We start from the raw sequence: 144,179 nt of genomic DNA on the forward strand, positions 1-144,179 counted from the left end.
CCTAATATAGACTGGCATAGTAATAGTGTAAACGGCAAAGAGGGGGAAGAATTTCTGAAGTATGTTCAAGAGAACTTTCTTGATCAGTATGTTTCTAGCCCAATGAGGAAGGAGGCATTGCTGGATCTGGTTCTGGCGAATGAGGTGGGTCAAGTGGAGCAAGTGTCAGTGGGGGAACATTTAGTGAACAGTGATCATAGAATCATAAAGCTTAGATTAGCTATTGAAAAGGACAAGGAGCAATCTAGAGTAAAAATACTTAATTGAAGGAGGGCCAATTTCAATGGGTTGAGAACAGATTTGGCCCGGGTAAATTGGAATCAAAGATTGGCAGGAACAACTGTAATTGAACAATGGGCAGCCTTTAAAGAGGAGATGGTTCGGGTACAGTCTAGACACATTCCCATGAGGCGGAGAGGTAGAACAACCAAAGCCAGACCTCCCTGGATGACAAAAGAGATAGAGGGTAAGATGAAGCAGAAAAAGGGGGTGTATGACAGATGTCAGGTTGTTAATACAAGTGAGAACCAGGCTGAGTATAAAAAGTTCAGAGGGGAAATAAAAATGAAATAAGAGGTGCAAAAAGAAATTATGAGAATAGACTGGCGGCTAACATAAAAGGGAATCCAAAAGTCTTGTATAGGCATATAAATAATCAACGGGTAGTAAGAGGAGGGGTGGGACTGATTAGGGACCAAAAAGGAGATCTACGCATGGAGGCAGAGGGCATGGCAAAGGTACGAAATGAATACTTTGCATCTGTCTTTACCAAGGAAGAAGATACGGACAAAACAGTAAAAGAAGAGATAGTTGAGATACTGTATGGGATAAAAATTGATAAAGAGGAGGTACTAGAAAGGCTGGCTGTACTTAGTCAGTTTAACCTTGGTGGTGGGGAAGCTTTTAGAAACAATAATCTGGGACAAAATTAATAGTCACCTGGACAAGTGTGAATTAATAAGGGAAAGCCAGCAAGGATTTGTTAAAGGCAAATCATGTTTGACTAACTTGATTGAGTTTCTTGATGAGGTAACGGAGAGAGTTGATGAGGGCAATGCAGTTGTTGTTGTGTATATGGTCTTCCAAAAGGCGTTTGATAAAGTGCCACATAATAGGCTTGTCAATAAAATTGAAGTCCACGGAATAACAAGGGCAGTGGCAACATGGGTATGAAATTGGCTAAGTAATAGGAAACAGAGGGTAGTGGTAAATGGCTGTTTTTCAGAATGGAGGAAGGTATACAGTGGTGTTCCCCAGGGGTTGGTGCTGGGACCACTGCTTTCATTGATATATATTAATGGGTGTACAGGGCACAATTTCAAAATTTGCAGATGACACAAAACTTGGAAGTGTAGTAAGCAGTGAGGAGGATAGTGATAGACTTCAAGAGGACATAGACAGGCTGGTGGAATGGGTGGACACATGGCAGATGAAATTTAACGCTGAGAAGTGTGACATGATACATTTGGTAGGAAGAACGAGGAAAGGCAGTATAAACTAAAGGGTGCAAGTCTAAAGAGGGTGCAGGAATAGAGAGACCTGGGCGGTATATGTACACAGGTTGTTGAAGATGGCAGGACAGGTTGAGAAATCAGTTAAGAAAGCATACGGGATCCTGGGCTTTATAAATAGAGGCATAGAGTACAAAAGCGATGATATTATGTTGAACCTTTATAAAACACTGGTTTGGCCACAATTGGAGTATTGTGTCCAATTCTGGGCACTGCACTTTAGGAAGGATGTGAAGGCCTCAGACAGTGTGCAGAAAATATTTACTGGAATGGTTCTTGGGATGAGGGACCTCAGTTACATGGATAGACTGAAAAAGCTGAGATTGTTCTCCTTACAGCAGAGAAGGTTGAAAGGAGATTTGATAGAGGTGTTCAAAATCATGAAGGGTCTAGACAAAGTAAATAAAGAAAAATTGTCCCCACTGGCGGAAAGGTCATGAACCAACGGACACAGATTTAAGATGATTGGCAAAAGAACCAAAGGCGACTTGAGGAAAAACTCTTTTATGTAGCAAGTGGTTAGAATCTGGAATGCATTGCCTGAAAGGGTAGTGGAAGCAGGGTCAATTGTTGCTTTCAAAAAGGAATTAGATAGATACCTGAAGGAGATAAACTGGCAGGGCTGTGGGGAAAGAGCGGGACTAGCTGGATTGCTCTTCCAGAGAGCCAGCGCAGGCTCGATGGGCCGAATGGCCTCCTTCTGTCCTGTAACCATTCTATGATGTTATTCATCTATCATCAAGCAGAGAACCATGAGAAAGTACTTTCCCCAAAGCAACAATGGCGGAAGGCAGGGAATTATAATCCAAAAAGCACTCGGACATTTTAAGACTCACTCGGCAAGAGTGCTCCTGAATGAACATATGCTTTTATTCTGAGTCTATCCCGAGATTATGGTTGTCACATATTATATTGTTATATGATTTTAGTATTCACTAGACTGAGAGAGTTGACCGATGCAGTGATATTGCTCAGTGACTTAAATGGTGCCAGAAGGGATTTGATAAAGTAATGTTATTTTTTTTGCACAATATGGGGTATATGTAGCTAATGTCACCTCAAGCTGTTTGACATAATGTTCACACATTGGATTCTTTGTTTAATTTATTTGTTGGTTAACCCATCTGTTGTATTCAGAACAAATCACTATAAAGGGAACAGTACATGTACGCCTTTTAATCAAACAGAAGTTTTGACAAAAACTCAGAAAGCCTCAACTTCAGATTGCGATTTGCCACTTTAGTTTCCATCCATTTAATATGGACATTTTGAGTTATTCTTGTTGTTCATTGCAGGTGGGTAGTTAACAGTGTGAACAGGAGGCCTCAATTGACAGATGCAGATGGGAGTTTTGCCCAAGGGACTTCTTGATAAAAGTCGAAACTAAGATAGAGTCCATACTCTCAACCTGTACTCAGGACACAGCAGACCAGCTACGAGATACCGCCAGACAGACGAGGCAACGGAACTACGCTGCCTACATGAAAACCAAGAGCAGGAAGCTTGAGAAACTCGGCATCACCACCAGCATCAACCAAGCTTCCCCTGGTACCACGGTTGCAACCACAGGGAAGTCTATCGTCAATTTGTCCGACCACACCCTTCAACCAGACGAAATCGAAGTTCTCAGCCGAGGGCTCAATTTCTGCCCCACTACCAAAATGGACCCCACTAGTCTCGCGGCGGACACAGAGGAATTCATCAGGAGAATGAGGCTCCGGGAATTCTACCACAAACCACAAAATTTCAGCAGCGAACCCAATGAGACAATCAACGATCCAGAACAGCAGACAGAGGGATCTGCGATACAGCAACCGAAGAGGAAAGAGTCTCACTGGACTCCTCCAGAGGGTCGCTGCCCTCAGCTTGACATGTATGCTCAAGCTGTCAGGAAATGCGTCTATGCCAGATTCATCAGCCGCACTCGGAAGACAGTCCAGAATGTCACCCGAGCACAACGCAACGCCATCAAAGCTCTCAAGACCAACTGCAACATCGTCATCAAACCAGCGGACAAAGGAGGAGCCATCGTCATACAGAACAGAACGGACTATTGCAAAGAAGCATACCGACAACTGGACAACCAGGAACACTACAGACGGTTACCCGCAGACCCGACCAAAGAACACAACCATCAGCTCAACAAACTGATCAAGACCTTCGATCCAGACCTTCAAAACATCCTACGCACTCTCATCCCACGTACTCCCCGCGTGGGAGACTTCTACTGCCTCCCAAAGATACACAAAGCCAACACACCCGGACGTCCTATCGTATCAGGCAATGGAACCCTGTGTGAGAACCTCTCTGGATACATCGAGGGCATCCTGAAACCCATCGTGCAGGGAACCCCCAGCTTCTGTCGCGACACTACAGACTTTCTACAAAAACTCAGTACCCACGGACCTGTTGAACCAGGAACACTTCTCACCACGATGGACGTCTCGGCACTATACACCAGTATCCCCCGTGATGACGGCATCGCTGCGACAGCATCAATACTCAACACCAACAACAGCCAATCTCCAGACGCCATCCTACAACTCATCCGCTTCATCTTGGATCACAATGTCTTCACCTTCAATAACCAGTTCTTTACCCAAACACACGGAACAGCCATGGGGACCAAATTCGCACCCCAATACGCCAACATTTTCATGCACAAGTTCGAGCAGGACTTCTTCACTGCACAGGACCTCCAACCAACACTATACACCAGATACATCGACGACATTTTCTTTCTATGGACCCACGGTGAGGAATCACTAAAGAAACTACACGATAACATCAACAAGTTTCATCCCACCATCAAGCTCACCATGGACTACTCCTCAGAATCAGTTTCTTTCTTGGACACACGAATCTCCATCAAAGACGGGCACCTCAGCACCTCACTCTACAGAAAGCCCACGGACAATCTCACAATGCTCCACTTTTCCAGCTTCCACCCGAACCACGTCAAAGAGGCCATCCCCTATGGACAGGCCCTGCGAATACACAGGGTCTGCTCAGACGAGGAGGAACGCGATGGACACCTACAGACGCTGAAAGACGCCCTAGTAAGAACGGGATATGATGCTCGACTCATCGATCGACAGTTCCGACGGGCCACAGCGAAAAATCGCGTAGACCTCCTCAGAAGACTAACACGGGACGCAACCAACAGAGTACCCTTCGTCGTCCAGTACTTCCCTGGAGCGGAGAAACTACGCCATGTTCTCCGCAGCCTTCAACATGTCATCAATGATGACGAACACCTCGCTATGGCCATCCCCACACCTCCACTACTCGCCTTTAAACAGCCACCCAACCTCAAACAAACCATCGTTCGCAGCAAATTACCCAGCCTTCAGGAGAACAGCGTCCACGACACCACACAACCCTGCCACGGTAACCTCTGCAAGACATGCCAGATCATCGACACAGATACCACCATCACACGAGAGGACACCACCCACCAGGTGCACGGTTCATATTCCTGTGACTCGGCCAACGTTGTCTACCTCATACGTTGCAGGAAAGGATGCCCCAGAGCATGGTACATTGGCGAGACCATGCAGACGCTGCGACAACGGATGAACGGACACCGCGCAACAATCGCCAAACAGGAGGGTTCTCTCCCTGTCGGGGAACACTTCAGCAGTCATGGACATTCAGCCACCGACCTTCGGGTAAGCGTACTCCAAGGCAGCCTTCGAGACACACGACAACGCAAAATCGTCGAGCAGAAATTAATAGCCAAGTTCCGCACCCATGAGGACGGCCTCAACCGGGATCTTGGGTTCATGTCACACTACACGTTATCCCACCAGCGAACAAATGTTATCTGTTTTTAATATAACGGGTCATTGACTGTCTTCCTTATCTCTCTCTCTCTCTTTTTTTTTGGGGGGTTGTATATTCAGTGGCCTTTTAGATGACACCTTTCTGTCTGCTCACTGTGATTGCCTTGGCAACGGGCAGTAATCACCAGGCATTGTTCTGTGATCTTAAAATGCAAAGGATTCGAAATTGTCTTTTCCACACTGCCTGAGGAAGGGGAAAGCCCCCGAAAGCTTGTGGGATTAAAAATAAAATCGTTGGACTATAACTTGCTGTTGTAAAATTGTTTACAATTGTTAACCCCAGTCCATCACCGGCATCTCCACATCATTGATAAAAGTAATACAACCTCTGACTATTTAAATAGCAGTGTTAAGGTTGGTGATCTTGTTGCCTGAGTTTAGAGCTTTAAAATCCCTCCCTCTGTGATTATCCACACTAAAAAGATGAACACTTTTTTTATTGTTATTATTTATTCTTAGAGTAAGCTTTGACCTTGAGCATTGTTTGCACAGGGCTTTATGTACCAGGAGCACGTATTGGGATTTGAATGTGCCTCCCACATGATTTCTGCTCATTTAATTTTGATGAGAGGAAATCTGCACCAGGAGTGCTGAAGATGAAAATTTACACATTGGTCAAAAGGGTAAATTTAACAAACTGCATCCCCCTCCCCAACAAGGACCCCGCACCACCCCGCACCACCCACCATGGGCCTGTAGGTCAGGGAATCAGGCCTCCAACCTCATTTGCTCAGTTCACAGAACAGATAATTTTCCAGGGATAAATTTGGGTACAGAAAACGAGGCCATGTCACCAACATGTTGCTCATTTAAATATTTTAATTTGATTTTAAAGTGGAGGGTTGTGAGTCCCATGAGTTTGGGCTAAGCTTTGCCCACAACACAAGACTCGATAATAAGAAATGGTCACACCAGAGTCCTGGGAGCTTGCCCATGGAAGGAAGCAGGCCAAAGTAAAAAGGTAAGTTTGCTCTTCAACTTTTATTTTGTTTCTCTTTGTAGTTTCCTGTAACATCTGCTGCATTTCACTCCATACATTAGCCGGTTTCGCTGGGTTGGCCTCAATTTTCACATTTTGGATTCTCCTGCCCAATACTTTTCTCCATAAATCTTGGCTACTTTTGACTACACTCAGCATTATCTGGGATCTGCACCTGAACATGCAAAAGGAGACCAGTGTTTGGCACTTTTGCTTTACAAAGCAGGTCATTATAGAGTTGTGCCATGTGCTCTACAGTAACCTGCATAAAACCTTAGGATTGGGGCAGTGTATCCTGTAAAGGTGAAGGTTACTACATCTGTTATGGGGAAAATGCTGGAGTCTATAATTAAGGATAGGGTGACTGAACACCTCCAGAATTTTCAGTTAATCAGAGAGAGCCAGCATGGATTTGTGAAAGGTAGGTCATGCCTGACAAACCTGATTGAATTTTTTGAAGAGGTGAGTAAAGTAGTGGACAGGGGAATGTCAATGGATGTTATTTATATGGACTTCCAGAAGGCATTTGATAAAGTCTCACATAAGAGACTGTTAGCTAAGATACAAACCCATGAAATCAAGGGAAAAGTACTGACTTGGTTCGGAAGTTGGCTGAGCGAAAGGCGACAGAGAGTAGGGATAATGGGTAGGTACTCACATTGGCAGGATGTGACTAGTGGAGTCCCGCAGGGATCTGTCTTGGGGCCTCAATTATTCACAATATTTATTAACGACTTAGATGAAGGCATAGAAAGTCTCATATCTAAGTTTGCCGATGACACAAAGATTGGTGGCATTGTAAGCAGTGTAGATGAAAACATAAAATTACAATGGGATATTGATAGATTAGGATAATGGGCAAAACTGTGGCAAATGGAATTCAATGTAGACAAATGTGAGGTCATCCACTTTGGATCAAAAAAGGATAGAACAGGGTACTTTCTAAATGGTAAAAAGTTAACAACAGTGGATGTCCAAAGGGACTTAGGGGTTCAGGTACATAGATCATTGAAGTGTCATGAACAGGTGCAGAAAATAATCAATAAGGCTAATGGAATGCTGGCCTTTATATCTAGAGGACCAGAGTACAAGGGGGCAGAAGTTATACTGCAGCTATACAAAACCCTGGTTAGACCGCACCTGGAGTACTGTGAGCAGTTATGGGCACCGTACCTTCGGAAGGACATATTGGCCTTGGAGGGAGTGCAGCGTAGGTTTACTAGAATGATACCCGGACTTCAAGGGTTAAGTTACAAGGAGAGATGACACAAATTGGGGTTGTATTCTCTGGAGTTTCGAAGGTTAAGGGGTGATCTGATCGAAGTTTATAAGATATTAAGGGGAACAGGTAGAGTGGATCGAGGGAAACTATTTCCACTGGTTGGGGATTCTAGGAGTAGGGGGCACAGTCTAAAAATTAGAGCCAGATCTTTCAGGAGTGAGATTAGAAAACATTTCTACACACAAAGGGTGGTAGAAGTTTGGAACTCTCTTCCGCAAACGGCAATTGATACTAGCTCAATTGCTAAATTTAAAAGTGAGATAGATAGCTTTTTGGCAACCAAAGGTATTAAGGGATATGGGCCAAAGGCAGGTATATGGAGTTAGATCACAGATCAGCCATGATCTTATCAAATGGCGAAGCAGGCACGAGGGGCTGAATGGCCTACTCCTGTTCCTATATTCCTATGTTCCTATGTATGTAGCTTTCAAACCTATCGAAATTTCCAAGCTAACTCAAGAAGACATCTGCCACATCAGGTGGTTTCCAGTGCACACTTGTATCAAGCAAGTATCAAACTCTATGTCTGAAATGGTTATCACCTTCATCTCTTTTACAGTGCAAAGGAGGTATTAGCTGAACATGATGGATAGCATTCACTGGATGATGAAGTTCCCTCAAGGGCAAATGTTGCACTTTGTACCCATGAGGATATCAGAATTCTTTATATCAACCCCATGGCCTTCATCAACAGAAGGGGTTTGCAATCAATTAATGTTCAGGTGGTATATGACCAAGAAACATAATCATGAACATCAGTGGCTGTTATCCAGGAAACAGTAGGCAATGGTAGCTGCATTGTTCGAAGCAGAAACACTGTGGTTGCCTCACAGAATGGGGTTATCCTCTGCATCCGATGCTGCTGACCCCCTTCCCCCATCAGCAAAGGAGCACCTTGGCCTGCTAGACAGACGCACCAGAAACGCCTGCAAAAGTAAACAACATACTCACCTTCACCTTGCTCTTGATGCCAGCACATTGCTTCCTCATTTGCAACTGGGTACAAGGGACCTGGGTGACTGCATTGGTTCTGTCAGTGACCTCCCTCCATTCAGCCCCACCATTGTTTTAATGGAAAATGCCTTTTAGTCCCAAGGAGTGTCCTCCTTTGGTGCAGCTCCTGCAGTGAGGACCACCAGCTCTCAAAGGGAGCGACGTTGCTCACATAACTCCACTGTGCCATTGTCAATAATTAGTCAACTTATCTGCCACCGCCACAGCTTTCCCCTTTACGCCTAGCTGCAGTCCTTTAGGAATTGTGCCACCAGCAGATTTTGCATTTCCCAGCCAAGTGTGCTCCTCTGACAAGCTTTACTTGTGCCTGCAATCTAGTTAAATGAAGGGAGGGGCCAATATCATAAAATTCATGTAGCTTATCCCCCACGCTATGCGCATGGGAGCATCCCAGCGCCTGTGTGCACATACTTAGAATTCAGCAGAAGGATCTTTTCTAAAAGAAAGAAAGACCTGCATTGATATAGCGCCTTTCAAGTGCTGGAAAGTGGGATTAGGCTGGGGAGCTCTTTTTTGACCGGCACAGACACGATGGGCCAAATGGCCTCCTTCTGTGCCTTAAATTTTTCTATGTTTCTATGACCTCAGGACGTCCCAAATCGCATTACAGCCAATGAAGTACTTTTGAAGTATAGTCACTGTTATAATGTAAGAAACACAGCAGCAAATTTGCGCACAGCAAGATCCCACAAACAGCAATGTGATAATGACCAGATAATCTGTTTTTTTTAGTGATGTTGGATGAGGAATAAATATTGGCCAGGACACCAGGGAGAACTCCCCTGCTGTTCTTCAAAATAGCGAGAGGGCAGACTGGGATTCGGTTTAATGTCTTATCCGAAAGACGGCACCTCCCTCAGAACTGTACTGAAATGTCCGACTAGATTATGTGCTGACATCTCTTCAGTGGGACTTGAGCCCACAACCTCCTGACTCAGAGTGCTACCCACTGAACCAAGGCTAACAGTTATGAGACATAACTTGTTGTGGTGCACTCGGGATGTTATCATTTCACACAACTGGGGTAAAAACTACAATTCCCACGATTGGGAATTACATCAACGTAGTGGCTTAGAGTGTGCACTCGTGTTATGCCGACTCCCAGGAGCCGTTCGAGATTGGAATGCGTCAGGAGACTCTTTGGGAGCTGCTCCCAGACAGGCTCCTAGAGTGGAGTTTAGGGAATCCAGCAAAATTATTTTAATGACCCTGACCCCAAAAAACACTGGCATCTGTATTAATGATGCAAATTTAAAGTATCTTATTATTAATAAAAAGCTATTGCAATTTGATATGTTGATCAATGCATTATGCAGTGAAATGATGCTTTGATTGTAGTTATTCAGTAGTGTTGTTTGCATTCTAAAAAGTCTCTTTGTATTGCGGCTTGACATGAGTCTGTTCCCTGCTTGGTGTATCCCTGTTGGATTTTCTTTATTTTGACAGTAGACCTTGGCTATTTATGCAAGTGAATGAAAATATTTCAAGGCAAATTAAGTTTTGTATTCATTAGTGGCAGTTTGGTTGCTGTTATTAGTGTGACTAAAAAACATGACAGGGAACAATACTCTAATTGAGGTACCAGGTTCAGATAAAGAGAGGACTAGATAACAGAGATGACAGATAGATGATTCCTCTTGTTAGACTAACTGTGGTGCATTGATGCTTTCCAAACCTTGGAGATTTCTTCAATAATTCTGTGAGCAAACCCAGGCCATCATGCTCTTTGTTCCATGGGAATGGAGGGCTGCAAGTTTAGTGCTTGCTAAAGAAAAAGAAATGGGATTTAAAAAAATAAATATTAAGGCCTGTATTTTTACTCCGAGTCGTGGGGAGAGTGGGGTCAGGGGTTGGGGGAGGGGGGTGGATTTCTGGGCTGGAAATCCGAAAGTATGGGTTTCCCGGGCAATTTTGACATCAGGACGTCTTTTAAATTTTTTCAGCAGTTTTCCCACGCAACAGGCAGTCAGAGTGACAGGTTGGCCACCTGTTGGACAGGAAAACAGCCGGGGAGTGGATGTCAAGTAAGAAGGACATCGGGAGGGGGGGTGGGGGGGGGTAGGGGCCAGATGTCGGGAAACGAGGTCGGTCATCGGGGAGGGGGGATCAGACATCGTGGGGGGTCGGAGACATCGGGGTGTGGGATTCGGAGACATTGGGTGGGGGTTCGGTGTCGCAGGTGGTCAGAGAGATCGTGGGGGGTCAGATGCATCGGGGAAGTCGGAGAGATTGGGCGGGGTCCTGAGAGATCAGGGAGGTCAGAGTCATCCGGGGGGGGGGTGGTCAGAGACATCGGGGGTGGGAGACATCGGGGAGGGGCCGTGGATAGATCAAGGGAATGGGGGGGTTGGTCACTGTGTGGGGGAGGGGGGGATAGATCCGGGAGGTTGTAGACATGCGTGGGTTGGACATGGAGGGGGGGGGGGGGGCGTCGACCGATCGCGGGAGTCGGATTGCGGCAGGTAGGCTTGTTGGGCCTGGTGGAAACACTCCTGCTCCTCCTGGGCCACAAGCAGTGCAATAAAGGCACTCACCTGATCCGAGCCTTCTCGCCTCCTCTTACGTGGCGAGAATCCCAAGCCTCTCTGCAAATCCTGGCCCCTAGGAGTTAAAATTCAAAATGCTGTTAAAATGGAGGCACGTAGCCCCCTTAAAAGATTTTAGTGACTGACCCGCCTCCTGTGAGCGGACTGGACGCCCGCCCCTCGAGCCGCCTCCATTAAAACCGGAAGTGGGTGGAGTGGAGGCGAGTTTGATATTTTTACAATTTCTACTTTCCCACCCGCCCCCAACTCACCTGTCCTTGGCGGTTAAAATTACCACCTAAGGAGTGGGAATTCGGGAACAAATACAAACATTAGTCGCAGGAATAAAAAAAGGTAATGTGTCGTGGCGTGGCAGATCTGACAGGACCACAGGTGGATGTGAGGCCTTGCGTGTTGTGATGGATCCATTGAGGGAGGCGTCAGTTCATAGCAGGGTGAATGTGATCAGACTGCAGGTATCATCTTCGCTGCCCCTTCAGGATAGGCCCTCAACCGTTTTGAACCACACCTTCACGTGATGGGGTGGAAATTGGTTATAGTCCATTTTCAGGTCCTTAATAAGCTGCCAGAGCCTGTCGTGTCTCCATAGGCAGCTCGTGCATTTTACATTTTTCAATATCGAACTGCTTGCATCCCGGGCAGCCGCTCTAAGTTCAGTCACGGGACGGGGTTTGGAGTGGTAGTGGGGTGGGGGGAGGTGGGGAGGGGGGGCTGCTGATCACAAGGATTGTGGAGACCGTGCGAGCACTCCTGCCCCTCCCGTTCTACAGGAAGGCTTCTTGTCAGGAAGTGGGGCATGGCCTGGAAATTGGAGCCAGGACTTTCAGGAGTGAGGTTAGGAGACACTTCTACACGCAAAGGGTGGTAGAAGTTTGGTACTTTCTTCCGCAAATGGCAGTTGATGCTAGCTCAATTGTTAATTTTAAATCTGAGCTTGATAGATTTTTGTTAACCAAAGGTATTAAGGGATATGGGACTAAGGCAGGTATATGGAGTTAGGTCACAGATCAGCATTATCTTACTGACTGGCGGAACAGGCTTGAGGGCGAAATGGCCTAGTCCCGTTCCTATCTTCCTATGTTCTTTTAATTTTTAAAAAATTTAAACTTACATTTTGTTGCTTTGACCGCAGCGGCTGCTGAAAACCGCTGAGCGGAGCAGGCCCAGCAGCTGCTCTGCTCAATCCAAACCAATTTCTGCAAAAACAGGTGTAATGCCTCTCATTTACATCTGTAAGGGGCGTAACGCCTGTTTTTGGCAGCCGCCCGAATGCCTGCAAAGCCACATTTGGCAATATGGCGGCAACCGTAACGCAGTCGCAGTTAGGAAAGGGTATCAAGGGATGTAGAACAGAGGCAGGTAAATGGAGTTGAGGTACAGATCAGCCATGATCTAACTGAAACAGGCTCGAGGGGCTGAATGGCATTATCTTGGTCCTATGTTTCCAGCACTCCTATTACATCCCCTTTGTAGTACTCTCTCAGTCCTATATCATGTGCAGTACCTCATTTCCCTCTCCATTGCTCCATATCTTTCCACTAACAAAAATTATCACCCTAGCCTGATCTCCATCCTCCCCTGTCTCTGTGACACCACACTACGTCACCCTCCTCATTGCCCTTCTCTCACTGGCCTTTATCATCCTAGGTAAATGACCCTGCTGGACCCATATCACCCCATCTTTCTTCTGCCTCTCAATGCTTTACACTTTCTATTCCCCCTTTCTTACTGACCCCCTATCTCCTGTTCATTGGCAGCCTCCCATTCGACTCACTGCTGTCTTTCCAATGGGTGCAATCGTTTGCACCATTTCCTTCTATAGATGTTCCTTTAGCTCTATATCTGTGGCTGTGCCCTGTCTCCCTCTATAGTATTTCCCTATCCCCCCTTTTCCTTCATTCTCTATCGACCCTAGGATATTTTTGGAAATGAAAATTGGGACAGATGTATAATGGGCGGTTGATTAGATATCGCCTGTTTTTACAGTATCACCCAAAATCAAAATCACCCCCATGGTCTCAATATTAGTTACAAAAAAGGTCCACAGGCTGCTCGTGCTTGTTCTTGGAGGTGAGTTGGGGGGAGGGGGAGGGCAAGGAAGAGGGCCTGAAGGAGATGGTTGGTAATGGAGAAAAGAAGCTGGAGGTTTATCTTTGTTCTCCAGGATGATCCTGGAATAGTGGTTGTTTTTGGAAGCGGGGAGTAAAGTCCGATAGTGTTGATGTGGTTCTGCCAGATCTGGTGATAGATGGCTAAAGCAGTTCTACACCAGAGATGGTCATGGGACCTCGATTTCCATATTAAAAAGGGCATATCACCTGAATCAGGTGGGCACTTTGGAAACCCGGTGGTAGTCCCCTTTAAACATGGAGCAAGCCGCATTGCTGGTGTTAACGGGTCAGTAAGGCTAACAATCCAATACTGAAGACTGTTAATGCCACTAAAAATTGACCCCAAGTTGTTAATATATTATCGATATAGTTAAACTTTAAGATAAGAATCACAGATGAAACTGGGTGAATTCATCTTCAACATGCTTAACAACCAAATACAAACGTACAGATGATATTGCCCTATATGATATTAGTAACTAACATGTTCACGCATTTGTATGAAATTCCTTTGTCTGCTATTTTAATAAAGGTGTTAATCAGTTTAAACTAAACTGACATCACACTGCAATTTCAACCCAATCCAACCTAAATTGATCGTATCGATTGAGAATTGTGTATTTTAATTGATCCTTTGTTCTGCATTTGAGAAAAGAAACTCGACATATTTAAGGATGCATTAATGATGCACACTGTCAATATGCATGTCCTGCACTGTACTACAGAGCAAGAAGTTACTAGGGAAGGCCATTGCAGCCGACAGTATAAATGAGTTGAAGAGGCAATTAGATGTGTTCAGGACAGAAAAGGTTGAGGGAGCTATGGTGAGAAATCAGCCGGGTGAGGTTGATATATCAAAAAGAGCCAAACTTGTTTGGGCTAATGGCCTTTTTCTGTTTTTAAATTTTCTTATGTCATTATTGATATGTTCACATGTAACTTGCATCACTTTTAAATACAAACACAGTTTCTTTATTAATCATAGAATCATAGAAAGGTTACAGCATGGAAGGATGCCATTTGGCCCATTGAGTCCATGCCAGCTCTATGCAAGAGCAATCCAGCTAGCCCCACTCCCCCGCCCTATCCCCATAGTCCTGTAAATGTTTTCCTTTCAAGTACTTATCCACATCCCTTTTGAAGGCCATGATTGAATCTGCCTCCAGCACCCCCTCGGGCAGTGCATTCCAGATCCTAACTACTTGCTGTGTAAAAAGGTTCTTGCTCATGTCACTTTTGGTTCTTTATCCAATCACCTTAAATCTATGTCCTCTGGTTCTTGACCCATCCGCCGATGGGAACTGTTTCTCTCTATCTGCTCTGTCTAGACCCTTCATGATTTTGAATACCTCTATCAAATCTCCTCGCAACCGTCTCTGTTCCAAGGAGAACAACCCCACCTTCTCCAGTCTATCCACGTAACTAAAACCCCTCATCCCTGGAATCATTCTAGTAAATCTCTTCTGCATCCTCTCTGAGGCCTTCACATCTTTCCTAAAGTGCAGTGCCCAGATCTGGGCACAATACTCCAGTTGTGGTTGAACCAGTGTTTTATAAAGGTTCAACATAACTTCCTTGCTTTTGTCTTGTCCTGCTTCTATTTCTTACGTTCTTATGAGTCAAAACTTTGAAGTACAAGCTGCAACATAAAAACCAGGAAGTGAAAGCTACAACGATAAAATCATTTGTAAACAGTTATCAACAACGAAAAAAGAGAGTGAGAGATAATCGAATTAAATAAAAGGGACAGAAGGAAATAGAAAAACAAATTTTGTTTAATCTTTTAATTTTAATATTTTTTTAATGACTAAAATCTTTTAAAATAAGGAGTAATGAGACTCCACATTTTTAAAAGTTAATTTTGAGTTGTTAGGCAGTCATTAAGACTGTTAAAACGTAGTTTAGACCTGGTATATTTAAGCGTACCTATTTTGTGGCGATATTAGTTTCCAGCTGGACAGAAGAGCAAGTTGGCGCTGGTCCGTTGATTCTGTTGATTGCAGCCGGCGATATCCCTTTAATTCGAACCTGTCAGATTGCCGATGAACCAGGAAGAGCAAGTTTTGGGTTTCCACTTTTGTCTGCACATGTGTGGATGCCAGAACTTGCTCTTTCATTTGGCCACTAACAACGGTGAGTGTTGTTGAGTTCACCGCTCTTTTAAAAGCAATTTCCAGTCCATTATCTCTACATGATGGAGAGATCGATTAGGACCAAGAGCTCTGGTGCAGTATTGATGATCAATATCCTGGCCAATATTTATCCTTCAGCCAACATCACCAAAACAGATTTTCTGGTCACTTATCACATTGCTGTTTGTGGGACCTTGCTATGCGCATATTAGCTTCCGTGTTACTCACATTACAACAATGACTACACTTCAAAAGTACTTCATTGGCTGTAAAGCACTTTGGGACATTCTGAGGACATGTAAGGCGCTATATAAATGCAAGTTTTTCTTTCTTTCTATGAATGGAAGAATCTAAGTGCAATTTTGGTGCTGTGGGGAGTTCCATGTCAAACCTTTGATGAGCTTAGGAGTTTTGAGAAATGGTGTGCAGTTCCAAAGTGAGAATAAATAGTAAAGATGACAAAGGGTAAGGCGACCATGTTATTCCTAAACACTTGAAAACTAACATCACATGGCTGTTCCTCTGATACTAATTATGTTTTTGGTGATTCCTAAACGGGAGCTACCCTCATGATTGATCACTGCTGGGGAATCAGCAGAAAAGGCTCAACCTTCTTTGAGAGAAGGACAATAGTGTTATTGGGAACCAATATGTCAGAAAGCAACTGGACTTGATAGCATTGTTTTTTTTTCCTGTTTGTCGCCCGACTTTAGGCAATTTTAGGGTGGGTAGGAGAGGAAAATGGGTTGAAAAGGTCTGGTGATGAAATTCTGCTTTTAAAATAATGCTTTCCATGTTTGCTCACTGTGAACCATGCCAGTTGAGAAAGCCCATTGAAATACTCTCCACCTTATGAACATTGTATTTAAAAAGTCCTTTAATGAAGCCTGCTCCAATCATTGCCCCCATCCCCCCTCCTTACCATCTGAGGCTCTCCTCCCTGAATCAATGCCTGTATAAAAGAGGAGTTGCTGCTTGCTAGGCAGTGCCAGGCAGGGGAAGTAGTGTTAAAGGTCATCTTCTGAGTTTAGTGCGATAATTGCTACTTTGCAACAGAAGAGCCTTTCTTTTGATTTTTTTCAAGGTTTACTTTTTTTAAATTAATATCAGCATTGCTGCTGGTCCTGTTTCAAAAAAAATGTGACTACATTCCTCACTGAAGACAAAAATGGCATTTCCTTTAGTGATTTCCCTTTATCCCACATATGGTGAAGAAGAACAGAATGAGGAGGAGCTCTGCATGGCTGCCAGGCTCAGCTGTCACCTACTTGCACCGACATCAACTGCCCAAAGCACTCCTATCTGGACCTCAGCTTCCAGCAAGGAGCAAGGAGTAAGGAAGCAGCACTTGAGAGGCAATACATAGGTTGTGGCACATGCTCACCCCAGATCCGAAACCCACTTCCACCAGTGACACCGCATTAAGTGTAACTTCAGCCCTCAACTTTAATGCCTCAGGGAATTTTTGGGTTACATCAGGGATCATTTTTCATGTCAGCTGTATACCATTGTATCAAACAAATCACAGACGCATTGTTTTCTCAAGCTGGGTAGTTTATGACCTTCTCTATGGACATTATTGATCAGCGAAAGAGGGCTATCCAATTTTATCGAGTGGCAGGTTTTCCACAGATGCAGGATGTTATCGACTATATGCACATCCCCATAACTCCCCCATCCAGAATTCAATCAACTTCCTAAACAGGAATGGGTCAGAGTTAGGAAACGACTTTCAGCTACATGTTAGTGATTGACAACACATCATTTTGCATGTGATGTTTGGCACCCATATAGCTACTACGATTCCTTCATCCTGAAACAGTCCACCATACCATCACTCTTTGCGGCTAAATGGCTGCTTGTAGATAGGGGCCAGTCTCCGTAGTGGTGGTTGATAACCCTAGTCCTGTTCTCGCATATCCTGGTGAGCACCAATATAACAAGGCTCATGCTACCCACCGGAATAGACAGTTGGGATTCTGAAAGCTTGATCTGGGGGATCTCTTCATAACATTCCTGCTGGGGTGTTGTGCTGTATACGCCTTAATTTGGTGCTTCACAGAGGATCACAATTCCCTGACACATGCATTCTGCGACTGCTGCTTCTCGCTGGAGAACCCAGTCATGGAATCACATCATAGGAACATAGGAACAGGAGTAGGCCATTCAGCCTCTCATGCCTGCTCCACCATTTGATAAGATCATGGCTGATCTGTGATCTAACTCCATATACCTGCCTTTGGCCCATATCCCTTAATACCTTTGGTTGACAAAAAGCTATCTTTCTCAGATTTAAATTTAGTAATTGAGCTAGCATCAATTGCCGTTTGCGGAAGAGAGTTCCAAACTTCTACCACCCTTTGTTTTTTTTGTTTTTTTTATTCGTTCACGGGATGTGGGCGTCGCTGGCGAGGCCAGCATTTATTGCCCATCCCTAATTGCCCTCGAGAAGGTGGTGGTGAGCCGCCTTCTTGAACCGCTGCAGTCCGTGTGGTGACGGTTCTCCCACAGTGCTGTTAGGAAGGGAGTTCCAGGATTTTGACCCAGCGACGATGAAGGAACGGCGATATATTTCCAAGTCGGGATGGTGTGTGACTTGGAGGGGAACGTGCAGGTGGTGTTGTTCCCATGTGCCTGCTGCTCTTGGCCTTCTAGGTGGTAGAGGTCGCGGGTTTGGGAGGTGCTGTCGAAGAAGCCTTGGCGAGTTGCTGCAGTGCATCCTGTGGATGGTACACACTGCAGCCACAGTGCGCCGGTGGTGAAGGGAGTGAATGTTTAGGGTGATGGATGGGGTGCCAATCAAGCGGGCTGCTTTATCTTGGATGGTGTCGAGCTTCTTGAGTGTTGTTGGAGCTGCACTCATCCAGGCAAGTGGAGAGTATTCCATCACACTCCTGACTTGTGCCTTGTAGATGGTGGAAAGGCTTTGGGGAGTCAGGAGGTGAGTCACTCGCCGCAGAACACCCAGCCTCTGACCTGCTCTCGTAGCCACAGTATTTATATGGCTGGTCCAGTTCAGTTTCTGGTCAATGGTGACCCCCAGGATGTTGATGGTGGGGGATTCGGCGATGGTAATGCCGTTGAATGTCAAGGGGAGGTGGTTAGACTTTCTCTTGTTGGCGATGGTCATTGCCTGGCACTTATCTGGCGCGAATGTTACTTGCCACTTATGAGCCCAAGCCTGGATGTTGTCCAGGTCTTGCTGCATGCGGGCTCGGACTGCTTCATTATCTGAGGGGTTGCGAATGGAACTGAACACCGTGCAGTCATCAGCGAATATCCCCATTTCTGACCTTATGATGGAGGGAAGGTCATTGATGAAGCAGCTGAAGATGGTTGGGCCTAGGACACTGCCCTGAGGAACTCCTGCAGCAATGCCCTGTGTAGAAATGTTTTCTAATCTCACTCCTGAAAGGTCTGGCTCTAATTTTTAGACTGTGCCCCCTACTCCTAGAATCCCCAACCAGCGGAAATAGTTTCTCTCTATCCACCCTACCTGTTCCCCTTAATATCTTAAACTTCGATCAGATCACCCCTTAACCTTCTAAACTCTAGAGAATACAACCCCAATTTGTGTAATCTCTCCTCGTAACTTAACCCTTGAAGTCCGGGTATCATTCTAGTAAACCTACGCTGCACTCCCTCCAAGGCCAATGTGTCCTTCCGAAGGTGCGGTGCCCATAACTGCTCACAGTACTCCAGGTGCGGTCTAACCATGGCTTTGTATAGCTGCAGGATAACTTCTGCCCCCTTGTACTCCAGTCCTCTAGATATAAAGGCCAGCATTCCATTAGCCTTATTGATTATTTTCTGCAGGAAACTTCAATGATCTATGTACCTGAACCCCTCAGTCCCTTTGGACAGCCACTGTTGTTAACTTTTTACCATTTAGAAAGTACCCTGTTCTATCCTTTTTTGTTCCAAAGTGGATGACCTCACATTTGCCTACATTGAATTCCATTTACCACAGTTTTGCCCATTCACCGAATCTATCAATATCCCTTTGTAATTTTATGTTTTCATCTACACTGCTTACAATGCCACCAATCTTTGTGTCATCGGCAAACTTAGATATGGGACTTTGTATGCCTTCATCTAAGTCATTAATAAATATTGTGAATAATTGACGCCCTGCGGGACTCCACTAGTCACATCCTGCCAATGTGAGTACCTATCCATTATCCCTATTCTGTCGCCTTTCGCTCAGCCAACTTCCTAACCAAGTCAGTACTTTTCCCTCGATTTCATGGGCTTGTACCTTAGCTAACAGTCTCTTATGTGGGACCTTATCAAATGCCTTCTGGAAGTCCATATAAATAATATCCATTGACATTCCCCTGTCCACTACTTTAATCACCTCTTCAAAAAATTCAATCAGGTTTGTCAGGCACGACCTACCTTTCACAAATCCATGCTGCCTCTTTCTGATTAGCTGAAAATTCTGGAGGTGTTCAGTCACCCTATCCTTAATTATAGACTCCAGCATTTTCCTCACAACAGATGTTAGGCTAACTGGTCTATAATTCCCTGCTTTCCCTCTCTCTCCTTTCTTAAAAAACGGAGTGACATGTGCAATTTTCCATTCTAGAGGGACAGTTCCTGAATCTAGAGAACTATGAAAGATTATAGTTAGGGCCTCTGAAATGTGCTCACCTACTTCCTTTAAAACCCTGAGCTGCTGGCAGAAACACGACTCCTTCACCATGGCGTGTTTCACACAGCATGGGAAACATGTTGAGGCAGTATTGAAATCGCTTGCCTTCATTGCTAATTGGATTTATGTACATTTCAAGTACTTTAAATACGTGACTTAGTGTTTTAAATACTGTCCCGCTGGCTTTAATTACTCCAGAAGATCCCAATTTTCTTTGACCCATCCCCCATTCCCCCCCAGTTCCCAATGCACCCAGACTTCGGTTTTAAAATTCAGCCCTATATATTTAATCATCTTGGTTGTGAAATGCGATAGCTGTTGGCAAACTGACCCTTTGATCTTGTGATTGATAATGGTCATAACAAAGTGACCATGAAGGGAAAAACCGAATGGTTAAAAGGTCTCTGCTATCTCTATGATAACGATCTGGAGGAGTGGTTAGATTGTACTACAGAATTGTTTCATAGAATGTATAAAGTTAATAGCAGGGAATACTATTGATTTCTGCTGTTTTAACAGATTTTCAATTACTACGGATGGATAAAATTGGTAAATCCTTTGTGCCCTCGTGGCTCATGTTTTGAAAATTGGAAGTCAGAGGCGCTGAAATGTATTATCCAAAGTTTAATTGTATTAGAATCTTTGTGCAAGTTTTCACTGTTATAAAAGCATAAGGACTTTTTGGAAAAAGATCAATTTGAACTTCTTTAAAGGACTTAGGTTTTAAAGGCAGTACAGCTAAAAAAAAATGCTAGCGTGATTGACTCCTCCCCCACCCCCTGAGCTCCCAGCATGTCTGTCTGCTGACCCATAAGCAGTTTTATTATCCCTTAGTCAGTTCCAAGAGAGAAAACTTTGGGAGAGACAGAAAAGCTAGTCAGCCTCTCCCATGTTCCTCTGGACACATTTTTCAGTTTAAAGGGATTATTCTTTAAAATAGATCATTTAGTGCTATTGTCGTAGTGCTTTAGTTAAGCGTATAAGATTTTTAATTTAAGTGGCTATTTCCTCACATGATAGAAGGAAATATTGGGCATTATTCTTGTGCTCCCTTTGCTGACTATTCCTCCTGGAGTGAGGTAATTAGATTCATTCACAGAAACGTGAGTGGTGTCCTCTCTGGTCCCGGGATTAAGGGTCACAGAAGAAATGTAATGAATTGTTTGTTATTTTTGTCCCCTTGGGCTCTCAAGAAAAGCCACACTGGATTTCCTATTTTTCTTTTACAGAGGGAACTATAATTTTCGGGACCGCGGAAGTGTTGGTGCGGAAGCAATCCAGTGGCATTAGGAATTTAAGACCTTAATCTACAGACATCGGCAGATATCAAATGTCACAATATGGTGACATTTGGATCAAAACTTTGCCTCTCAAAGGCTCAAATTCACAAATTCACGGTCATTTGTTATTTTCCAAGACAGAGTGCTTGAGGAGGGGGTGATATCGGAATATCAAGCACTTCTGTTTTTTCTGTAAGACACTAAGCCTGGTTATAATTTGTTTATGAACGTGAAATTGGTAAGACAATTATAATTGATAAGAGTTGCTGTTCAAGCACTCGAGAAGGGAAAATTTACTTAAAATTTAAGGGGGAGCTCAAATTAATTTAAAACAAAAGGAATCTAGTCTAAGTGGTTCCTGTCCAGTTTTAAATATCAGAGGGAGTACTTTGGGGAAATAAAACTGTACATTGACAAGTCCTATCAGTCCAACAATACTGCTCTCTGGAAATGGGATAATTTTGAAATGGTAAAATGGACTCAAATATTTTGGGAATAAACATGGTCCAAGAATAATTTAGGAAAAAATAAGCAAAAAAGTGTTAAGAATAACTTGGACCAGGTTGTGAATGTTTAATCTATGTTTTAAGGGTTGATGAGAATATTGTATTGTAAAGTAAAATTCCTCTAGGGATCATGCAGGGGGAGATGAAATGGTTAATGTGGCTCAGGAGAATGAGAACTTTTAACAAGGGCACTGACACATGCTCCATAGAGAAACTGACTGATTAACGAAATAATCAGGATAGAGTTAAACACACTGATACCTATCAGAAGGACTGGAATTAAAATAGAGGAACATAGAAATTTGGATTTCCAAATTCAGGGTTGGGTTCCTTTGAGTTAACAATAAAATTGGGAGCCACCAAGCCCAATCCTAAATCCAGGACCCGGAGAAGGCCTGGTGACTTTTTAAATTTGTGAATGGCTATATAATGTAAGATAATCATTATCTGGACTCAGCATGGTGTTCGTAATGATGGCCGTTATGAGTTAGTACCGGTGTTGATATCTCTATCAGAGATAGCTCTTTTATCAGGGCTATGTCATCAGGCCCACAGTAAATTACATAGTTCAATGCTGCAAGAGATATATATATAACTTTCACCAACAAAATGCAGGTTGGGATTTAGACCAAGCGTGGTCCTCACAATCTCATAAACCAGGCCATAAAATACATGAAAGGGGTGTAGCTGAGTAGATAGGTATTGGGGTTACTGCAGGCACTTCAGCATGGAATAGATTAGATATTGAATTAATGTGGGAACATGATGGATCGATGCGGAATAAACTGTTCAGTATTTTACAAGGCATGAATAAGGGGGATGAGGACCCTGAATGCCTGGTGAAAGTTATCAATAGGCGGATTGGTACCCATGCGGCCTATCAAACTCGAGGTCAGTATTGTATAACCACCAGTGACATTTACAGTCAGGCATGGTAAAACTATCTATCCTATCACTTATTCTTCTTCCTTTCTCGCCCCCATGGAATGGGGAATACTCTCATGCCAATGCGACCACACAATGTAATGGAGATTCATGTAAATCTCACTTCACCACTTGGTTGAAATGAAACAAGCCAGTGCGCTTATAGAACAAAAGGTACAAAAGCTTGGGGACCATGAGTGATGGGAAATATTGTATAATGTGGGATAACACCCATGGGTTAGAATGATTTGATATGTACAAAACGTATAGTAGCGTTTATTATGATGATTTGCTTATGTGTAATGCAACATTTAATTCAGAAACATGGAAAAGAAATATTCTTTTTGCATATGTCACGGCAGACCCGTCCTAAACGGGAATCAATGATAGAAACCTAAGAACCAAGGACAATGCTCAGGGTATGAGGTGGATCAGTCAAAAGATTTAACAGTCCCACTTGAGGAGGGAATGTGGGGTTCAATACCCCTTTAACAAAAGACATTTGAAGGAAAGGGTTAACTGTACCCCTTTTAAACAAAGACATTTGAAAACCTGTAAACACAGTAATGTGGTAAACTGTATTCTCGCAAATCCTGTTTTTCCCTCACCGACGCTGATGACATTGGAGAAGTGTGAGTTTCGGGATCGAAGACATTGTACTGCGGATAGATATCTAGATTATTAAATAAATAAGCTAGATGGACAATATTGAGCTTAAAGCATTGTCAGGCTTTCAAATCACAGGCATTTGGAAACACAAGCGTTTTAACACAGCAGGGGGTAATGTGAGAAAAGGCAACAAGGACATCCATCAAAAGCTTCAGATCGGGAAAGCAATGATAGGTGTGAAAAAAAAGCATGGGCCTCTCATTCCTATCTGGTAATCTGTTCAAAAGAATCGGGATTTGTAAAACATCAAGTGGTATTGCATCCAGCATATGGTCAAATGGTATAAGGAATGGATTTGAAGCCACTGAATCAATCAAAATTGGAGACACAAGGACCATTAAGAATGTTTGGGTATAGAAATGTAAGGGGCTATCTCTACAGAAAGGCCATAAACAGAGACAATAAAGGGGCCTTTTACAATCCATGGTTTGAGCACATGGTCTTTTATATATTAAAGGATCTCCAGTCACATGATCAAAGCCTAAACGGTCACTCATTGAAGTATGTTAATGATTGGGGCATAGCAACAGGGAGCAATTGGACAAAAAGAATGACCCTCCCCAATCCTATGTCCTATTGGTAAAAAAACAATATAAAAAGAAGACTTTGAGAGAAGGACAGTCTCTTCACCACCTGGCAGTCACAAGGAACGCACACTGTAGTTGAACATCACGCAAGAAGAAGAAGAAGAAGAAGAAGAAGAAGAAGAAGAAGACCTCATGGACTGAAAAGCTGATCATCCTTCAGGCCCGATAAGCAAAATCCTTGGTTTAAAGTTTGTATATGTATTAATGATTTGCCTGATGTGTGTATGAATTGTTAAGTCATTATATAATAACGGTGCAAATTATTAAGTGTATAACAGGATTTTATAGAGGAAAGTCATATGTATGGTTTGATTTTGCTTCATGAATGCTTGTGTGAATGATATCATTATTAAATAATTGCTTCTGAATAATGAAACTACCATGAGTGAGGGTGACTTTCTTTACTTGACTATTCGTCCAGTCTCACAAAATAAGGAATTCCTGACACCAACCTTAGTCAAACGCGGCATTAGAACTTTGCAGGCCTTTTAAAGCACCAACTATAACTCTCCAGGACATCAGCATACTTCAGAATCTTTCAACCTGATTGTCACTACTTCCAGTAGTAATTGGATAACCTTTTAGCTTGACAGGTTGTTGATACTTTTGATTTTGATTCCTTACAAAGATTAGTTCGAAGTAGAGATAATGTTTGCCATTTGATATATTTTCCGCTTTTGTTTCAAGGAATATTAATAACAATATTTTTCAGGTTTGTTAACACTATGATCTAAACTATCAGGAAAGCGTTCTGCCATACTCCCATAACTCTAATGGAACCCACCACAAAATGGGGGGGATCTGATTTTGCTGGGTCTCCACCATCTCTGGAATTTTTCAGGCAGCATTATATGTGGCAGGACTCAGCCAACCTCTTACAAGGCAAATGGAGGCAGGGACTCCCTGTGCTGGGATTTTCTGCTTCTCCAAATCAGTCAGGACTCAGGATTGGACTGGAGGCTGGTATGTTGAATAAGGACAGAAGGTATCAGCCTGCTAGTGGGTGGAAGTGGGCCCCATTCGTGGGGGCTCCATGCAATAAATTATTATTGGATTGGCCCCCTTGCACAGTGGGCCAAAGGGGACATGGCAGGGGTCTTGGGGGAAGCCTAGGCATCCCCACCTTCTACGGTGGGAAGGCGCTAGATTTTCTGGCTGGGGCAGGTAGCACCAGGGGTGCACCCACATTGGTGTTGGTGCCCATTCACCCCATGCAGATAAGGTGCCCTCCCACTGATCCTATGAGTTCCAGCGGGGTCAACACTAAAAACTGGCAGGCTTGATCCCAGCATAAGTGTGCGAATCGCAGTCCACTGATTTCCAGAGTCAACAGGTTGCAATGCAAAATTCCCTGTGTTTTCCACTAAGATCAATCCTTCACCACATCGGTATTAGTGTTAAAGCTAGAAATCCAGTCCACCCTGGCTCTCCTCTGATAATACCGGCTTCAGACTTCTCAACATTATAGAACAAAACTCCAGCTCTACTGATAATATTAACAATGGCAGGCATGGCATGCACCCGTGCACAATTGAACTAACCTCACTGGATTATGCCAGGTTAACAATGAGTTAACCTCAGCTTATGCTAGGTTTAAACTTGACCTGATAGAGGTCTTTAAAATTATGAAATGGTTTGATAGGACAGACGTAGAGAAGATGCTTCCACTTGTGGGGGAGACCAGAACCAGGGGCTATAAATATAAGAAAGTTACTAGCAAATCCAATAGGAAATTCAGGAGAAACTTCTTCACCCAGAGAGTGGAAAGAATATGGAACTCACTACCACAAGGAGTAGTTGAGGTGACCAGTATAGATGCATATAAGAGAAGCTAGATAAACACATGAGGGAGAAGGGCATAGAAGGATATGTTGATATTGTTAGATGAAGAAGGGTGGGAGGAGACTCACGTGGAGCATAAACGCCGGCATGGACCTGTTGGGCCAAATGGCCTGTTTCTGTGCTGTGCATTCTTTGTAATTCTTTGTCGTTCATTTGCCCAATTTTCTGGCACTCTGGGCACATCGCTCATGACGTGTTGAGAGAGCCAGAGCTGGAATGTTGTGCACCAGTGTCCAATGAAGAGATGCTGGCTACCCATTGTGCACCAGGTGATTTCTGGCATAAGGGTAAAATCACCCAGTGCACAACAGGCAGCCAGCCTGTTTTGTTTTAATGCTGGCCTCCTCTTGTTAGCAGGCTCCAAGCCCTCTTTGTGCTTTCCACTTACACTGGGTTGTACTGCGCATCTCGGGCAAGTTGTTATCTCAAAGCCTCCATATCCGATAATATTAGGGGGGTGGAAATCACTGTATTACTTAACACTGTATTATCTGTCCTTCTGTTTCAGTCGCACAGTCAGAAAGCTTATTTCATGGATAGGACACTGCCTGAGCTTATGTATGCAATGCTTGAACTGAAAGATATGCTCTTTGGAGGTCACTGGGAGTCAACAGACAGTGTGCCTGGCCTAAAGTTGCCAACAAGTTTATTGCTTTGTTCCAACCCCCAGATCTTAGAGAAGTTTTACTACTTGGCATTCTTGCTGAGGGAGGTGTCACCAGCTAGTCTTCAGATTGGCCCTTTCTGTGCAATTTGACCTTTGTCTCTTGTTTTGGGGCTCTAAATCCACCAACCTGTCCTCTTGTCCATGTTTTATGATTATGCACTCCCAGTGTTAACACTTGCGCCACTGTAGCCACTAGTCTTCTTCATGAGTCTTCCCCAACTAGTAGATCAGCTGTTTTTTCCAGTGTTAAATCACCAGAGGAATTTTACATTATATTACATTATATGGCAAAAGAACCAAAGATGACATCAGGAAAATCTTTTTTATACAGCGAGTGGTTAGGATCTGGAATGCACTGCCCGAGGGGGTGGTGGAGGCAGATTTAATCATGGCCTTCAAAAGGGAACTGGATAAGTACTTGAAAGGAAAAACATTTGCAGGGCTACGGGGATAGGCCGGGGAAGTGAGACTAGCTGGATTGCTCTTGCATAGAGCCAGCGTTAACTCGATGGGCCGAATGGCCTCCTTCTGTGCTGTAACCTTTCTATGATTCTATGTTGAGCACTTTTTGTTTGAAGCAGTCATGAGGGAGCCTTATTGGCATCCTTTGGTGTGTTTGAGTTTTGGTTTGGATCAAGACTGCCAAACTCATTCTACACCTGGTTCTTACAGTCAACCTTTACAGAGAGAAGGCTTTCTTCCCATGAGTCTGTGCTGGGGTGGACTCAGGCCACAAAAGTAAAAGGTCAACGTCTAACTACCCAATTTCCCCTGTAATTTTCTTTTCTGTTGCAGTACCAGTCAGAACATGCTCATTTATGGCATTATTATGCTTCTATCAATTATGGGCTGTATTATGTCATAGAGTCATAGAGTCATAGAGTTATACAGCACGGATAGAGGCCCTTCGGCCCATCGTGTCCGCGCCGGCCATCAGCCCTGTCTACTCTAATCCCATATTCCAGCATTTGGTCCGTAGCCTTGTATGCTATGGCATTTCAAGTGCTCATCCAAATGCTTCTTGAATGTTGTGAGGGTTCCTGCCTCCACAACCCTTTCAGGCAGTGAGTTCCAGACTCCAACCACCCTCTGGGTGAAAAGGTTCTTTCTCAAATCCCCTCTAAACCTCCCGCCTTTTACCTTGAATCTATGTCCCCTTGTTATAGAACCCTCAACGAAGGGAAAAAGCTCCTTAGTATCCATCCTATCTGTGCCCCTCATAATTTTGTACACCTCAATCATGTCCCCCCTCAGCCTCCTCTGCTCCAAGGAAAACAAACCCAATCTTCCCAGTCTCTCTTCATAGCTGAAGCGCTCCAGCCCTGGTAACATCCTGGTGAATCTCCTCTGCACCCTCTCCAAAGCAATCACATCCTTCCTGTAGTGTGGCGACCAGAACTGCACACAGTACTCCAGCTGTGGCCTAACCAGTGTTTTATACAGCTCCATCATAACCTCCTTGCTCTTATATTCTATGCCTCGGCTAATAAAGGCAAGTATCCCATATGCCTGCTTTACCACCTTATCTACCTGTTCCGCCGCCTTCAGGGATCTGTGAACTTGCACACCAAGATCCCTCTGACCCTTTGTCTTGCCTAGGGTCCTCCCATTCATTGTGTATTCCCTTGCCTTGTTAGTCCCTCCAAAGTGCATCACCTCGCACTTTTCCGGGTTAAATTCCATTTGCCACTGTTCCGCCCATCTGACCAACCCATCTATATCGTCCTGCAGACTGAGGCTATCCTCCTCGCTATTTACCACCCTACCAATTTTTGTATCATCAGCGAACTTACTGATCATACCTTTTACATTCATATCCAAGTCATTAATGTAGACCACAAACAGCAAGGGACCCAGCACCGATCCTTGTGGTACCCCACTGGCTACAGGCTTCCAGTCACAAAAACAACCTTCGACCATCACCCTCTGCCTTCTGCCACTAAGCCAGTTTTGTATCCAAAGTGCCAAGGCACCCTGGATTCCATGGGCTCGTACCTTCTTGACCAGTCTCCTGTGCGGGACTTTATCGAAGGCCTTACTGAAATCCATGTATACCACATCCACTGCATTACCCTCATCCACACGCCTAGTCACCCCCTCAAAAAATTCAATCAAATTAGTCAGACATGATCTTCCCTTGACAAAGCCATGTTGACTATCCCTGATTAATCCTTGCTTCTCGAAGTGGAGACTAATTTTGTCCTTCAGAATTTTTTCCAATAATTTTCCTACCACTGATGTTAGGCTCACTGGCCTGTAGTTCCCCGGTTTTTCCCTACTCCCCTTCTTGAATAATGGTATTACATTAGCGGTTCTCCAGTCCTCTGGCACATCCCCTGTGGCCAGAGAGGTTCTGAATATATGTGTCAGAGCCCCCGCAATCTCCTCCTTTGCCTCACACAGTAGCCTGGGATACATTTCGTCCGGGCCTGGGGATTTATCCATTTTTAGGCCTGCTAAAACCGCCAATACCTCCTCCCGCTCGATGTTAATATGTTCGAGTATATCACAGTCCCCCTGCCGTATTTCTATGTCTACATCGTCCTTCTCCATAGTGAAAACAGATGCAAAAAATTCATTTAGAACCCCTCCTACATCTGCCGGCTCCACACACAGATTGCCATTTTTGTCCCTAATGGGCCCTATTTTTTCCCTAGTCATCCTCTTACCCTTAATATACTTATAAAACATCTTAGGATTTTCCTTTATTTTGCTCGCCAGTGTTATTTCATGGCCCCTCCTTGATCTCCTAATTTCTTTTTTAAGTATCCCCCTGCACTTTTTGTACTCCTCTAGGGCTTCCTCCGTCTTTAGCCTTTTGTATCTGTCATTGAACATACCTCCACCATCGTTGAAAAATATAAGCGTAATTTTCCAACTTTGGCTCCCGGTGGGGAATCTTGCCTGAGAGAAGTGCATATCAAAAATTTTCCCACTGGGATTGTGAATTTGGAAAATTACATTATAATCGCTTAATGAATTTTCCATGTGTTATTGTGTCATTATAATAAACCATCAATTTCTAGAAGAAACATTTATATATTTGAAAACAACCTAAATGATTTTAAAAAAATTATAACAGTCCATTAGGTGAATAGTATGGCCAATGACATATAATACGGGAGGAAGTGTGCACTTTATTTTAAGGCGTCAAACCAAATGAACACTTTCTATCCTCACAACCCATGAATTTGTTCATGTAATTTCTTCGGTGCTGGGATAAATATCTGCCTGGGTGCTTTGACTGAAAAAATGCTAAGCAATCCTATACGGAGAATAAGTTACAAGTCTCAAAGTACTCCAAATGGTTACTGGTTTGTTTCAAGAGACCCTGACAGTAGGAAAATGAGATAAGATGCACATGGACTTACTGGGCCGAGCTTATTGTATTCATTTCACATCCATAGCCAAAGAGATGTCTTCACATTCATAAATCAATTGTACTTTGCATTCGGAGGAAAGGGTTGGATTCAACACACACCATTTATCATGCTTCAGGGAATTGATGCACTTACCCCAGGGAAATCCAAATGCTTTTCTTTTTAAATGATTGTTCAACCTCATAATAAAGATAAATATGAAAATGATTTGAGCAGCAGAGACTTATAATTACGATGCGATAGAATCCCATTGATGTAAACATTTTCAACGGGGTTATTTCATTCAGTCAAAAAAAAACGATTTATGTAATTTTGAGGTGCTATATTTCCATTAAGTTTTGCCTTAGCATCATTGACATCTCCCCTACCCTCACTTCAGGAAGTGAAAGGTACAACATTAAAATCATTTGTAAAAACAATTATAGACAGCAAAAAAAGAGGGTAAGAAATAAACAAATTAAATAAAAGATACAGAAGGGAAAAGTAAAACATTTTTTAAAAAATGTTTTACTTTAAAAAAATTTTTCAAATGAACAAAAACTATTAAAATAAGAAATAATGTGACTCCACGATTTTCAAAGTTAATTTTTAGTTGTTTGGCAGTCATTAAGACTTATCACGCTGTTAAAACTTAGTTTAGACCTGGTATTTTTAAATGTACCTGTTTTGTGGTGATATTAGTTACGTTCCAGCTGGGCAGAAGAGCAAGTTGGTGCTGGTCCATTGTTTCCACTGATTCCAGCCGGCGATATCCCTTCAATTCGAAGCTGTCATATCACCGGCGAACCAGGAGGAGCAATTTCCGGATTTCAGCATTTGACTGCGCATGTGTGAACGGCAGAACTTGCTCCTCGATTTCGCTACTAATAACGGTGAGCGCTGTTGAGCGCACTGTCCTTTTTTAACTAATTTCTGGGCCATTAATTATCTGAAAAGCTCAAGAAGTGATTGTTTTTTTCAAAAATGGGAAAAGAACATTTTTGAACTAAAGGCCCATTTTAAAAAGAAGTGAATTTTTTCTCAAGGCTTCATGAGTACCTGATAGTAATGAATACTAAACACCTAAGGAAAAGAATCCATATGAATGAATTGTTTATGGGCCCTCAGTTAATTAGCCTTGATCAGGCAGTGTCCAGCAGTGTTATTTGGAAATACCTATACAATAATTAAAAAAAAAATACTTTTGTTATAGACTGTTACCTCCATTTTCTGCATTTGGGTGATAACCCATTGAGCTCTCGAAGATCTTTAAACTGACAATCAAACAGTTCTTCAGCACAGAAGGACGATAAAATAGAACATTATCAAAACTGGGCTTGCAAAAACCTATATGTTCTTCACTCAAAGGGTTGTAAATCTTTGGAATTCTCTGCCCCAGAGGGCTATGAATGCTCAATCATTGAGAATATTCAAGACTGAGGTTGATAGGTTTTTGGACACCAAGGGAATCAAGGGATATGGGAATAGGGCATGAAAGTGGAGTTGAGGTCGAAGATCAGCTATGATCTTAATGAATGGTGGAGCAGGTTCGAGGGGCCTAATGGCCTACTCCTGCTCCTATTTCTTATGTTCTTACATATATAGATACAGATATAGATAGAGAGAGATTTTAGATCATTACAGTGTGTTCAGAATAGACATGAGTAAAATTGTCTCTAGTAATAAATTTTGATCAGTCAATTGCTAGAATTATTCCGTTTGTGTATGCAGAGGCCACGACAAAATATCATCTGTCTGTTACTCCTTGCCACATCGTCCAGCACAAGGACATTAACATTTCTGTTAGCAGATCAATATTTCCTCTTACATAAAAATAAGATTTCCAATCAGATGAAGAAATAATTAACCATTATTAATGAGCACAGAAAGGTAAAGTGACTCCTCGTGACCTTTATAAGGCAGATTTGGAGATTCTGTCCACAAAGCTTGGCAGAAAATGATGTGTGAAGCGTTGAAAGCTGGCATGAAATCAAGAGCAGAGCTGAAACTTTTTAAATAAGGAAGTCATGGCTAGAACAATGCACAGTGTGGGAGCACTAAAGAATTTCTGAAACACAAATCTAAAAGGGATGTAAGGCAACCTATTCCTTGTAGATTGAATACAACACATCAATGTAAACAATCTTGGCAGGATGTACACAAATGGGGTGAAATTGCACTGAGTGACTTTAGTGTACGGACACATCAATGCATTTTGAATGCCTTCTTTCCTGTAATTCTTGGAACTGGATGAATAGCCAAGCAAAGAAAGTCACCCTCATTCACGATAGTTTTGTTAATCAAAAGTAATTATTTAATGATGTTATAATTCCTACGAGCATTCATGAAGCAAAATCAAATCATACATATGACTTGTTATAAGTGGATAGCCATGTGGTGAAGGATAGAATACTACAGCCTAGTCTTTAGTTATTTCCAAGCCTTTATTCATCGAGATTCCCCTTTCACACACACCACACCCTAGATAAGCTCTCCTATCAAAAGGATACAAGAGGGTCCCCAATTGATATCCACCACCTGAATACAATCAACACTCATTGATATAAATCATACAATTAACATAACTTTCCTCTCTAAAATCCCATTATACACTTAATAATTCTCAACGTTATTAGGTAATGATTTAACAATTCATACACACATCAGGCAAATCATGTAATGTATACAACCTTTAAACCAGGGATTTTGCTCATCAAGGCAGCTCAGAAGTGATCAGCCTCTTGTATCTCGATGTCCTCGTCTTCTTGCATGATGTTCGACTGCAGTGTGCGTTCCTTGTGATTGCCATGTGGAGAAAAGGCTGATCTTCTCTCAAAGTTTTCTTTTTATCATGGGCCAGAATTTACTCACCTGAAGATGCTGTTCCATAATGGCGTTCTCTCCGACCGCCGGCGAATCGATTGTGCAAGTTTGCGAATGCGCACACGCGCAGTAAAACCCCCAAATCATGAACTTACTCCCATTGGTTCGCCGATGGTTTGATAGGTACGAATTAAAGGGCCACCTATGCTACAATCAATAAAATCAGGAAACCTTCATAAACGTACCCATCTGCCCAGCTGGAATGAAGATACTTACACCACCGAAAGGTACACTGGAAAATACCTGCCCAACACTACTTTTTAAAAGCGCAGTGAAGGTCAATGACTGCGAAACATCAAAAAATGTAATTTAAAAACGTGGAATGTCAAATTATTCTTATTTTAATATTTTTTGACCATTAAAAAAACATTTTTAATTTAATATTTTTTTTTAACTACTGTGAGCTTCATTAAATTAAATCATTTGCTTGGTTTTTTATAATAAGGTATGTTAAATTTTTATTTACACTAACGCAGTCAAGTTCACTTTAAATGAATGAGTTTTACTTGCCTGCCTGTCGGCGTGGCTTTCATTTCCACAGAGTCTATCGGTACGGAGGTAGATGCGCTGATATCACAGCGGTGAACTGAAAAAAAATTAAAATGGAGCAAGTGGACCTCAGACACCATGAGGTAAGTATTTTCGTATTCTTTATCTGCAGGATATGTGGACAGTCTTGCCACATTGGTCGGAGCAAGTATTTACCAGTAGGATTGGGGAGTATCATTCTTTTTGTCCAATCTCTCCCTGTTGCTATGCCTCAATCATTAACATACCTTAATGATAGACAGTTTAGGCTTTGATCGTGTGACTGGAGACCCTTTGATGTAGAAAAGACCATGTGCTCGAACCATGGAATGTAAAAAGCCCCTTTACTATCTCTGTTTATGGCCTTTCATGTACAGATAGCCCCTTTCATATTTATGCACAGACGTCTCCAATTTTGATTGCTTCAGTGGCTTCAAATCCATTCCTTATACCACTTGACCATATGCTGGGTGCAACACTATTTGATGTTTTACAAATCCCAGTTCTTTTGAACAGATTACTGGATAGGAATGAGAGGCCCATGCTTTTTTCACACCTATCATTCCTTTCCCGATCCGAAGCCTTTGATGTATGCCCTGGTTTCCTTTTCTTACATTACCCCTTGTTGTGTTGAACAGCTTATGTTTCCAAAAGCCTATGTGTTTTAAAGCCTGACAATGCTTTAAGCTCAATATTATCCATCTAGCTTTATTTATTTAATAATCGCAGAACAATGTCTTCGATCCCGAAACTCAGACTTCTCCAATACCATGAGCGTCATTGAGTGAAAACAGGATTTGCGAGAACACAGTTTACCACATTACTGTGTTTACAGGTTTTCAAATAACTTTGTTTAAAGGGGGTACAGTTAACCCTTTCCTTCAAATGTCTTTTGTTAAAGCAGTTTTGAACCCCACATGGCCTGGGGTGCGGGAACTCCTGACGTAGGGATTCTTTGCCCGAATCCCCAGCCCTGCCCCCTTATGATAATGGTTGAAGCTCTGGCCCCAACTTGAGTGCAAGGGTGGAGCCCAGAATATCTGGGAGTAGACCAGAATGACCAAAGATTATTGAGGCTTCATTATTTAAGCTTAAAGCAGTGAGGATCTGGGTACAGGTAATAAATTGGTTGAAAGTTAGGAAGAAACAAGTGCTTGCTAGAGGAATTATGTTGGGGTAGAGGTAAACGCCGTTGGGGTGTTAATGCTGGAACAGGGAGAATTGTTGAGTGGGAGCCCAATGGAATTGGGTATTGGAAAAGTGCGAGTTTCAGGATTGAAGACATTGTACTGCAGATAGATATCTAGATTATTAATTAAATAAGCTAGATGGATAATATTGAGCTTGAAGGATTGTCAGGATTTTAAAACACGTAGGCTTTTGGAAACACAAGCTATTAGACACAGCAGGGATAATTTAAGAAAAGGCCCCCCCCATATAGCAATGGGGGAAAGGCTGAGTGGGATATTGATGTTGGAAAAGGAAGAAGTGCATTTTGAAGTGTCTATGTTGGAAGAAGGGGTGGAATTGAATGGGAGCTCGTGTTGCAACAGAGGGAGCTGCTGAATAACACAGCAGATGGAGGATAGCAACAGACATCAGGAGGACATAGGCAGACTGGTGAAATGGACAGACACATGGCAGATGAAATTTAATGCAGAGAAGTGTGAAGTGATACATTTTGGTAGGAAGAATGAGGGGAGGCAATATAAACCAAATGGTACAATTTTAAAAGGGGTACAGGAACAGAGAGACCTAGGGATATATGTTCACAAATCTTTGAAGGTGGCAGGACAAGTTGAGAAGGCTGTTAAAGATTTAGAGATTAAAATGGAGCAGAAAGGGAGGCTTATAACAAGTGTAAGGTCATAATACAGTAGAGAACCAAGCTAAATACAGAAACAACAGAGGAGATCTAAAAAAAAGGAATAAGAAGGGCAAATGGAGAGTATGAGGATAGATTATTGACCAACATAAAAAGGAACCCAAAAGTCTTTTATAAACATATAAATAGTAAAAGGGTAGTCAAAGGAAGGGCGGGACTGATTAGGGACAAAAAAGATCTTCTTGTGGGCAGAATGCATGGTTGGGGCACTAAATGAATACTTCGCATCAGTCTTCACTAGAGAAGAGGATGCTGCCATTGTAGCAGCAAAGGAGAAGGTAGTAGCAATATTGGATGGGATAAAAATAGATAAAGAGGAGGTACTTTAAAGGTTGGCAGCACTCAAAGTAGAAAAGTCACCCGGTCCAGATGGGATGCATCCTAGGTTACTGAGGGAAGTAAGGAAGGAAATTGCAGAGGTTTTGGCCACAATCTTCCAATCCTCCTTAGATATGGGGGTGGTGCCAGAAGACTGGAAGATTGCAAATGTTACACCCCTGTTCAAAAAAGGGGAGAGGGACAAACCCGGCAATTACACGGTGGTGGGGGAACTTTTAGAGACAATGATCCAGGACAAAATTAATGGGCACTCGGAAATGCATGGGTTAATAAATGAAAGTCAGCATGGATTTGTTAAAGGAAAATCACGTTTGACTAACTTGATTGAATTCTTTGATGAAGTAACGGAGATGGTTGATGAGGGTAGTGCAGTTGATGTTTTGTATATGGACTTTCAAAAGGCATTTGATAAAGTACCACATCATAGACTTGTAAGCAAAATTGAAGCCTTTGGGATTAAAAGGACAGTGGCAGCGTGGATACAAAATTGGACAGAATGCAGAGAGTAGTGGTGAACGGTTGTTTTTCAGACTGGAGGGAAGTATACAGTGGTGTTCCCCAGGGGTCAGTATTGGGACCACTGCTCTTTTTGATATATATTAACGACCTGTGCTTGGGTATACAAGGTATAATTTCAAAGTCTGCAATTAACACTTGTGAATGTAGTAAACAATGTGGAGGATAATAACAGGCTTCAGAAGGACATAGACAGACTGGTGAAATGGGCAGACACATGGCAGATGAAATTTAATGCAGAGAAGTGTGAAGTGATACATTTTGGTAGGAAGAATGAGGAGAGGCAATATAAACTAAATGGTATAATTTTAAAAGGGTACAGGAACAGAGAGACCTGGGGAAGTATGTACACAAATCTTCGAAGGTGGCAGGACAAGTTGAGAAGGTTGTTAAAAAGCATATGGGATCCTGGGCTTTATTATAGAGGCATTAGTACAAAAGCAAAGAAGTTATGCTTAACCTTTATAAAACACTGGTTAGGCCTCAGCTGGAGAATTGTGCTCAATTCTGGCCACCACACATTAGGAAGGATGTCAAGGCATTGGAAAGGGTGCAGAAGAGAGTTACTAGAATGGCACCAGCGATGAGGGACTTAAATTATTTGGAGAGATGGGAGAAGCTGGGATTGTTCTCCTTAGAGCAGAAAGGATTAAGAGGAGATTTGATAGAGGTGTTCAAAATCATGAACGGTTTTGATAGAGTAAATAAGGAGTAACTGTTTCCAATGGCAGAAGGTTTGGTAACCAAAGGACACAGAGTTAAGGTGATTGGCAAAAGAACCAGAGGGATGATGAGGAGAAATATTTTTACACATTGTTATGATCTGGAATGCACCGCCTGAAAGGGTGGTAGAAGCAGATTCAATAATAACTTTCAAAAGGGAATTGGATAAATACTTGAAGGGAAAAAAAATTCAGGGCTATGGGGAAAGAGAGGGGGAATGGCACTAATTGGATAGATCTTTCAAAGAGCTGACACAGGCATGATGGGCCGAATGGCCTCCTTCTGTGCTGTAACATACTATGATACTATGATAGTATGATTTATATTTATTTTTATGATTTATATTTATATTTAAATTTATTTTGAGCTATTTATATTGTAAATGTGCTTCCCTTTTTTGATCCTGTAAGATGTGCTTGTCCTACTTGGCAACCTAAGGCTGTGTGCATTTGTGGTGGAAGGTTGCGGTGGGTGGTTTGACCCCATTGAGATGGTTGTGGCCTTAAACCGGAGGTGCAGTCTTCTGTCTTCTCTATTAATTGCTGCAGGCTCTTTGTGGTGGACTCAAAAATGCCTTCTGCTCCATCATTGACTCTATTCTAAAGGCAGGTCTTGTAGAATGTCCATGTAGTTGTGAAACAGTAGGGGCTTGCAGTTTGAAACCTACCCTCCTATGCCATGACTCCAGAGATCTTTTATACCACTTTAAAGTGCCCTTTTGGAAAGCCTTTTTTAAAGGTGAAGAGCACTGGCATATTGTCATATCTCATTGTTCTTCCCCCCCAACAATGAGGATCAGCTTCATTACTTTCCTTCACACTAGTTCTAGGGCTGGATGATCTCTTATGTTTTGATGACCAAAAATGTGCACAGTACTCAAGGTGTGGCCTGACCAGGGCCTTGTGCAACTCCAGCATAACTGATAGTGATTTGAACTGAACGGAGCAGCTTGAGATAACTCTCCAAATTGCTGCCCTTCCCTGAGAGGTAGTGTCTGGCCTCAACTTGCCTTCTCACCCTGAAGGCACAGCCGAGATCAGTAACTCACAGCTTGGGTAATCAAAGGCACATGCTAGCATTCTTTGTCACAGTGTATCATAGCACCAATCTACCATGCCACCACAGTCCTGAATTAAGAATATTGGCCCAGAAATTCCTGGATCGGCGTAACTGACAAATTATGCTGAAATTAACGTCAGTCTCCACACTGATCTTGCCAACGGAAATTTTAGACAAAATTTTGTGAGAATCTCATTAGAATATACATATAAACTAAAGTAGAATAATGAGCTCAGAAGTAATGGCAGGCAAGGGAAACATGGGGAGCACTGTAAAAGGGTCAAAGCAGATGTCATTCCTCAGAGTGAGGCTTGGAAGTTGAAGGTTAATGAGGAATGGTTCTCTTGAATCTAGTTTGATAAAAAATACATTATACATTGTTTCCAGTGTCTCAGCAGCATTGCCATTTTTGCAGAGATGTTCACTGAGGAGAGTGCAGCCAAGAAGAGCGGGAGCAGTTTATTGGAGAGAGACCTGCAAGCCCTCTTGGAGGAGATATGAGCGGATGAGAGGCAGGCTGCTTAGCAGCAGGAAGGTCAAACCATCCTATAAAGTTAGCCACAGTGCCTTGAGGGAGATGGCACTGGCCCTCAGTGTGAATTCTGTGATCCCACAGACCACTGAGCAGTGTTGGAAGAAATTCAATGACCTGACCAGAGCTGGCAAGGTAAGACACTCACCATGCTCTTCCTTTGTTCCGGAGGACAGACTTGGAAAAATTAATTTTAAAATGTTGTCTGAGCAACAGCTGACCCGGCAAGTACTGCTCCTGCTAAGCTGTACCTGCAGAGGCAGGGGACAGGTTTTTAAAAGGGCATGGAACTCAGACTTCACGGGTTTGCGCCTTAAATGACAGATGTTCTGGGAGCATCACAAGTACGTGTGCACTTTGGGGATTATCACCAGTCAGTTAGGCAGCTCACCACTGTGGTCACATAGGACCTGCCTGTGATTCACGGCAACGTCATGGAGTCCTTTGTGGAAGCCCTGATTGCAACCTTCGCAGCGCTGAGGGATAGATTGGAGAGCAGTCTTTAACTCAAGCATTCATTCTAGCTTCTAGGATGTGGCTATAGCTATGACCATTCAGTTGATGCCTGTAGCTCCCAGATCCAGTGGGATGGTGTCACTCGCAGTCCAAGTGGCAGATGCTGCTGACTCTCAGGGCTTGTGAATTTAAAATAAAATTGCTGGACTATAACTTGGTGTTGTAAAATTGTTTACAATTGTCAACCCCAGTCCATCACCGGCATCTCCACATCATGACTCTCAGGGTGGCTGCGCTTCACAGGACTCAGACCTCCCACTCCGCCCCCCTGGGGCGCTGTGCTAATGGCATATGGCAGGCAAGATCGGGCTGCTAAGGAGGACCCTCCACAGATGCGGCCAGCAGAAGCTGCATTCCAGGATCCAGCTGCCATGAGTTCAGAGACACCTAAGCCCCGTGCCTCTTTAGCCCAGCTTAGGAGCTCCCCCCCTTCTCACATCTGTGACCCCGACGATACTGTCAGACACAACAGCTGGATGTTTGGCCGAAAGGCTTGACTTGTCATCAGGGGAAAGCAAGGTTGCCTCGAAGGGTTAGGGTGAGCGTCTGCTTGCTGAGTCCACCTCCTCCTTCTCACCTTCAGGGGCTGCTTTGCACTGTGCCATAACTTCATAACCAGTTTACTGTTAAATTGTTCGATCACACTTGGAGTATCGTGCAGAGTTCTGTTCTCCATATTATAGAAAGGATAGAGAGGTATTGGAGACGGTGCAAAAAAGATTCACAAGGATGATACCAGAACTGAGAGGATATCCTTATCAGGAAAGACAGAACAGGCTGAGAAAAGAGAAGACCGAGGGGGACCTGATAGAGGTCTTTAAGATAATTATAGGGTTTGATATGGTAGACATAGAGAAAATGTTTCCACTTGTGGGACAGTCTAAAACCAAAGGTCATAAATATAAAATAGTCACTAATTAATCCAATAGGGAATTCAGAAGAAACATCTTTACCCAGAGAGTGGTTAGAACGTAGAACGTGCAACCACATGGAGTAGTTGAGGCAAATAGCGTAGATGCATTTAAGGGTAAGCTAGATAAGTACATGAGGGTGAAAGGAATAGAACAGCATCCAGATAGGGTTAGATGAAGTGGGGAGGGAGGAGACTCGTGTAGAGCATAAAAACTGGCATAGACCAGTTGGGCCGAATGGCCTGTTTGTGTGCTTCGATGTAACTCGATGTAACTTTTTCTGTGCTGCTTTGCTTACTCTGGCCTATTTGTTTCTGGCCGTTACTGTACAGAGATTCTATTTGCTCTGTGATAGTTTCATTGATTTTTTTTTTACTTGCAATTACTGTTTGATAATGCTGTTAGTCTGTTTTGAGTTATTGATGCTGCCTTCTTTGTGTAAGGACAGTTATTTATTAAGGTTGAACAAACAGGGAAATGTTTCTACGGTTGTGATACTTTTTACAGTTTGACACTTAACTACCTGTGTCACTGATGCTGGCCTTTTCTCAACGGCTACATCATCTTCGCTAAGGTTCACATTGAACTCATTTTCCAGAGAGAATCTTTATATATTGCACTGAATGTCAGCACTATGACAGTTGACCTGTTCTGTTGCTGCTCAGCGATGTAGAAGGGTCTGGACTTTGTCATTTGCGTTTTCTGTTTGAAAGTTCACTTCATTCAGGTTCATTGCTAATTGATGTCTATTTGTGTGACGTTTGTGGAATAAAACTTTAACTGTTTATTACATTGTCTGGTCTGTCGGTCTGTGCGATCACAGATAATGGTCCACATGGATGGTTGAGAGTTGCTGATGCCCCTGATGTCAGTTTGCTTTGCTTTTTGGGGGGAAGGGGTTCTGAAGGTGGGCAGTAATCAGTTGCTGATACATCTGCTAGGAACTGTCTTCTGATTTCCCCGACCTCTCTAAGCATTGACTCCTCCGAGCGCTCATCACCTCTTGGTTCCGGGAGGATGAGCAGGCTGGAATCCTCGGGCTCCACGGGCTCCTCGGCCGCCATGTCCAGGCTGAGCCCTTCCCGCAAGGCCACAACAGTCCTTGCCACCCTTTGCAGGACACCTCCCAACCTGCCCGAGCACCTGAAGTAGGCTTTCAAGACCCTGATGGTCCTCTCTACCTTTATTCAGACCGCTGCACGTGCATGATTGTGGCGTTCCTGTGCTGCGCATGGGTGACGTGGAATGGTGTCATCAGGGGGTAGGATTTGTGCCCCAGGATGTATCCGTCTACTTGGCCTTCCTCACTGAATAAGTCAGCGATGGCGGAGGAAACAGGCATCATGGCAACTTCCCGGACACTCTTTGTTGACGTGCAGACTCCTTTACGGGGCATCGCAGCCAACCTGCACGTTTAACGAGCAGGACTCCTTCCAGTTAATGAATGCGAATGTGTCCTGAGTTGGAACTTGAAGCAACATGTGGGTTCCATCGATAGCCCCTTGCACCCTGAGGAAGCCAGCGAGCTTATAGAAGTTGATGGAACTTGTCTCTTTGCTCCTCAGGAGACATGCGATATTGGATGAAGTCAGATGCCCTTCGGAAGAGGGTACCTGTCACCAATGGAATGCAGGCCTTTACAGCTCCCTGGCTGACATTGCAAAGATCTCCGGTGGATGATTGGAATAATCCAGAGCTGTAAAAATGGAGGCCTTCAGTAGACTGCGGTTTCAGGTCACCCTGCAGAATTTCCTACAGGTCCTGGTACGACCTTCACACTCTGTGCACTCTCGGGGTGGGGGAAACAGTGAGTGCGCTGCGGTCTCCTGCAATGGTGCCTCACTCAGTGGGCCTACAGCCTCTGCTCCTCCATCTCTATCCTTCTTTAAAAAGCTGAATACAGGAATGCCTATTCGGAAGGCCGTTGCAGCTCCTTCGTCCTACTGAATGTGTTGAGTGGGGTGGGTGACCAAAAAATATTGGGTTCAGAGACTCATCGGACTCTGGTCAGGAAAACTGCAGAGGTCAGAAGGAAACAAACCAAAATAAAAGTGCGGACATAATAGCTACCGAACTCGAGAAGGGTCATTTTACCTTTTATTGGTGACAAAAAACGGGCGATAGTAAATCTTGCCCGATTATGTTTTCCACAGTGGACCTGATATAGGGGTGCTTCTGGTGAAAATAGGCACCTGAACTAGAGTCCATTTCTCTGCACTAACATCCCAGATCTTGATGAGGACAAATTGGCCTGGAATTTGAGGCCGAGGTCGAGAGTCAGGCTGTGGGATGAGGGTAGGGCCAGGGATCAGATTATATCCGGGGGTATGTGATCGTGGTGGGGTCTGGGAATCATGGGACCGGGAATCGAGAGGATCAGGGGTTGGGATCAGAGGTCAGGGTGGGGGGGGAGGACCGGGGGTCAGTGGTCAGGTGCGAGTCGATCAGAGGGCGATTGGGACCAGCGGTGAGCTTTCGTTAAATGTGGGGTCGGGAGGACTCCTCCATTCGGATAAGTAAGTGTGAAAAACTTACCATGCAGGTCGCAGGCGATCCCAAGGTTTGGTTTTACTGAGTGTAGTTGGTGCTGGTGTGGGCTGCCTCAGGACAAACCAATCTTGAAGTGGATCCTCAAACAGGCGTTAGGCCCCTTATTTTCATATGCAAAGGGCTTGATGCCTGCTTAAGGAATGGGTAAAGGACATCTATTTTTACCTTTCCCAATATGGTGGGGGCGGCGCACTTCTGGCCGCAAGTATGCGCGCGTTTGCTGCCCGCCATTTTGTGGGCACAGTAACGCCTGAAAAAACAAGCACTGCGCGGCCGAATTTATAGTCTTGTATTTTTTAGAGAATAAAATGTTACAGAAATGTAATAATATATAAAAAAAGCCTTGGAATAGTTTGTTGAGGTAAAGAAAAACACAATTTGCAGCAAACATCTTCACATATAGAAAAAGGGCCTTGAAAAGACTGACGTCGCTGTCTCAGTCCAGAAGGGTGCTATACTTTGATTTTTTTTTCATTAAATGTAATTTATTGCTTGGTTAAGAAGAAAATTGGAACAGAATTTTTATTGCAGCCCAAGTATTCTTTTATGTTTTGATGTGGAAGACTGAGCATTCCCTCCATGGCCTGAGAATGACAAGAGGATCAATAATAGCCTCACTTGCTAGCGTGGTTTTCAACATATCCACGCAAAAGAGAAATCGAAAAGATCAGAGTGGATGAGTCATCTGAAGACATCTTGTAATGATTTGTTTCAATGTGTGATGGCCATATTGTGGCTTTCATCAGCAACACTAAATTGGATAATCAGAGAAGATAAGCCTAGGTCACTATAATTGTGATACAGCAATAACATGTTTCCTGGTGTTTGTATTGGAGGCTAAACTAACACTCTGGCAAGGACACAACAGTGCGAGCATGTCAAACAGCTAAGCTTAAACTGCGATACCTCACAAATAAATATTGACAGCTTCGAAAGCTTATATTTAAATGACAATACTTAGCAATTACTGGGTTCAGATCTGATTCTTTTCAGGAGTACTTCTATTTTGGAGTTAGGATTGAGAAAATAAATCACAAATAAATATGCACAAAACCGACTGTGTGGGTTCAGCACATTGGTATATTTCTCATCTCATGTTGCTATGTAAAAATATGCTTCTTTCCTGACAATGGATTTCTTCTCCCCAATATTCGGGATAACTCACTATTTCGGAGGTGAATTTGGGCTTGGGTTTCTCCCCACTGTAACTTCAATGTTTGCGTCGTTTTCTGGAGTTTCTGTGACTCTCCTGGCAAAATTACAGCACACAATTGGGAGAATCCTCACAGATATTCACCCCCTTTATGTCCTGGCAAAGATCATTTTACTAACTAGCCGACTAAGAGTCCAATATGGCGGGCAGGAAACGAGCACACATTCCCGTCCGGAAGTGCACCGCCCACCATATTGGATAAGGTGGGTGCACTTCTGTCAGGAGCGCACATCTGGAACATTCAAAGGTGGAAATAATTTATTTAAATTATAGGCAAGAGGCTAAAACCAATGTACATTTTTATTAACCCCATTTCTATTATGTACTGTTGGGCCTAATTGTTGCTGACAAGAAAGCAGGCAGGAATAGTACGCCAGCTGTCATCTCTGTCATCCTCTTATACTCCGAGCCTTTTTTGGCAGTTCTGGGCAAAGATAGGGGTTGGGGGCTGATCCGCAATATAATAGCAGATGAAAAGTGGAGTTGTCCTTTTTCTCGCGTTCTGCTTCTTTAAATAGCATCTGCTTTTTATTCGATGCTTCAGTTCCCTTTCAATGAGGAGAACATGGCTACAAAATTGTATTTTTATTTCCATTCTCCGTGCTTGAAAGGATAAATAGAAAATAACACTCGGCAATCATTCTGTGACCGTTCATGTATTATGAATGCAGGTGAGTGACAAAAGCTTCAGCAAAAGATTTGCATAACAAAGACATAAAAATGCTCATTACCTTACTAAGTCTGCTTCACTGTAAAAATAATTAAACTGCGACGCCATTGTAAGAACATTGGCAACATTGAATTCTTTGTGTTCAACTCTAAAAGCTGGGAGTTTCATAATTGCATTGGAATGATTTGCATAACTGGTAAACATCCATAAAAGAAGAAAAACTGGAACTCTGAAAATGAAAACAGAAAATGCTAGAAATGGACAATGGAAATGTCAGTAGACAAAAGAGCACCAAGTTTGCCTCATCTGTTGCACCGGGAAACCAACTTAACTGGGTGGGCAGGGATGGGAAATGAGTCGAAGACTCGTTACTCTTCATGCTTGTCTAAAATTCCACCAGGGGTGGGAGTGGGAACATTATTATGAAATACAACAACAACTTGCATTTATATAGCGCCTTTAACATAGTAAAACATTCCAAGGCGCTTCACAGGAGCACTATCAAACAAAATTTGACACCGAGCCACAGAAGGAGATATTAGGACGGGTTACCAAAAGCTAGGTAGTTTTTAAGCAGCAAGGAGGAGAGAGAGGTGGAGAGGCGGAGAGGTTTTTGGGAGAGAATTCCAGAGCTTAGAGCCTAGGCAGCTAAAAGCACGGCCGCCAATGGTGGAGCGATTAAAATCGGGGATGCGCAGGAGGCCAGAATTGGAGGAGCGCAGAGATCTCGGAGGGTTGTAGGACTGGAGGAGGTTACAGAGATAGGGCGGGCCGAGGCCATGGAGGGATTTGAAAACAAGAATGAGTCTTTTAAAATCGAGCGTTGCCGACCCGGGAGCCAATGTAGGTCAGAGAGCACGGGGGTGATGGGAGAACGGGACTTGGTGCACGTAAGGATACAAGCAGCAAAGTTTTGGATGAGCTCTAGCTTACAGAGAATGAAAGGTGGGAGGCTGTCCAGGAGAGCATTGGAATAATCGAATCTAGAGGGAATAAAGGCATGGATGAGGACCTCAGCAGCAAATGTGGTGAGGCAAAGGAGGAGACGAGCGATGTTCTGGAGGTAGAGATTGAGGGAAATATATCTAAAAGGTATTGCCTATTATTTGTACCCTTAGCAATGTTGGGCCACAAGGAATGCCTGTATCCCTGGCAGCCAGCATTATTATAACCTTGGGTAGGGGAGATTTAAAATCTTAAAAGGCTGATTTTCCACCAGATCATTCGATCACAGAGCGATCATTTGCCATATGAAAATCGGCATTTCTCAATTCAGGAGAATTTTTTAAAAAAGTAATCTATTGGGTTGGTATTTTGATCCCATTTACATGGCAGCAAGGGACCTCAGTGATTTCCATCACACGCCAACTGCACCCCCCTCCCCATCCCTCTCACTGAACTGAGACGGGCAGCCCAGTGGCACTGTAAACAGCCGGTCCAAAATGTTTGAATATCCTTGAGAGAATGGGAGGCAGGCGCACAAGTTGTGGGCAGGCAGAACTCCCAACTTTCCAGACTTATGGCAGAGTGAGTGTGTGTACGCCCAAACTGTGCAGGTGCAGGTGAGCTTGCTGTGCATTTTCAGCAATTTTCTGTTTTTATCTCAAACATCGGCGCATAACCGAAGGACTAGGACTCCACACCTGTAATAGCTAATTTTCAGTGCCGTCGAGGTTGATTGGTAGTACTTAACACTTATCACGTCGTTAAAAGGGTTTTTAGACTGGAATGGACAAGACTTAGCTTTCTGTGGCGAGTTTAGTTCGTATCTACTGCGCAAATACAGGAACTTCACATCATTTCACTGGTGAGGCAGACGGCGAGATGCTGTTTTCACAAAGGTAATGGCGGAGCAGCACAACTCGTCCAGCAACTTTTAGGTATCCACCTTTAACCACACATTTGCCCCTCACCTGTACCATTTATGTATAAATAACAGCGAGCGCCATTAACCTCACCGTTATTTTGACAGCAAAATCTGGGCCTATATGTTTGTTTTCTCTCTCTCTCTGTTTTCCCTTTTCTGGCTGCTGGATAATGCAAGATAAAGATCTGTTATTTCCTTTGGTCATTTTCATTCATTCATTCATTCTCCAGTGCACTGATTTTTCATTTGTTCTTTCATTCCTAAACTCCATACAATATAAATTTGAATTCTGTGTAACACAGTGCTTTATATGTAGTTGGATCAGCTGCAGCTTTCCATTGGATTTTGCAATACTCGTCATTCTGTGTTGGTAATCATGTTGTTTACAAGGTGCACAGAGCAGAAAAGTAAGTAAAAGTTGCAATTTCTATTGAACTGGAGAGCGAGAGAGAGAGAGAGAGGAAGAGAAAGGGGTCGATTTTGACTTTTGGGTGACCAACGGGTGAAGGGACAGTCGTGATTTTGAGGAGATTGTGTGACTGTGGGAGGATGAGAGTGATGTAAATTACACCATGCTGGGTCAGAACAAGACTCAAAAAAGGACCAGCTGGTCATTCGTTCCCTGTCGTATTTTGTATGTTCATATTGTGGCCTACCAATAAAGTACATTCACTAAAGTAAAGCTTGAGTGCCAGCAAAATTTGGGATTTGAAGTTGGGTTCTTGGGTTGAGAGTCAAATGCTGTTCTCATTTTGTTTTATATAACTATAAAATAAGCAATACTATTTATTGCCATGAAGTAACTTCCAGAGAATAAGACTTTGACCAATAATACTTGTACACATGATACTTCATAGAATCATAGAAAGGTTACAGCATGGGAGGAGGCCATTCGGCCCATCGAGTCCGCGCCGGCTCTACGCAAGAGCAATCCGGCCAGTCCCACTCCCTTGCCGTATCCCCGTAGCCCTGCAAATTTTTTCCTTTCAAGTACTTATCCAGTTCCTTTTTGAAGGCCATGATTGAATCTGCCTCCACCACCCCCTCGGGCAGTGCATTCCAGATCCTAACCACTCATAGAAACATAGAAAATAGGAGCAAGAACATAAGAACATAAGAAATAGGAGCAGGAGTAGGCCAATCGGCCCTTCGGGCCTGCTCCGCCATTCAAAATGATCACGGCTGATCGTCTAACTCAGTACCCTGTTCCCGTTTTTTCCCCATATCCCTTGATCCCTTTAGCATTAAGAAATATATCTATCTCCTTCTTGACTACATCTAATGACTTGGCCTCCACTGCCTTCTGTGGTAGAGAATTCCACAGGTTCACCACCCTCTGAGTGAAGAAATTTCTCCTCATCTCGGTTCTAAATGGCATAGCCCGTATCCTGAGACTGACCCCTGGTTCTGGACTCCCCTGCCATTGGGAACATCCTCCCTGCATCTAGTCTGTCTAGTCCTGTTAGAATTTTATATGTTTCAATGAGATCACCTCTCATTCTTCTAAACTCTAGTGAATACTCGCTGTGTAAAAAGGTTTTTCCTCATTGCATCATTGGTTCTTTTGCCAATCTATGTCCTCTGGTTCTTGACCCTTCCACCAGTGGAAACAGTTTCTCTCTATCTACTCTGTCTAGACCCTTCAGGATTTTAAATACTTCTATCAAATCTCCTCACAACCGTCTCTATTCCAAGGAGAACAACCCCAGCTTCTCCTGTCTGTCCACGTAACTAAAATCCATCATCCCTGGAATCATTCTCAGTTTCTAGGAATCATTCCGGTTAAAAACCTGGCCCAATCTCTATGCTTCATCCAGAAGCCTTCCATGACCTCTTACACCTATCTCTAGGTAGAATATTAGAATTCCCCCCCCTCCCCCAGAAGCTAATTAGTCCTTTCTTGCAAAATTTAAGATTAAATATTTTAAACAAACCACTTAAGTACCTAATTGTCGGTGTTCATAAAACACAATAGGAAAATAGATTTTTAGTCGATAATGACATGAAGTGAAGAAAAGATTGTCTCTAAAATAGTGTCATCTCCTGAAAAGGATTTTTAAAAAAAATATTCGTTCATGGGATGTGGGCGTCGCTGGCGAGGCCAGCATTTATTGCCCATCCCTAATTGCCCTTGAGAAAGTGGTGGTGAGCCGCCTTCTTGAACCGCTGCAGTCCGTGTGGTGACGGTTCTCCCACAGTGCTGTTAGGAAGGGAGTTCCAGGATTTTGACCCAGCGACAATGAAGGAACGGCAATATATTTCCAAGTCGGGATGGTGTGTGACTTGGAGGGGAACGTGCAGGTGGTGTTGTTCCCATGTGCCTGTTGCTCTTGTCCTTCTAGGTGGTAGAGGTCGCGGGTTTGGGAGGTGCTGTTGAAGAAGCCTTGGCGAGTTGCTGCAGTGCATCCTGTGGATGGTACACACTGCAGCCACGGTGCGCCGGTGGTGAAGGGAGTGAATGTTAAGGGTGGTGGATGGGGTGCCAATCAAGCGGACTGCTTTGTCTTGGATGGTGTCGAGCTTCTTGAGTGTTGTTGGAGCTGCACTCATCCAAGCAAGTGGAGAGTATTCCATCACACTCCTGACTTGTGCCTTGTAGATGGTGGAAAGGCTTTGGGGAGTCAGGAGGTGAGTCACTCGCCGTAGAATACCCAGCCTCTGACCTGCTCTTGTAGCCACAGTATTTATATGGCTGGTCCAGTTAAGTTTCTGATCAATGGTGACCCCCAGGATGTTGATGGTGGGGGAGTCGGCGATGGTAATGCCATTGAATGTCAAGGGGAGGTGCTTAGAATCTCTCTTGTTGGAGATGGTCATTGCCTGGCACTTGTCTGGCGCGAATGTTACTTGCCACTTATGAGCCCAAGCCTGGATATTGTCCAGGTCTTGCTGCATGCGGGCACGGACTGCTTCATTATTTGAGGGGTTGCGAATGGAACTGAACACTGTGCAGTCATCAGCGAACATCCCCATTTCTGCCCTTATGATGGAGGGAAGGTCTTTGATGAAGCAGCTGAAGATGGTCGGGCCTAGGACACTGCCCTGAGGAACTCCTGCAGCAATGTCCTGGGGCTAAGATGATTGGCCTCCAACAACCACTACCATCTTCCTTTGTGCCAGGTATGACTCCAGCCACTGGAGAGTTTTCCCCCTGATTCCCATTGACTTCAATTTTACTAGGGCTCCTTGGTGCCACACTCGGTCAAATGCTGCCTTGATGTCAAGGGCAGTCACTCTCACCTCACCTCTGGAATTCAGCTCTTTTGTCCATGTTTGGACCAAGGCTGTAATGAAGTCTGGAGCCGAGTGGTCCTGGCGGAAGACAAACTGAGCATCAGTGAGCAGGTTATTGGTGAGTAAGTGCTGCTTGATAGCACTGTCGATGACACCTTCCATCACTTTGCTGATGATTGAGAGTAGACTGATAGGGCGGTAATTGACCGGATTGGATTTGTCCTGCTTTTTGTGGGCAGGACATACCTGGGCAATTTTCCACACTGTCGGGTAGATGCCAGTGTTGTAGCTGTACAGGAACAGCTTGGCTAGAGGCGCAGGTAGTTCTGGAGCACAAGTCTTCAGCACTACAGCTGGGATGTTGTCGGGGCCCATAGCCTTTGCTGTATCCAGTGTACTTAGCCATTTCTTGATATCACGTGGAGTGAATCGAATTGGCTGAAGACTGGCTTCTGTGATGGTGGGGATATCGGGAGGAGGCTGAGATGGATCATCCACTCGGCACTTCCAGCTGAAGATGGTTGCAAACGCTTCAGCCTTGTCTTTTGCACTCACGTGCTGGACTCCGCCATCATTGAGGATGGGGATGTTTGCAGAGCCTCCTCCTCCCGTTAGTTGTTTAATTGTCCACCAACATTCACGACTGGATGTGGCAGGACTGCAGAGCTTTGATCTGATCCGTTGGTTGTGGAATCGCTTAGCTCTGTCTATAGCATGTTGCTTCTGCTGTTTAGCATGCATGTAGTCCTGAGTTGTAGCTTCACCAGGTTGGCACCTCATTTTTAGGTATGCCTGGTGCTGCTCCTGGCATGCTCTTCTACACTCCTCATTGAACCAGGGTTGATCCCCTGGCTTGTTGGTAATGATAGAGTGAGGAATATGCCGGGCCATGAGGTTACAGATTGTGCTGGAATACAAATCTGCAGCTGCTGATGGCCCACAGCGCCTCATGGATGCCCAGTTTTGAGCTGCCAGATCTGTTCTGAATCTATCCCATTTAGTACCGTGGTAGTGCCACACAACAAGTTGGATGGTCTCCTCAGTGCGAAGACAGGACTTTGTCTCCACAAGGACTGTGCGGTGGTCACTCCTACCAATACTGTCATGGACAGATGCATTTGCGACAGGTGGATTGGTGAGGACGAGGTCAAGTAAGTTTTTCCCTCATGTTGGCTCGCTCACCACCTGCCGCAGGCCCAGTCATGCAGCTATGTCCTTCAGGACTTGGCCAGCTCAGTCAGTAGTGGTGCTACTGAGCCACTCTTGGTGATGGACATTGAAGTCCGCCATCCAGAGTCCATTCTGTGCCCTTGCTGCCCTCAGTGCTTCCTCCAAGTGGTGCTCAACATGGAGGAGGACTGATTCATCAGCTGAGGGAGGACGGTAGGTGGTAATCAGCAGGAGGTTTTCTTGCCCATGTTTAACCTGATGCCATGAGATTTCATGGGGTCCAGAGTCAATGTTGAGGACTCCCAGGGCCACTCCCTCCTGACTGTTTTTTACTGTACCGCCACCTCTGGTGGGTCTGTCCTGCCGGTGGGATAGGACATACCCAGGGATGGTGATGGAAGATTCTGGGACGTTGGCTGTCAGGTATGATTCTGTGAGTATGGCTATGTCAGGCTGTTGCTTGACTGGTCTGTGGGACAGCTCTCCCAATTTTGGCACAAGTCTCCAGATGTTAGTAAGGAGGACCTTGCAGCATCGACTGGGCTTGGTTTGCTGTTGTCGTGTCCGGTGCCGGGTGGTCCGTCCGGTTTTATTCTTATTATGACTTTTCGTCACGAGATTTTACAACTGAGTGGCTTGCTCGGCCATTTCAGAGGGCAATTAAGAATCAATCACATTGCTGTGGGTCTGGAGTCACATATAGGCCAGACCGGGTAAGGACGGCAGGTTTCCTTCCCTAAAGAACATTAGTGAACCAGATGGGTTTTTATGACAATCCGGTAGTTTCATGGCCACCATTACTGATATTTTAATTCCAGATTTTTATTTAATTAATTGAATTTAAATTCGCCAGCTGCCGTGGCGGGATTTGAACTCATGACTCTGGATTTTAGTCCAGGCCTCTGGATTACTAGTCCAGTAACTTAACCACTATGCTACCGTACCCATAAGATTGTTTCTTACATTAGTGTCATCTCCACTGTGCCAAAAGGATCTGGATAGCTGGTGGATTCAATTTGGTGGCCTCATACATCAGAATCAATATTCAGATCCACAAGCACCTGAATTTTAGGTTCGCCAAAGCCAAATCCTGGGGGGAAGAATCTCACTGTTTACTATCACAACTTTTTAATGGTGTCAGGAGGGTACCGTTCTGTTCATTAGAAGTGAACAATGGACAAATAGTCCATCCATCATCAAATAGCTTTTCTCTCAGTGCACCAAGGATTAAATGTATCATTTTATCAGGATGTAGTATAAATCTTTAGGCATGCAACTGAAGAAACAAATAAAATGTGGGAATAATGTTTCTAATTTGACCTGGAAATCCGGGAACATTGAAAAAATTAATCCATTATACACAGGCTAGGTTTCCAACCGGCACTGTGGGCTTGTAAAATTCTCTCTCGTTCACTCAGAAGCAGGCAAATTGTGTGTAATGCTCCAAAAATTGCTCCTGAGCTTAAGTATTTGCAACACCTATTTACACACAGATCCAGAATTAAGGGTGTTTTGTTTGCTCGCTGCTTGTTAAATAGCAATTATTGTGGAATATGCATTAATTCTCTCATAACATTACTTTTCCTAGTTAAACGGCTGTTAAGCACTAGAGGGAGGCTGGCAATGTTTAAGTACTGAGCAGAGCAGGAGAAATAATGTAAATTAGGAGTCTTTTGGGGGAACTCTGCAGCAGGGGTTTATCACCAAGTCTCTCAACTGCTAGGAAGAGAAGCAAGAACAGGGGAATTGGAAAAACAGAGGCAGATTTTCAGGATTCATTACTACTCGATGCAGTGTGAATACCTCTGACGTGTCACTTACCGAAACCTCAGCGAGGAACAATGTATCAGGAGGCTATGTCTTGACCACTGTCAGCTTTTTCAACCAGATCTACAACCAACCTCTGGTCAGCACTCTCAGTGCAAGTGGAAGTGACCACTAAATTAAATATCTATGGAAAAAAAAATGCATCTCACCCCAACAGGAGATAGCATCTGATCAGCCAGTATGCAGGTCACTGCTGTGTTATTGAGGTAACAGATGCCCTCTTCTATCACATGTCAGCAAAATGAAGTTCCACAGTGATATGCAGCACCAGTAGGAGAGGCAGTCGCAATTTTATTAGTAATGTGGCATTCCCTAAGAACAAAGTGCTATTGGTTGTACTCAAGCTGCAATTCATGCTTTCGCAGGCAGAAAGGGTTACTGCTCCCTTAATGCTGAGATGGCAAAAAATGACGGAAGTCAATGCTCATAGTTACATAGTTACAGCACAGCAGCAGGCTATTCGGTCCAACTGCTCTATGCCGGTGTACATGCTCACACAAGCCTCCTCCTACCCCTCTTCACCAGGATACCCTTCTATTCCTTTCTCCCTCATGTGCTTATCTAGCTTCCCCTTAAATGCATCAATGCGATTTTCCTCAACTATTCCTTCTGGTAGTGTGTTCCACATTCTTACCACTCTTTGGGTAAAGCAGTTTCTCCTGAATTTCCTATTGGATTTATTAGTGACTATCTTATATTTATGACCTCTAGTTTTGGACTCCCCCACAATTGGAATGACCTCTATCACTTCTCCAGTGCCCCTATATCCTCTTTATAATATGGAGAAAAAACTGTGCACAGTAATCCAAGTGTGGTCTAACCAAGGTTCGATGCGAGTTTAACATAACTTCTCTACTTTTCAATTCTATCCCTCTAGAAATGAACCACAGTGCTTGGTTTGCTTCTTTTATGGTCGTATTAACCTGCGTCGCTACTTTTAGTGATATGTGTATATGTACCCCTCGATCCCTTTGCTCCTCTACTTATTATCCCAGCAGTATGTGGCCTATTTATTCTTCCTACCAAAATGCACTTCCTCACACTTATCTATATTGAAATTCATTCCACAATTACACGTTGTCAGAAGATGTTTTAAAACAAGCATAGAAAATACTGGTTTGCATAGTGCCATGCATCTTAGCAAGAGGATGGATATACATAGGAGGGCAAAGGTCCACATCTCTTTGAGGAAAATAACTTTCAGAAATCCAAGAGGTCATTGAAAGTGTGCTGAGGCATTAGAATAGTGAAAAACAGTAAGATTCAAGAGACAGGTTGTCCTAACTTAGTATAAACATACTAAAACCTGATATTGGTGAAAGGCTTCATAAACACAAGTCATTAAACAATCCTTGGTGGTTTTTGGAGAGTCAGCACAGTAGGATGGTTTACGACCATGAGATAAGACCAGCGGTGCTTACATACAGAACATCTCAGCTGCATAGTATAAAGATAGGGCATGCTCCCTCCCAAAAGTTAGAGCTCTCAAGAGGGGATGGTCGGAAGTCCATTGCTACAGACAACCTGCGAAGGTCAGGTCTGATCTACCTGGATTCGCAGACACATCAGGTTGTATTGATTGCTTGTCATTAATGTAATCTGTAGACAGTTGTATTATAACTATAATACTGTTGAATGTAATGTCGAAGACAGCTGTAGTGCAACTCTGTGTAAGTTAAACTGGCTATTTTATAACAGCTCAGTTTAGAATCAAGTGGAAGTTATTGTTGATGGATTAACAACCCATAGTTGCGACAGTAATGGGAGAAATCCACTAACACACACCCATTTTCCAGACGGTGCTGATGAGAGGTGATTCCTTGGATTGGCATTCTCAGTGAGGAGCGGTGCTCACAGGGAGCACATGTTGGGAAATTGCTGGGGGTAATTCCCGCTCGGTGGGAAACTGATGGGATTGGATGGGCTGCTTTAGTTGACACCCTGTCCGATTTTAATTTCCATTGAAGTTCCAACATTTAATACGCCATTGATTTAGCTGAAGAAAAAATGGGCAGACGTGACCTTTCTGCAAGAAAAGCATCTTACCCCCAGCGAAAGTTCAAAGTGAATATGGGACTGGGTAGTTTGAACGTAGACAGAGTCAGTGGTGGTCATTTTCAACTTCACCGCCTGGGCAGTAACTTGGTGGAGTGGATCACCCACCAATTGTATGACCCGCCAGATTTTCATCCCATTGATTCACATTAATTCATTTTCTGAAAGAACATTGAAGCTTATTATGAAGTGGCATGTCAAAAGCATCTTTGGCTCGTTGTTAAATTTACCTACACAGGGTTGGCACTGCACTTTATCCACAGGGAAAACCACCTAGAAGTTCTGATTGGTAGTGCAATTGATGTGGTCTACATGGATTTTAGCATGGCTTTTGACAAGGCCCCACATGGCAGATTGGTCAAAAAAGTAAAAGCCCATGGGATCCAAGGGAATGTAACAAATTGGATCCAAAATTGACTCAGTGGCAGGAAGCAAAGGGTAATGGTCGACGGGTGTATTTGCGACTGGAAGGCTGTTTTCAGTGGGTGCCACATGGCTCGGTACTAGGTCCTTGGCTTTTTGTGGTATAAATTAACGATTTGGACTTAAACGTAGGGGGCATGATTAAGAAATTTGCAGATGTCACAAAGATAGCCTGTGTGCTTGATGAGGAGGAAAGCTGTAGACTGCAGGAAGATATCAATGGACTGGTCAGATGGGCAGAAAAGTGGCAAATCGAGTTCAATCCAGAGAAGTGTGAGGTGATGCATTTGGGGAGACCAAATAAGGCAAGAGAATACACAATAAATGGGAGGATACTGAGAGGTGTAGAGGAAGTGAGGGACCTTGGAGTGCATGTCCACAGATCCCCGAAGATAGCAGGACAGGTAGATAAGGTGGTAAAGAAGGCATATGGAATGCTTTACTTTATTAGCCAAGGCATAGAATATAAAAGCAGGGATGTTATGCTGCAACTGTATAAAACATTAGTTAGGCCACAGCTTGAGTACTGCGTACATCTCTGGTCACCACATTACAGGAAGGATATAATTGCATTAGAGAGGGTGCAGAGGAGATTTACAAGGATGTTGCCAGGGCTGGAGAATTTTAGCTATGATGACAGATTGGATAGGCTGGGGTTGTTTTCCTTGGAACAGAGGAGGCTGAGGGGTGATTTGATTGAAGTGTAAAAAATTATGAGGGGCCTAGATAAAGTGGATAGGAAGGACCTATTTCTCTTAGCAGAGAGGTCAGTAACCAGGGGGCATAGATTTAAAGTGATTGGTAGAAGGGTTAGAGCGGAAATTAGGAATTTTCTTTTCATCCAGAGGGTGGTGGGGGTCTGGAACTCACTGCCAGACAGGGTGGTAGATGCAGAAACCCTCAACTCATTTAAAAAATACCTGGATGTGCATCTGAAGAGCCATGACCTGCAGGGCTACGGACCAAATGCGGGAAAGTGGGATTAGGCTGGGTGGCTGGTTTCTCAGCTGGAGCGGACACGATGGGCCGAATGGCCTCCTTCTGTGGCGTAAATTTTCTATGATTCTATGATTGATGACAAACATAGCTGCATTTATATTCAGGTACTGTTTTTTTTATTTTCAAAGTGCTGAAAGATGCAAAATCCAACACAAGATACATGGCAGCAGCAGTATATGTTCCGAGGGAACTCACCCGCTCTTAAACTAGTATGTAGTCCCTTCTATTCAGGAACGCTTTATCCAGTCTGCTCCAACTGAAACAGTGCCTTCTACGCTGATGTCTATTCTACATGGGACAATGTGGTTTACTTTTACCAGGAGATCATGGTCTAATCTCACCGGGACAGTGTGTTCTAATCTCACCAGGACATTGTGGTCTAATCTCACCGGGACAGTGCGTTCTAATCTCACCAGGACATTGTGGTCTAATCTCACCAGGACAGTGTGTTCTAATCTCACCAGGACATTGTGGTCTAATCTCACCGGGACAGTGTGTTCTAATCTCACCGGGACAGTGTGGTCTAATCTCACCAGGACATTGTGGTCTAATCTCACCGGGACAGTGCGTTCTAATCTCACCAGGACATTGTGGTCTAATCTCACCAGGACATTGTGGTCTAATCTCACCAGGACAGTGTGGTCTAATCTCACCAGGACAGTGCGTTCTAATCTCACCAGGACATTGTGGTCTAATCTCACCAGGACATTGTGGTCTAATCTCACCAGGACAGTGCGTTCTAATCTCACCAGGACATTGTGGTCTAATCTCACCAGGACATTGTGGTCTAATCTCACCAGGACAGTGCGTTCTAATCTCACCAGGACATTGTGGTCTAATCTCACCAGGACATTGTGTTCTAATCTCACCAGGACATTGTGGTCTAATCTCACCGGGACAGTGCGTTCTAATCTCACCAGGACATTGTGGTCTAATCTCACCGGGACAGTGTGGTCTAATCTCACCAGGACATTGTGTTCTAATCTCACCGGGACAGTGCGTTCTAATCTCACCAGGACATTGTGGTCTAATCTCACCAGGACATTGTGGTCTAATCTCACCAGGACAGTGCGTTCTAATCTCACCAGGACATTGTGGTCTAATCTCACCAGGACATTGTGGTCTAATCTCACCGGGACAGTGCGTTCTAATCTCACCAGGACATTGTGGTCTAATCTCACCGGGACAGTGTGGTCTAATCTCACCAGGACATTGTGTTCTAATCTCACCGGGACAGTGCGTTCTAATCTCACCAGGACATTGTGGTCTAATCTCACCGGGACAGTGTGTTCTAATCTCACCAGGACATTGTGGTCTAATCTCACCGGGACAGTGCGTTCTAATCTCACCAGGACATTGTGTTCTAATCTCACCGGGACAGTGCGTTCTAATCTCACCAGGACAGTGTGTTCTAATCTCACCGGGACAGTGCGTTCTAATCTCACCAGGACATTGTGTTCTAATCTCACCAGGACAGTGCGTTCTAATCTCACCAGGACATTGTGGTCTAATCTCACCAGGACATTGTGGTCTAATCTCACCAGGACAGTGCGTTCTAATCTCACCAGGACAGTGTGGTCTAATCTCACCAGGACATTGTGTTCTAATCTCACCGGGACAGTGCGTTCTAATCTCACCAGGACATTGTGGTCTAATCTCACCAGGACATTGTGTTCTAATCTCACCGGGACAGTGCGTTCTAATCTCACCAGGACATTGTGGTCTAATCTCACCAGGACATTGTGGTCTAATCTCACCGGGACAGTGCGTTCTAATCTCACCAGGAGATTGTGGTCTAATCTCACCGGGACAGTGTGTTCTAATCTCACCAGGACATTGTGGTCTAATCTCACCAGGACATTGTGGTCTAATCTCACCGGGACAGTGCGTTCTAATCTCACCAGGAGATTGTGGTCTAATCTCACCGGGACAGTGTGTTCTAATCTCACCGGGACAGTGCGTTCTAATCTCACCAGGACAGTGCGTTCTAATCTCACCAGGAGATTGTGGTCTAATCTCACCGGGACAGTGCGTTCTAATCTCACCGGGACAGTGTGGTCTAATCTCACCGGGACATAAGAACATATGAAATAGGAGCAGAAGTTGGTCATACGGCACCTCGAGCCTGCTCTGTCATTCAATCAGATCATGGCTGATCTTCGACCTCAACTTCACTTCCCCGCCTGATCGCCATCTCCCTTGATTCCCCTAGAGTCCAAAAATCTATCCATCTCAGCCTTGAATATATTCATTGACTCAGCATCCACAGCCCTCTGGGGTAGAGAATTCTAAAGATTCACAACCCTCTGCGTGAAGAAATTCCTCCTTATCTCAGTGTTGAATGGCCGACCCCTTATCCTGCAACTATGTATCCTAGTTCTAGATTCTGTAGCCAGGGGAAACAACGTCTCAGCATCTACCCTCTCACGCCTCCTAATAATCTTATATATTTCAATGAGATAACCTCTCATTCTTCTAAACTCTAGGGAGAATAGGGCCATTCTACTCAACCTCTCTTCATAGGACAACCCTCTCATCCCAGGAATTAATCTAGTGAACCTTTGTTGAACCGGCTCCAAGGCAAGCATATTCTTCCTTAGATAAGGAGATCAAAACTGTACGCAGTACTCAAGATGAGGTCTCACCAAAGCCCTGTACAATTGTAATAAGACCTCCTCACTCTTGTACTCCAAACCTCTTGCAATAAAGGTCAACATGCCTTCCTAATTGCCTGCTGTACCTGCATGTTAACTTTTTGTGTTTCTTGTGCGAGGACACCCAAGTCTCTCTGAACACCAACATTTAATAGTTTCTCACCATTTAAAAAATATTCTGTTTTTTTATTCTTCCTACCAAAGTGAATAGCCTCACATTTCCCCACATTATACTCCATCTGCCAACTTCTTGCCCACTCACTTAATCTGCCTATATCCCTTTGCAGACTCTATGAGCCCGATTTTAGCACCCGGTCCCGGGTGCGTTCTCGGCGGGGGGGCCTCTAAAATCCCGATTTCGAGGAGCGGGACTGGATCGCGCCTCGATCCCGCCCACTTCCGGGTTCCGCGCTGACGTGCGGGGGTGCGTGCGTAGCCCCCGCTGGTGGGAATCCCGCAGGCAATTAAAGCCAGCGGGGTTCCACTTGAGTGTATTTATCTAGGTATTTCAGGTCATTAAATGACCTGATTGAGCTGTTTTTTTAACAAGTGTGGGATTTTACAGTGAAATGAGACTGTTTCCCATACTGGGGGAAACACTCACACTCTCAACGGACGTGTTGCAGCCAGCAGCCCGTGGCAGCTGCCAAGGTGCATTCCACAGGTGGGGGGGGGGGAGAGCCTTCACCAACGCAGGAGGCCACTCCGTCACATTGGGCAACGCCTGCCCTCCACCACCCTCCTCCAAGCAAGAAGATTCACCGGCGTGGAAGTGCAACCCCTGTGCGAGGACACACTTTTCTAGCGTGCACAACCCCGCAAACCTACACCTGCCAGATGGGTGCTGCGTTGACATCCTCGGAGGACGAACAGCATGACCAGCCTCAGCAGCCTCGCAGTCCACGCCGTCCGCCTCAGAGACGTGCATCCCCATAACATGGTGCTGTGGCACATCCACCTGCACAGCAGGATGGAGGGCATCCGCAGAGAGAGATGCGTCGCAGGAGGCACTACCCTCCACACAGGGTCTACAGACCGAGGCTCAGCTTCATGGACCTCTCTGAGCAACAGTGCATACGTAGGCTCAGAGTCACTCGCCAGGTAGTCGCCGACATCTGCAGCCTCCTCAATGACGAGCTGCTCCCGGATGGACCAAGCAGCATCTTCTTACCCGTCGCCGTCAAAGTCACCACTGCCCTCAACTTCTTCGCCTCCGGATCCTTCCAGGGTGCCACCGGGGACATCACCGGGGTCTGTCAGTCGTCTGCACACAAGTGCATAAGGCAGGTCACCGATGGGTTGTTCCGCAGGGCCTCGACCTACATCAACTTTGCCATGGATGAGCGCAGCCAGACGGAGAGGGCGGTTGGATTCCATGCTGTGGCTGGCTTCCCACGGGTGCAGGGTGTAATCGATTGCACCCACATAGCAATATGGGCACCTCCACATGAGCCAGGGCTGTTCATCAACAGGAAAGGGTATCACTCCATGAACGCCCAGCTCATTTGTGACCACCGCCAGAGATTCCTACACGTGTGCGCCAGATACCCCGGCAGCTGCCACGATGCCTTCGTCCTCAGGGAGTCCAACGTCCCGCCCCTCTTCCACGCACCCAATGCCGGCAACGGCTGGCTCCTCGGTGACAAGGGATATCCCCTGCACACGTGGCTTATGACACCTCTGAGGAACCCCATTACCGAGCCGCAGCGTCGGTATAATGACAGCCACATTGCTACCAGGTCTACAATTGAGCAGGCTATAGGGCTGCTCAAGATGCGCTTCAGGTGCCTTGATCGTTCCGGGGGAGCGCTCCAATACACGCCACTCAGAGTGGGACGAATTATAGTTGTCTGCTGTGCCCTGCATAACATGGCACTACAGAGAGGGGTGCCGCTGGAGGAGGCCCCATGCACACCCGCCACCCACATTGAGGACGACAATGAGGAGGAAGAGGAGGAGGAAGAGGAGGAGAAGGAAGAGGGAGAGGAGGAGGAATGACCCATGCGCCGAACACCGGCTCACCTGCGTGCTTGTCAGGCCAGGGAGGCACTCATATGCCAACGGTTCTCCTAACATCACACTGTGTGAGGCGTTCACATGTCATAACGTGCACAGACGAGGGTCCATACAGGCTCCCTCCACAGAAGAGTGGTGCCTGTACACCTGCACCCACTGTATTATGCCCAATGGGTGGGACGGGGTGGTGGTCGTCATGATGAGGCGCACGGAAGGGACATATTGCACAAGCCGCAGAATTATGGACAAGAGGTGGCTGCATTGGTGAGAAAAAGTGAGTTTATTTTGTGGTGACATTCAAAGAGTGGAAATTAAAAAGAAACAAATAGACAAACACCCTGGTGCAATCCCTGTGTGCTCACGGAACTTTAGGCTTTCGTTTTCGGGACCCCCTACATGGTGCTACCCCTGTGGCTCCAGCAGAGGTGGTGGCAGGTTGCTCCTGTTCGTGCCCTGACTGGGTAGATGCTTTGGGCCGACGCCCCCTGGGTTTCGGTGCCCGTGAGGGCACCTCCACAGACTGCTCCTCCTGCACCTGTGCAGGGGCAGACTCGGCCACCTGGAGAGGATGGACTATTGCGGGCACTGGTTGAGAGGGGGGCAACGGGTGAGACGTGGGGGCGCCTTGAGTAGCGTCCACACTTCCATTTCCCCGTTCACCATCTTCCCTCTCATGGCCAAGGCCCACATCACCCCTTCCACCCTGCTGGACAGCAGTTTGGATGACGTGGGTGAGACCTTGCAAGGCCACCTCCAATGTATCTGTCAACCTGTTGATGGCGGCAGAATGTTGCTCACCCTGAATCCGAACAGCCGTTGTGAGGGCCTGGATGGACTCATTGGTGAGCTGTGCGTGACGCTCGAGGGAGGCTAGCCTGTCCTCCACCGCAGACGTTCCCACACCTACCCGTGACACTATCTCAGAGATGCCTTCACGTCCCTGCGACACTATCTCGGCGATACCCTCCTGCACCTGTGCCACCATTCCCCTCATGCAGGAGTTGGACTCCTCCATCCTCCGTGCGATTGTGGAGAGTGCGCATGGCACCTCTCCCAGTACCTCAGCAATGTTCTGGTGCCCCTCGACGACTCTCCTTTTGACAGGTGGCCCCCTGGGTTCAGCATCTGGGTCCGGCTGAGCAAAGCCTGGAGAAGAGTGCTCCCACCGACGCGGACCCTCCGCGGCTGACCCTGCCACCAGGGTCTGCTCATGTTCATGTGTGCGCGGTGACTCACCATGTGCAATCCCAACTAACTGAGGGGGGGGACCCACCGAGGTGTGTGTATCTGCGCTGGTGGATTCAAGGCTCATGTGTGACGATGCACCCTCAGAGACGGGCATGTCCTCTGAGGAATCGCCCTCAACCTAAACGTCGATCGCAGACGGTCCTGCAAGAGAACAGAGGGAAATATCAGGCATGTGACCAAATGTGGCGGTGCGGCATATGCCATGTGATGCTAAGATCATTCGCGCCCATGAGTCATGAGTGCCAGCGTTCCCTTACCGGCCGTTTCGCCAGAAACAGACTCGCCATCCGCCATCGACAGGCAATGCAGCGTGCGGCTGATCTCCAGTGCCTCGACCTCGGCGTCTGTCAGGGCCACCTCGTGTGGCAGGCCCCCTCCGGTGCGTGCCCTATCGCGTGCGTTCCTGGCCCTCTTCTCCTGTGAGGGCAAAACACAAAAACGTTATTGAGTGATGATTACAATGTGAGACGCTTCAAGCATTGGTGTGAGTGGGTTGAGCGTGTGCCAGATGGATGGGAGGATGCGTGTGCCACATGGCCAGCCCATTGTATGGGCATTGGGGTGTGTGGTAGTGGTCGAGTGGGGACAGGGACGGTGGGTACGTGCAGGCACTGTGAGGCTGATAGATGGGTGGCTGTGAGGATCGGTGCGGGAGCGCAGTGCTGTCAGTGGAGATGGGGTTGTGAGGTGTTTGAGGTGATGTGGAAGACGGAATGACGCAGAGTGCGTTAGTGTACTCACTTTCCCGGACCTGGTGAGGTCATTGAATCTCTTGCGGCACTGAATCCAAGTGCGGGTGGTGTTTCCCCTGCTTGTGACCTCAGCGGCCACCTCCTCCCATGCCCTCTTGGTGGCGCTGGCAGGGCACCTCCTTCCATCTGTGGGGAACAGCGTCTCCCTCCTCATGCAGACCCCGTCCAGTAGCACCTGGAGGGCGTGGTCCGTGAAACGGGGAGCATCCTTACCCCTGTGCTCCTCCATCCTTCATGGAGTATAGTTTGTGGCTGGAGGGGCTATGGTGGACTGCCCCTTTAAATAGAGCGCCACCATCGCTCAGACGTCAATGCGCATGCGCAGGCCGCCGGCACGCAGCTGAGAAGCGCGGAACCCGTAACTGCCGGCTAATTACATCAATCATCCCGCGATCGCGCGCGCAACGCACTCAATTTGGACGGCGCGTTTTCCTCGAGCCCGACTGACCACCCGCTGCCAACCCGCACCCCTGGTAAAATCGGGCCCTATGTGTCCTCCTCACAGCATACTTTCCCACCTAGCTTTGTATCATCAACAAACTTGGATACTTTACACTTATACCTTCATTTAAGTCATTAATATAGATTGTAAATAGCTGAGGCCCAAGCACCGATCCTTGCGGCACCCCACTAGTTATAGCCTGGCAACCTGAAAATGACCCATTTATCCCTACTCTCTGTTTTATGTTCTTTAACCAATCCTCTATCCATGCTAATATATTACCCCCAACCCCATGAACCCTTACCTTGTGTAACAGCCTTTTATGTGGTACCTTATCGAATGCCTTTTGAAAATCCAAATATACAACATTCACTGGTTCTCCTTTATCTACCTTGCTAGTTACATCCTCAAAAAACTCTAATAACTTTGTCAAACACGATTTCCCTTTCATAAAACCATGTTGACTCTGCCTAATCATATTAGGATTTTCTAAGTGCTCTGTTACCACTTCCTTAATAATGGATTCCAGCATTTTCCCAACAACTGATGCCAGGCTAACTGGCCTGAAGTTCCCTGTTTTCTTTCTCCCTCCCTTCTTGAATACTGGGGTAACATTTGCTACCTTCCAGACCACTGGGACCATTCCAAAATCTAGAGAATTTTGGAAGATCATAGCCACCTCTTTTAGAATCCTAGGATGTAGGCCATCAGCTCCAGGGGATTTGTCAGCTTTTAGTCCCATTAGTTTGTCCAGTACTTTCTCTCTAGTGATATTAATTGTTTTAAGTTCCTCACTCTCATTTACCCCTTGGTTTCTCACTATTTCTGGTATGATTTTTGTTTCTTCTGCTGTGAAAACAGATACAAAATATTTGTTTAACGCATCTGCCATTTCCTGATTCCCCATTATAATTTCTTCTGTCTCAGCCTCTAAGGGACCAATGTTCACTTTTGCTACTCTCTTCCTTTTTGCATACTTGTAGAAGCTCTTACAATCCATTTTTATATTTCTTGCTAGTTTACTTTCATATTCTATTTTCTCCTTTTTATCAATTTTTCGGTCGTTCTTTGTTGGTTTCTAAAACTCTCCCAATCCCCAGGCTTACTACTCTTCTTGGCAACATTCTAGGCCTCTTCTTTCAATCCATTACTCTTCTTAGCTTTTTTAGTTAGCCATGGGTGGATCACTTTTCCCGTGGAGTTTTTATTTCTCAATAGAATTGGACAGTGTGGTCTAATCTCACTGGGACAGTGTGGTCTAATCTCACCAGAACATTGTGGTCTAATCTCACTGGGACAGTGTGGTCTAATCTCACTGGGACAGTGTGGTCTAATCTCACCAGAACATTGTGGTCTAATCTCACTGGGACAGTGTGGTCTAATCTCACCAGAACATTGTGGTCTAATCTCACCAGAACATTGTGGTCTAATCTCACCAGAACATTGTGGTCTAATCTCACCAGAACATTGTGGTCTAATCTCACTGGGACAGTGTGGTCTAATCTCACTGGTACAGTGTGGTCTAATCTCACCAGAACATTGTGGTCTAATCTCACTGGGACAGTGTGGTCTAATCTCACCAGAACATTGTGGTCTAATCTCACCAGAACATTGTGGTCTAATCTCACCAGAACATTGTGGTCTAATCTCACTGGGACAATGTGGTCTAATCTCACTGGTACAATGTGGTCTAATCTCACCAGAACATTGTGGTCTAACCTCACCAGAACATTGTGGTCTAATCTCACTGGGACAGTGTGGTCTAATCTCACTGGTACAGTGTGGTCTAATCTCACCAGAACATTGTGGTCTAATCTCACTGGGACAGTGTGGTCTAATCTCACTGGGACAGTGTGGTCTAATCTCACTGGGACAGTGTGGTCTAATCTCACCAGAACATTGTGGTCTAATCTCACTGGGACAGTGTGGTCTAATCTCACCAGAACATTGTGGTCTAATCTCACTGGGACAGTGTGGTCTAATCTCACTGGGACAGTGTGGTCTAATCTCACTGGGACAGTGTGGTCTAATCTCACCAGAACATTGTGGTCTAATCTCACTGGGACAGTGTGGTCTAATCTCACCAGAACATTGTGGTCTAATCTCACTGGGACAGTGTGGTCTAATCTCACTGGGACAGTGTGGTCTAATCTCACTGGGACAGTGTGGTCTAATCTCACCAGAACATTGTGGTCTAATCTCACTGGGACAGTGTGGTCTAATCTCACCAGAACATTGTGGTCTAATCTCACTGGGACAGTGTGGTCTAATCTCACCAGAACATTGTGGTCTAATCTCACTGGTACAGTTTGCCCTACGGCAAGTATTACTGGAGCCACCCCGACCCCAGAGAACCTGTATTACCCCGGATTTTAATCGGCCTTTCCGCCTTTCATTGTGCATCGGCACATGCATGTCTCGATAATTTTGTGTTGCACGATGTGTTTATTCTACTGAATGTATTATGGTAACGTTCATTTAACACTTACTGAGCTGATAGTTTCCATGGTTGTTGAAGTTGTCAAATGAAATTTTGCAGTTCTCTTCCTTCAATATAAATCACAACCCTGCCAGGTCACCTGACCCATTCTGCAATGATGACATTGGCAAGCGTTAATTCAGCAACTTCACGATCGCCAATGATTTTCTCCATTACCATTCTTTTAACTTACATTAAATATCCAATAGGTTTCTATTTTGCAGGGCTATAGGCAAAGAGCAGGAAATTAGGACGAATTGGATAGCTCTTTCGAAGTACGGCACGGACACGATGGGCCGAATGGCCTCCTTCTGTGCTATATAATTCTATGATACAAGGTTCTTCCCCTTGAATTATTTTTAGGTTCCCTTGCACCACTGGCATTTTGTCCTCTTCTTCTACTGTGAAAACAGATACGAGGTAATCATTGAACAAGTCTGCCATTTCCTTATTGTCCATTATTGCATGTAATGTGTATTAGACGGTGTCATAAGAAAACCTTTATACTAAATAATCAAAATGATTACAATAGCTGAGTTATGTGACTCTCACTTCTTGATGCTGTGTGACCATAATGAGAAAACAAAAGGAAGGATATAAATAATGAGGAAGAAGGAAAAGGGTCTTCTGCAAAAGAAAGTGAGAAAATAATTTGTACATAATTATAATGGAGATCATAACAGTGCGGAAAATTCAGACAAAATATCCCAAACCGCACGCATCTGTCACTGAAGCCTAACACTACAAAATCTTACACATGACTGACTACAGATAGCACTCAGTATGGAGGCTCACTTAGAGTGGATGATATGCAAGTCAATGTACTGCTGTAAAGACAGGGAACAATCAAGAGTTAGATAACAAATAATGATAAAAAATGACCTTTAAGGTCCACTGGCTACCTTTACTGTGAACAGGAATCATGAAAGTTAAGTGGACCATCAATCTTTTTACTTTATGAGGGGTTACTTTAAAAAGTTCTTCACCTCACAGCACCATCTTTATTGTTTCTTGACAGTAGTGCCGCGTAACAAAATCGGTGAATTAGCAGAGAAAATGACGAGAAGAACCGAAAGAGATGTCAGTGGACTTTACAGCTCTGCGGCCACCCCGAGCAATAAAGTAAAAAGTTCAGCAAAAGGTTACAATTATCCAAGGAGCTATTCATCATGGCCATGGGCACTTGGTTTTTGGTGTGGTGATTTTGCACTTTGAAGTGCATAACGCTTCATTTAAAGGTGAAATATTACTTACATTCTGTCCTCCAAAAGAACGAAAAAGGAGCCTGTTCGGGGTTCTTGGCCATATGAGGCTAGAGCTTGCTGCCAGTGATTTTAGTGGAGAAACACTTCAAAGCGCGGATGTGACACTCCTCCGTCAGTTATATTAATGAAGTGTTATCACATTAAGAATAAACCGGTTAATGCTTTCATTAAAATAACTGTCAAACGAATGTGTTGAGTGTTCTTAATTAATATCACTAACAATCATATCCAGGCCATAGGCAGTGGACAGTTTTGTAGCATTAATTCATCACGTCAAGTTACATTAAAACTACAGCATAGAAACAGGTCATTCGGCCCAAATGGTCAACTAGCCAGTATATAGCAAGCCCAACGAGAGGGGGGGCAGTTCTGGATTTCGTACTAGGAAATGAAGAGGGGCAGGTGGAAGAAGTAGCAGTGGGAGAGCATTTTGGTGGTAGTGATCATAATACAGTTAGTTTTAGCATAGTTATGGAAAAGGTCAAAGACAGAGCAGGAGTTAAAGTTTTCAATTGGGGAAAGGCCAATTTTACTAAACTGAGAAGTGATTTAGCAGAAGAAAACTGAAAACAGCTACTTGAAGGTAAATCAGTATCAGGGCAGTGGGAGACAGTCAAAGGGGTGATCCAAGAGGTTCAGGGTAAACATGTTCCCACAAAGAAAAAGAGAGGGGCTGCCAAATCTAGAGCCCCCTGGATGTCAAGAACCATTCAGGGTAAGATAAGGCAGAAAAAGAAAGCCTATGATAGACACCGGAAACTCAATACTACGGAAAGCTTAGAGGAGTATACAAAGTGCAGGGGTGAAGTTAAAAAGGAAATTAGGAAAGCAAAGAGAGGGCATGAAAAAATATTACCAGTTAAAATCAAAGAAAACCCAAAGATGTTTTCTAAATACACTAAGAGCAAGAGGATCACTAAGGATAGAGTAGGGCCTATTAGAGACCAAAAAAGTAAACTATGTATGGAGGCGGAAGATGTGGGTATGGTTCTAAATGAATACTTTGCATCTGTCTTCACAAAGGAGAAGGGTGATACAGGGATTGAAGTTAAGGAGGAGGAGTGTGAAATATTGGATGGGATAAACATAGAGAGGAAGTATTAAGGGGATTAGCATCTTTGAAAGTGGATAAATCACCAGGGCCGGATGAAATGTATCCCAGGCTGTTAAAAGAAACCAGGGAGGAAATAGCGGACGCTTTAACAATCATTTTCCAAACTTCATTGGACACAGGCATAGTGCCGGAGGATTGGAGGACTGCTAACGTTGTACCGTTTTTTGAAAAGGGAGCGTAGGATAGACCGAGTAATTACAGGCCAGTCAGCCTAACCTTGGTGGTGGGCAAATTATTGGAATCAATTCTGAGGGACAGGATAAACTGTTGCTTAGAAAGGCATGGACTAATCAGGGACAGTCAGCGAGGATTGTTAAGGGGGGTCATGTTTGACTAACTTGATTGAATTTTTCAAGGAGGTGACAAGGAGGATCGATGAAGGTAGCGCAATTGGTGTAGTCTACATGGATTTTAGCAAGGCTTTTGACAAGGTTCCACATGGCAAATTGGTCAAAAAAGTAAAGGCGCATGGGATCCAAGAGGAAGTGGTAAATTGGATCCAAAATTGGCTCAGTGGCAAGAAGCAAAGGGTAATGGTCGACCGGTGTTTTTGCGACTGGAAGGCTGTTTCCAGTGGGGTGCCACAGGGTTCGTTAATAGGTCCTTTGCTTTTCGCTTTATACATTAATGATTTGGACTTAAACGTAGGGGGCATGATAAAGAAATTTGCGGATGACACAAAGATAGGCCGTGTGGCTGATAATGGGGAGGAAAGCTGTAGACTGCAGGAAGATATCAATGGACTGGTTCAGATGGACAGAAAAGTGGCAAATGGAGTTCAATCCGGAGAAGTGTGAGGTGATGCATTTGGGGAGAGCAAACAAGGCAAGGGAGTACACAATAAATGGGAGGATACTGAGAGGTGTAGAGGAAGTGAGGGACCTTGGAATGCATGTCCACAGATCCCTGAAGGTAACAGGACAGGTAGATAAGGAGGTAAAGAAGGCATATGGAATGCTTTCCTTTATTAGCTGAGGCATAGAATATAAAAGCAGGGATGTTATGCTGGAACTGTATAAAACACTAGTTAGGCCACAGCTTGAGTACTGTGCACAGTTCTGGTCACTACATTACAGGAAGGATGCAATTGCACTAGAGGGGATGCAGAGGAGATTTGCAAGGATTTTGCCAGGACTGGAGAATTTTAGCTATGATGACAGATTGGATAGGCTGGGGTTGTTTTCCTTGGAACAGAGGAGGCTGAGGGGTGATTTGATTGAGGTGTACAAAATTATGAGGGGCCTCGATCGAGTGGATAGGAAGGACCTATTTCCCTTAGCAGAGAGGTCAATAACCAGGGGACATAGATTTAAAGTGATTGGTAGAAGGATTAGAGTGGAAATGAGGAAATATTTTTTCACCCAGAGGGTGGCGGGGGTCTGGAACTCACTGCCTATGAGGGTGGTAGGGGCAGAAACCCTCAATTCATTTAAAAAATACCTGGATGTGCACCTGCAGGCCTACGGACCAAATGTGGGGAAGTGGGATTGGGCTGGGTGGCTCGTTTCTCAGCCAGCGCGGACACGATGGGCCGAATGGCCTCCTTCTGTGCCCTAAATTTTCTGTGATTCCATGATTCTATGGTCCATGCCGGCGTTTATGCTCCACACAAGCCTCCTCCCTTCCCTTTTCATTTAACCTTATCAGGATATCCTTCTATTCCTTTCTCCCTAATTTGCTTATCTAGCTTCCCCTTAAATGCATCTATGCTATTTACCTCAACTATTCCTTGTGGTAGCGTGTTCCACATTCTTACCACTCTCTGGGTAAAGAAGTTTCTCCTGAATTCCCTATTGGATTTATTAGCAACTATTTCATATTTATGACCTCCAGTTTTGGACTCCCCCACAAGTGGAAACATTTTTTTGACGTCTACGCTATCAAACCCTATCATTATCTTAAAGACCTCTTTCAGGTCACCCTTCAGCCTTCTTTTTTCTAGAGAAAAGAGTCCTAGCCTGTTCAGCCTTTCCTGATAAGGATATCCTCCCAGTTCTGGTATCTCTTGTGACTCTTTTTTGCACCCTTTCCAATCCCTCTACATCCTTTCTATAATATGGAGACTAGAACTGTGCACAATACTCCAAGTATGGTCTAATCAAGATTATATACAAGTTTAAAATAACTTCTTTGCTATTCAATTCCAACCCTCTAGAAATGAACCCGAGCACTTGATTTGCCTTTTTTATGGCCTTATTAAACTGCGTTGCCACTTATAGTGAATTGTGTATCTGTACCCCTAGATCCTTTTGCTCCGCTATCCCGCTTAGACTCTTATTATCCAAGCAGTATGTGGCCTCCTTATTCTTCCTACCAAAATGTACCACCTCACACTTGAAATTCATTTGCCAATTACACGCCCATGCTGCAAGTTCCAGATAATTAGATGACAAACTCTTAGTACAGACTGCTCCAGATGATTGAGTTGAATCATTCCATCTTGCTCAGAATACCATTTCACATATTATGGCAACAGTACAGACCGAGGTATATACCTTTAAATGCTGGGTCAAGATCTTTCGCCCCCAGTACCAAAGTTGACTGGTTGGTCAAAATGTACATACTATAATGTGATGTCAAATACGTTTTCTGTACATAAGAGCACCGTTGAAAGGAAATCATCTGGTCGGTTTGTTAAATACGATTTTGATTGTGAAGGCACTTTTGGAATATATCCAAATCTCTCTCAAGTGCTGTGCATGACCTATATATTCCCATCATTTTGACAGAGGTAACAAAGCAAGAAAATGTCATCCCAATTCTGAGATCCTCCAGAGGGCCTCATAATAGGTTTAGAACATTCGCAGAACCTGTAATACATTGAGCAACACATCATCCTAAAGAGTCATGGGGTTCTTTCATCAACCTACCCCACAATTTGAGATAGTAAGAGAGTGCCTCCTAACACAGGCTGCTGAAATGTTAAATATGTGTTGTCTACAACAACTACAAAATCACATTTTATGGTCTCTGCAGACTCTTTAAAGTTTAGCTCTACAATCAATTTGCTAACCACTCTGGTCTGCAACCATTCAACCTCCTCTCCAAAATTCAAAGATGGTACCAGTGACAATTCCTCAGAGTTCTCTGATGGTCAGACTGGTAGGGTTGCTCCCGCAGCCTTGAGTGGCTCTGTGACTGATGTGTAACTTCACTCGGAGGCTTGTCCTGTGTTTTTGGGTTCCGGTGGGAGTATGGTTGCAAAGCTAAAACTTAAAGGAATCCTTTGATCCTCACAAAGGTACAGTTTTTCTTCAGATTATTTGTTACTGAAATATCTTTCTAAACTTTATAAACTATATTTTTCATTGAAGACTTGGATAAAATAATAATAATTTTCATTACTGCAGTATCAATCCTTTTAGTCTTTCAAATTAACGTTTAAACAAATATTTAGTACGTATGTGCTGAAGGATAGCCTCCTGTCTTGTGCTTTTAGTTTTCAGACTGTTTTAATAAACGTGACACTCTTTTGTGATTCAATATTTCCTTAATGTATATTTATGCTGAAGGTAAATTAATTTGTGTTAAGTAATCTTTACAATTATTTAATAAACTGCCATTTGAATTTGTTAGTGGACATTCAAATCAGAATACTAATGTAATTTAAAGGGAAAAATCTTGCTTTTTTTTCTTTCTGATGAAATGTAATAATATTTCTGAGAGGTTCTGTCCCCCCAATAATTGATTTTATTGCACTAAAATATTCAGCTTTTTTAAAGACTTTTTTGTGTTTTGTGCTGATAAACATGAGGGAATCTTAGTGATGGGAATGGAATACTTTCCATTTCAAGCACCAAGTATCACCATCAAATACTCCGAGGTCAGCCATAGAAAGATTAGATGCAAAGAAAAATTCCCTTTATTCCTTCCCAGCACATTACCAGCTTCATCAATGCCTGAGTGAAATTGCCTATTCAATGCAGAATCAAGAGGTTGTGCCCATTAAGAACTGGATTATTTTGTTTTTTGTACCTCCATAATCTTCCCTTGGAGAATGGCATGAGGTAGTGGAAAGATTCGCAGGCTGATTAACAATCTGTTAGGTGGCAACATGCACGCAACCATCTTTATACCGGCCAATAGGGTGGTTAGTCCGATATGGCGGAAGGGTTGTATGAGCTCCCACAACCCACACAATGAGGGGGACCTCCCACATCCATCAGACACGAGTACCTGCTGGATATCAACCCAGAATTTCAAGCCAGAGCTCCAGGCTCCGCTTGCCAGGACTGTCTGGAATAGGGTTTGAACGCTGCACTTTCTGACTCAGAGGCAGAAATGCTACCACTAAGCCAAAGACTCATTCCAAGAACTGAATTGAGTCTACTCAAACTCATTTCACATAGAACCCATACAACCAATGATTGAGGAGACTTTTATTGTGTCAGTCTTGGCTGGATTTGAGGCTACCTTGAAACTGGGCTTTTTAACCATTAGTGTACAAATATGTATAAAATGTCTTTGTCCGCTATTTTAATGGAAACATTAACCTTACTTTTAATGGGTTAATGGCTCTGTTAAAATAGTGAATATTTGAAGAGCCCAAGTACAGGACATAGGTTTAATTGAAGAAGGAAAAGGCAGAATGTTGATAAACACGCTTCAATCGGGAACAAATGTACCACTGTAAGAGGTAAAAATGCAGTCCTGGATTCACAACAACTATTTCATTGAAATATGTACAGGCTTTGACTGATAGCATTATGCTCCTCCAACTAAGCTATGAAGGAACATAAAATGTAAAATATACTTTTTAGCTTATTTAACAACAAAAAAGAATCAATTACCACATGTGGTTTAATCAGAGTTTCCAGATTGCCTTTGTTCAGTGCCAATTAAATGCTTTGCTGAACAGTCAAGTGCTCGGATAAGACTGAAAATTCATTTCGTTATTCTGGTTTCCTGACGATTGAGTAAAAAGATGAGAAGAAAGAAATATTAACATGAAGAGAAAAGACAGCGATAAACCGATGATGCTTAGGCAAATGGAACTTAATTTTCCATTCAGTGTTATTTTATTGCTTCATGTGCAACTTTTCAATAAATGAATTTGAACACAGGCATCAGCAGACTCTGGCAGATAGGATTTGCTGTAGAATCCAACGTGCCACGTACTTAGAGGGAGCAGGCTGCTGGGGTATTATGAGTGGGCTGTAAGCATCAAGCTGGAACCATGTAGTGAAACAAAGTTGAAAGACTTGTGTTTATACAACACCATATCACGTCTCTCAGAAACTCCTCAAGCTCTTCACACACAATAGAATTAATTGACGGCTGTTACATAGGCAAATGTAGTAGCCATTTTGCGTACAGCAATTCCAACAAAAAGCAATGAAACGGATGAACAATAAATCTGTTTGGCTGAGAGAGGATTGTTAGCCAGCACAAAAATAAACCTCCATGATCTTTTCAGTAGTGCCACAGAATCCAGGTGAACATTTAAATAAGGCCTCGTTTTAACACATTTAAGAGCACCAGCTCCTCCCACAATGTAGCATTTCTTCAGTAACGCACTGGAATCTCAGCTTACATTATGCACTCAAGATCTAGAGTGGGCCTTGAATCCCAGCCTTCTGACTCAGAGGCAAGTGCTGAGCCAAACTGACACAGGTGGTATTGTTTAGTCACTACAAGGGTCAAACAATGCTCTGTAAGAACATGAAATAATGGGTATCAATGTGTATGCTTTTATTCTTATTGGAAATAACAGGCTGCCCCAGGCTGCAAACTGTGCTTATCAGGAGAGATCTGTGCAATCAGAGCTTTTCTCATGGCTGGTAAATTTTGAAAGTTTGAGATCATGAGCATGATCGCCAACACTCTGAAAACAATTTTTAAAATATTCTATTCCAGTTTAGGAAATACCCAGGATGTCCAGTGGCCTGACTGTATACCTTTTAAATCTCATTGGACAGCACACTGGAGTTGTACGCCATCTGATATCAAGTCCAATTAGTGTGAGACAGCCTCCTGAAGGGGTGTAACTTTCCGGAGTTAGATTGGAACCTGAGTGCAGATTCAAGCTGCCACTTTTGTATAGCTGCAAAGCAGTAAACAGTTTACAAGAATATAAAAATAAACTTCACCCTTAATCTTCGCCTCTCTATCTATCTCTCCTCCTTTAAGACACTATGTAGATGCAAGTTGTTGTTATAACCAAAGAAGGGAAAACTGTTAAATATCAATCCAATATTATAGCACATTTTCAACCCCAGCTGGCTGCCTTCTGCAGATAAAACCCTCATGGTCCCACCAGCTAGAATCGTAAGGATATAACTGGTAGAATAGATAAGGGAGAATCAGTGGATGTGGTTTGTTTGGATTTTCAGAAGGCCTTTGATAAAGTCCCACATAAGAGATTAGCGTGCAAAATTAAACCACATGGGATTGGTGGTAATATACTGGCATGGATTGAAAATTGGTTAACAGAAACAGAAAGTAGGAAGAAATGGGTCTTTTTCGGGGTGGCAGCCAGTGACTAGTGGGGTACTGCAGGGATCAGTGCTTGTGCCCCAGCTATTCAAAATGTATATCAATGAATTGGATGAGGGAACCAAATGTAATATTTCCAAGTTTGTTGATGACACAAAACTAAGTGGAATTGTGAGTTGTGAGGAGGATGCAAAGAGGCTTCAAGGAGATTTAGACAAGTTGAGTGAGTGGGCAAATACATGGCAGATGCAGTATAATGTGGATAAATGTGAAGTTATCCACTTCGGAAGAAAAAATAGAAAGGCAGAGTATTATTTAAATAGATTGGGAAATGTTGATATACAAAGGGACCTGCATGTCCTTGTACATCAGTCACTGAAAGCAAACATGCCGGTGCAGCAAGCAGTTAGGAAGGCAAATGGAATGTTGGCCTTCATTGCAAGAAGATTTGAGTACAGGAGCAAGGATGTCTTACTGTAGTTATACAGGGTCTTGGGGAGACCACACCCGGAGTATTGTGTGCAGTTTTGTTCTCCTTCCCTAAGGAAGGATATACTTGCCATAGATGGAGTGCAGCAAAGGTTCACCAGATTGATTCCTGGGATGGCAGGACTCTCGTATGAGGAGAGATTGGGTTGACTAGGCCTGTATTCAGTGGAGTTTAGAAGAATGAGAGAGGATCTCATTGAAACATATAAAATTTTGACAGGGCTAGACAGACTGGTTGCAGGGAGGATGTTTCCCCTGGCTGGGGGGTCCAGAACGAGGGGTCACAGTCTCAGGATATGGGGTAGGACATTTAGGACTGAGATGAGGAGAAATTTCTTCACTCAGAGGGTGGTGAACCTGTGGAATTCTCTGCCACAGAAGGCTGTGGAGGCCAAGTCACTGAATATATTTAAGAAGGAGCTAGATAGATTTCTGGACACAAAAGGCATCAAGGAGTATGGCGAGAGAGCGGGAATATGGTATTGAGATAGAGGATCAGCCATGATCACATTGAATGGCGGAGCAGGCTTGAAGGGCTGAATGGCCTACTCCTGCTCCTGTTTACTATGTTTCTACGTTTCTATGTCTGTACACTGTTTGATCCTGTTTGTCTACAGTTATTCATGGAGCTCTCAATTCCTTTTCCTTACCTGTAGTCATCCAACTTTGAGGCCTTTTATTTCGGCACAGAATCAATCCAAACATGTAGTAATAGCTGGAATGAAGAATTGCTATCATATCAGAGGAACTTCACTTAGCTATCTCACAGTTTGGTCCTTTCGCACAATTCTCTTCTTGTATTTCAAAAAGCCACTTTTGTTGACATTGTTTGATTGCCACCATGTACGCACTAAACGAAATCCCTGTGACTGCCTTGTTATTAATAGAAACAACACGTATTAAATTCTGTGTTTAACTTAACACCGTGAAGCGAAAACGATAACATTAAGAGTGAAGTTAAAGAATCCTGTGTCGTGGTAAAACAACCATGATGAAAGTATTCCAATTTCTATCCATTTAAGTGCGGAGATGCTTCATCTACCACATGTGATGCAAGCAAATGTGTAACAAGTAGAACAATCCTGTTCCAATTGCATACTCGCTCAGATCCTGGGACTGGTGCCAAATAATTCACTAACTTACATGGTTGGGCATTTCTACAGGAGCATTTGTGAGCTAATCTCTTTAGATTTATCATTCCTCAAAGAGCAACAGCTGCAACTCGGTGTGTGTGTGTGTGTGTGTGTGTGTGTGTGGGGCAGGGAGGTTCACAAGTACGGTTTGTCAGACTTGAACCCCACTTGAGGGTTTCAAAGGTCCTTCTGATGTCCGGGAGAACTTTCTCACCCTACAAAGAGATCTGCCTGAGGGAATCCTATCTCTAGGGGAGGTCATTTCAATGGGTAATCAGGCTGGAAAGGTGACCAATTAGGTCAAAATCTGTGCCTTTTTATTGTGAGTATAGTAAGTACATTTTATGAATGATTGCTCCTGATGTGAGGAGCCAGCAGGTGACACTTTGCATAGGGAGCACACATTCATAAGATTTACCTCACAGAATCCCTTACCATATGTGATTTTTTTTTTAATGTGGACATGTAAGAGGTAATTTTCCAACTTTGTGCTTCTGAGGGCAGTCTCACCTGCCTGGAGCGCACATTAGAAATTCTGACACGTTGCAAGATTTGCACACCGTTATTTTCAAGGCTTGGAAAAATGCTGCACTGTCAACGGACAAGGCTGCTACCTGGGAGCGGGAAGTCGGGAAATTAAATCTGTACTGTTGAATAAAAAAGTACATTAATGTTAAAAATGCAAATACTGGAAATTTGAAATATGTGTATGTTTAGTATTCCTGTTTTACTTGGTATATTGTATTACTATCCATAGTAACAGGTCATTCATGCGAATACGTTAATTTATTGCTAATTCATAGACAACAATAACTTGCATTTTTATAGCGCCTTTAACGTAGTAAAATATCCCAAGGTGCTTCACAGGAACATTATCAAACAATATTTTGACATTGCAAAATCTGACACCGAGCCACAAAAGGAGATTTTAGGACAGGTGACAAAAGCTTGGTCAAAGAGGTAGGTTTTAAGGAGCATCTTAAAGGAGGAGAGAGAGATGGAGAGGCGGAGAGGTTTAGGGAGGGAATTCCAGAGTTTAGGGCCAAGGCAGCTAAAGGAACGGTCACCAATGGTAGAGTGATTAAAATCAGGGATGCGCAAGAAGCAAGAATTGGAGGAGCGCAGAGATCTCGGAAGGCTATAGGGCTAGAGGAGGTCACAGAGATAGGGAGAGGCGAGGCCATGGAGGGATTTGAAAACAAGGATGAGAATTTTAAAAGCGAGGCGTTACCGGACCAGGAGCCAATGTAGGTCAGTGAGCACAAGGGTGATGGGAGACCACGACTTGGTGCGAGTTAGGATATGGGCAATAGAGTTTTAGATGAGCTCAAGTTTGAGGAGGGTGCAAGGTGGGAGGCCGGCCCAGAGAGCATTGGAATAGACCAGTGTTTATATTTCCACACAAAGTAATAGACGTGAGTGGTAACTCTGGGAGGCCCTGTGGCTGTGCATGTAGCAGCACCAGGCAAAAGCAAGGTGATTTTCAAATAGCGGCCGAAATGGGCCGCGAAGTCGGCAGAATAGCCTAGCAGGTGGCCCTCTGCAGCTTGCAGGCTGTTGGATGGCGACAAATTGGCCATTCCCATACTGAGCGGCTGGCAGGTCGGGCCTGGGGGTGGGAGGCGATGCCAGGGCAGTCTTGAACGGGCCAGCCGGAGATTCTTTGGGATTCAGAAGGAGAAAGTTTCATGGGCCGTTTTTTAAGCAGCCTCCAGGCTGGTGGATGGCTCGCGAATTTACAGGCCGGTCTGAAAATTGCATCAGATGGGCCTTGGGGCAGTCCAAGAGGCAGCCAAGATGCCCCCAAATTTTCAATTGCTGACCGTCCCTTTTTCAGGCAAGAAATGGGAGGATGACATTTGAAGATTGCCCCCTAGGGCTATAACACTATGGGCTCGATTTTGGCGTCGGGTTTCCGGCGGGTTTCCAGCGGGGGGGCCCGGAAAATCCTGATATCCGGTCACGTGACCGGATCGCGACGAAATCCCGGCCACTTCCGGGTACCGCGCTGACGTGCGGGGCTGCGCGCGCAAGCCCCGCTGGTGGGAATCCCGCAGGCAATTAAAGCCAGCGGGGTTCCACTTGAGTGTACTTACCTTGCTTGTTGAGGTCAGTTGATGAGCTGAATCAGCTGTCAAAAGAGGAAGTGTGGGATTTTAGGTTCAAGGCAGTGAGCTTCACACACTGGGGGAAACTGTCTCTCTCCAACCAGGCGTGTTGCAGCCAGCAGCCTGTGGCAGGTGCCAAGGTGCACTCCACGGGGGACAGCCCTCACCCACGGAGGAGGCCACCGCGTCACATAGGGCAACCCCTGCCCCCCACCACCCCCCGCCAAGCCAGAGGACAGACCGACACGAAACCGCAGCCCCAGTCCGAGGAACCACCCACCTACCCTGCACAACCCCTCAGACCACCACCTGCCAGATGGGTGGTGTGTGGATACCCTCGGAGGACGAACAGCATGACCAGCCCCAGCAGCCTCGCAGTCCACGCCGTCCGCCGCAGAGACGTGGATCCCCCCAACACGGTGTTGTTGCACGCCCACCTGCACAGCAGGAGGGAGGGCTACCGCAGAGAGAGACGCATCGCAGAGGGCACTACCCTCGCCACAGGGTCCACAGACCGAGGCGCAGCTCCCCGGACCTCTCCGAGCAGCAGTGCACAGGGAGGCGCAGATTCGCTCGACATCTAGTCGTGGAGATCTGCAGCCTCTTTCATGCCGAGCTGCTCCTGGCTGGCCCCAGCACCAACTGCTTACCTGTCGCTGTCAAAGTCAGCACTGCCCTCCACACCTTCTCCTCCGCATCCTTCCAGGGGGCAGCCGGCTACACCGCCGATGTCTTCCCAGTCGTCTGCGCGGACGAGCCCTGCAAATACACCTGCACCTACTCTGCAGTAACACGATGGGTGGCATCAGTGGTGGGTCCTCATAGTGATACCCAGGAGCGGGCATTATTGGACACAACGGACAGGATTCGCGGAGACATGGCAGTGGTGGTGTCAATATAATGTGTGCTGTTTGTTGCTCTGAAATTCAATATAGGTAACACCCATGACAAACCCTCAGACACCCTTGTGCACCCCCTTCATGCTCACGACACGTTTGCCTTACGCTGCCTACTGCACATATGTGATGCAAGCCCTGTGGCTGCAGCACAGGTGGTGGCAGGTTGAGTGAGGCTGGCCGTGAGGGAGATGCACGAGAGGGTGAGTATGGGATGGAGCAATGAGATTGTATGAGGATTGGGTTGCGTGTTAGTGGCAGGATGAGTACTGGCGAGGTGAGTAGGTGGAGGTAAGATGAGGATGGGGTTTGAGTGGGTATGAAGGGTGATGTGACAGAGTAGTGTTGGCGGTGCCGAAGGAGATGTGGGGTGGGGGCAGTGTTGTGGCAGACGGAGTGTAGGGGAAAGACTTCGTCTTCTCACTGCGGCTGACCTACTGCGGTCATTGCAGCGCCTCCTGCACTGTATGCAGGTGGGCCATATGTTGGTGGCGCAGGTGACCCCCTCTGCCACCTCGAGCCAGGCCTTCTTGGTGGCAGAGGCAGGCCGCTTCCTCCCGCCCGCCGGGGGGAAGATCTGTGTCCTCCCCCTCCTCCTCACCCCATCTGATGATACCTGGGGTGAGGCATCATTAAACTGGGAGCAGCCTTCCCCCTGGGCTGCTCCATGCTGCAATTTGTTCCATTGGTTGCAGCATCTGTCAGTGGAGGACTGCCCCTTTAACTAGAGAGCCTCCAGCTGACAGATCGTACTGCGCATGCGCAGCCCGCCCGACGCGCAGGCCAGCGCCGTGGACCCCGGAGGAGCAGGTAATTGATTCCTATTAGTGGGTTGTCTGCTACGATCGCGCGGGCAACCCACTAATTTCGCCGAGCGTGTTGAGCATGCTCCCGGAGGACCACCCGCTGGGAACCCGCAGGCCTGCTAAATTCGAGCCCGAAAAGTCTGCATCCCCTCCCCCAGTGCTGTCCAGATCGGGAGTGGAACTGATTCAATCATTGCAATGACTGCAACGAGTGGGCTTTGGATTTAAGTGGTCTTTCCCAGTACAAACTTTCCTTTCGTCTTTCATTAACCCAAAAAAAAAATCACAGACATAATTCTGATCCAAGTCTAGAATTTCCCAATATCCTTATACCATGCACTCTTATTGTACAATATGCAACCTAGGGACAGCAGGATATTGTATATGTTTACCCAGCTTTATCTCAGATACAGTTGCTTGTTTAATGTTTTCTGTTGAATTAATGAAAGAATGATACAACTTATGATTTATGATATTATACAATTTATAAGTTCTGATCAAAGGTTATCGATCTGAAACGTTAACTCTGTTCCTCTCTCCACAGCTGCTGCCTGACCTGCTGAGTGTTTTCCAACATATTCTATTTTTATTTCAGATTTCCAACTTCCGCAGTATTTTCCTTTTGTTTTAATGATATAGCTTGTGTGGTGAAATATTTGCAAATTATTTTACTCTTTTCCTCCTCCAATTCACCTATTTGACCGAGGGGTGGCATCACAGACAAGACCTTCACTTAACGTACACACGTGCACTTTCAAACAGGAGGCAGTTGATAGTGATCAAGAGTGTATAACCTTGGCTGAATAATCCCCCCTACCCAGCCATGGATGTTGAAACTAATTATCTCACAACTTTTTTTTTTAATAACTTGGATCTCCTTCCCAAGGCAATTCCTAGCAGCTGTTTACTGTTGTAAACTACATGAATTGGATAAACACTTGAAGGGAAAACATTTACAGGGCTATAGGGAAAGAGCAGGGGAATGGGACTGATTGGATAGCCCTTACAAAGAGCCAGCACAAGCATGATGGGCCGAATGGCCTCCTGCAGTGCTGTACCTACTATGAGGCGATGATACTACTGTCATCCCAGCTGAGATTGGCATAAGCTAGGGATCGAACCTGGGACCACTCGGTATAGCTCAGTTCCACACTGGGTGTCTCCAAAAACCACCTTCTTTGTTGCACTGGAGTGAGTATTGGCACCATTGTGTCAGCCAATGAGTTGGATGCAGGATGGGACATAAGGCCAGACGTGCAGCAAAGTCCATTTACTCAACTAGCAGCTGAATCTATTTAAACAGAATCTGTATGAACTTTTTTTTTCATTCGTTCATGGGATGTGGGCATCGCTGGCGAGGCCAGCATTTATTGCCCATCCCTAATTGCCCTTGAGAAGGTGGTGGTGAGCCACCTTCTTGAACCGCTGCAGTCCATGTGGTGACGGTTCTCCCACAGTGCTGTTAGGAAGGGAGTTCTAGGATTTTGACCCAGCGACGATGAAGGAACAGCGATATATTTCCAAGTCGGGATGGTGTGTGACTTGGAGGGGAACGTGCAGATGGTGTTGTTCCCATGTGCTTGCTGCTCTTGTGCTTCTAGGTGGTAGAGGTCGCGGGTTTGGGAGGTGCTGTCGAAGAAGCCTTGGCGAGTTGCTGCAGTGCATCCTGTGGATGGTACACACTGCAGCCACAGTGCACCAGTGGTGAAGGGAGTGAATGTTTAGGGTGGTGGATGGGGTGCCAATCAAGCGGGCTGCTTTGTCCTGGATGGTGTCGAGCTTCTTGCGTGTTGTTGGAGCTGCACTCATCCAGGCAAGTGTAGAGTATTCCATCACACTCCTGAATTATGCCTTATAGATGGTGGAAAGGCTTTGGGGAGTCAAGAGTTGAGTTACTCGCTGCAGAATACCCAGCCTCTGACATGCTCTTGTAGCCACAGTATTTATATGGCTGGTCCAGTTAAGTTTCTGATCAATAGTGACCCCCAGGATGTTGATGGTGGGGGATTCAGCGATGGTAATGTCGTTGAATGTCAAGGGGAGGTGGTTAGACTTTCTCATGTTGGGGTTAGTCATTGCCTGGCACTTGTCTGGCGCGAATGTTACTTGCCACTTATGAGCCCAAGCCTGGATGTTGTCCAGGTCTTGCTGCATGCGGGCTCGGACTGCTTCATTATCTGAGGGGTTGTGAATGGAACTGAACACTGTGCAATCTTCAGCGAACATCCCCATTTCTGACCTTATGATGGAGGGAAGGTCATTTATGAAGCAGCTAAAAATGATTGGGCCTAGGACACTGCCCTGAGGAACTCCTGCAGCAATGTCCTGTGGCTGAGATGATTGGCCTCCAACAACCACTACCATCTTCCTTTGTGCTAGGTATGACTCCAGCCACTGGAGAGTTTTCCCCCTGATTCCCATTGACTTCAGCTTTACTAGGGCTCCTTGGTGCCACACACGGTCAAATGCTGCCTTGATGTCAAGGGCAGTCACTCTCACCTCACCTCTGGAATTCAGCTCTTTTGTCCATGTTTGGACCAAGGCTGTAATGAGGTCTGGAGCCGAGTGGTCCTGGTGGAACCCAAACTGAGCATCGGTGAGCAGGTTATTGGTGAGTAAGTGCCGCTTGATAGCACTGTCGACGACACCTTCCATCACTTTGCTGATGATTGAGAGTAGACTGATGGGGCGGTAATTGGCTGGATTGGATTTGTCCTGCTTTTTGTGGACAGGACATACCTGGGCAATTTTCCACATTGTCGGGCAGATGTCAGTGTTGTAGCTGTACTAGAACATCTTGGCTAGAGGCACAGCTAGTTCTGGAGCACAAGTCTTCAGCACTACAGCTGGGATGTTGTCGGGGCCCATAGCCTTTGCTGTATCCAGTGCGCTCAGCCGTTTCTTGATATCACGTGGAGTGAATCGAATTGGCTGAAGACTGACTTCTGTGATGGTGGGGATATCGGGAGGAGGCCGAGATGGATCATCCACTCGGCACTTCTGGCTGAAAATGGTTGCGAATGCATCAACCTTGTCTTTTGCCCATGTCCTTAGTGCGAAGACGGGACTTCATCTGCACAAGGACTGTGCGGTGGTCACTCCTACTAATACTGTCATAGACAGATGCATTTGCGACAGGTAGATTGGTGAGGACGAGGTCAAGTAAGTTTTTCCCTCGTGTTGGTTCGCTTACCACCTGCCGCAGGCCCAGTCTGTACTCCGCCATCATTGAGGATGGGGATGTTTACAGAGCCTCCTCCTCCCGTTAGTTGTTTAATTGTCCACCACCATTCACGACTGGATGTGGCAGGACTGCAGAGCTTTGATCTGATCCATCGGTTGTGGAATCGCTTAGCTCTGTCTATAGCATGTTGCTTCCGCTGTTTAGCATGCATGTAGTCCTGAGTTGTAGCTTCACCAGGTTGGGATCTCATTTTTAGGCACGCCTGGCGCTGGTCCTGGCATGCTCTTCTACACTCCTCATTGAACCAGGGTTGATCCCCTTGCTTATTGGTAATGGTAGAGTGAGGAATATGCCGTGCCATGAGGTTACAGATTGTGCTGATATACAATTCTGCTGCTGCTGATGGCCCACAGCGCCTCACGGATGCCCAGTTTAGAGCTGCTAGATCTGTTCTGAATCATTTAGCACTGCAATAGTTGGATGATGTCCTTAGTGCGAAGACGGGACTTCATCTGCACAAGGACTGTGCGGTGGTCACTCCTACTTATACTGTCATAGACAGATGCATTTGCGACAGGTAGATTGGTGAGGACGAGGTCAAGTAAGTTTTTCCCTTGTGTTGGTTCGCTTACCACCTGCCGCAGGCCCAGTCTGGCAGCTATTTCCTTCAGGACTCGGCCAGCCCGGTCAGTGGTGGTGCTACCGAGCCACTCTTGGTGATGGACATTGAAGTCCCTCACCCAGAGTACATTCTGTGCCCTTGCTACCCTCAGTGCTTCCTCCAAGTGGTGTTCAACATGGAGGAGGACTGATTCATCAGTTGAGGGAGGACGGTAGGTGGTATTCAGCAGGAGGTTTCCTTGCCCATGTTTGACCTGATGCCATGAGATTTCATGGGATCCAGAGTCAATGTTGAGGACTCCCAAGGCCACTCCCTCCTGACTGTTTTTTACTGTACCGGCACCTCTGGTGGGTCTGTCCTGCCGATGGGACAGGACATACCCAGAGATGGTGATCGAAGATTCTGGGATGTTGGCTGCAAGTTATGATTCTGTGAGTATGACTTTGTCAGGCTGTTGCTTGACTAGTCTGTGGGACAGCTCTCCCAATTTTGGCACAAGTCCCCAGATGTTAGTGAGGAGGACTTTGCAGGGTTGACTGGGCTTGGTTTTCCTTTGTCGTGTCCGGTGCCTCGTGGTCCAATGCCGGGTGGTCCGTCTGGTTTCATTCTTATGCAGCAAACAGAACTCATGAACGAAACTGCAGCAACTTCTCCTGATAAAAGCAGGGTGATTTCTCCAGCAAAATGCAGTGAGTGGAGGATCATTACATAATACAAATTATGTGCGAAAATCAATCTCAGTCACTTACAGCCGTGCCGTCTGCAGGCGTGATTGACGGGGGAATTACCCAATCATCTCCCTTCTGGCCGGGAATAGTGGTGTCACTTCATTGATCAGCAAACAAGAGTGTACTTACTTACTTGGCCAACAGGGGCGCTAGCAATCCTCTGCTCTGACAGGTGTCTCATCAATGCAAAAAGTTTTTGACTTCAATGGAAAGGAATATTGAGCGAGGTGTATAACAGGTTGCTGATCTGCTACCACCGGCTTCCCACCCCCCACCAAAACTGACAATTACCTTCTTAGTTTTATGCCTTAGATAAATGCCTTTTGTAAGCCAAACAATTGTTAAATGCTGCACGCAAATTTGTAGGCAATCACAGTGTTCTTCTAGCTAGATGGAAAGTATGGAAGTCACTAATTATGAAAGAAGAGGCAGATGAAAGAGAATCATTAAGGAAGACTATTGAAAAGACTAATATAACATTAATAAATTTCATCCTGCAGTTAAAGTGGCAAAACTGACAAACGTGGAAAAAATAGTTGAATTAAAAACAGAAGATGCTGGAAGGGGCAATAGTGCTGCCAGTGAGCCGAGTTTACTAGCTGATTTTGGCTCAAGTATAAATTGATGTCAGTGACAATACAGCACATGCTTTATTTAGTTAGTTGCTGAAGGTAATGAGCATGTAGAACTAATGCTGACTTATAAATTTGATAAATGGGTAACATAAATTAGCATATTAAGATTTATTTGGATGCCTTGCTGCGAGCAGAATATTCCCTATTACTGCTATTTAGTTATTATTTTTCTTATAGGATAAGCAAACACTATTTATTTTAATCATCATATTGATTGCAAGTTAATTTTTTTGTTGTTGTTTTAAACACGTTAATTGTCTTGGATTTAAAAATAATGATCTGCAACACAGCAATTCAGAATGTATGTAGGTTCTAAATTAAACCAAGCTTATTTAACTCAATGCCTTCACAAAGGCTTCTATTACCATAAACTCACACAACCATTTTATGTGAGGCTAATGGTTGACAATGGGCGTTATGTATCGGCCTTCATAGTCATGGCCTTGACGGAAACCTAGCTGATGGCTGATGACACCTTCCCCCTTAATGAAGCCTCCCCGCCTGGCTATATCTTCCACCACTTGACCAGCCCAGACCACCATGGTGGTGGTATGCCCCTTATCACCAAATCACACATTAGTCTGTCCCCCTACTTCTCTGGCACCTTCTCTTCCTTTGAGCATTTTACCTTGTTCTGTTCCACCCCTCTCACCTCTCCTTTAAAATTCACGTTCTCTACCGCCCACCCAAGTACCACGCCAAGTTTCTCACTGAGATATCTTCACTGCTTTCCTCCCTCAGCATCTGCACCGAGCGACTTCTCATCCTCGGTGATTTCAATCTCCATCTCAACTCACCATGCTCGCTCCCCTCTGAGTTCACTGCCCTCCTATCTACCCTTAATCTCTCCCTCCATATAAACTCCCCTAACCATATTCATGGCCACCCCCTCGACCATACCATCTCACGTGGCCTCTGTACTCCCATCGTGTCAATCTCTGATCAATCCCTCTCCATTCACAACCCCCTTCCCCCTCCCAATCCCACTACCTCCTGAGTCCACCCCTGGAAAAAACTCTCCCCAAAGTCACTTATAGTTGTACTTTCAAATTCCCAACTGTCTAGCCTTTGGCCCTCCATTCACTATGACATTTCTGCAGCTACCGATCTGCTCAATCACACCCTCACCTCCACCTTTAATGCCCTTGTCCCCATTAAAACCATTACTCTCTCTCAACCTGGTCATTCCACCTGGTACTGCCCTCATCTCCGCTCCCTTAAGTCCAAGGGATGCAGACTTGAACATTTATGGTGGACAACTGGTTTAGCCATTCATCACCAGATCTGGCTGGACCACATAAAGCACTATCGGGTCCTGCTCTCCTCTGCCAAAACTATTCACTATTCCAGGATCATCCTGGAATGCAAAGATAACCTCCCAATCTCTTCTCCACTACAAACCATCTTCTTAAACCCCTGTCCCCTGCCTCCTCCACCCTCACCTCCAACAAAAAGTGCGAAGAGCTCATGGACTTCTTTGTCACTAAGATTGAAACCATCCGTTCAGCTGCCTCTGCCACTTCCCTCCCTTCCCCTAGCCAACTAAGCCATATTTTCCCTATGGCTTCCCCCTGCCCTAGCCCTGAACTCACATCTTTTTCTAATTTCTCTCCTATCTCCCATCATGCCCTCTCCGAGCTCATGTTGACCATGAGACCCACCTCCTGCTCCCTCGGCCCTATTCCCACTAAACTACTGACCACCCAACTTCCCTCCCTGGCCCCTATATTAGCTGATATTGTTAACGGTGCCCTCTCCTCAGGTACTGTCCCCCTCCACTTCAAATCAGCCTTCATCACCCCCCCTCAAAAAAACCACCCTTGGCCCCCTGTCCTTGCAAACTTCTGCCCCATTTCCAACCTCCTTTTCCTCTCCAAAGTCCTTAGATGTGTTGTTGCCTCCCAAATCCGTGCCCATGTTTCCTGCAACTCCATGTTTGATTCCCTCCAATCAGGTTTCCGCCCCGGCCACGGTACTGAAATGGCCCTTATCAAAGTCACAAATGACATCCTATGTGACTGTGACAATGGTAAACTATCCCTCCTCATCCTTCTCGACCTGTCTGCAGCCTTTGACATGCTTGCCCACATCATCCTCCTCCAATGCCTCTCCTCCATCGTCCAGCTGGGTGGGATTGCGCTCGCCTGGTTCCATTCTTATCCATCCAGTCGTAGCCAGAAAACCACCTGCAATGGATTCTCTTCCAGCTCCCACACATTTACCTCTGGAGTCCCCCAAGGATCCATCCTTGGCCCCCTCCTATTTCTCATCTAGATGCTGCCCTCAGCAACATCATCCGAAAACACAACGTCAGATTCCACATGTACACTGACGACACCCAGCTCTACCTCACAACCACCTCCCTTGACCCCTTCACTGTCTCTCATTTGTCACACTGCTTGTCCAACATCCAGTACTGGATGAGCAAAAATTTCCTCCAACTAAGTATTGGGAAGACCGAAGCAATTGTCTTTGGTCCTCACTGCAAACTCCGTTCCCTAGCCACCGACTCCATCCTTCTCCTTGGCCACTGTCTGAGGCTGAACCAGACCGTTTGTAACCTTGGCGTCCTATTTGACCCTGAGATAGCTTCCGACCACATATTCACTCCATCACCAAGACTGCCTACTTCCACCTCCTTAACATCGCCCGTCTCCGTCCCTGCCTCAGCTCATCTGCTGCTGAAACCCTCATCCATTCCTTTGTTACTTCTAGACTCGACTAATCCAATGCTCTCCTGGCTGGCCTCCCATCTTCCACCCTCCATAAATTTGAGCTCATCCAAATCTCTGCTGCACGAAGTCCCATTCACCTATCACCACTGTGCTTGCTGACCTACATTGGCTCCTGGTCAATTTTAAAATTCTCATCCTTGTTTTCAAATCCCGCCGTGGCCTCACCCCTCCCTATCTCTGTAACCTTCTCCAGCCCTACAACCCTCCAAGATCTCTGCGCTCCTCCAATTCTTGCCTCTTGCGCATCCCCGACTGTAATCGCTCCACCATTGGCGGCCTTGCCTTCAGCTATCTAGGCCCTAAACTCTGTAATTCCCTCCCTAAACCTCTCTGCCTCTCTCCTTCTCTCTTCTCCTTTAAGACGCTCCTAAAAACCTACCTCTTTGACCAAGCTTTTGGTCACCTGTCCTAATACCTCCTTCTGTGGCTCAGTGTCAAATTTTGTTTGATAATCACTCCTGTGAAGCGCCTTCAGACGTTTTACTATGTTAAAGGCACTATATAAACGCAAGTTGCTGTTGTTGTTGTCATCAACGCACCCATCTACCATGAACTTATTCTTCCTTCTTTGTTGGCACCAGCATCCTTGAGTACGAGGGACACACTGCTAGTACTATGCTACCATTCCACTCCTTCCATTTTATCTGTTTTCTAATTAACTTCCATTGACTAATATAGTTTTTGTAACCAATCTAAGTATATTTCTTCAGAATTTTGTAATATGGAACTGCTCACTTCCTCAACCCTTATTTCCATCCTGTTCTTAACCCTGCAACTATCCAGGGCAGTTTCTGCTGATTCATCAATGCAGTACTCAGGGAATGCTGCATTGGTGGAGGTGCCATCTTTTGGATGCGACATTAAACCAAAGGCTCTTTTGTCTGCTCAGGTGGACACTTAAGATCCCATGGCATTAGTTGTAGAAGAGCTGGGGAATTCTCCTGGTGTCCTGGGCAACATTTATCCCTCAACCCAATACCACCAAGGCAGATTATTTGGTCGTTTATCTCATTGCTGTTTGTGAGACCTTGCTGTGTGGAGATTGGTTGCTGCGTTTGCCTCCAAAACAAGTGACAACACTTCAAAGACTTCACCGACTGTGAAGCATTTTAGGATGTCCTGAGGACATGAAAGGTGCTATATTCTAGTTCTATTTTTATGCCCTGGACCTAGCTCTCATTTCCATCCTGCTGCAGATCCATCTCCTATCCAGGTTAAGTTTTCTGGTACTCAGCTCGTGTCTAGTGGTCGACAATGGGTGTCCCGTATCAGCCTGCATAGTCATCAACGTACCCATCCCAGCTCTTGTCTATGGCACGTGTCATAGTCCCCAGCTCAGGCCCTAAATTTTATCTACAGTTTCCACTAGCTATCTCATTTCTCCTGGTCCCTTACTAAATATTAATTGCACTCTATGTAAGTAGCTAACCATCAGTTTCTAACTGATCTATAGCAACTCCAATCTCTCTTTTATTTTTGTCCGTGAACACTCATCCCTGACTGTAGACAAACTTTTGGGGCTCAATTTTCAAATGGCAGCAGGATGGCAGCGGGGGTGGGGGGGGGAGGTGGGGGTGGGGGGGTGTCAATGAGCGCGCAGCAAACCCGGATAATACCCCACGTGATCGTGAGGTAATTGATGCTCATTAATCTTGTTTCTAGGTTTCGTCTGATTGACAGGCTGGCTGCCGACAGGAGCTGCAACACTGGGGGTGGGGGAGGGGGGCGGTGGAGAAAGAGCTGGGGGGGACGTCATCCGCCGCTGGAATAGAGAGTGGGGCGGGGGCAAAGATCGGGGGGGGGAATCAAAGATCAGGGGGATCAAAGATCGGAGGGGGGGTCAAAGATCGGGGGGGGCAAAGATCAGAGGGGGGGCAAAGATCAGAGGGGGGGGCAAAAATCGGAGGTGGGGACAAAGATCGGGGGGGGACAAAGATCGGGGGGGGGACAAAGATCGGGCGGGCACAAAGATCGGGGGAGCATTGGATATCGTTGGAGGGAGGGAGACATCAGGGGGGTGAAACATCAGAGAAGAGACATCGGTGGGTGAGACATTGGGCATTGGAGTAGTGGGTGCAGGTGAGTTCATTTGAAAGGTCGGCTTATTTATTTTTTTAATTTTGTGAAATGTTATTTTACTTAATTTATTTTGTTTATTTTTGCCTGATCCGGCCCTTCACCCAGGCGTGAATCGGAAGCCATGGGAAAGACGCCCAGGTAAGTTGAAAATGTTTAATTGCCGGCAGGACTTCAGGATTCCAGAACCACGCACGCACACAAATGCATCTGTGTGAGACGCGGAAGTTGGCCGGTTGGAGCCGGGTTCCTTACCTGCTTGGGATTTTCCCGATTTTCCCAGCCCCCAACGCACCCGGACTTCGATTTGAAAATAGAGCCCTTGATGTCTTGATAGCCAGTCATAATCTCAACTCAGGGTTACACTTTGTTAATACTGTTCTTAATCCCCAAATTTATAAAACATTTAAAATTATCTTCATATTCAAGAATTCCTTGTATTTCTAAAGCAGAAGCATAAAGTGACTTCTTTTCATAAGTGCTCAGGTTCAGTCTAAGTCCTGTCATCATTAGGCGATCAATTACCTACTGTGTACTGAACAACTCATTTAAATACGGTCATATCAATCAATGATTTACATATTTATTGCCTAATGCTGCTATTTGCCACCTTCAATGCAGATGATGTATTGCCATCACACTAACCAGCATCCTCTCTCTTTAGAAGCAGCATTTCAGGACGGGAGTTAGCATAGAACACAACAATGCACCATCATTAATATTTTATTAAAGACTGACCTTCACAAGGGTCTCGGTCAACACATCGGCACAAAGATTATAAAGCAATATGCAAAGGCTGAATGAAGAGAGAGAGATTAAAAAAAAAGCACCAGCAGCTTTCTGTGACGCTTTAGTCCTGAAAGTCTTATAATCTCTGTTCAGTAAAATGAGAATGTGTAGGAATGACCTTTATGCTAATGAAATATCTGTTATTCAAAAACACAGATGCATTTTTAATCTACTGTAACTGAACTGTTTGCCTCTTGAATAAACTCTTTGGTGAAGGTGTTAATTTCCCTTTCTATACCTTCTTCACTCTGTGATATTCATATTGGACTAATTTTATATTTATTACATATGTGTCCATATCATGTTAATGCTTTCCAGGATAGATTTTCGTAGTGCTGCGGTACCCTGTTCTTCTAATGTGTCTCCATTATTCAGCTGAGAAGGGAGGGAGTAACCTTCTCCAAGGTTCCTGCTAAACGAAAAAGGACAGGAAAAGACCATCTGGTCCATTGAACCTATCCTGTCTCAGCACAGTGGAACTTACACACCTTATCCCAACTATCCCTCTGGCTCTCATGGTCATGCAATCTCTTGGGAGAGGCAATTCTTTCACCTTTCCTGTGAGAAAGCATTTGGTATTCACCTTCCCCCGCTGAACAGGTGAGGTCGGGAACTCACCATGAGTGGAGTTGTGTTTATGAACTAGCATCCTACCAGTTTGTGAAGCCGCATATTAAGTGCTCCAATGTATCATGCAATCAAATTGCAAGGGAAAATGAAACTAAACATCACAGTCTAAAGTAGAATCAAAACTATCTTCGAAACAAATCAAGTAAGGCCGGAAACACAGACCAATAAAATAACACTAACCTGAAGAATTTTGGACAAGAATTTTTCTGGTTAGGCCTCATGTGTCCAGTTTTGGCCCTCTCACATGATAGATGATACGGAGGCCCTAGAAAAGGTTCAGAGGGGGGCCACTGGATTGATAACTAGCTCTAAGCCCTCAGTTACTATAACAGGTTTAGTTACTGGGTCTTCTTACTCTCGGAAAGAGTGGACTCAGGGAAATTTGATTGCGATCATTAAAATGATGAAGGGACTAGATTGTGTCATGTGGATGGACTATTTGAATTAGATAGGTTAGGGAGAACTAAGGATATAAGAACCTACGAACATAAGAAATAGTAGCAGGAGAAGGCCATACGTTCCTTCAAGCCTGCTCCGCCATTCAATCAGATCATGGCTGATCTTCGACCTCAACTCCACTTTCCCTCCCGATCCCCATATCCCTTGATTTCCCTAGAGTCCAAAAATCTATCCATCTCAGCCTTGAATATATTCAATGACTCAGCATCCACAGTCCTCCAGGTAGAGAATTCCAAAGATTCACAACCCTCTGCATGAAGAAATTCCTCCTCATCTCAGTCTTGAATGACTGACCCCGTATCCTGCTATTATGCCCCATAATTCTAGACTCTCCAGCCAGGGGAAACAATCTCTCAGCATCTACCCTGTCAAACCCCCTCATAATCTTACACATGATGTAAGTTATGTAAGCATAGAATGAGGTTAGATGTCAGGAGGCTATTCTTTTTGTAGAGGATCATTGAGCTTTGGAATAAGTTGCCAGTTTGTGCAGGGAGTGCTGATTAATTGCAAACGTTCAAAAGAGAGCTGGACATGATTCTGGCTGAGACTGAGATCACCCAATATCCCACCTAACGTACAAACAATAGGTGGGATATTGGGTGATGTGCCTCACGGTCGCTGCGGTCTCCCGGAACTCGTAATGCATAAATGTATTTAAGGGGAAGCTAGATAAGCACATGAGAGAGAAAAGAATAGAAGGATATGCTGTTAGGATCAGATGAAGTAGTGGCAGGAGGCTGATGTGGAGCATAAACACCGACTTAGAGCAGTTAGGCCGAATGGCCTGATTCTGTGCAGTAAATTCTATGTAATTCTATGTAATTGATTGGATGTTTGTTACCTTAGCTAATTTTACATGTCTGATTATGGATCTGCATGTATTCCATTCCCAGCCAATAAGTTCACAGCACCATTGGCAGAGACCTGGGTAGCCTTTCTGACCCCTCACACTTTGAGAATGATGTAAACATGGGGAAAGGAGCCATAAAGTATTAGAAAGACAAACATTAAAAATTGAAGGAGGCAGGAGAATGCAGTCTGAGCCCAAATTGCCAGCTGTTTGGATTGTAAGGCATAACACAGCTTAACACTGGAACTCACTTTGTAGCGTGCACCATATTGCAAGGGATAAATGCATGTCACGCACAGATCTGAAGCAAATGACTAGGTTCTCCATGTGCACATTCACAGAGGTTGTTGAGATGGCTTTTATTCAGGGTATTGTTACGTCAGCCACATACTCGGTAATTCATTCACTTCCTCTCCATTATTTGCTCAACACGAGAGATCAAACAAAAGTAGACTGAAGAACATTAATATTCTTTAGTGTTTCTCAGCATTGCAGCTGGTCTCACAATGAAAAGCTTAGATATTAGATAAATTAGTTCATTAAGATATAATTCTTCCAGAAAGAATCCTTAAGCTCATCGGATCTATTTTGATAATAACACCAATAGATCAATTACGAAAGCATTTATACAGTGCAAGGTGCATGTTTAACCCAAACGCCCCATCTCAATTTGACAATAAATGTCACTGAAATCAACAAGCACTTGTGGAGATGAGGGGGGAGAAAATATTTACTGCTTAATGTGTTCTTGCAGGCCAACACGACAAGATTTTACATTTTCCTAATGCACTCAATGCTTTCCCTCACATCCTGTACTTAGTGACAGGTAGAACATTCTGATTTGTAACCGTGTGATCGCTGTAGGAGTTCTCATTAGATCTGCTCCGATAGTGTACAAGCATACAGGTTTGATGGTGAGGCTGCTGAAGTCCTGCCCTGTAAATCTCGGTTCTTGCACATGAATGTGAGAAATTATAACGAGAAAATACTTTATCTGTCATTGCAGATCTGGTGAATGGGAAAATGCACAAATTTTACATTCTTATTTGCTGTTGCAGCATGGTGTTGCTGAGTTATGGGGCAGTTTTCATTTTATGTATATTGAGAGAATCAGGTTAGGTATTTACTGAAACAATTGTGAGCCAGATTTTTTTGCGAGTGTGGGTGTGTGTGTGTGTGTGTGTGTGTGTGTGAGTATGACAGGGGGACAAAGTGGTAGGGACAGGCTCTTCCCTCCAACAAAGAAGGAGGAAAGTTAGATAGGCAAATGACCTTACATAGAATTACATTGAATTTTACAGCACAGACAGATCATTCGGCTCGACAGGTATTTATGCTCCACACCAGCCTCCTCCCACCTAACTTCATCTAACCCTATCAACTTATCTTCTATTTCATTCTCCCTCGTGTACTTTTCTAGCTTCCCCTTAAATGCATCTATGCTGTTCGCCTCAACCACTCGATTGGTGGCACATTCTCATATTATTTCCTATTTATCATTTCATTTTACAATTTTTCATAACCTTACACCAAAAATGTAAATACTTAATTTAGATTCTCTTTTTTTAAGTTGTTATTGGCCACATGCTCCCTTTTTCTGCCATGAAGGTGAGATAATAATAGATCTTGGGACCTCCCAACTGCTACTTTCAGGGCAAACATTTCCAGAGGCCTAAGAGGTTGTCACCTGCCCATCTTCTTGACAGTGAATATGGCATGTTGCAAAGTGGAGGTGGGTGGAGAGCACAGTAAAATAGCTGAACATAAAATATGACACTACAAGTAGAAACACAATTTTACCCCATGTCCTGCAGGTCCAGCTATATGAAAGGTAACTTGCTCCTTTTAGTGGGACAAGTCTGCAGCTACTTTTTTGATGAGTTTATCACATTACCAGGGTAAAAAAAACAACACACAGTAAATTTAATTAAAGGGAGTGAGGAAGAGGTAAAAAAAAATCAGAAGGCAGGTTCAGAAAAAGATCTCAATGCAACTGCTGACTAAAGGGTTGCCATGGTGTCGAGGAGCAGTTGCAAAGATAAATTAAATGTTAGGATATACAGCTAGATCCATAGAATATAAACCGGAGGAAGTGTACTGACAATTTAGAAAGCACAGGTGAGCCCACAAGAAGAATATTGCATCTGGTGTCATTAGCATATTTAAGAAAAGACACAGAGATTGGAAGAGATTCACAAGATAGTGCTTGGGTGAGAAAGGTCCATCGGCTCACAGGCTCATCTTTCCAGCGTATCAACACTACTGCCTTCCCATTAAAGCATCTACCAATTCCTTAAAAGATTTCAGTGTCCTGGTCTGAACCACCCTCCCTACCAACCTGTTCAAGCTGTCAATCATCCCCTTTGAGAAGCAACTCTCACTGGCATCTATCCCAAACTTATCAGCAACAACTTGCATTTATATAGAATCATAGAATCATAGAAGTTATAACATGGAAACAGGCCCTTCGGCCCAACATGTCCATGTCGCCCAGTTTATACCACTAAGCTAGTCCCAATTGCCTGCACTTGGCCCATATCCCTCTATACCCATCTTACCCATGTAACTGTCCAAATGCTTTTTAAAAGACAAAATTGTACCCGCCTCTACTACTGCCTCTGGCAGCTCGTTCCAGACACTCACCACCCTTTGAGTGAAAAAATTGCCCCTCTGGACCCTTTTGTATCTCTCCCCTCTCACCTTAAATCTATGCCCCCTCGTTATAGACTCCCCTACCTTTGGGAAAAGATTTTGACTATCGACCTTATCTATGCCCCTCATTATTTTATAGACTTCTATAAGATCACCCCTTAACCTCCTACTCTCCAGGGAAAAAAGTCCCAGTCTGTCTAACCTCTCCCTGTAAGTCAAACCATCAAGTCCCGGTAGCATCCTAGTAAATCTTTTCTGCACTCTTTCTAGTTTAATAATATCCTTTCTATAATAGGGTGACCAGAACTGTACACAGTACTCCAAGTGTGGCCTCACCAATGCCCTGTACAACTTCAACAAGACATCCCAACTCCTGCATTCAATGTTCTGACCAATGAAACCAAGCATGCCGAATGCCTTCTTCACCACCCTATCCACCTGTGACTCCACTTTCAAGGAGCTATGAATCTGTACTCCCAGATCTCTTTGTTCTATAACTCTCCCCAACGCCCTACCATTAACGGAGTAGGTCCTGGCCCGATTCGATCTACCAAAATGCATCACCTCACATTTATCTAAATTAAACTCCATCTGCCATTCATCGGCCCACTGGCCCAATTGATCAAGATCCCGTTGCAATCCCAGATAACCTTCTTCACTGTCCACAATGCCACCAATCTTGGTGTCATCTGCAAACTTACTAACCATGCCTCCTAAATTCTCATCCAAATCATTAATATAAATAACAAATAACAGCGGACCCAGCACCGATCCCTGAGGCACACCGCTGGACACAGGCATCCAGTTTGAAAAACAACCCTCCACAACCACCCTCTGTCTTCTGTCGTCAAGCCAATTTTGTATCCAATTGGCTACCTCACCTTGGATCCCATGAGATTTAACCTTATGTAACAACCTACCATGCGGTACCTTGTCAAATGCTTTGCTGAAGTCCATGTAGACTACGTCTACTGCACAGCCCTCATCTATCTTCTTGGTTACCCCTTCAAAAAACTCAATCAAATTCGTGAGACATGATTTTCCTCTCACAAAACCATGCTGACTGTTCCTAATTAGTCCCTGCCTCTCCAAATGCCTGTAGATCCTGTCCCTCAGAATACCCTCTAACAACTTACCCACTACAGATGTCAGGCTCACTGGTCTGTAGTTCCCAGGCTTTTCCCTGCCGCCCTTCTTAAACAAAGGCACAACATTTGCTACCCTCCAATCTTCAGGCACCTCACCTGTAGCGGTGGATGATTCAAATATCTCTGCTAGGGGACCCGCAATTTCCTCCCTAACCTCCCATAACGTCCTGGGATACATTTCATCAGGTCCCGGAGATTTATCTACCTTGATGCGCGTTAAGACTTCCAGCATCTCCCTCTCTGTAATATGTACACTCCTCAAGACATCACTATTTATTTCCCCAAGTTCCCTAACATCCATGCCTTTCTCAACCGTAAATACCGATGTGAAATATTCATTCAGGATCTCACCCATTTCTTGTGGTTCCGCCTTTAACATAGTAAAGCATCCCAAGGTGCTTCACAAGAGCGTTATCAAACAAAATTTGACACTGAGCCACATCAGGAGATAGGTCAAAGCTTGGTCAAAGAGATAGTTTTTAAGAAGCGTCTTAAAGGAGGAGAGAGAAGTAGAGAGGGAATTCCAGAGCTTAGGGCCTAGACAGCTGAAGGCTTCACAACCCTGCACCTGTGTCTTTTTATCCTGCTTGGCTTGCCAAAGAAGGGGACCAAAGATGATTCCAGTTTGTATCCCATTGAATTATGAAGAGGAACTCAGGGAGCTGAATTTACTTTTGGTACAATAATGATTAATGAGGGATACAATTTATGTCTTTAAAATAATGAAGGGAATAAATAGGTGGGATACTGAAAAGTATCAAACCAGGATAGAAGATTATAAAATGAGGAAACTAAGCTGAAGGCAGACAAGGATTAACGTCTTTCAGCTGAGAATCACCCACTTATGGAAAAGACTGCCACCTGGTGCAATAAATAATGACGTCGTTGAATCATTCAAAAGGGAATTGAATCCATTCATGATTCACTAAGAAGAAGGGTTTCGGGTAGGATAATGTTTAAAAATGGAGAGATTTAGTCCTGAAAAAGGACTTGATGATGGAGTGAGTCAGATGAGCTGTGCAGAATTTCCTTTTTCTTATGTTCTTCAGTTACTACAGCTAAATAATATATTTAGGATAATAAATGCCAAATGGTTCAACTGGAGAAATATTGTGCCAGGCAATTGATCAACAGTGATACAGGATTTAATTAACTGCTTATTAGAGGAGAATAATTCACTTTGCATATATTACACAACCGTAATTCAATCATGCAGTTTTTTTACACCAGAAAGAGGCTCCACTGAATCTGGAGGCTGGTTTACAATTTTAAACTCGAAGGTATAGAGCATCAGATGGCAGGCAGGATTTTTTATTTCCCTCACCATTGAATAAACTATTGAGCTGACATGACCATAATTTTACTGCATCTGTTGTACAGTCTCATTGCATTTTAGTAATGGCCATTTTAGTTATCACTATAACAGGATATAAGCAGAGTGCTAAAATATTATTGCTATAAAATTGGTATTTAATTTTGTAAGAGCAAATTAACAGGCACTTTTCCCTGTCTGGGTAATGTCCTATTTATCAGAAATCTCAGTTGGCTTTCATCAGAAAGGTCCCAGTATCCCCCAGTCCCTAATTATAGCTATCATCCAGAACTAACTGTACTTTCACACTTCTCTCTTTTGGGGGCAGCATTAGCTAAACAGTTCACCTCAATACTGTACTAATCTCTCAGCTCATCAAATAAAACACAATGAAACATTTTAGAGTGGAACAAGTTTTATTTTAATTTCTATTTTACATACTTTTTAGAAAGAATATTGTGGCAGTTTGCAACAAGAGGTTAAATAAATTATTTTTATGACATTGCTTAATTACTTAGTGTAGGTGTGATCTGAAAGAAGTTCAACCTCTATTTATAAATTGGAATTATCGTCATCTCACAGGCAGGGTTGGGTGGGAAGAAGGGGGAGAGGAGAGTGGGGGAGAGATTGTCCTTTGCAGGAACTTACACTATTACTGGTGGGCTGATTTGTCCCATTTTGTTCTGCATAACATCTCATGATGAACTGCATCCTTCGTTCTTTAAGTATTATTGAGATCTTAAGTATAACAAGAGCATACACAAATCAAAAGATCTCTAAACAATATCAGGTCAGAAAGGAAATCAAGGAACAGACTGATTGGGAGCTCTGTACATGGAGGTTGAAGTTCTTTTAAATAAAGTCAAAGACTGTGTTTATGGTCAGTAATCTGACATTTTTCTCTCTTCTCTCAGTCCCTTAATACAGGAAGGAGCATAACAGAGTAACATAGAAACTGATGGTCCCCAATTGGACACAAGCCTGGCCATAAGGAGAGTGCAGCGCTGTAATTTCTAGGCTTAACCTTCTCATAATATTTTGGGTGAGCTCCAGACATCAAGAACATCCATTGCGAGTGTGGGAAATAGTGTGATGGTGCAAGATTTAATGCCTTAAAGGGGTGTAAGGGGTTTCTTTTTTTTACTGTTTCTCGGGCTTATAATAGGTCAGCCAGTTATGTTTTTCCTGAGCTGCCCTGCCCGCAGTGTGGTTGCGAATCGCTTACCCCTTCCTGATTCTGAGCTGAGGACTTATCGAGTGGTAACAAAGACAGACAAACAGACCAGTGGATTGGTACAAGGAAAACCAATGTTTATTACTAAGAAAACTAAAACTACAAGGTAAACAGTATAATACCGAAGATAAAGAAATCGCTATGGATGTAATACAGTCTTACACTTATCGGGTTGAAAGAAACAGACACATCGAGGGAAAATTCTAAAATCACAAGTTTAGCAATATCCCTTAACCCCCAACCTTACACTTATGCTAGGTTGTCTTGTGGCAGTCAGAAAATTAATGCTCACCGGTGAAAACAGATGAAAAGGCCTGGCCCCTGTGCCTGCTGCTGCCGTCGACATGTGGTTGCGAGGTTTACTGGATGGCTTCCTTCTTAGTTGCTAGCAGACAGACAGGATAGGGCCAAGAGGCGAAGAGAGCAGCTCCTAGCCCGAGATATACTGGGCAGCTTCAGTTATACCCTCTTGGTAACAGGTTTTTTTCATACCTTATCAGCTTGCTTCATTGTTTGATTTAAGCACGAAACGTAAGACAAAGGACCCCATCTCTGGCCCATTTACATTATGGCCGTTTCCTGTATCGATCTGTATGCTAACTGCTTTACCATTGTTCCGAATGTACCTTGATGGTTCACCTTTTGTCCTGCGATCACTTCCTGCTCGAATTTTGATGTGTTGGCCGGCCATGTTGATAGCTTGCCTCAGGGCTAGAATGCAGCTGCATTGTTTAAAGAAACCTGTCTGAGACACGAAACCTGCCAAGTTGTTGAGAATGCAATTTCAAATCTGCCGGTCCTCGGCCATGTGTCTGACTGCAGCCATTTTGAGAGACCTTGGATTTTTTAAAACAGTCACACCAGGGTTTCTTTAATAACTCCAATAAATCTTCGGGGTGGGGGGAACATGTGAAATTTTGCGAATCCCTTCAGGGGCAGGCACCATTAGATTCAGCAAAGTCCAGAGATGCCACCTGGCAGGTCTGAGAGAGAATCAGGTTTGAAGATACATCAGTGAATTTACTGTTTTCGGAAGAAAACTGAAGAAGATGACCATCTTCTGTCCAGTGCATCACAGATGCTCTCCTGGCTAACATCCTCCTCAATCTATAACCTTCAGTTCATCCAAAGCTCTGTTGCCTGTATCCCACTCACATATCACTCCTGTCCTCATTGACCTACAATGGCTACTGATCCCCAATGCCTCCAATTTAAAATGCTCATCTTCATGTTTAAATCCCTTCATGTCCTCACTCCTCCTTATCTCTGTAACCTCTTTCAGGCCTATAACCCTTCCCCAGAACTTCAGTCATCTAAATGCAGATAATGTTTAGTGTGGTTTGTATAGTTTTTACATCTCCTTATACTCTTCTGCCACTCCACCTCACTCACCTCCTTTAAGACCTTCCTTAAAACCTACCTCTTTGACCAAGCTAATATCTTGATCTTTGGCTCAGCATCCATTTATGTCTGATTACTTTTTTGTGGAGCGCCTTGGGATGTTTTTCTAGATTAAAGGCACTTTATAAATGCAAGTTGTTGTTCTTGTTTTGACTGTGTAATTCAACATTCTGTTGGCTTTGTTAATTGCTGCCGTGCATTGGTTGAACATGTTGAGTGTTGAATCTACCAAGACTCCTATGTCTCGTTCAACTTCATCCTTAGATATTTCAACACCATTCATGGAGTGCAAGTATCACACATTTTACCTTCTGATGTGCAATACTTCACACTTGCTTGCATTAAATTTTATCTGAGATTATTCTGTGCATTAACATATCTTTTTCGGCTCATATTGTAATTTCTGAGCTGCTTCCTTTGATTCCATTGCCCCTATTAGTTTGGTGTCATTTGTAAATTTGACCAATTTGCATTAAGTTTCTGAATACAATTCATCAGAAACAGTAGTGATGCCAACACCATGCACTGGGGCATGCACTCAGTATTCCCCCCCACCTCGACATGATGACAAAGGATGCAATGACTAATGTGGTTGATGAGAAGCCTCCCTTTGGCATGAATGTCTCTTGCAGTTGGCAACAGGTTTCCCTCCATGTCCTCCTTGGGCTGTTGCTGCTGTTCTTTCTGATGCTCTTGCTGCCCAGGCTTCCTCCTCCAGGGCCTCCATGATGAGGCCACTTTTGGAGGCAACGCTGTGCAGCATGCAGCACACAACCATGATCCTTGAGACCATAGATGGGCTATACTCCAGGACAGCTGCAGATTGATCCACGCACTTCATGAGCACCTTCAATGTGTCAGAGGTGTGCTTCATTATCACTCTGGTGTAGCAAAGAATGCCTTCAAGACTTGTTTAATGCATCTGTGCACGGTTGACTGGCACAAAGGGTATTTTGAGGGAGACAGTTTCAGATTTCCACAAGCCTTTGTTTGCCCCAAAAAGGCTGTGGATGCTGGGTCATCATAGCCCTAGGACATCACTGAAGTAGTTCCTCAGGGAAGCATCTTCAGCCCATGTCAGTGGTGATTCCACATGGGTTCTCCCGTTGGTATTAATAAGTGCGACTATTTCCATTGAATGTTAATCTACTGGGCTGAAAAACTCGTCCGCTAATTAATATCCTTCGAGGTATTAGTCTACTCGAGATGAAATGCTGAACATTTGCTATGTAACAGTTGCTGTAATTCTCTGGAGTATACATTTTAATTATATAAGATTTAATATTAGTATTTTAAAAAGTCCTCTTGGTGATTTTTTTTTTTGTTCATCAAAGCAAGGGATAGTACTGCTGGAAAATTAAACATTTTCCTTTTTCAGGTAACTGGTGCCGGCATCAAGCAGTACAGTACTGTCACCTCAGACTCAGAAGAACACCTCGTTCCACAGCATTGTGACATTTCTGTTTCCCAACTAACTCCGTGCCTTAAAAACATAAGGACATAAGAACAAGGAGCAGGAGTAGGCTATATGGCCCCTTTCTCACCTTAACTCATATCCTTTGATTTCCTTAGGTTTTTTTTATTCATTGATGGGATGTGGGCATCGCTGGCAAGGCCGGCATTTATTGCCCATCCCTAATTGCCCTTGAGAAGGTGGTGGTGAGCCGCCTTCTTGAACTGTTACAGTCCATGTGGTGAAGTGTCCAAATATCTATCGATCTCAGCCTTGAATATACTCAATGACAGCCCTATGAGTTAGAGAATTCCAAAGATTCACAACCCTCTGAGTGAAGAAATTTTTCCTCATCTCGGTCTTAAATAGCTAACCCCTTATCTTGAGACTATGACCCCTAGTTCTAGACTCTCCAGCCAGGGAAAGCAGCCTCTCAGCATCTACCCTGTCAAGCCCTCGAATAATTTTATATGTTTCAATGAGATCACCTCTCATTCTTCTAAAGTCCAGAGAATATAGGCCCATTCTACTCAATCTCTCCTCATTGGACAACCCTCTCATCCCAGGAATCAATCTAGTGAACCTTTGTTACACCGCCTCTAAGGCAAGTAGGAGACCAAAACTGTACACAGTATTCCAGATGAGGTCTCACCAGGGCCGTATATAATTGCAGCAAGACTTCCTTACTCTCATACTCCAACCCCCTTGCAATAAAGGCTAACATACCATTTGCCTTCCTAATTGCTTGCTGTACCTGCATGTTAACTTTCTGTGATTCATGTACAAGGACACCTAAATCCCTCTGACTACCAATATTTCTTAGTCTCTCAACTTTTAAAAAATATTCTGCTTTTCTATTCTTCCTACCAAAATGAATAATTTCATATTTCCCCACATTATACTCCATCTGCCATCCTCTCGTCTACGCGCTTAACCTGTCTATATCCCTTTGCAGGCTCTTTGCATCCTCCTCACAGCTTACTTTCCCACCTAGCTTTGTATCATCAGCAAACATGGGTACATTACACTTGGTCCCCTCATCTAAGTCATTGATATATATTGTAAACAGCTGAGGCCCAAGCACTGATCCTTGCGGCAGCCCACTAGTTACAACCTGCCAACCCGAAAATGACCCGTTTATTCCTACTTTCTGTTTTCTGTCCGTTAACCAATCCTCTATCCATGCTAATATATCACCCCCAATCCCATGAGCCCTAATCTTGTGTGACATCCTTTTGTGTGGCACCTTATTGAATGCCTTTTGAAAATCCAAATATACTACATCCATTGGTTCCCCTTTATCTACCCTGCGAGTTACACCCTCAAAAAATTCTAAAAGATTTGTCAAACATGATTTCCCTTTTATAAAACCATGTTGACTCTGCCTCCTCTCAGTGAGATTGTCAATTTTGTGCCAAAGGAGGCCTAGTTTTTATTTTTTCAGTGAACCCATGCCCATTAGGAAGTGGGTTGAGACTAGGCACGCTCTTTTAACATAGGACCCTTACAATGAACAAGGAGGAGCTACGTCACAGGGAACAAAACTCTGGTGGATTGGATCCTGTCTGTCCTAATAAACATTGTGAATTTAGACCATATTGATGGCGTTTATTCCAAATTCCCTAAATGTAGACACTAGTGAGGTGCATGGAAATATTTGGTGCGGAGATATAACATGAAAGAAAAAAAAGAAAGACTTGCATTTAGATAGCGCCTTTCACGACCTCAGGATGTCGCAAAGTGCTTTATAGCTAATTAAATACTTTTGAAGTGTAGTTACTGTTGCAATGTAGGAAAGTTGCACACAGCAAGCTCCCACAAACTGAAATGAAATAAATGAACAGATAATCTGTTTTAGTGATAAATATTAGGCAGGATCACTCCTTTACTCTTCTTCAAACAGTACCATAAGATCTTTTACATCCACAGAGGCTAGGTTTAATCTATCTGAAAGACAACACTCCAACAATGCAGCAATCCCTCAGTACTGCACTGGAGGGTTAACCTACATTTTATACTCAAGTCTCCAGAGTGGGACTTAAACCTGCAGCCCTTCAGACTCACCAGCGAGAGTCCTACCATTGAGCTATGGCTGACACTTCACCTCCAACTGCCTCATATGTGGCTGCTATTTATATGATTCTAAAGATTGCAAAAGTATTAAAATAAATTGTACAGACATGTGTTCACACAATTGGCATATACACAGTGGGGGTTAAATTCGATAACCCCTAAATCCAGGCAGGGGGGGTTACATGAGATTCGTGCTGCCTGGTCATTTACCTGATATCTGCGAGCAGCCAGGCCTAGCTGCGCTGTTGAATGGTTACTTACCAGCAGGGGGCCCAGATATCGCGAGAGTGGCTAGCACCACCTAATTAGCAGCCTCCACCTCTTAAAGGCAGCCTGCATCTCTGGTTTACAAAATATAAGATACGGGTCCGTACGGAGTCTGAATGGAGATCAGACATCATACACGTAAAACACAGATTCAGGTCCCGTCCCTATGTTTACAAACTTGAGTTATGTTAAAACATTGAATAAAGGTTGCGCACTACTAAATCCCACATCCTCCAACCTGCACACCAGACCTCACCAATCTCCCGATCTGAGTTTGTACCAAGCCTGTGAGAGAGCATGCACCAAGGTTCTCTGATGATGCACTAGAGGCCTTGGTGAACAGAAGGATGGGCATCCTATACCCATGGGGTCAAGAGGCCCTCCAGACATATGCTCAAGAGGCAGTAGGAGGCAGTAGGGGTCGAGGTCATTGGCAGGCGCATAGCACCACGAACATGGATGCAGTGCAGGAAGAAGTTCAATGCTTTGACACGAGTGGTCTAGGTGAGCGAGGTCAACTGTTAAGCGGCATCTCCTACCAACTGCACCACTAGTCGCATCCACTGCTCCACACACTACAGCCCCCATCATCCACATAGCAACAAACTCTTTCAACCAGTGCTCAACTCTTCCAATCAGCTTCCAATCAGCCTCACAAATTACCACTCTTGCAAGCCGCACACCTACAACTCACAGGTCGAACACACTGGCAGCTATTCAACCATGACAGGCGCATCACCCAAACATGCTGCAGGGCACTCACCGACACACGTCCCGCTTTCTTGCAGGAGAAGGTGGTGCATAACAGGAGGCAGCAAGTGGCAGTGGAACCTAGGAACATATGTTACAATTATAGGAACATAAGAAGATAGGAACAGGAGTAGGCCATTTAGCCCCTCAAGTCTGTTCCACCATTCATTGAGATCATGGTTGATCTGTGACCTAACTCCATTTATCCGCCTTAGACCCATATCCCCAATACCATTGGTTAGCAAAAAATCTATCAATTTCAGATTTAAAATTAACAATTGAGCTATCATCAACTGCCATTTGCAGAAGAGCGTTCCAAACTTCTACCACCCTTGGCATGTAGAAGCGTTTCCTAACTTCACTCCTCCAAGTCCTGGTTCTGGTTTTTAGGCTATGTCCCCTAGTCCCAGTATTCAAGTATAGGAGACCTCCAAAAACAGGTACAAATGCAACAGCAGCCAGAAGCAATAATCCAGTAACTAACCTGTAAATCCTGCATGGTCCCTTTAAATAGCACTGGTCCTACCATGGGTCCTCCCTGCTGTTTATGACCTGTTCAGCTGTGCAAGGTTAAGACCTCGGGGCCACATAACGCCCACAAAACGGGCACTACGAGGCCCAATCTATAGCCCAGTGTTTTTAAGAAACGCTTTCTCCCACTTTTTTCTCACCTCCTTTTCAGCACTCTGCAAAGAGAGGCCATGTATAATGCAGGTCCAATTGAAGTACTTGAAGGACAGCTGGGACATGAGTGTAAGGCTATGAGGCAGGCACACAGCAAGGGTCATGTTTGCTCACTGCTTTTAACATGCAGCAGTTTCACAAACAGGAGGCAATGTTTTTGAATTCTAAGAGCCAAATCTTGAAAGCAGATAACATAAAAAGTTGGCTTTGATTTTTCACATCCTAACCGTACCAGACAAATTCAGTAGAGATGTTTTTTTTCTAATGTTCTGCAGTGCCGACCAATGTTCATTGCATTAGGCTTTATTTTTGATATCACAAATGAATGGAATTCTATCCCCCGAATGCATTAAGTTATTGAATAACCCTGCAAGCTTTTGGAAAGCTATTTGCCAATGAACATGAATATAGTCATTAACTAAATCTGTTTTAATTAGTCACTTTAAATGTATTTTTAATTGAATTTTTAAGCAGTAATGGTTTTCAAATTTGGCTTCATCTCATCCCGAGACCCTATTGTAAATTAGTCACTGGGCTAACTCAGGTTCCTTTGGTCCACCCTTAAGTGGTGTTGTACAATTAAAGATCATATACTCTGTAAGTAACTGAATCGTTCACAAGGACTTCATTATAAGTATCTGTAAGACATATGGGACAACATTGAACTATCCGAGAAGGGATTTATTGAAAAGTGAATTTTATAATAAAAAGATTTTTAAAAACTGATCCTGAAAATAATGACTCATATTTGGACCCAACTCCACTAGTGCTGATCGCTCTCCAGTATTGTATTCAAGTCACTATTCCTCGTGGGTAAGCCTGAATACCGAGTGTCAGCAGGCTAATCAACATTAGTGAGCTGAGCACAGCTGAACCCGATGCTGTGCTTACCTGATGTCCATGTGCATGCAATTGGATGTACACATACACACACAATGCACTCACACACACAAATGCACACTCACACACACAAACACACAAATGAACAAACACACCTACACAAATACGCACACACAAACACAAACACACAAATACACACACACAAACACAAATACACACACACACAAACACACAAATGTACACACACTGTATCCTCAATCTGTAACATCATGGCCCAGCATATTTCTCACTCTACCATTATCAACAAGCCAGGGGATCAACCCTGGTTCAATGAGGAGTGTAGAAGAGCATGCCAGGAGCAGCACCAGGCATACCTAAAAATGAGGTGCCAACCTGGTGAAGCTACAACTCAGGACAACATGCATGCTAAACAGCGGAACCAACATGCTATAAACAGAGCTAAATGATTCCACAACCAATCAATCAGATCAAAGGTCTGCAGTCCTGCCACATCCAGTCGTGAATGGTGGTAGATAATTAAACAACTAACGGGAGGAGGAGGCTCAGTAAATATCCCCATCCTCAATGATGGCGGAGTCCAGCACGCGAGTGCAAAAGACAAGGCTGAAGCGTTTTGCAATCATATTCAGCCAGAAGTGCCGAGTAGATGATCCATCTCGGCCTCCTCCCGATATCCCCACCATCACAGAAGCCAGTCTTCAGCCAATTCGATTCACTCCATGTGATATCAAGAAATGGCTGAGTGCATTGGAAACAACAAAGGCTCTGGGCCCGGACAACATCCCGGCTGTAGTGCTGAAGACTTGTGTTCCAGAACTAGCCGCGCCTCTAGCCAAGCTGTTCCAGTACAGCTACAACATTGGCATCTACCCGACCAAGTGGAAAATTGCCCAGGTATGTCCTGTCCACAAAAAGCAGGACAAATCTAATCCGGCCAATTACCGCCCCATCGGTCTACTCTCAATCATCAGCAAAAGTGATGGAAGGGTCGTCGACAGTGCTATCAAGCGGCACTTACTCACCAATAACCTGCTCATTTTGGCTTCCGCCAGGACCACTCGGCTCCAGACCTCATTACAGCCTTGGTCCAAACATGGACAAAAGAGCTGAATTCCAGAAGTGAGGTGAGAGTGACTGCCCTTGACATCAAGGCAGCATTTGACCGAATGTGGTACCAAGGAGCACTAGTAAAATTGAAGTCAATGGGAATCAGGAAGAAAACTCTCCAGTGGATGGAGTCATACCTAGCACAATGGAAGATGGTAGTGGTTGTTGGAAGCCAATCATCTCAGCCCAGGACTTTGCTGCAGGAGTTCCTCAGGGCAGAGTCCCAGGCCCAACCATCTTCAGCTGCTTCATCAATGTCCTTCCCTCCATCATAAAGTCAGAAATGGGGATGTTCACTGATGATTGCACAGTGTTCAGTTCCATTCGCAACCCCTCAGATAATGAAGCAGAACATGCCCACATGCATCAAGACCAGGACAACATCTAGGCTTGGACTGATAAGTGGCAAGTAACATTCGAGCCAGACAAGTGCCAGGCAATGACCATCTCCAACAAGAGAGAGTCTAACCACCTCCCCTTGACATTTAACGGCATTACCACAATCGAAACCCTCACCATCAACATCCTGGGGGTCACCATTGACCAGAAAGTTAACTGGACCGGCCACATAAATACTGTGGCTACAAGAGCAGGTCAGAGGCTGGGTATTCTGCGGCGAGTGACTCTCCTCCTGACTCCCCAAAGCCTTTCCACCATCTACAAGGCACAAGTCAGGAGTGTGATGGAATACTCTCCACTTGCCTGGATGAGTGCAGCTCCAACAACATTCAAGAAGCTCGACACCATCCAGGACGATGCAGCCCGCTTGACGGGCACCCCATCCACCACCCTAAACATTCACTCCCTTCACCACCGGCGCACTGTTGCTGCAGTGTGTACCATCTACAGGATGTACTGTAGCAACTCGCCAAGGCTTCTTCGACAGCACCTCCCAAACCCGCGACCTCTACCATCTAGAAGGACAAGGGCAGCAGGCACATGGGAACATCACCTGCATGTTCCCCTTCAAGTCACACACCATCACAACTTGGAAATATATCGCCGTTCCTTCATCGCCACTGGGTCAAAATCCTGGAACTCCCTTCCTAACAGCACAGTGAGAGAACATTCACCACACGGACTGTGCCGGTTCAAGAAGGCGGCTCACCACCACCTTCTCAAGGGCAATTAGGGATGGGCAATAAATGCTGTCCTTGCCAGCGATGTCCACATCCCACAAACGAATAAAAAAAATTGCTCTTTCCACCAGCAGGGGGAGCCCCAATCTCTTAAAGGCAGTCTGCCTGTTCGAAATCTCTTAAAGGTAGCAGGTACCTGCTATTTGCTGAAAATCACAGTCTGCTCTCTGCACAGAGTCTGAATGGAGATCAGACATCGCACATGCAAAACACAGATGTAGCTCCCATCCCTATGTTTACAAACTGATGAGTTATGTTAAAACATTCAGTAAAGGTTGCCACATCCTCCAATCTGCATGCCAGACCTCACCAATCTGCCGATCTGAGTTTGGACCGGGCTTGCGAGAGTGCGTGCACCAAATTTCTCTGCTGATGCACTAGAGACCTTGGTGCAAGAGGTGGAGAGAAGAAGGGACATCCTATATCCGCAGGCGTGGGGGGGTGGGGGCGGTCATGAGGACCTCCAGACTTATACTCAAAAGGCAGAGTGAGGCAGCAGGGGATGACAATGAGAATCCCTACGTGGTCAGTTTTCGGTAAAATATTAAAATGCCTACGTGGCAAAGAAGCAGAATGCAAAATGGTTAGAAAGGGTTAATTATTATCTGCGCCTGTGCGACTCCTATACCAAGATGGCATCCGGTGCACGTCACGCTGGAAACGTGCGTGTGCAGCCAAGACAACATCTTGACACTACGAGAGGCCGGGTAGCACGGAAACAACGGCCCGATTTAGTGCCCAGTGGGTTTTAAGCTGTACCTAATTTTAGACTGTACATGGTATATCTAGGTTTCTGTACCTACCATGATGAGGTTGCGGGGGGGAAAGCAGTTGCTCCTGTAACTGCTCACATGTCACTTTTAAGGAGCGCCGTATTTGCTGTCAATCCAGCAAGGACCCAAGTCCACGCTTGTTCATTGTCTAATGACCAATTACTGCCTATCCTTGGGTGAGAGGTGAGAGAGCTTTCTTAGGAATCAAGGCGGCTCTAAATTGACATACCTGGATGGAAGATCAGAACTGAGTCATCCTTCTGTGATAGGCTTGGTAATCTAATATCTGATCCAGGCAGGTCCAGAGAACTCCAGGACACTTGATGATTGGCCAGCTAGCCTGGCTCATTAGTGGGACCCAGGGGAATAGATTTGTCAATCGGAGTTCAGAGTCTCCTCAATTGGTTGCAGGTAACCCTGCAAGTCAATGCCCTAATGGGTAGGGTGGTCCAGGCTGGGCAAACAGCAGGAGGCTTACCAATGCTTTGTGCTGATGGGCTGAGTGCTTTTAACTGGTTCAATTCCCTGTGCTAATGGCGAGTCCCTAAAACGTAACTCTTGCCGATTTGCGCCTACGCTCTCTAGACTTAGGTAAATGTGATATGTTCCTGTGGGAAGAGAATGCGCACTCCTTATAGAGCAAAGAAAATCTCTGTGGATTTTTCCGTAGCTTAGTTTGGAGACTCTCAAGGACGATGATAGATGTTCATGTAAGTAAGACATCTAGCTGGCCAAATAAAAAAAGGAAAGAACAAAGAAAAGGCAAGAAAGAATAACTCTGAAGGTGAACAATCATTACCTCCCTCAGTCCCCCTTCCTCCTATAATGATGTGGAGATGCCGGTGACGGACTGGGGTTGACAATTGTAAACAATTTTACAACACCAAGTTATAGTCCAGCAATTTTATTTTAAATTCACAAGCTTTCGGAGACTTCCTCCTTCCTCAGGTAAATGTTCAGGTAAATGAACATTTACCTGAGGAAGGAGGAAGTCTCCGAAAGCTTGTGAATTTAAAATAAAATTGCTGGACTATAACTTGGTGTTGTAAAATTGTTTACAATTGTCCTCCTATAATGTTCAGGGTTTTAAATTCCTCACCTGGTGTTACTTTTTGATTTCCTTTTGTCTCCTCTTCCACTCTTTTCTACCCTAGTACGTTCTGCATTATGGGCGCTTGCTACTTCACCTGGTTTTCTCAATTAAAATAAAATGGAATATACTGAAGAAAAATAAAAAAACAGGGGATATGAAAGCATTGTAACAACTATCAGAGAAAAGAGACTTTATGTAGAACCTGTAGGGCCATTAAGGCTGGAGGAGAAAAATCAACAACAATAACTTGCAGTTATACAGCACCTTTAATGTAGTGAAACATCCCGAGGCACTTCACAGGAGCGTTACCGAACAAAATTTTAATTGATAATCTCATTCCTGATCACTATGCAGTGACTCCTACTGCAAAATGTGCGTGTATGAAGTGAGGACAAGATCAAGTTATGGTCCCCAAGGTCAAGTAGCCTGTTGGCATTCTTTATCCAGACTTATACATGAAGAATGGCAACCTGAGCAAGTTACTGGAAGGCGACTGGCACCCACAGATCTGTATGTCAGCATCGGGCGACATGGGAGAGGAAGGGAGGTGGAGGGGAAAGAGAAGGTGTCTAAGTAAATATATATCTGTACATAGTAACACACAGTCAAAACAATAGATATATAACCTGTTCTATATTTTATTTATAAGCCTAGAAATGATACTTCCTGATCTTAGAAGATAAATGCTTCATGCTTATTTTAAGCAGGTAAACTGCTCTGTTAAAATAGGGGACAGAGGAATGTTGTATGAATCTGACAAACAGTCATACCCTAATATCACAAACAGTAATTGTAAAACCATAATGCTGGAGTATATATTCATTTCTGAACACACTTGAAGTAGACAAGGTAAAAAAAAAAATCTCTCCCTGGATCTCATCCCTCCTCCCCACCGCCAGCTCCAACCAGTAGCCAGCTCCGATGTAGATCTGGCCGATTTCCCACCTTCCCCAAAAGGCGGGCTGCCTCGGAATGCTGATTTGGCTCTGACACCTTGGTGGTTACACGCAGATGAGGCCTGGGCCTCAGAATGGCCAGATGCATCACGGCGGTAACAACGAGCAGGCAACTGGCATGGTCCATCCCACCGACTGTCCGTTTTGCGGCTAAAACTAAAACGAAGCCTAGGATAGACGTAGAGAAAATGTTTCCACTTGTGGGGGAGTCCAAAACTAAAGGTCATAAATATAAAATAGTTGCTAATAAATCCAATAGGGAATTCAGGAGAAACTTCTTCACCCAAAGAGTGGTGAGAATATGGAACGTGCTACCACAAGGAGTGGTTGAGGCAAATAGCATCAATGCATTTAAGGGGAAGCTAGATAAGCACATGAAGGAGAAAGGAATAGAAAGGTATGCTGATAGGGTTAGAAGAAGTAGGGTGGGAGGAGGCTCGTGTGGAGCATAAATGCCGGCATGGACCAGTTGGGCCGAATGGCATGTTTCTGTTCTGTAGTTTTGATGTAACTCGATGAAGGACCCGATGAATGATGCCATCGCAGACATGGGGAATGAAAGACTCCCAGAGAAGTAAAACTTTTTTTTTATCAACCATGGAATGTGGGCAACGCTAGCAATGCCAACAATTATTGTCCATCTCTAATTGCCCTTATGAAAGTGGCGGTGAGCTGCCTTCTTGAACCGCTGCAGTCCATGTGGTGAAGGTTCTCCCACAGTGCTGTTAGGTAGGGAGTTCCAGGATTTTGACCCACCGGTGATGAAGGAACGGCGATACATTTCCAAATCGGGATGGTATGTGACTTGGAGGGGAATGTGCAGGTGGTGTTGTTCCTATGTGCCTGCTCCCCTTGTCCTAGATGTAGAGGTCGCGGGTTTGGGAGGTGCTGTCGAAGAAGCCTTGGCGAGTTGCTGCAGTGCATGTTATTGATGGTACACACTGCAGCCACTGTGCGCCGGTGGTGAAGGGAGTGAATGTTTAGTGTGGTAGATGGGGTGCCAATCAAGCGGGCTGCTTTGTCCTGGATGGTGTCGAACTTCTTGAGTGTTGTTGGAGCTGCACTCATCCAGGCAAGTGCAGAGTATTCCATCACACTCCTGACTTGTGCCTTGTAGATGGTGGAAAGGCTTTGGGGAGTCAGGAGGTGAGTCAATCGCCGCAGAATACCCAGCCTCTGACCTGCTCTTGTAGCCACAGTATTTATATGGCTGGTCCAGTTCAGTTTCTGATCAATGATGACCCCCAGGATGTTGATGGTGGGGGATTTGGTGATGGTAATGTCGTTGAATGTCAAGGGGAGGTGGTTAGACTCTCTCTTGTTGGAGATAGTCATTGCCTGGCACTTGTCTGGCACAAATCTTACTTGCCACTTATCAGCCCAAGCCTGGATGTTGTCCACGTCTTGCTGCATGTGGGCATGGACTGCTTCATTATCTGAGGGGTTGCAAATGGAACTGAACACTGTGCAATCATCAGCAAACATCCCCACTTCTGACCTTATGATGGAGGAAAGGTCATTGATGAAGCAGCTGAAGATGGTTGGGCCAAGGACACTGCCCTGAGGAACTCCTGCAGCAATGTCCTGGGGCTGAGATGATTGGCCTCCAACAACCACTATCACCTTCCTTTGTGCTAGGTATGACTACAACCACTGGAGAGTTTTCCCCCTGATTCCCATTGACTTCAATTTTACTAGGGCTCCTTGGTGCCACACTCGGTCAAATGCTGTCTGATGTCAAGGGCAGTCATTCTCACCTCACCTCTGGAATTCAGCTCTTTTGTCCATGTTTGGACCAAGGCTGTAATGAGGTCTGGAGCCGAGTGGTCCTGGCGGACCCCAAACTGAGCATCGGTGAGCAGGTTATTGGTGAGTAAGTGCCGCTTGATAGCACTGTCGACGACACCTTCCATCACTTTGCTGATGATTGAGAGTAGACTGATGGGGCGGTAATTGGCCGGATTGGATTTGTCCTGCTTTTTGTGGACAGGACATACCTGGGCAATTTTCCACTTTGTCGGGTAGGTGCCAGTGTTGTAGCTGTACTGGAACAGCTTGGCTAGAGGCGCGGCTTAGGAGTGAGAACCTTTTAAGGCTTCATTTCATTAAAAAAAAGGATTTGTTGAGGTCTGCTACTCGTGCATACCCTTAGAATGGAATCAATCCCACAGTCCAGTTTTTTCAGCTTTGCAGTCACGTAATGGGATTAGTAACTAAAAACAGCCCATTATCTTATTGCACGATGCACAGACACCATTCCCATCAGGCTTCTTTTACACCAGGGCTGTTAACACTGTTGCAGCTGATCTTATTTATTGAATCTGCGCCTGTCCAATTTGATCAAATTAGAGATTCTTCCACTAACAGTTATGGATTTTGACAGCACACAGAGTAAACAGCAGCAACCTCACTGTGTAGGACAGACCATGGTGCAGCTATTTGCATGCACTTATCAGCCCTTTAATGATTTTGCACCGTTCAGTGGGAACTATGTCAGTAGAATTTATGCAGAAACATATTTATTGGCTTTCGCTCAAACAAATAGGTCACAGCTATTAGTCACAAAGCATCACCATAGCAGTTGTAGGCTTAGAAATGGGGTCTTAAAAGGGCATTATCTTCATGCAAACATTTGTCAGTTTACCATGCACTGCAAAGGTTCACAGCTTGCAGTGAAACCTGTCATTATGTTGTGAAAACAGTGTTGCTTGGCTTCCCACCCAGCACCACCCTCCCCCCCCCCCACCCCGCTGCCAGTGGTAAATCTACCAGCCAGTGTGGAATTGAACCATATAAAAAGATCACAGGCATGAAACCCTGTGCTTTATCCTTGTTTTCAAATCTCTTCATGCCCTCGCTCTTCCCTATCTCTGTAACCTCCTCCAGACCAACAACTCTCCGAGATCTCTGCACTCCTCCAATTCTGGCCTCTTGTACATCCCTGATTTTAATCGCTCCACCATTAGTGGCCATGCCTTCAGCTGCTTAGGCCCTAAGCTCTGGAATTCCCTCCCTAAACCTCTCCACCTCTCTACCGTTCTCTCCTCCTTTAAGATGCTCCTTAAAACCGATCTCTTTGTTCACCTGTCCTAAGAACTCATTATGTGGCTCGGAGTCAAATTTTATTTGATGACGCTCGTGTGAAGCGCCTTGGGAGGTTTTACGACATTAAAAGCGCTATATAAATGCAAGTTGTTTTTGTTGTTGTAGTTGGTCATGGCCTAGTTGGCAACTGTAGCTCTACAATCAGCCTCACTGTCCCTAGTCTGGGGGTAGGAGGGAGAATCAGACTGGGTTAAGAAATGATCATTGTATAATGACAAATGGAACATTGGATGAAGAGAAAATTGGGTGCGATTGAGCAGCCTCCCAACGCATACCAAATAGTTACAAGGTGGGCAGCGTATTAGAGAGCTGCTGGTACCCATGAAACCAGAAGTGAGGCAAGAAAGTAGGGAGAAAAACACAAGAAAAATTTACAGGTCTAGCAAATCTGGATGTGATGCCTTGTTTAAAAATGGGGTATTCTTGAACCCCCTCCCAGAAATTTAGAGGCACACTCAGCAACTCCAACTACCTGTAGTTTTTAATTCGTGAACTTCATCAATGGTAAAGCCGACACTTTAACCTTTATTAAGCAGCATAAGAAAGAAAATCTGACACCTCAATTTGTGGACCCCAGGGTAGATTTATCGACTGGGGTAAGGAGTGGAGAAAATTCATTCCCACCAGCCGAATTTGAGTTTGTGGCACTGGGAAATTGGGCGTCCATCAATATTGTGCCAGAACTCCTCCCACCTTGTGATCTTCAACCCAACTGGTTTCTCAACTGCATTATGTGCAAGAGCTTCACCTTGTGTGCGTACTGATTACAAATACGAGGCTTTTGATGCCCCAGTGTATTTCCTGATCTTCGGGCAAAGGTTTCGGGCAGCATTTCTTCCATCCACTCATACAGGGCAGCTAACAAAACGTTACAATCCTTTTTTAAAATTTATTTTGGTTTCAATTTTGACTATTGGTTTGTTGGATTTTTCTTTTACTTGGAAGGTTTTCTTTGTCATTTTAATTTCATTTTTGGATCAAAATATGAAGGAAATACTTTTATCACAGAACGAGCAGCCGAATCATTGGGCCCGATATTAGGAGGGCGGCGGGTTCTCAGTGGGGGGTCGACTGGGCGCGTGGGTAACGCGCCCGGTGAAATCAGTGTGCTCCGCACGGAATCGCAGGCTAATTGGAGCCACTTACCTTTGCTTCCGGGTTTCGCGCTGGAAAGCTACGCAGCGGGCGGACTGCGCATGCACAGCAAGGTCTGTCAGCTGGAGGAGCCCTATTTAAAGGGGCAGTCCACCAATGCTCCTCCTGCAGCAAACAACCAATTCTGAACCATGGAGCAGGCCAGAGGAAAGGCTGCCCCAAGGTTTTCGGACTGCTCACTCCAGGTGCTGCTGGATGGGGTGAGGAGGAGGAGGGAAATACTTCTCCCATCCGATGGGAGGAAGTGCCCTCCCTCCACCACAAAGAAGGCCTGGCTGAAGGTGGCCGAGGAGGAGGTCACCAGCAGCGGCAATGTGCCATGAACCTGGGTCCAGTGCAGGAAGAGATTTAATGACCTAACCAGGTCAGGCAAAGTGAGTATACTTACGCATTCTCCCACACTCCGTCTTTCACATCACATCCACCACCAGACAACCCCTTCTGCGCTGCCACCACAACGTTCTCGCATCACTCCTCACATCCACTCAACTATCATCCTCACCTTACCATGTACTCACCGCCCCTGTCCCCATTCGAACACTACCACACAACCCAATCCTCATACAATATCATGGCTATGTTGCACACGCACCCTCCCATGCATCTCCCTCACGCTCAACCCTACCCACACCAATGCATGCAGCGGGTCACCATGCAACCATCACTCAATCACGCCTCTGTGTTTTCCCTTGATAGGAGAAGAGATGCCAGAACGCCCGGGAGAGGGCAAGGACTGGAGGGGGCCCGTCACACCAGGTGGCACTAACTGACGCAGAGCAGTAGGCATTGGAGATCAGCCGCATGCTGGAGTGCCTGTCCGTGGCGGATGCCGAGACTGGGATTGCACAAGCGGCCGGTGACAAAAAGCTAACACTCAGCACTCATGATAGCGAGTGATCTTAGCATCACTTGGCATCTGCAGCACCTCAACATCTGTCCACATGCCTAATATTGCTTTCTGTTCTCTTGCAAGCCCACCTGCGAGTGCCGTGACGTGGAGGGCGATTCCTCAGAGGACCTGCCGGCCTCTGAGGGTCCATCGTCACATCCGAGCCATGCATCCACCAGCGTAGATACACACACCTCGGTGGGTCCCCGTCCTCACTTAGTTGGGCTTGCACATGGTGAGTCACCACACACATGTGAGCACGAGCAGACCCTGGTGGCAGGGGCAGCAGTGGAGAGTCCGCGTCGGTGGGAATAATCTTCTCCAGGCTCTGCTCAGCTGGACCCAGATGCTGAACCCTGGGGGCCAGCCGTGAAAAGGAGAGGTCATTGAGGGGCAGCAGCACATTGCCGAGGTGCTGGAACAAGTGCCACGCGCACTCTCCACAATCGTGCAGAGGATGGAGGAATCCAACTCCTGCATGACGGGAATGGTGGCACAGGTACAGGAGGGTATCTCCGAGATAGTGTCGCAGGGACGTGAAGGCATCGCTGCGATAATGTCGCGGGTAGGTGCGGGAATGTCTGCAGTGGAGGAAAGGCTAGCCTCCATCGAGCGTCAAGCACGGCTCAACAATGAGTCTATTCAGGGCCTGACAATGGCCGTTCGGATTCAGGGTGAGCAACATTCTGCCGCCTTAAACAGGCTGACAGAAACTTTACGTGTGGCCGTCCAAGGCCTCACACAAGCCCTCCAAACTGCCGTCCAGCAGGGTGGAAGGAGTGATGTGGGCCTGGGCCAGGAGAGGGATGATGGTGAAAGGTAACATGGAAGTGGGGACGCCACTCAAAGCGCTCCCACGTCTCACCCGTTGCCCCCCTCTCAACCAGTACCTGCAATGCTGCCCCCTCTCCAGGTGGCCGAGTCTGCCCCTGCACAGGTGCAGGTGGAGCAGTCTTTGGAGGAGCCCTCACGGGCACCGATACCCAGAGGGCGTCGGCCCAAAGCATCTCATTGGTCATGGCATGGACAAGAGCAACCTGCCACCAGCTCTGCTGAAGCCACAGGGGTAGCACCACGTAGGGGTTCCCGATAACGCAAGGCGAAGGTTTTGTGAGCACAAAGGGGATGCACAAGGGTGTTTGACGATTTGTCATGTTTTTTATTTATTTTTGTTTTCTGCCACATGCACAATAAATCCTATTATTATCACCACTACTGCCATGTCTTGCCCATTCATAGAATCATAGAAGTTACAACATGGAAACAGGCCCTTCGGCCCAACATGTCCATGTCGCCCAGTTTATACCACTAAGCTAGTCCCAATTGCCTGCACTTGGCCCATATCCCTCTATACCCATCTTACCCATGTAACTGTCCAAATGCTTTTTAAAAGACAAAATTGTACCCGCCTCTACTACTGCCTCTGGCAGCTCGTTCCAGACACTCACCACCCTTTGAGTGAAAAAATTGCCCCTCTGGACCCTTTTGTATCTCTCCCCTCTCACCTTAAATCTGTGCCCCCTCGTTATAGACTCCCCTACCTTTGGGAAAAGATTTTGACTATCGACCTTATCTATGCCCCTCATTATTTTATAGACTTCTATAAGATCACCCCTTAACCTCCTACTCTCCAGGGAAAAAAGTCCCAGTCTGTCTAACCTCTCCCTGTAAGTCAAACCATCAAGTCCCGGTAGCATCCTAGTAAATCTTTTCTGCACTCTTTCTAGTTTAATAATATCCTTTCTATAATAGGGTGACCAGAACTGTACACAGTACTCCAAGTGTGGCCTCACCAATGCCCTGTACAACTTCAACAAGACATCCCAACTCCTGCATTCAATGTTCTGACCAATGAAGCCAAGCATGCCGAATGCCTTCTTCACCACCCTATCCACCTGTGACTCCACTTTCAAGGAGCTATGAATCTGTACTCCTAGATCTCTTTGTTCTATAACTCTCCCCAACGCCCTACCATTAACGGAGTAGGTCCTGGCCCGATTCGATCTACCAAAATGCATCACCTCACATTTATCTAAATTAAACTCCATCTGCCATTCATCGGCCCACTGGCCCAATTTATCAAGATCCCGTTGCAATCCTAGATAACCTTCTTCACTGTCCACAATGCCACCAATCTTGGTGTCATCTGCAAACTTACTAACCATGCCTCCTAAATTCTCATCCAAATCATTAATATAAATAACAAATAACAGCGGACCCAGCACCGATCCCTGAGGCCGCTGGACACAGGCATCCAGTTTGAAAAACAACCCTCTACAACCACCCTCTGTCTTCTGTCGTCAAGCCAATTTTGTATCCAATTGGCTACCTCACCTTGGATCCCATGAGATTTAACCTTATGTAACAACCTACCATGCGGTACCTTGTCAAATGCTTTGCTGAAGTCCATGTAGACCACGTCTACTGCACAGCCCTCATCTATCTTCTTGGTTACCCCTTCAAAAAACTCAATCAAATTCGTGAGACATGATTTTCCTCTCACAAAACCATGCTGACTGTTCCTAATTAGTCCCTGCCTCTCCAAATGCCTGTAGATCCTGTCCCTCAGAATACCCTCCAACAACTTACCCACTACAGATGTCAGGCTCACTGGTCTGTAGTTCCCAGGCTTTTCCCTGCCGCCCTTCTTAAACAAAGGCACAACATTTGCTACCCTCCAATCTTCAGGCACCTCACCTGTAGCGGTGGATGATTCAAATATCTCTGCTAGGGGACCTGCAATTTCCTCCCTAACCTCCCATAACATCCTGGGATACATTTCATCAGGTCCCGGAGATTTATCTACCTTGATGCGCGTTAAGACTTCCAGCACCTCCCTCTCTGTAATATGTACACTCCTCAAGACATCACTATTTATTTCCCCAAGTTCCCTAACATCCATGCCTTTCTCAACCGTAAATACCAATGTGAAATATTCATTCAGGATCTCACCCATTTCTTGTGGTTCCGCACATAGATGACCTTGTTGATCCTTAAGAGGCCCTACTCTCTCCCTAGTTACCCTTTTGCCCTTTATGTATTTGTAGAAGCTCTTTGGATTCACCTTTGCCTGATCTGCCAAAGCAATCTCATATCCCCTTTTTGCCCTCCTGATTTCTCTCTTAACTCTACTCCGGCAATCTCTATACTCTTCAAGGGATCCACTTGATCCCAGCTGCCTATGCATGTCATATGCCTCCTTCTTCTTTTTGACTTGTGCCTCAATCTCCCGAGTCATCCAAGGTTCCCTACTTCTACCAGCCTTGTCCTTCACTTTATAAGGAATGTGCTTACCCTGAACCCTGGTTAACACACTTTTGAAAGCCTCCCACTTACCAGACGTCCCTTTGCCTGCCAACAGACTCTCCCAATCAACTTCTGAAAGTTCCTGTCTAATACCATCAAAATTGGCCTTTCCCCAATTTAGAATTTTAACTTTTGGGCCAGACCTATCCTTCTCCATAGCTATCTTAAAACTAATGGAATTATGATCACTGGTCCCAAAGTGATCCCTCACTAACACTTCTGTCACCTGCCCTTCCTTATTTCCCAAGAGGAGGTCAAGTTTTGCCCCCTCTCTAGTCGGGCCATCCACATACTGAATGAGAAATTCCTCCTGAATACACTCAACAAATTTCTCTCCATCCAAGCCCCTAATGCTATGGCTGTCCCAGTCAATGTTGGGAAAGTTAAAGTCCCCTACTATTACCACCCTATTTTTCTTGCAGCTGTCTGTAATCTCCTTACATATTTGCTCCTCAATTTCCCGTTGACTATTTGGGGGTCTGTAGTACAATCCTATCAAAGTGATCTCTCCCTTCTTATTTTTCAGTTCTACCCATATAGACTCAGTGGGCGAACCCTCGGATATATCCCCTCTCACTACTGCCGTGATGTTCTCCCTAATCAAGAACGCAACTCCCCCTCCTCTCTTACCTCCTGCTCTATCTTTCCTATAGCATCTGTACCCTGACTGGCTTGTGGAATAGGTCCCTTTCATGGGGTTCACCATGAACACAGACACTTAATGCCACCCATTGGGTCACTGCAGAGTGGGTGTAGGTGTATTTGCAGGGCTCTTTTGTGCAGACGACTGAGAGACGTCGGCAATATCCCCAGTGGCACCCTGGAAGGATGCGAAGGAGAAGTTGTTGAGGGCAGTGGTGACTTTGACAGCCGGGAGCAGCTCGGCATGAAGGAGGCTGCAGATGTCCACGACTACATGTCGAGTGACTCTAAGCCTCCGTGTGCACTGCTGCTCAGAGAGGTCCAGGAAGCTGAGCTTCAGTCTGTAGATCCTGTGGCGAGGGTAGTGCCCTCTGCGACACATCTCTCTCTGCCATTGCCCTCCCTCCTGCTGTGCAGGTGGATGTGTCACAGCACTGTGTTGTGCAGCTCCACGTGTCAGAGGTGGATAGCGTGGACGGCAAGGCTGGTGATGCTGTTCATCCTCCGAGGAGGTCATGACTGCAGCTATGGCGGCCCCCATCCGGAAGATGTACGTTTGAGGGGGTCCGCAAGGTAGGTAAATGTATCTGGACACCAGGGTAAGTGTACAAGTTGGTGACTTTGATTGTCAGGAGGAGGGTGGTGGAGGCCAAACTTTGTCCAAAGTGACAGAGTGGCCTCCTGCAATGAGTGAGGGTCTCCCCCCGCCACCTGTCAAATGGACCTTTGCAGCTGCCACAGGCTGATGGCTGCAACACGTCCATTTCAACTGGGAGTGTTTCCCCCAGTACGGAAAACAGTCTCAGTTCATTGCAAAATCCAACCCCTCCTAAAATACCAGGTCAATCAGGTCTGTAAACAACCTGAAGTACCTGTTTAATTACTTTAAGTGGCACCCCGCCGGCTTTAATTGCCGGCAGGAGTCCCACATGCGGGGGCTGCGGGCGCACATGTCAGCGCGACACTGGGGAACCCAGAAGTGGGCGGGTTGGAGCCGGGCTCCAGACCCGCCCCGGGAATCCCCGATTTTCGCAGCCCCCCCGCCACGAACGCACCCGCCCGGGGGTGCAAAAATCGAGCCCATTGGCTCTGATTTCAACTCTTCCCAGCTAGCAGAGACAGGTTTGTGGTGGTCAGTTAGAATAAGAGCAGTGACTTATCCCCGGTGATCCCGCTTCCTTCCCGCTGGGAACACAGTGGGCTCCTGCTTTAAATATGCAGATCGGGTCCCAATAATGTCACCAAGACCCAACTGCAATTGTAGTCCAAGGCCTGAGTGGTGGAGCAGTAATGGCTTCCTCATTAGACCATACCTTCCTCGTTAGACAATACCTTCCTCGTTAGACAATACCTTCCTCGTTAGACCATATCTTCCTCCTCAGGCCATACCTTCCTCATCAGGCCATAATTTCCTCATCAGACCATATCTTGCTCATCAGACCATACCTTCCTCATCGGACCATACCTTCCTCATCAGGCCATATCTTCCTCATCAGACTATATCTTCTTCATCAGGCCATATCTTGCTCTTCAGACCAGACCTTCCTCATCAGGCCATACCTTCCTCATCAGGCCATACTTTCCTCATCAGACCATACCTTCCTCATCAGACCATACCTTCCTCATCAGGCCATATCTTCCTCATCAGGTCATATCTTCCTCATCAGATCTCATCTGTTTTTCCATTCTATATGCAACGCTTTACAAAAGCAAAACACTGCGTAAGCTGGAAATCTGAAATAAAAACAGAAAATGCTGGGAACACTCAGCGGGTCAGGCTGCATCCGTGGAGAGAGAAACAGAGTTAACTTTCATGCCGATGACCTTTCCTCAGCACCTTCAACTTCATCTGCCATTGTTCTGACGACTCACATATTTTGTTAGCTCATTCTGTAGTTTCTAGGCTGCCTCCTTCGATTCCACTGCTCCTCCTAGTTTGGCACCATTTGCAAATTGAACCAAATTATACTGAGTTTTAAAAAACAAATGATAGAATCATAGAAATTTACGGCACAGGGGAAGGCCATTCGGCCTATCGTGTCCATGCCGGCCGAAAAAGTGCTATCCAGATTAATCCCACTTTCCAGCACTTGGTCCGTAGCCCTGTAGGTTACGGCACTTCAAGTGCTCATCCAGGTACTTTTTAAATGAGTTTAGGGTTTCTGCCTCTACCACCCTTTCAGGCAGTGAGTTGCAGACCCCCACCACCCTCTGGGTGAAAACATTTCTCCTCAGCTCACCTCTAATCCTTCTACAAATTACTTCAAATCTATGCCTCCTGGTTATTGATCTCACTGCTAAGGGAAATAGGTCCTCCCTATCCACTATATCTAGTCCTGTCATAATTTTATATACCTCAATTAAATCTCCCCTCAACCTCCTTTGTTCCAAAGAAAACAACCCCAGCCTATCCAATCTTTCCTCATAACTAAAATTCTCCAGCCCTGGCAACATCCTCGTAAATCACTGATTTAAATTAGAAGCGGCAGTGGTCCGAACAATGAGGCCTGGGACACACCACTCAGTACTTCCCCCCACCCTGACATTAACCCAGTATTTGTTGCTTTTTATACTTCAGCCAGTTTCTTATCCATATCCAAGTTTTTTCCTGAATCCCCAGATCTCTGTGTTTAATTAGTAACCATTCATGTGGAACTTAATCAAATGTCTTTTGGAAATCTAAGTACAAAACATCATAGAGTTTACTACAGTTGACTTGGGTTGTTAGTTCCTCAAACAAATTAAGGAGATTGGATCTCCCTCAGCTAAAGCCACATTGACTGTTGTTTACTAGGTTGTTGTACAGATCATAGAATAGAATCATAGAATCAAAGGAAGGTTACAGCACTGAAGGAGGCCATTCGGCCCATCGAGTCCGCGCCGGGTCTATGCAAGGGCAATCCAGCTAGTCCCACTCCCCCGCCCTATCCCTGTAGCCCTGCAAATTTTTTCCTTTCAAGTACTTAATCCAGTTCCCTTTTGAAGGCCATGATTGAATCTGCCTCCAACACTCCCTCGGGCAGTGAATTCCAGATTCTATCCACTCACTGTGTAAAAAAGTTTTTCCTCATGTGACCTTTGTTTTTTTTGCCAATCACCTTAAATCTATGTCCTCTGGTTCTTGACCCTTCCGCCAATGGGAACAGTTTCTCTCTATCTACTCTGTCTAGACCCTTCATGATTTTGAATACCTCTATCAAATCTCCTTGCAACTGTCTCTGTTCCAAGAACAACCCCAGCTTCTCCAGTCTTTCCACGTAACTAAAGTTGCCTTTAACAAATCCATGCTGGCTTTCCCTAATCAATCCACACTCATCCAAGTGACTGTTAATTCTATCCCGAATTATCATTTCTATAAGTTTCCCCACCACTGAAGTTAAACTGACTGGCCTGTAGTTGCTGGGTTTATCCTTACACTCTTTTTTGAACAATGTGTACCATTTATAATTCTCCAGTCCTCTGACACCATCCCTATATGTAAGGATGTTTGGAAGATTATGGCCAGTCCCTCCACAATTTCTACCCTTACTTCCCTCAGCAACCTAGAATGCATCCCATCCGGACCGGGTGACTTATCTACTTTAATTTCAGCTGGCCTTTCAAGTACCTCTTCTTTATCAATTTTTAACCCATACAGTATCTCAACTATATCTTCCTTTACTGAGACTCTGGCAGCATCTGGTGTAGCCTGATGTTCCTCAAGTTTACTCCTGATAATCAAATCCATTATTTTATAATGGAATGGAATACTAATAGGTCTGTAGTTGCTTGTGTTTATTTTGCCATCCTTTGTAAATAAGGGCCTGTTTCCAATCCACTGGCACCTGCCCAGTGACCACTAACTCCCTCATAATGATTGATAGTGCCTCACAAATCTTCTCACTTGTCTCGCTCAACACTTTGGGATATATACAGCCTAGCCCTGGGGATTTGTTTTAAGACCTTTTAGCTTGTCTAGGACTCTCATCTCATTTATAGGAATGAATAAATGTCTTGTCTGTTGCTTTGGTACTCTTTTTGGGGAGGGCATGTTCATGTCTTCCCTTATGAATATTTTGAGGAAGTCATCATTCAGAATATTTAATATTTGGTGCACATCACCAGTTTCAAGCCCGTTTGCATCTTTGAATGCTGTTAGCTCATTTCTGTCAGCCCTCTAATTATTGTAGCATTGAAAAAAAAATGTTACTGTCATATTTTTTTAGGTCTCTCTTGGCCTCTCTGATCACCCTTTTCTCCTGTTTCTGCATGATCCGATATTCATTCCCATAAACGCCTTCTCTTTTCCCCCTTGCAGGATTTGTAATGATAATTTTTCCTCTTTATTTCACTTTTAATTTGTCTTTTAATCCATTCAGGGACTAATTTAACCCCCCACCCCCCCACCCCGCCATGACGGGCAGAAGAGGGTTGGGAGGGCAGGGGGGATTAAATTGTTAAAAATGTGAAACCCAACAGCAACCCGTCACGAACGCTCCTACTTCCAGTTTAACCGTGATGGGTTTGGCTGCATGCGAGTCACCTGCTCTGGAGAGGCGGGTCCGTCATTATAATATTTAAATGAGGCTCAGTCACACAGATTTTGGCAGCAATTTAAAATTAAGGCCTCCTGAAAGGGTTTCCTGGGGTTGGGGAAACTCAGCATTGAAACGGAGGCGAAATTGGATGGCACTTCATGGGGATAGTTGAAGGTCAGGTGTCCCGATATGAATAAAGGCTCAGTGCTCACAGCTGCTCTCTCAGTTCCCTCTGGGAAACGGTGTTTGGTGAGAGTACTTCTTGTGACAGACATGTTGGTAAAGTTTGGAGGCGTTCACACAGAGAACATCAGGATGGGTGACGCTATGGCTGCTATGGTTGGACTTCAAATGAGGAAGACAATCAGCATTAGCAGCAGCAAGGGCTTATTGTGGAGGGAGCTGCAGATGGACAACAGAGAGGGGAGCAGCAGAAGTGTCAAATTCATAGGATGCGCTACCCACGTAACAGGGTGTACAGATAGAGGCTCGGCTTCCTTGACCTCTCGGAAGAGCAGTGCTTCCGATTGTCACGTCAGGTGGTCGAAGACACCTACAGCCTCCTAGAAGAAGACCTGCTCCCTGCTGGACCTGGTGGCCACGCATTACCAGTGGCTGTAAAAGTCACCACCACCCTCAATGTTTTTGCCTCTGGTTCCTTCCAGAGCACTACCGGAGACATATCAAGGTTCTCGCAGTCAGCTGCACATAAATGCATAAGGCAGGTGATGGATGGATTGTTTGCCATGGCTGGGAGATGTAAACTTCCCCTATGATAACAATAGCCAGAATGAGAGGACACTTGGATTTGCGTCTCTGGCTAGCTTCCCACAGGTAGAGGGTGCCATCGATTGCACACACGTGGCAATCTGAGCACCCCCTGATCAACCTGGAGTATTCGTCAACCGCAAGGGATTTCATTCCATCAATGTTCAGCTGGTGTGTGACCACAAGAAAAGGCTCATGCAGGTCTGCGCCAGATTCCCTGGGAGCTGCCATGATGCTTTCATACTGCGGCAGTCCAACATCCCCGACATGTTCGTATCCGGAACCAGTCTTAAGGGGTGGCTGCTAGGCGACAAAGGATACCCCCTTTGAACCTGGCTGATGACACTTCTGAGGAACCCACCAATGAACCCCAAGAGTGCTACAACACCAGCCATATGACAACCAGATGTGTCATCAAGCAAGCCAACGGCATGCTCAAGATGCACATCAGGTGCCCGGACAGGTTTGGAGGCACCCTTCAGTACTCAGCAGTGAGGGTCTTTAGGATAATAGTGGTGTGCTCCGTTCTTCACAACATTGCACGGCAGCGAGGACTAGAGGTGGAGGAGGAACTCTCATCTCTTCACTCTTCATCAGCTCTCTTCATCTGATGAGGATTCCAATAGAGAGGAGGAGGACGACGAAGAGGAGGAAGATGAAGGTGGCCTATGATCAGCTTCGGAGACTCATTTAGATCAAATGATCCCCTGGTGAAGACACGTTAACATCGAGACAATGTATAATCAAACTGAGCCTCTGAGCCATGCTCAGTCTCGGACAAGCAATTAGGAAGGCAAATGGTATGTTGGCCTTCATTACAAGAGGATTTGAGCACAGGAGAAAAGATGTCTTACTGTAATTACACAGGGCCTGGTGAGTCCACACCTGGAGTATTGTGTGCAATTTTGGTCTCCTTACCTAAGAAAGGATATATTTGCCATAGAGGGAGTGCAACGAAGTTCACCAGACTGATTCCTGGGATGGCGGGATTGTCGTATGAGGAGAGATTGAGTAGACTAGGCCTGTATTCTATAGAGTTTAGAAGAATGAGAGGTGATCTCATTGAAACATACAAAATTCTTACAGGGCTCGACAGGGTGGATGCAAGGAGGATGTTTCCCCGGCTGGGGAATCTAGAACCAGGGGTCACAGTCTCGGAATAAAGGGTAGGCCATTTAGGACTGAGATGAGGAGAAATTTCTTCACTCAGAGGGTGGTGAATCTTTGGAATTCTCTATCTCAGAGGGCTGTGGAGGCTCAGTCATTGAGTACATTCAAAACTGAGATCGATAGATTTCTAGATATTAAAGGCATCAAGGGATATGTGGAGGAAAATGGTGTTGAGGTAGAAGATCAGCCATGACCTTGTTGAATGGTGGAGCAGGCTCGAAGGGCCTACTGCTGCCCCATTTCTTATGATCTTATTTTCAAACAGGGTATCATTCAATGCCGCTATGGTGATAAGGTAAATAGAGTCTGAGAGCTTCTTCAGGCAATACTTGACAACTGGGTCATTGTTCTCTATTTCTTCGTGCTCAAAGTATTGAAGAATTACGCATCGTAATTACGCATCAGAGCACTAACAGCAAAATGTCTCGATAGCCACCTCACCTCATTTAGAGGTCCAAAGGATACAGCTTCACATTCTGTGACATTTGCAATTTCCTCAAATTATCCTTTTCGAACTGAAGTTCTGCAGAAGCCTGTATAAATGGTTCTCAGCAATGTCTCTATTTCTTTTATCATTGGTGCTTTGTTCCAGGCATCAACTATTCCCAATTCTTCTCGATGGGCCGCACGGTGTTGCTCTACTAAATGTGGAATGGACTGCTTAATCCGTGCAGCAACGCCATTGTTTTTTCCCAGCATGACAGAAGCACCATCCGAAGTGAAGATCACCATTTTTATCATGTCCAGTTGATTCAGAGTGTAAAAGTCTTTGAAAGCCGTTGTAATAACCAATGCGTTGCAAGAAGTTAACTTAACAATTCCACCGAACACTGTCTTGTGAACTGCAGAAGCTGCATCCCTGAACTTGAAATAAATGATAAGCATCTTGCTGACTGAAATATCCGTGCTCGCATCAATAATTAGTGTATGAAATAAAGATTGGAGAATCTCCAACATAACTGTTGATTGATTCCAAAAATTCAAGGGAATAGTTTTTGCTAGGCCAGCTCGCTGGTACCTGGAGATATTTAGCCATGTGGTCGTGTATATGTTGCACAGAGTGCATGGAGTTGTTCATTTGTACTCCAAGCAGTTCATTTATCTATGAGAATCTTTATTTCATCTGGCTTCGATCGCTGTCTCACTGTCAGATCCATTCTATTCTCTCTGTCAGCAGCAGTTTCTGTGAACATTTTCTGCAAGCCTGAATCCCAGTGGGCGGGAACTTCTGTCTCTAAGAACAACCACAGCAGATTCATGTGATTTGCTTGATAAATGCCTCGTCAGATAGTCTAACTTCCATCCGTCTTCCCATTTCTTGTCAGTGGAAGAATCACCTGATATTTTTACTCCAGCACACGTTTTGCAGATCAAGCCCACACCTGCACTATATTGGAATATCTCCCTCAGTTGTACACGGATCATGCTTCTTGATTCATGAGATTCGGCCTCTACAATTTCACCAAGTCACTGTTCTTTGAATGCGAGACAGGATTTCTTCTTAGCGCTGGCTCCGTTGTTGGCTGATGCTCTTGCCTTCCGCTTAAACATGGGTATGACGGTGTGGTGTTGCAGTGACTCAAGATTCCCGAGCTTTTTGTTGAATCGGCTTAATGACTCTGATTCAAACAGAAATAAATCGTGTGCAATCAAAATTCGTAAATTGAGTCAGAAATACAAAACAGCTGTCAAATCAGTCAGTGTGAATTTGGGGATAGGGAACAGTTTAATTAAAGCACCCCTCCCCGCTCCATTGAATCCTCAGCGGGGTTTAAAAAAAATTATTGCATTACAATTGTACATCTTGCAGGTCTCATTAGTTCTGGCTGCCTCTATGTAGGGCAGGGAGTAGTTTGGTCATGCACACTGTCCACACTGTGCATGAGCAAACTGCTCCCTGCCTTACATAGAAGCCCCAACAAAACTCGCCCCACCAAGTGACCCCAACAAAACTCAGCCCAGCCAGTGCCCCCAGCAAAACTCAGCCCAGCCACCAGTGCCACCAACTATTAGGCTTATACACGTGAAACCACACCGCAGCAAGAATCAACATCTTAAGTACACCAAAGGGCAAAACTCAGCCTAGCCACAAAGAGGCCCGCCCCCCTGGCCCGGACCCTCCAGTATAAACTGAATGGCAACATCTTAAAGGGACCTGGAGGCTCACATACACAAATCTTTGAAGATGGCAGGACAAGTTGAAAAACTGTTAAAAAGCCGATGGGATCCTTGGCTTTCTAAATAGATGGGTAGAGTACAAAAGCACAGAAGTTATGGTAATCCATTATGAATCACTGTTTAGACCTCAATTAGAGTATTGTGTCCAAATCTCGGCGCCGCACTTTAGAAAGGATTTCGAGGCTTTGGAGAGGGTGCAGAGAGATTTACCAGAATGGTTCCAGGGATGAGGAATTCAGTAATGTGGCGGGGCTAGAGAAGCTGGGATTGTTCTCCTTCGAACAAAGAAGTTCATAGAATTATAGAATCATGGAAAGGTTACAGCATGGAAGGAGGCCATTTGGCCCATCGAGTCTGCGCCGGCTCTATGCAAGAGCAATCCAGCTAGTCCCACTCCCCCACCCTTTCCCCGTAGCACTGCATTTTTTTTCCTTTCAAGTACTTATCCAGTTCCCTTTTGAAGGCCATGATTGAATCTGCTTCCACCACCCCCTCGGGCAGTGCATTCTAGATCCTAGCCACTCGCTGTGTAAATAAGTTTTTCCTCATGCCACTTTTGATTCTTTTGCCAATCACCTTAAATCTATGTCCTCTGGTCCTTGACCCTTCCGCCAATGGGAACAATTTCTCTCTTTCTACTCTGTCCAGACCCTTCATGATTTTGAATACCTCTATCAAATCTCCTCGCAACCGTCTCTATACCAAGGAGAACAACACCAGCTTCTCCAGTCTATCCACGTAACTAAAGTCCCTCATCCCTGGAATCATTCTAATAAATCTCTTCTGCACCTCTCTAAGGCCTTCACATCTTTACTGAAGTGCGGTGCCCAGAACTGGACACAATACTCCAGTTGTGGCCGAACCAGTGTTTTATAAAGGTTCATCATGACTTCCATACTTTTATACTCTATGCCTCGATTTATAAAGCCCAGGATCCCATATGCTTTTTTAACCACTTTCTCAACCTGCTCTGCCACCTTCAATGATTTGTGCACATATACCCCCAGACTTCTCTGTTCCTGCACCCCTTTTAGAGTTGTGCCCTCTAGTTTATATTGCCTCTACTGTATACCTTCCTCCAGTCCGAAAAACAACTCTCTGTTTCCTGTCCCTTAGCCAATTCTGCATCCAGTTCAAGGGGATATTTCATAGAGATGATCAAAATTAACGGTTTTGATAGAGTACATAGAGAGAAACTGTTTCCATTGGCAGGATGGTCGTTAACCAGAAGACACAGATTTAAGATAATTGGCAAAAAAGCCAGGGGGATGATGAGGAGAATTTTTTTTACTCAGCGACTTGTCACTCAGCCACCTGCTCACCTCGACTTACTCAGCAAATGTCTAGAAGAAAGGACCAAAACAGAAGGGTCGGTAGCCAGAGGACACAGATTTCAGGCAATTGGCAAATGAACCAGAGGCGACATGAGACATTTTTTCCACATTGAGTTGTTATGATCTGGAATGCACTGCCTGAAAGGGTGGTGGAAGCAGATTCAATAATAACTTTCAAAAGGGAATTGGATAGCTACTTGAAGGGGTAAAATTTTCACGTCTATGGGGAAAGGACAGGGGAGTGGGATCAATTGGATAGTTCTTTCAAAGAGCTGGCACAGGCACAATGGGCCGAATGGCCTTCTTCTGTGCTGTATCATTCTATGATTATATGATTCTATGACCCAGTTATGCCAGTTCCTAACCTCTTTTGAGATTTCTAGCTTGGTATTGTAAGGGCGAAGCCTTTGCCCACTTCTAACAAGAACAGCCATTTTAGACAAGACACGGGCTGAAACTCCCTGTGCTGCGATTCCCACTTCTCCTGGCCCATAAGTGACCAGGCATATCTGGAGGCCAGTATGCACATACTGACCTACAGAAGTGCAAGTGGGCCCCACCAACAAGCAGCCAGGGTAGCAGCCTGTACCACCAAAAATGGGCAATATTTTTAGTATTGGTGCACTTATACGAGGGTCCGAAGGAGGCAGAAAAAGGGGTCTCTGGGTGGAGTGGGTAACTGGGCACCCACCTCCTTGATAGACCATAAGGCCATAAGAGATAGGAGCAGGAGTAGGCCATTCGGCCCCTCGAGCCTGCTCCGCCATTCATTGAGATCATGGCTGATCTGATTTTTACCTCAACTCCACATTCCCACCTTTTCCCCATATCCTTTGACTCCCTTGCTGATCAAAAATGTGTCTAACTCAGTCTTGGTATTCAATGACTCAGCCTCCACAGCTTTTTGGGGTAAAGAATTTCAAAGATTCACAACCCTCTGGGAGAAGAAATTCCTCCTCATTTCCGTCTTAAACGGGCGACCCCTTATTCTGAGGCTATGCCCCCTAGTTTTAGATCCCCCCAAGAGGGATAACATCGTCTCAGCATCTACCCTATCGAGTCCCCTCAGAATCTTGTATGTTTCAATTAGGTCTCCTCTCATTCTTCTAAACTCCAATGAGTATAGACCCAACCTGTTCAATCTTTCCTCATAAGACAACCCTTCCATACCCGGAATCAACCTAGTGAACCTTCTCTGAACTGACTCCAATGCAAGTATGTCCTTCCTTAAATAAGGGCACCAGAACTGTACGCAGTACTCCAGGTGTGGTCTCACCAGCACCCTGTACAGTTGTAGCATGACTTCCCTGCTTTTATATTCCATCCCCCTAGTAATAAAGGCCAATATTCTGTTTGCCTTCCGTATTACCTGCTGCACCTGTATGTTGACGTTTTGTGTTTCATGTACGAGGACACCCAGATCCCTCTGTACTGCGGCATTTTGTAGTATTTCTCCATTCAAATAATATTTTGCTTTTTTATTTTTCCTCCCAAAGTGGATGACTTCACATTTTCCCACATTATATTCCATTTGCCAAATTTTTGCCCATTCACTTAACCTGTCAATATCCCTTTCCAGACACTTTGGGCTCGAATTTACCAGGCTTGCGGGTTTCCGGCGGGTTGGGTTTCGGGAGCGTGGTCAACACGCTCGGCGAAATTAGTGGGTTGCCCGCGCGATCGTAGCAGGCAACCCACTAATAGGAATCAATTACCTGCTCCTCCGGGATCCGCGGCGCTGGCCTGCGCGTCAGGCGGGCTGCGCATGCACAGTACGATCTGTCAGCTGGAGGCTCTCTAGTTAAAGGGGCAGTCCTCCACTGACAGATGCTGCAACCAATGGAACAAATTGCAGCATGGAGCAGCCCAGGGGGAAGGCTGCTCCCAGTTTAATGATGCCTCACCCCAGGTATCATCAGATGGGGTGAGGAGGAGGGGGAGGACACAGATCGTCCCCCCGGCGGGCGGGAGGAAGCGGCCTGCCTCTGCCACCAAGAAGGCCTGGCTCGAGGTGGCAGAGGGGGTCACCTGCGCCACCAACATATCGCCCACCTGCATACAGTGCAGGAGGCGCTGCAATGACCGCAGTAGGTCAGCCACAGTGAGAACACGAAGTCTTTCCCCTACACTCCGTCTGCCACAACACTGCCCCCACCCCACATCTCCTTCGGCACCGTCAACACTACTCTGTCACATCACCCTTCATACCCACTCAAACCCCATCCTCATCTTACCTCCACCTGCTCACCTCGCCAGTACTCATCCTGCCACTAACACGCAACCCAATCCTCATACAATCTCATTGCTCCAACCCATACTCACCCTCTCGTGCATCTCCGTCACGGCCAGCCTCACTCAACCTGCCACCACCTGTGCTGCAGCCAAAGGGCATGCATCACATATGTGCAGTAGGCAGCGTAAGGCAAACGTGTCGTGAGCATGAAGGGGGTGCAGAAGGGTGTCTGAGGGTTTGTCCTGGGTGTTACCTATATTGAATTTCAGAGCAACAAACAGCACACATTATATTGACACCACCACTGCCATGTCTCCGCGAATCCTGTCCGTTGTGTCCAATAATGCCCGCTCCTGGGTATCACTATGAGGACCCACCACTGATGCCACCCATCGTGTTACTGCAGAGTAGGTGCAGGTGTATTTGCAGGGCTCTTCCGCGCGGACGACTGAGAGACATCGGCGGTGTAGCCGGCTGCACCCTGGAAGGATGCGGAGGAGAAGTTGTGGAGGGCAGTGGTGACTTTGACAGCGACAGGTAAGCAGTTGGTGCTGGGGCCAGCCAGGAGCAGCTCGGCATGAAAGAGCCTGCAGATCTCCACGACTACATGTCGAGCGAATCTGCGCCTCCCTGTGCACTGCTGCTCGGAGAGGTCCGGGGAGCTGCGCCTCGGTCTGTGGACCCTGTGGCGAGGGTAGTGCCCTCTGCGATGCGTCTCTCCCTGCGGTAGCCCTCCCTCCTGCTGTGCAGGTGGGCGTGCAACAACACCGTGTTGGGGGGCTCCACGTCTCTGCGGCAGACGGCGTGGACTGCGAGGCTGCTGGGGCTGGTCATGCTGTTCGTCCTCCGAGGGTGTCCACGCACCACCCATCTGGCAGGTGTTGGTCTGAGGGGTTGTGCAGGGTAGGTGGGTGGTTCCTCGGATTTGGGCTGCGGTTTCGTGTCGGTCTGTCCTCTGGCTTGGCGGGGGGTGGTGGAGGGCAGGGGTTGCCCTATGTGACGCGGTGGCCTCCTGCGTGGGTGAGGGCTCTCCCCCGTGGAGTGCACCTTGGCACCTGCCACAGGCTGCTGGCTGCAACACGCCTGGTTGGAGAGAGACTGTTTCCCCCAGTGTGTGAAACTCACTGCCTTGAACCTAAAATCCCACACTTCCTCTTTTGACAGCTGCTTCAGCTCATTAAATGACCTCAACAAGCAAGGTAAGTACACTCAAGTGGAACCCCACTGGCTTTATTTGCCTGCGGGATTCCCACCAGCGGGGCTTGCGCGCGCAGCCCCGCACGTCAGCGCGGTACCCGGAAGTGGCCGGGATTTCGGCGCGATCCGGTCACGTGACCGGATATCGGGATTTTCGGGGCCCCCCCACTGGAAACCCGCAGGAAACCCGACGCGAAAATCGAGCCCTTTGTGTCCTCATTGCAACTTGCTTTTCCACCTATCTTTGTATCAGCAGCAAATTTGGCCACAAGACATTCTGTTCCTTCATCCAAGTCATTGATATATATTGTAAATAGTTGAGGCCCCAGCACTGAGCCCTGCGGCACCCCACTAGTTACAGATTGCCATTTTGAAAATGACCCTTTTATCCTGACTCTTTGTTTTCTGTTAGTTAGCCAATCCTCTATCCATGCCAGTATATTACCCCCAACACCATCAGCTCTTATCTTGTGCAGTAATCTTTTATGTGGCACCTTATCGAATGCCTTTTGGAAATCCAAATATACTGCATCCATTGGTTCCCCTTTATCCACCCTGCCCGTTACTTCCTCAAAGAGCTCTAATAAATTTGTCAGACACGATTTCCCCTTCATACAACCATGTTGAATCTCCTTGATTGTTTTATGAGTCTCCAAATGTCCTGCTACTACTTCCTTAATAATGGATTCTAACATTTTCCCAATGACAGATGTTAGGCTAACTGGTCTATAGCTACCTGCTTTCTGTCTCACTCCCTTCTTGAATAGGGGTGTTACGATTGCGGTTTTCCAATCTGCTGGGACCTTTCCAGAATCTAGTGAATTCTGGAAGATTACAACCAATGTATCCACTATCTCTGTAGCCACTTCCTTTAAGACTCTCGGATGCAAGCCATCAGGTCCAGGGTGGCAGGTGAGGAGTTTTCAGGAGCACGGAGAAGGCAGGTGTCCAAGATGCACTTCTAGCTTCATGCAAGTAAGGTGACCTCCGAATGGCCCTGTAAATTCTAGCGGGGTCAGCGCTGGAGGACACCAACACACATGGTCCTAGCATAATTCCTGGGTTCATGGCCCACAAATTTTCAGCATTGTTGTTTTGACCAGTTTCTTCATCTGTTAAGGAATGTGTATTAAATTAGAGAATGCGGACTGTCAATTGAGTGTTTCAAAACGTATTTACACTGCAACTCCTGGGTTGAGACTTAGTTTAGGTTCTAGTTTAGGTTCCAGCCAGGCAGAACGGTGCCCGGCCTCACTGGAACTGTAAAAGTCTTGTAAGGAAGAAAGTTGTGTACGTGACTACCCACAGGACTGGGCATAGCTCTCCGCCAACAGTTAAAAATTAAAATGTGCAGAAAGTAGGGAGAGGAGAATTCCCATTCTCTAAACATTTCAGTTGAGTTTAAATGGGTTTACAAAATGTCCAGGGAGTCAAATTGAATTACACCCCATACGGCTACAAACCAAAGTGGTGTGAGACTATCCCTTCCAGGGAATCTCATTCCACTTCATTCTAGAGCCAGGTCAGACCCTGACTCCAAAACATGCACTGGCAGAAATGAAGCTAAAATTCTGTCCTTAGTTAGGATCTAATATTAGACCCCTTCACAATGTTATTTTTCAGAAACATACAAAAAGCATATTTGTTTTTTTTTTGTAATATGATGAATTGGTGCTTATTAAAGTGAGGAATCGATGGTGATTGGAAATTGAACACTTTCTTAGTTTTGGCACCAAGAGCTGGAATCAAACATTGCCAGATCTGGGACTGTTAGCTATGATTTAGCATATGATTTTCCTGGTAATATACATTAATGCCAACTTTACTGTTTCTGCACGTGCCAGTCCATAATTTTGCACTCATTCACTTCAATGGGCAGAAAATCGCGGGCCCTGAGTGCAGAGACAGATAACCCTGGTCCATATTTGTATTTCTAATACCAGCTATTCTGGTGGAATGTGAAGCGTTTTGCAGTGTTTTTTCTATATTAAAGGTGCTATATAAATGCAAATTGTTGTTATGCCAAATTCAGTGCCAACTAGTTCAATATTTATGAACAATTTTCAGCTGTCAGCGATATTTTGTCATCAGCTTGGCTCAATGGTAGCATTCTTGTCTCTTGTGAGTTCAAGCCTTGCTTCAGAACTTCAGCTCCTAATACAGATTAACATTTCAGAGCAGTACTGAGGGAGTTTAACATCGCTGGAGGTTCTGCTTTCCAATATTTCAGGTAGTAGCCAGGCTATAAAATACATTTTTCTCATTGTTAAGTATAGACAAGGACACAAGCATCTCCAATAGAAAGCCATTAATGAACTATTCTTGACTACTCTTTCCTGTCCTTTGCATATGTGCATGTTGTTTTACCATCATTGAATGAACTCACTTAAAGCTAGCTAGCTGTCATGTATGACAATCGTTTGAACTTCCAGCAAAGTTGCAAAGGATGTGAACATTGACTCCGGCTGCAGTGTCTCTGTAGGTGGCCACACTCTCCAAGGTAGACTGTGGAGTACTGATGCCTTGGGAGATGATACCATGCAGGACGGAAGTGGACTCCTTCAGACTTTCAGCTATAGAGGTGAAACTCCTTGCTAGGCCTTCCAAAGCTGATAGAACTGCTTGTGTGAAGCATGCAGCTTTCCTCTCACTGATGGGGCCACAAAGTTTGCAACTCTGTCCTCCTCAGCAGAGCAGGGAGAGGACCTTGCCTTCCGGCGAGCTGTCTCCTGGGCTGTCCCTGTCACCGGTACCTGCTGCTGCGCTTTAGTGCTGGGTATTTCACCACGTGCAGACCCTTCTACCTCAGGCTCTAACCCAGTCAGAGTGTCAATCGCTGTGGTGATGCTTGGGAGTGATGGAATGCCTCCTTAGAAAGATTCTCCTCCTCTGAGGTGTCTTCTTCGATGGGCTGTGGCTGTTGAGAAGGACCTAGAGGAAGAGAAAAGGGACAAGAGTTAGGATGGCATTGAGAAGCTGCACAGTAGCAGGTGACAGGCACTACAGTGCAGTTTGATACAGTCAAACTGCGTGCTTATGTGTTTCTCAGAGGTTCATGAAGGGTAGCAAGTAAAAGTCAAAGACCCTCTTCACAGAAGCTCCTAATCTTGAAACGTCTTATCCTGACAGATCTCCAGCACTTACTGCTCCAGCTCCAATAGCACCAGGTTGGTTGGTCCATCCCCGATCTTACTCCTCTCCCTGGTGTTGTGCACTGCCTTGTCCTACAGAGAAAGAGCGCGAATGCTAGTGAGTGTCTCATACAAAGGAGAGTGTAGGCCTTCTGCTTGTTGTGCAGATGCTGACAGGGGGAAGAAGCAAGAGGCAATAAGGATGGAGAGGTGTTGAATTGAAAGCGGGTGCGTGGAGTGTAAAGTGAGGAAGGAGCCTTGAGAAAAGTTGGTGATTGTGCAAAGGCTGGCAGGCTTGAAGAGAATGCTTCTAGTGGCCGCTGTAGAAGGAGGCAAGGAAGAGGTGAGTGTGTGTTTGTAATGAGAATGAGAGGTGGATTAATGTGCCCTTGTGCTGGGTAGTGAAGGATGTGATGGAGGGGAGAGAATTGTTGAGAGTAGTGGGGACTGTTGCCATGTGTTGTTGAAAGAGCTGAAGAGATGAAGAGCTGTATTCACCCTTGCTACTCCTGTGAGGTCATTGAAGTGCTTCCTGTACTGGATTTTGATCCTGGGGTGGTGCTCCTGGAGCTGGCAACCTCTGCAACCCTTTCTCCATGCCTGGTGTACTTGGCTTTCTGAGATCCTCCTGGCACTGGCTGGGAAGAGTACTTCCCTCCTCACACTGACGTCTTCCAGCAGGACCTCCAGGGAGACCTCAGAGAACATAAGACTTACGCTGACTCGGTTTCTTGCTCCACTAGTTCAACAGCGAAATCTTGCAGAAGGGAATGCAACCTAGCTTAAGAAGGTGCATTCCTGCTTTAAATAGGTCACTAATTGTCCCGTCGGATATTGAGTTCGGTAAGTGGGCGGGTTTCCTGGCAGATCAGCGAATTGGGTGGGAATCCACCATTGAGATTATAATGAGGCCTGGGAATTAAAATCCCCCAGGCCTGTTTACCGCAGCAGCGGGTGAGTTTTGAACTGACACCAAAACTCATCAGCTGAAAACTAGACCGGAGTTAAAATCAGGGCCCAGATTCCAGAGCTGTTCAGAAAATCTACACCAGGTAATGTCCTTGTATAAAGGAGAGGTTCAGCATAGGTTTCTATTAGTTGGCTATATGGGAAAAAATAAAATGTTTTCTTGTGGAGAATACAGAATATACCATATATGCTTTTTTTTCTGGAGAATCCTTCTATTTATCAAGCTTTAAAAATAGAATGACAAAAATAAACTGGACGTTGCCCGTTGAATCCAATCTTTAATGCACTTTTACAATAACCACTCAAGATGCTCACTGGACTTCTCTGCACAAATCAAAAATTCCAGAGATGTCTATCAATAATCCAGATGCTATAATTGTAGTGTAGCCTTTGTTAATATTGGCCTGCTATTTGGCTCCATCTATCAACTACCCCCCAGTGTATACCAATTGAAACATGAATCACACAGCTGGGTTAAAGCCATCCCATAGAAAACAGGTCGATCTGATGCTTCATAGAAATGTTGATGTTTTAATTAAAATAAAAAACAGATCTTCATTAATCCAACCTTGTGCTTTATTATTAGAAAATGTGTTTGTTTTATGCAAGTCTTATTGATGAGGTTTCGACTGTAATATCCTGCAGATTTCATTTACGACTCCCTGTAGATTTTACCTAAATGTTTCAGGTTTTTATTACCCTATCATTTAGGATAAGAACTATAAATGATGTTTGTTATATTATAGATTGTGACAAAGCTTTGTAAATGGGCATCTAATATTTGTTAAATTATAGCAACCAATTTTGAAATGTTGCTCCAGGTCCCCAGTTTGATTGATTGGTGAGATTTGATGACAGAAAATGATACATTTTCTGACAGATTCTGCCGGCAATGCTGAGCTTTGCAGGAAATGTGAGGGGCTTGGGAAATTCTAGTTCATTCCTTCATCAGCTCAAGGCTTCACATCTCCAGTGTAATTTTAGCTGGCCTCCTAAATCGACCTTCCACAAATTTCAACTCATTTGGAAGATGGCAGCCCACACCATCACCTGCACTAAGTTCCTCATTCCCACAACCCCTCCAAGGGGCAGAAAATAATCAATAAGGCTAATGGAATGCTGGCCTTTATATCTAGAGGACTAGAGTACAAGGGGGCAGAAGTTATGCTGCAGCTATACAAAACCCTGATTAGACCGCACCTGGAGTACTGTGAGCAGTTCTGGGCACCGCACCTTCGGAAGGACATATTGGCCTTGGAGGGAGTGCAGCGTAGGTTTATTAGAATGATACCCAGACTTCAAGGGTTAAGTTACGAAGAGAGATTACACAAATTGGGGTTGTATTCTCTCGAGTTTCGAAGATTAAGGGGTGATCTGATCGAAGTTTATAAGATATTAAGGGGAACAGATAAGTGGATAGAGAGAAACTATTTCCGCTGTTTGGGGATTCTAGGAGTAGGGGGCACAGTCTAAAAATTAGAGCCAGACCTTTCAGGAGTGAGATTAGAAAACATTTCTACACACAAAGGGCGGTAGAAGTTTGGAACTCTCTTCCGCAAATGTCAATTGATACTAGCTCAATTGCTAAATTTAAATCTGAGATAGGTAGCTTTTTGGCAACCAAAGGTATTAAGGGATATGGGCCAAAGGCGGGTATATGGGGCCCGATTTTACCAGGCCTGCGGGTTTCCGGCAGGTTGGGTTTCGGGAGCGTGGTCAACACGCTCGGTGAAATTATTGGGTTGCCCGCGCGATCGTAGCAGGCAACACACTAATTGGATCCACTTACCTGCTCTTCCGGGCTCCGTGCTGCTGGTCTGCGCGTCGGGCGGGCTGCGCATGCGCAGTACGATCTGTCAGCTGGAGGCTCTCTAGTTAAAGGGGCAGTCCTCCACTGACAGATGCTGCAACCAATAGATCACATTACAGCATGGAGCAGCCCAGGGGGAAGGCTGCTCCCAGTTTAATGATGCCTCACCCCAGGTATCATCAGATGGGGTGAGGAGGAGGGGGAGGACAGAGCTTTTCCACCCGGCGGGCGGGAGGAAGCGGCCTGCCTCTGCCACCAAGAAGTCCTGGCTCGAGGTGGCAGAGGAGGTCACCTGCACCACCAACATATCGCCCACCTGCATACAGTGCAGGAGGCGCTCCAATGACCGCAGTAGGTCAGCCACAGTGAGAACACGTAGTCTTTCCCCTACACTCCGTCTGCCACAACACTGCCCCCACCCCACATCTCCTTCGGCACCGCCAACACCACTCTGTCACATCACCCCTCATACCCACTCAAACCCCATCCTCATCTTACCTGCACCTACTCACCTCGCAAGTACTCATCCTGCCACTAACATGCAACCCAATCCTAATATAATCTCATGGCTCTATCCCATACGCACCCTCTCGTGCATCTCCCTCACGGCCAGCCTCACTCAACCTGCCACCACCTGTGCTGCAGCCACAGGGCATGCATCACATATGTGCAGTAGGCAGCGTAAGGCAAACGTGTCGTGAGCATGAAGGGGATGCACAAGGGTGTTTGAGGGTTTGTCATGGGTGTTACCTATATTGAATTTCAGAATAACTCACATCACACATTATATTGGCACCACCACTGCCATGTCTCCGCGAATCCTGTCTGTTTTGTGCAATAATGCCCGCTCCTGGGTATCACTATGAGGACCCACCACTGATGCCACCCATTGTGTTACTGCAGAGTAGGTGCAGGTGTATTTGCAGGGCTCTTCCGCGCAGACGACTGAGAGACATCGGCGGTGTACCCGGCTGCACCCTGGAAGGGTGCGGAGGAGAAGTTGTGGAGGGCAGTGGTGACTTTGGCAGCGACAGGTAAGCAGATGGTGCTGGGGCCAGCCAGGAGCAGCTCGGCATGAAAGAGGCTGCAGATGTCCACGACTACATGTCGAGTGAATCTGCGCCTCCGTGTGCACTGCTGCTCAGAGAGGTCCGGGGAGCTGCGCCTCGGTCTGTGGACCCTGTGGCGAGGGTAGTGCCCTCTGCGACGCGTCTCTCTCTGCGGTAGCCCTCCCTCCTGCTGTACAGGTGGATGTGTCACAGCACTCTGTTGTGGAGCTCCACGTGTCAGAGGTGGACGGCGTGGATGGCTAGGCTGGCAATGTTGTGCGCCCTCCGAGGAGGTCATGACTGCAGCTACGGCGGCCCCCATCCGCAATATGTACATCTGAGGGGGTCCGCAAGGTAGGCACATGTCTCCGGACCCCGGGGTGAGTGTGCAGGTTGGTGACTTTGACCGTCAGGAGGGGTGTGGTGGAGGCCACACTTTGTCCCAAGTGACAGAGCGGCCTCCTGCAATGGGTGAGGGTCTCCCCCACCCCACCTGTCAAATGGACCTTTGCAGCTACCACAGGCTGACGGCTGCAACACGTCCAGTTCAACTAGGACTGTTTCCCCCAGTGTGTGAAACAGTCCCATGTTTCTCCAAAATCACACACAGTCCCTTAATCAGGTCAGTTAATGACCTGAACAAGCAAAATAAAAACACTCAAGTGGCATCCCGCTGGCTTTAATTGCCTGCGGGATTCCCACCAGTGGGGGCTGCGCTCGCACCCCTGCACGTCATCGGGGAACCCGGAAGTGGGCGGGATCGTGGCGCGATCCGGTCACGTGCCTGGATATCGGGATTTTCGGGGCCCCCCCGCTGGAAACGCACACGAAACCCGCTGGTAAAATCGAGCCCATGGAGTTAGATCACAGATCAGCCATGATCTTATCAAATGGCGGAGCAGGCTTGAGGGGCTGAATGGCCTACTCCTGTTCGTATGTTCCTATGTTCCTTCCCATGTTCCTAAGTTTCACAGGCATCCAAACCCCAGGATTTCAATTTTAAAATTCTGATCTCTGTTTTTAAATCTCTCTCTAGCCTTTCCTTATCAACAAAGGTGTAAGAGTCACATTGGGCTGGGTTTTTCCGAGGAAAGTCGATCGTAAGTGGGTTACGCTGGTTTTATGCCAGAGCCTCGCTATGCGCAAATTTCCTCAATGATTTGCGTTGCTGCCAAGTTACGTCCGCCGCAGCCCCACTTAGCTCATTAGCATAGCTCTGCCCTCATGCAGAAGACCAGAGAACGTGAGTTTCCTGCATTTACTCCCGTTCTGAATGGGCATAAATATATGCCCAAAATTTTCGGTGCTGCAGGACCCAAAGTCACTATTTCTGGTGTTCTTAGCAATTTAAAAAAAAATTCTCCTTACTGAGCCCTGCGCCTTATTTTCTATATCTTTGAATGCTTTATATTGGCATCAGAATCTATTACATTAAAAAGAGAAGAGCTTCCACAATTGCTTTTTCTTAAACATGCTGTGCTCAATGTGCATAAATGGTGATTTGACGGCTTCAAACTATAATTTTCATATCATCAATAAAATAAAGAGGGACTTAAGGGTGGTAGATGACATACATTTTGCGCTTTCCTCGGGCTCCAGTTGTTTACACTGATCTCCGCTTGTTTTACGCTGGTTTTTACGCTAATGAGATCCGCAGGAAACTTCGCCGTAAGTTGCTGTCGGCAAGAGGGTCTAGAAACCAATGTAAATGTTGCCGTCAATTGGATTGAGGAAATTCCAGCCCTATTTTCCTGCCCTATGGAATTCTCTACCCAGTTCCCTCTGTTTTGCCATCTCCCTCCCTGCTTTCAAAACCCTTCCCCTCACCATTTTATTATTATGTCCACCATTTCTTTCTCTATGCTCAATATGCGCTGAGGGACTGTCCCTGCTTTCCCTTTGTTCTGCTTTCCATTTTCTCCACTCCTCAAAGCACTGACTATTATTGGGGTTCAATTGCACTGACATTGGCTTCCCTCTGGTCCCTCGCCCAAATGACCTGTTTTTATTTGTGGTTTGATAAAATGAGTATCAGTAGATGATCTGGATAGTAACGGGCATCACAGCGATCAGGGGCAGGAACCATGGTTAATTGTTTCCTCCCTATCTCAGGGTGCTGGGGCCAATTGTAGTGTCCCTGCCGCTGACCTAATTGAAATTAGGTAACACGAGACAAAGCAGCGATCAAACAACGGACTTTCTGATCTTTGTGGCTCAGCACCAGGCCATTCAGTGTGTTTAGCCGGTAAGTCATTGAGGAAGCTTCAAAGTTACCTTTTCAAATTGAGCGCAATGCAATAAAATTTGCTATTTCCCATACCAATGTAAATCCTCCCACTCAGCAACTCCTAATAAAAATTGTGTCACAGGGTGACAATATCATAAAGCAATGACAGTCCCTAAATTAGACATACTAGCTTCTGTCACCCAACTAATTATTTTTCCCCTTTAGTAACAACAGGAAGAGTTTGTGGAAGTCATATATCAGGTTTTTTTTATATATAACAAGTGAAACAGTTCCCAAGAGAGAATTATTTTTCTTGGTTCATTCATCAGCGTTTCAGATTGAATGAGGGTGACATCAATTGGAATATCTTTCCCAGCAATAAACTTTTAATGTGAGGCTAACAGGATGAAGCATTGAGAATTTTTCTGCTCATATTAATTACAGCTAGCTTTGGAAACTAGAGCTGGAGGCTCTGTGATTGAGGAATTGTGTATTGATGGCCAATTAAAATTCTATAACAGGCCACTTCCCCACAACTGTAACTTCAGATGAAAAAGACTGTTTGCTGAATTCAGAAAATGTTGCTTTTGATATCCACAAAGGTCACTGGTATTGGCTTGAGACTGGTACCTGTTTAGAACAATGTCTAAATGAGATTAAGGCTAACTTATCGCACTAAAGTTGAATTCACTTCACATCGTCACAAACTGAGTTTGAGATCAAGAACTGACACCACAAGTATATGAACGTACCAAAAGAAGGGTAAGAAACGATCATTAGGTCCATCGATGTCCACACCATCCATTGGACGGTGCATCTCTGTGCACCACCCTCCCCAACCACTAGTACTGTTAACTCCTGGGAGGCAAAATAATAGAGATAGAAAAAAAAAACTGTGGCTAATTTCAGGAAAACTCTGAGAAATTTCTCTCCATCTGTCTGAGGAGTTCCAGGAGACCGTGGTCATCCATGACACATCACTAGATGTACTTAGCCAACTAGCTCTCTCTCTCTCTCTCTGATAGGTCACAAAGTCCTTAGAAATGACCAATGTCTCCATTCAATGGTAATAATTGGCAGAGCTGCAGAATTTAACTGTCAATTCATACTCTTTCTGCAACTCTGCCCCGTCATCAATAACTATTGTGTTCTTAAGGCTGTGACCGTATCAAGTTTCATGTACAAATGATCTTTGTTTATTCATTATGAGAACTCAACTTCCCTTACTCGCAGAAGGCCA

The sequence above is a fragment of the Heptranchias perlo genome, chromosome 3, assembly GCF_035084215.1.
Source record: "Heptranchias perlo isolate sHepPer1 chromosome 3, sHepPer1.hap1, whole genome shotgun sequence".
In the NCBI taxonomy this organism is placed as follows: Eukaryota; Metazoa; Chordata; class Chondrichthyes; order Hexanchiformes; family Hexanchidae; genus Heptranchias; species Heptranchias perlo.